The sequence below is a fragment of the Lissotriton vulgaris genome, unplaced genomic scaffold (genome assembly GCF_964263255.1).
Source record: "Lissotriton vulgaris unplaced genomic scaffold, aLisVul1.2 SCAFFOLD_996, whole genome shotgun sequence".
Taxonomy (NCBI): domain Eukaryota; kingdom Metazoa; phylum Chordata; class Amphibia; order Caudata; family Salamandridae; genus Lissotriton; species Lissotriton vulgaris.
The window spans coordinates 611,543-755,721 of NW_028241094.1; the positions used below are offsets into that span (position 1 = coordinate 611,543).

The 144,179-nt window shown below is 49.7% G+C and overlaps 1 protein-coding gene across 1 annotated transcript; it reads right to left on the reverse strand.

The window, feature by feature from the left end:
* Positions 1 to 29,443: 29,443 nt before the first annotated feature.
* Positions 29,444 to 112,758, reverse strand: ZYX (zyxin). The gene is made up of 9 exons (XM_086948027.1): positions 112,481 to 112,758; positions 106,405 to 106,598; positions 105,469 to 105,570; positions 76,152 to 76,886; positions 66,904 to 67,063; positions 65,745 to 65,914; positions 64,303 to 64,481; positions 63,744 to 63,864; positions 29,444 to 31,502 (listed from the first exon to the last, which is right to left on the reverse strand). The coding sequence occupies exons 1-9, from the start codon at positions 112,737 to 112,739 to the stop codon at positions 31,392 to 31,394; spliced, it is 2,031 nt and encodes a 676-aa protein (XP_086804153.1). The 5' UTR covers positions 112,740 to 112,758; the 3' UTR covers positions 29,444 to 31,391.
* Positions 112,759 to 144,179: the final 31,421 nt, after the last annotated feature.

The window sequence follows — 144,179 nt, forward strand, 5'->3', positions numbered from 1 at the left end:
TATCTCACTGCCCCATCCCAGCTCAGAACCTGGCTATACGCAAATCAGTCTGTCCCTGGCCCAGTGCATCATGGGAACAGGGCAGACTAAACTACCAAGCCAATTCTTTACCAGAAAGGAGACAAGCTACCGGGGACCGGTTTCTGGCATTTCAGCCTCTTCGGCCCGGCTTGCTTGAATCCTGATGGAGCAGTGAGAAAGGGACTCATGTCTGAGTATACCCTGCCACACCTATAGTGGCCAAAATCGATTTACAAAAGGGGGTGGTGATGAACAGAGTGTCTGAATTGAGCAGACCACTCTTACCCAGTCCAAAGATCAGGGCTTGATCCATCACCGTTATTTATCTCACTGCCCCATCCCAGCTCAGAACCTGGCTATACGCAAATCAGTCTGTCCCTGGCCCAGTGCATCATGGGAACAGGGCAGACTAAACTACCAAGCCAATTCTTTACCAGAAAGGAGACAAGCTACCGGGGACCGGTTTCTGGCATTTCAGCCTCTTCGGCCCGGCTTGCTTGAATCCTGATGGAGCAGTGAGAAAGGGACTCATGTCTGAGTATACCCTGCCACACCTATAGTGGCCAAAATCGATTTACAAAAGGGGGTGGTGATGAACAGAGTGTCTGAATTGAGCAGACCACTCTTACCCAGTCCAAAGATCAGGGCTTGATCCATCACCGTTATTTATCTCACTGCCCCATCCCAGCTCAGAACCTGGCTATACGCAAATCAGTCTGTCCCTGGCCCAGTGCATCATGGGAACAGGGCAGACTAAACTACCAAGCCAATTCTTTACCAGAAAGGAGACAAGCTACCGGGGACCGGTTTCTGGCATTTCAGCCTCTTCGGCCCGGCTTGCTTGAATCCTGATGGAGCAGTGAGAAAGGGACTCATGTCTGAGTATACCCTGCCACACCTATAGTGGCCAAAATCGATTTACAAAAGGGGGTGGTGATGAACAGAGTGTCTGAATTGAGCAGACCACTCTTACCCAGTCCAAAGATCAGGGCTTGATCCATCACCGTTATTTATCTCACTGCCCCATCCCAGCTCAGAACCTGGCTATACGCAAATCAGTCTGTCCCTGGCCCAGTGCATCATGGGAACAGGGCAGACTAAACTACCAAGCCAATTCTTTACCAGAAAGGAGACAAGCTACCGGGGACCGGTTTCTGGCATTTCAGCCTCTTCGGCCCGGCTTGCTTGAATCCTGATGGAGCAGTGAGAAAGGGACTCATGTCTGAGTATACCCTGCCACACCTATAGTGGCCAAAATCGATTTACAAAAGGGGGTGGTGATGAACAGAGTGTCTGAATTGAGCAGACCACTCTTACCCAGTCCAAAGATCAGGGCTTGATCCATCACCGTTATTTATCTCACTGCCCCATCCCAGCTCAGAACCTGGCTATACGCAAATCAGTCTGTCCCTGGCCCAGTGCATCATGGGAACAGGGCAGACTAAACTACCAAGCCAATTCTTTACCAGAAAGGAGACAAGCTACCGGGGACCGGTTTCTGGCATTTCAGCCTCTTCGGCCCGGCTTGCTTGAATCCTGATGGAGCAGTGAGAAAGGGACTCATGTCTGAGTATACCCTGCCACACCTATAGTGGCCAAAATCGATTTACAAAAGGGGGTGGTGATGAACAGAGTGTCTGAATTGAGCAGACCACTCTTACCCAGTCCAAAGATCAGGGCTTGATCCATCACCGTTATTTATCTCACTGCCCCATCCCAGCTCAGAACCTGGCTATACGCAAATCAGTCTGGCCCTGGCCCAGTGCATCATGGGAACAGGGCAGACTAAACTACCAAGCCAATTCTTTACCAGAAAGGAGACAAGCTACCGGGGACCGGTTTCTGGCATTTCAGCCTCTTCGGCCCGGCTTGCTTGAATCCTGATGGAGCAGTGAGAAAGGGACTCATGTCTGAGTATACCCTGCCACACCTATAGTGGCCAAAATCGATTTACAAAAGGGGGTGGTGATGAACAGAGTGTCTGAATTGAGCAGACCACTCTTACCCAGTCCAAAGATCAGGGCTTGATCCATCACCGTTATTTATCTCACTGCCCCATCCCAGCTCAGAACCTGGCTATACGCAAATCAGTCTGTCCCTGGCCCAGTGCATCATGGGAACAGGGCAGACTAAACTACCAAGCCAATTCTTTACCAGAAAGGAGACCAACATCATCCGTGATTGCTTTATGAGCACTGCACTTCACAATCGCAACTTCAGTCGGCAAGGTTAGAGATTCCAACAAGTCATTAACTAGCTGACCATGTTGGATCTTAGTCCCATGGGACGTAATGAAACCTCTTTCTCTCCACAACCGGCCAAAACTATGGGCCACGCCAAATGCGTACTGACTATCTGTAAACACATTCACTCTCTTTCCCTCAGCTAAAACACACGCTCTCGTTAGGGCTATCAATTCTGCAGCTTGGGCAGAATTCTGACTCACTCTTGCAGTCTCCACAATCGTCTTCAAAGTCGTTACTGCGTATGCAGCAGTCACATCACCATTCTCCAATTTAAAACATGACCCGTCCACATACAGCGTACCATCCGGATCGGATAACGGAGTATCTTTCAAGTCAATGCGTCCTTTTGTCTCTTCCTCCATTTTGAAACAGCAATCATGTGGCTCGGAATCACTCGACTCTTGATCAGTCGGCAACAATGTTGCTGGATTCAATACATTACATCTTTTGATCTGAATATGACTCGCTAGTAATGTCAACTCGTAACCAGATAATCTCGCACTAGTGAGGTGTTGTGTCTTCGTTCGGTTCATGAGTGTATCCACTGCATGAGGAACCATGACCACTAGCATGTTGTTCATCACCAAACCAGCAGATTGTCGGATGGAAGCCGCAGCTGCCGCTGTAGCTCTCAAACAACTAGGCAACGCTCTGGCTACCGGATCTAATGTTGATGAAAAATACGCACAAGGGCGTTGTTTATCACCAAACTTCTGTGTCAGAACACTCAAAGCGCAACCTTCTCTCTCATGAACGTAGAGCGTGAATGGCTTACTGTAATCAGGTGTACCCAATACAGGAGCTGAACACAATGCTTTTCGTAATTCAGTAAAACTCTCTTGACATTCGTCAGACCATGGCACCGGACTCGGAACATTTTTCCCAGTCAAAGCTACCAATGGTTTCGCTAAAAGAGAAAAATTTGGAATCCACTGCCTACAGTAAGAGGTAATACCTAGAAAGGCACGTACTTCTCTCTGTGTGCGTGGAACACTCATCTGTGTAATTGCTTTTATTCTTTCTGGGGTCAACTTCCTTCCCTCCTTTGACAAGAGATGACCTAAGTAGGTCACTTCTTGGCAACAATATTGCATTTTGGTAGGAGACACCTTGTGATTCAAATTAGACAAATGATGTAATAGGGAAATTGTAGCTGCTTTGCAAGTTTCCTTGTCATCGGCAGCCACTAGAAGATCGTCTACGTACTGTACTAGGGCAGAACCTGGAGGAAGGACAAAAGAATCTAACTGGCTTTTTAATGCTTGACTGTAAATGGATGGACTCTCACAATAGCCTTGTGGAGCGCGTTTAAATCTGAAACTGCGACCTCCTAGACAGAAGCCGAAAATATCCCTACTTTCTTCGGCTATCGGAATGCTGAAAAAGGCATTCTTTAAGTCAATAACTGAGAACCATGTGGCTGTAGCAGGAATCAATGTTAGCAAGGCAGTAATGTCTGGCACTACAGGAAACTGCGGGACTACAATCTTATTAACTTCTCTAAGGTCTATGACAAACCGGTAAACTGGAGGTTTTGTAGGATCAGTTCGTTTCAGAATCGGCAATACAGGACTGTTACAGACATTTCCTCTAGTTTCTTCAACCACACCTTTCTTAATCAAATCTTGCACAATCAATAAAAGTGCACGCTCTCCTTCACTAGATATTTTATATTGGGGAATTCTTGGAAATTTTACATTAGTTTTCAAAGTTACCACATACGGTGGAATTTCTAGGAGACCTACATCATTAGGACCAGTCGCCCAAAGAGAATCAGGGAGTGAATGTAGCTCCGGCGGGAGTGCGTCCATTGACAAGTACATCGGAGAGGTGATTTTTTTACCCAATGTAAGCTGTACTCCTTCCGGAGAACAGTACAATGTCGCATATAGTCGTTTAAACAAATCTAAACCAAGCAGATTTTCATTACAACCTGTCGTCAAAATCAGGGGTGCTTTCAATTGGCATGGTCCAACAGAAATAGACAAAGGACCAGATATCGGGTTGTAAACAGGGGCGCCTGAAAAACCTACGGAAACATTTGTTGAGCCGGACAAAGGTGCGCCAGGGAGTTTCGCATGAATGATAGAACTTTTTGCGGCACCAGTATCCAACAGAAACGGTTCGACTACACCTGATGTTGCTACTGCGACATAAGGCCCACTCTGATCCACTGGAACTGATACTACTCCCTCTCTCTGTCCATGGCTGTCCTAGTACCCATTTTGCTGAAAACCCTCATCTACTTCATTATAGTCCTCAACAAGATACTGTTGAGATCTATTCTGCTGAGTAGATTGTCCATTTCGTTGATCAAAGTGATTGGAGGGACGATCATTCGTTTGTGGAGGCATAGCACCTCGTCCTCGACCTCTAGAATTCTGCACAAAACCACCACGACCTCTCTGAGCTGCTGCTGCATTATTTTGCGCTAAGACCGGACATTCATTTTTACAATGACCCTCTTTCTTACAGTACGCACACTGATTCCACTGGTATTGAGGTCTTGATGAGCTATAATCTGTCCTTTGGTACGAACCTTGCTGTGTATTAGATTGATTCGTGCGAGGCGGATACGCCTGCTGCAAAAGAACTTTAGTTTTTAAATCTTTAGTTTTCTTCTCTGATTTTTCTTTTTCCTCTTTATCCCTATTTTCGTAGTACTGTGCAGTCGCAAGTATTTGCGCTGTCGTAGATACAGCCCACGCACTTTCTGAGTCTTTTAATTTATTGCATAATTCAGGTAACAAATTATGCACAAATTTATCGACAAACAGTCTTTGCCCTCCTTCTGTACTCATGTCCTGACCACTATGATCTACAAAAGTCTCTTCAAACCTCGTGAAGAAGTCGGAGACACTTTCGTCTTTCTTCTGCCTGCATGCTGACAGCTTGTCCCAATTTACACGCAATGCTGGCATCAGAGTCTTCATTAGATCAATTATTCTACCTGGAAGATTAGCAATTAGAGGTTCGGGTTTTGCGCCACCTATTTGCTGACCATCTGCTGCAGTGATAGCTGCCCAATCACCACCTAAAGCAGCTTGATGATCCTCTCTACGAATTTTAGCCCACACTGGTTGCGGAACTACATTACCAAACAACATATCGATGTCGGCTAGGTTCATTATACAAGCCTCAACTGTCTGTGTTAATTCCTTGTAATATCCAGCAGGATTTTTACGTGGATCTGGCAAGGCCTGCTTCACCGCTAACACTTCAGCTCGCTTCCATGGAATGTGTATCCACACTCGTTGGAACTGTGCTGGAGCAGCTGCAATACCAGCATTATCATCACGTTGTATTGCTTCGCGCCAGATTGGAGGAACCTCCCTCATCGGATATTGGCGACTTAGCTTCATTTTACCTTTTTCTAAGTCTCTCGGTGAACGAAGAGATGGATCATTCCTAAAACTTAAAATAAGTTCCATCGCTTCTTTTATATTCTCACCCACTATCATTCCAGCAGCGAACTCTTTTTGAATTTTAATTAAATCTTCCAAATCTGATTCAACATCATCTTCTTCTATCTCCTCACGTAACAACGAGCACATCTCATCAAAGACGTACCGTTGTGTTGGTTCCTTCCACTGCATAAATGTGTCTAACACATCTCTCGTACTATATCTTCTACTCTTCGAAATCCATCTGAGAGCCGTGGAATCTAAAATTCCCCGTTCCTCAGTACTTGGAAGCTGACTACGTCTCTGAACTGAATCAGGAGTAGGAGTCTTAATTAAAGTTTTATATAAAGGAGACAGTATATTAGTAACAGAATCAGTGATTTTTCTACGAACAGAAAGTGGAGTTAGCACACTCGCAGACGTAGAGAACGCAGTAGAGGTAGGAATAGATAACGGAACAGTAGGAGTATCGAGAAAAATAGTTTGTGAAACAGTAGGTACAGATGTATGTATAGAGGCTGGCAGTGCAGGAAGAGGAGGAGCTGTAGGAACATTCACATTCGTCACAGGAGGTACGGGAACTTGATTCTGGGGGACAGGAGCAGGAACACCAGGTTGTCCAGCAACCGGCAATTGAACATTCGGGACAAGTGGAGCCGTAGCACCTTGTGCATACGGTGGAGGTGACCGTAACAGATAAGATAACAGAGGATCGTTTTCGGAATCCTCCAGTATCTTAGCCATTTTCGATGGCAAGGCAGGATAGCACTTGTCAATCGCTAAGTTATGCTCTCTAATTGCTACATCTATGGCCTTCTCACACTCGTTAGCCTGCAACTGTTTAGCCGCTTGCTCTAGAGTCAACTCTTCTTGTTCTTTCTGTTCTTTCTTCAACCTTTTCATTTCTCTCTGTTTGGATTCTTTTCGCCAGTAACGGAAAGAATCAAACATTGCCGGCCGGGCTTTCTTCTTAAACAATTTCGCTTCTAAGTTGTCAAGAATCTCGGGTTCAAAACTACCATGCAGTGGCCAACTAAGGACACCATCCTTCTTACAGTAACGGACCCATACCTCATTATAAGATATAGGACCCACGCCATGCTTACAATATAAATCATATAGGGGAGTCCCAATCGGAGGAACCAGACATGAGTCCTCCAATCGTGAGTCACGGTTGCAACCAAAACAAGACAACATTTTCCGACTTACCATTTTCAGTCCGGAACACAAAACAAACAAAACACGGAACAAATATGTGCACTCGAACCAAGAACTTAGGCCTACCAAAACGAACTGATGTATCGATACCCAAACTGAACCAAAATAGATTATCGTAACTAGAACAACCAGTGATAATCTTACAAAACCAAACCAAACCAAGAACCGATCAAGGATTTTAACAATCCTCACAAAGTAACCAGCTAGCTATCACTAAATACTTAACTGAGTCACTGAAGACGTCACCAAGGAGAAACCCGTCACGTTTCGCCGTACTAAGGACTGCACCTCGGGTCCAAGACAGGGCGACGGTCAAGGCAACGGCCCACTGCAGCCGTCCTGAACGGGAAACCCTCGTGGAAGAGAACTTCGGGCCACTTTTGCGATATGCCGGGATCGATGAAGTGGGGCGCCTCCCTCAGGAATCTTCACACGAAGCTTCTCGAACTCTTCAGGCTTTTGGACCGGTACCGAATGACGTGGCCCCACGTTGGGCGCCAATTGGAGTTCTGGACTTTTTGGTTCCGTCCAGAGGTGTCAGGGAACAACACCCAAAGACCCCGGAGTTCCACCTGCCTTGGTGCACCAATGAACAGAAACACGGGCTTCTCGATGGTGGCGTCAAAGACCAAAGGGTTATTACTGCAGGGACACAGAAGTCACAGATACTACACACGGGCAGTAACTAGGAGCCTGTTCCATTTGTACAAAGAGGGTTGCTCCTTATATACTAAATTTTAAGCTGGGGGCAAATTCTTTACATGTAATACATTCCCAAAACCTTTGTGTCTAAAACAATAAATATTTGGCGTTACACAGGAACCGTCGATAATATCGGAGGCCAAACATTGCGAAGAGAGGGGTTCCCACTAGTTTGTCACAATTCACTGTCAATATTGCATTCAGGACCCGGACCGCCTCATCGTAAAGTTCGTTACCTCCCCCTAATAAAGATTCAGAAAGAAAGAAACAGAGCCAGGTGTGGAAGATAGAAAAGTGGGATAAGGGATGCTTGTGGGTTGTAAATGGGCAAGGCTACCGGCTTCGGCCGCCTAATCATGATCAGGACAATGGACACGAAGACCAGTTTGGCAGGACTGGCCTCGGGCAGAGGAGGCAGTCTTTGTCGAGTCATGCAGCTACAGCGTGATCTGGTTTAAGGTGCACGTGTCATGAAAGAGGTGAATCTCCGGCTAAGGTTACGTGTCCTTAATCGAAATGAAGTGATCAAAGGTTATTGCGTATGTGAGGGCAAGAAACACAAAATGGCGGCCATGATCTAAGATGGATGCCGTGGGTAGATCAGAAATGTGTTTATAAAAGGAGTGCTCTTGCTCGTAGCGTAGCGAAAACACCAGGATATACTAAATGGATCATTTGCGGTTCGCTGATACCAATATTATGTATTTCCGACAAACTTGAAAACACGGGTTCAAATCGTCACGGAACCTCAGGGGGGTCCAAAAAATGTTTTGGCGTCTCCCAATGGGCTATAGGAATAGTCCTGGAGTTTTTTCCACCCGCATTGTCTCTCTGTTGGAGAGAATCGACCCGGATGCTTGTTCGTATGTGGATGACATTTATCTCACAGACGACAAGCTTTGGGAGCATCTGTGTCGAGTGAACAGTATTATTTGTAACTTTGCAGACATGGGTTACAAGTTTAACTTTGCAAAATTGCACATTGCAGAGTATACAGTGTTGTTTCTAGGCTATGAACTAAACAATGAAGGAAAAGGTTTGGCTCCTCACTTCCTGGAGAAATGCGCACAGTTGCGTGCTCCGACAACACTGAAAAAATTACAGTCTTTACTGGGCTTCTTGAATTTCGGGAGGACATACATTCCGGAATATGCCCAGCGTATCAAGCCTTTGTATGCTTTGATACAACCATCTTTTTCCAAATCATGCTGGCTGTCTGAGCATTCAGCTATTCTACAATCTTTGCAAGCTGATTTGCTTGCCTCTGAATATTTACAGACTCGTGATAACCAGACCAACCTGGTGATAAGAATTGTCCCTGGGACGGTAGGTTTCACGTACCTAACTTTTAATGAAGGAGATACAGTACCTATCGCTTACAAGTCACACTTGTACACTTCGGCTGAAATGCGTTTTTCCACTTTGGAGAAAGTTTTAACGGCTGTGCAGATGGCAATTCTCAGGGAACGTGCCCTGTCACAGGGAAAACGCATGTTGGTTGTTACCCCGTGTCCTGCCTTGGAGGCAGTTACGAAAGCCAGTGTACCAAATTCCAAAGCTTTGCACCCTCGGTGGATACAATGGGCTGCATCCTTGACATCCCAGGATGTCACGTTTATTTTTGACGCCTCTTTACGGTCGCAGGAGTACTTACAGTATGAATTTGTTCATCCGGCTCCTTTAGCAATGCGGCCGTTGGAGGATTTCCATTGCATCATATACACTGATGGTTCGGCGCAGGTTGCGCATGGCTCTAAACATGCCTACGTTTCCGCATGCGCCATTGTGGTTGGTGCTATGGTGAACGATGAGTTCAAATCCAGTGTCGTGCACACGCAGACACTTGGTGACTGCACTGCACAATTAGCAGAGCTTCGTGCTCTGATGCTTGCATTTGAGTACGCAGATCCTTGTGTGACAACTTTAATCGTAAGTGACTCTTACTACTGTGTCCAGTCTTACAATGAAAACTTGTTCTTTTGGATTCAGAATGAATTTCGTGATTCCAAAGGTAGCACAATAAAACATAAAATGATCTGGGTCCGAGTGGCAGAACTTAAAGAAAAGTTACCACTCGTGTTTGTGATTCATACTCTTGGCCACCAGCGTGTGGGAGTTCACGCTGTCGGAAATTCGCTTACTGATGAAGTGGCGAAGTCAGCAGTATCTAAAAACTTAGTTGCAGCAGTTACACGGTCGAAAAGTAAAATAGATGATGACATCTTGGCGGCTGTTGCTGCCACTGAGAAGGGAGGTAAATATCCTGCGGGGTTCCCTTCGAAGTACACATACCACTTAAGTCCCGATAAGGTTCCTTATGTGAAAATTCCTGAAGTTGGCAAACGTTTAATTCCCAACTCGGATCGCAGAGCTACTTTGATTACAGCGGCGCATGAAGGTGTGGCGTCTGCGCATGCGGGCGTCTCAGCCACTGTAACCCAGCTACAACAGAGGTTCTGGTGGCGGGGACTGTACAAACAGACGCGCGATTATGTCCTGCAATGTGACATTTGCCAGCAGATTAAGCCTTCAACTGCTGCGCGTCCGCCTCAGGCACAGTTGTACATTTCTAATAAACCGCTAGGTTGTGTTTATTTAGATCACTGCAGTCGTTTTTCTTCTGATACTGCGTATAAGTACATCTTAGTAGCAGTTGATTCATGCACACGCTTTGTGTGGGTATGGCCCCATCGCAGTGCTGATTCACGGACTGTCATTAAGGATTTGCGTGTCTTTGTAGGGATTTTTGCCTGTGGTACCTTCCATTCGGATCAGGGTCCGGCTTTCGCCTCAAAGGCGTATAAGGATGCTATGGTTTCATTTGGGGTCCAAGTCAAGTTTTCGTCTCCGTACAGACCTGAGGGAAACAGTGTAGTGGAACGAATGAACCGTGACTTAAAGCAATCTTTGACAGCTCGAGTTATAGGCACTGGCAGAAACTGGTTGGCCCCTCTCAATGGCGTGCAGCGTGCGCTTAATAATCTCCCTAGAAGGTCTCTGGATGGGCGAACCCCATACGAAATGCTCTTTGGTATCAAGATGTATGTACCCGACCTCGACGGTCTAGACTGCAAGGCCCAGGCCGCGGCCTTTGACGTAGATGAACATTGCAATGTTTTACAGAATCTACAAAAGACCAGAGACAGTCTAGCTAAGGAACATTTGCCCTCCACCTCGGATGATGCGTTGCAGATCCCGGTAGTTGGCTGGCTACCCCAAGTTGGAGAACTGGTTCGAGAGAAGATCGATAACAAGAAAGAATTTGGTCCTTCATATCGTACACCGGTTCGAGTTCTTGGAGTGAAGGGCACGAGAACAGTCATTACCACCACTTCCAGGTCGTAAGGAAAACAGATTTATCTCAATTGACAATGTCAAGATACACAGGGTGGCCGATTCTTCATAGCATGACACCGGCAGTATCCTGTCCTTCCATGGTGAGACATTCTGTGTCGGCCATTACCTCTGGTGCTGAGCCGGAGGTGTCCCTCGAGATGCCTGTTATTTCCAGTCCTTTATTAAATACTTTTCCTGTTAATGACACTGATGAGCTGAACTACACCTATCCAACTGATTTATCAATGCCGGATTTGCAGACCCGTTTGGCCACACAATCCAGATTCTCTTTGGACTCTGTTTCAGTACATTCAAAGAAACCCTCCAATATTGCGGTTTATGCCACTTTATTTAAAAAACATTTTTTGGTTCCCCCTTGGACATACATTTGGATGATTCTATTTTCAGTTTATCTTTTTATGTCAATTGGTTTTGTGTTTTATTTTCTCCGCCTGATTGATGGCCACTATGTCAAGGAAAGAACAGGAATTCGGTACCTTAATGGAACATTGGCCCCTCTTTCCTCTTCACATTCAGCACACAGACTGAAAAGAGATTTGAATACAGTTAACATCACTGCTTGGCCTGTTCTTGATGGGATTGTGTGGGATGCGGTTAGATTTCAAATACATGGCCCCACTGAAGTGATTAATGTTCCGAATGTGCTTAGAGTAAACATGGGGGATGTGGTAAAACAAAATATACGTTCTGATGATTCGGATATTCAGGCCGTGGAAGCATTATTCTCTAATTTAAAATATTATGCTGCCTTTGATGCTGAGGATTTATACTTAGATTCTGTTAATTATGGTGATTTGTTTTGCTTTCAACATTATGGTAATCATTTTCTGCATAAAACAAGTTCCAGAAGGAGTACTGTAAATTATACACAGTGGGAACATTGCCCAGCTCCATTAAGAGGTAGCTCCAGTACATTTCTGAAGAAATACACTTATTTTACAGACTTTAATCAATCAAATCCTGAGTCATTTTATTTCAAAATGACACAAATGTCCATGTCCAAAGTTAGACTTACCGATACAAAATTGCTGTATTCGAAGTCCTTTCTAGACAAGTTAGCTGTAGATGGCTACGAGCTATGGAAGGAAACAATTGACCTTAAATCGGTTTGGGGTACCAAAGATTGGCAGGTACAAGGCACTGAGGCTTTGCACCGTGCATGTCTCATCCCGAATCACATGTTGTTTCTAAATTCTACTGTTTCCCAAACAACATGCTTTGGAAGGGCTACTTCTAAAAAATTAAATACACCAAATATCCCCGAATTGGAAGAATATTTAGGTTGGGGTAATTACACTGAATTGTCCATTTGTGAGTTACAAACTCTATTGCATAATTCATCCTTTAATGTATCCAGTTTGGATCCGAAGGGTTGGCTGATGTGGCATAGAAGTGCTGATTCTTGCCAACGTCGTTTTCTGGGTTTGACTGAAGGGTTTACACAAGTCAGGCCTGATCTCCGTTTTGAAACTGATCATACTGTCACAACTTACTCTGTGGGCAAACTGTGTCAGAATTGGTTACAACATTCCACGTTAGCTGCAGTTAAATTACATCTATCCCAGTTAAATGATAATGTGGATTTAAATGATTTTATAAAAGGCCCGGCTAATGGTAGATCTAAACGGTGGATTTATGCGGTTTACAATGAAATCTGGAAATGTTCGCAAATTGAGGCTGCTAAACGCCTAAGGGCTATTGACCAAGCAAATTTGGAAAAAGTGCTTGCGGTTATCGATAACAGTATTAACATGCTTTCTTCCCGAATTTACACGTTGAATAATATTGTTTCTTCTGTAGTTGACATTGCGAATGATGAGGTGTCTGTATTACACCATGGTCAAAATCAATTGCGTTCTGTAATGCAGTTTGCCTGGACACTACAGACTCTTAAGGCGGGCTGTGTGCCCTGGAGTTACATGAACGTGTCCTCCCTCATTGCCCCATTTAATTTGACTGACAAGCAGCGCATGCTTTCAATGCGAGATGCATCATTTTCTATGTTACATATTGAAAAGTTAGAATCTTTACCCTTTTCTGTGGCTGAAGCCGCTGCTGCAACATGGTTAATCCATGGATTAATTACATTGCCATTTGCTTTGTACAAATTCACTAATTGTATGCAGTATATTGCAATAGGGCGATATGAACCACTAGGCGGCGCATTCCCCCATGAGGCATGGTCTTTACCATACACATACAGATGTCTAAAAGATGGAAAGGAAGTGAATCTTAATGGTGAAGAATGCACGCAGTCGCCTGACCGTTCATTAATATGCAGACACATCCAGTTACACGGTTCTTGTAATCAGGACCGGCCTAATTTAGCCTGTGTTTTGAAAGGCACACCAGTACCAGCGATTGTTCCCACATTTACATTATTGACAAATGGTAGTTATTTGCTTTTGAATAACGAGGAGTGTTGTGGGTTAATGGTCGGTATCGCTTATGTGGTTACTGTATCAGAACGTGTGGTGTGTTGCAAAAATGTACTATATCCTCCCACACATGTGAATTCAGATGTTTCCATCTGTAATGTAATGTAATGTATTGTAATGTATTGCGACTTATATAGCGCACGTATCACCCGAAGGCATCAAGGCGCTTGCCTTGGGAACCCGTCCTGGCTTTTCCCTGTGAGATAACCCGGCTAATGTGTCAACCTGGCTAATTTTTTCGACAATAAAATCAAGAAAATCCTTTCCTCCCTCCCTGCCACCAATCAGGCCTCCTCTGGAATAGCCAAGGATCCATCTCCTTCGCCAGGGAACCCCCCTGATAAATCCGATCCACCTCGTTTAGCTTCTTTTGGACCAGTCACAGAAGAAGAAGTGGCAACTACTCTAGCAGCCACGAAGAGTGGTGCTCCCAGCGATTCAGTTCCCATACGGTTCACCAAAAACATCGCTCGGTCCATCACAGCTAGACTCACAGCCCTAATTAACACCTCGTTTGTCCAAGGAGAAGTCCCACAAAGCTGGAAGGAGGCCGTTGTCAAAGGACTCCTTAAGAAGCCGTCGCTAGACCCCGCAGACCTATCCAACTACAGACCCATCTCGCTCCTCCCTTGGATTGGTAAGGTCGCGGAGAAGCTTGCAAACAAAAAACTGTCCCACTTCCTAGAAGCAAACCATCTCCTGAGAAACTCCCAAACAGGCTTCAGACCAGGTCAGGGCACGGACACCGCCCTCCTGGCAGCAGTAGAGAAAGCTAGGGAAATCATTGACACAGGAGGATCAGTGGCAGTGGTCCTCCTAGATCTTAGCGCGGCATTCGACACTGTCAGCCACCAGGTCCTAGCCCAGCGCCTGGATAACACAGGCGTGAAAGACAGTACGTTAAAATGGCTCACATCCTTTCTCTCCCAACGTTCTTTCCAAGTCTGGGAAGGAGAAAGCCGTTCCCCCTCGATCCCCCTCCGGTGTGGAGTGCCTCAGGGCTCCTCATTGAGCCCCACGCTTTTCAACGTGTATATGGCCCCACTGGAGGAGCTGGTCGCCCCATTTGGAGTCACGATCGTCAGCTACGCTGACGACACTCAGCTGGTGGTGACCCTCTCACACCCCAAGCTAGAGCCCTCCAACCTGCGAGACTGCCTCTCCAACGTCCATCAATGGATGAGCGACTCTGATCTAAAGCTAAACTGATCAAAAACGGAGATCCTGCTCCTCGGTCACAAATCTCCTAGCCTCCCCTCTAACCTCTGGCCCGCCTGTATGGGTGAACCCCCCTCTCCCAAGACAGAGGTTAAAAGTCTGGGAGTGTGGCTGGAGACAGATCTCTCCTTCAGGACACAGGCTAGGAAAACAGCCGGCATCTGCTATGGTCTTCTCAGATCTTGCAGAAAGGTGCTCCCCCTACTGCCACCCCAGTCCCGTCTCTTGCTAATTCAAGGCCTAGTGCTATCCAGGCTAGACTATAGCAACGCCATTTATCTCGGAGCGCCGGAAGCCACCTTCCAAATACTGCAAAAAACCCAAAATGCCGCAGCTCGCCTCCTCACGAACACCCCAGCAAGAACATCAGCCAAACCTGCTCTGAGAAAACTTCACTGGCTCCCCGTGAGGGAAAGAGTCGCTTTCAAGGCCCTCTGCCTGGCCCACAAGGTTTTGCACAACGCGGGCCCCCCCATTCTGAGGAATATATGACATTACAACGAATTCCGTTGCAACGAATGCCTTTACCACGCATGCGTTACAACGGAATTCGTTCACCACGCATAACATTTTCCACAATTACTAGCGTGGTGACGTCATAGTCGTTAAGAGAAAGCGGAAGTTTATTTTCCGTTTTCTCTTAAACGACGCTGATACCCGATGTGGCTCCAGGTGAGTTTCTTTTTGGGGGGGGAGACCCCCCCCAAGCCCCCCCCCCCTTTTTTTTTTTACCTTTACCACATATACCTTTACTACAAACCTCGTAGTACAGGTATGCATGGTAAAGGCTTTCGTGTTAACCACGCATGCGTTGTACTGCATGCGTGGTTAACGATTTCGTTGTAAAGGCTTCGTTGTAATGGCCGTTTCCCCATTCTGAGTACGTGGATCACCCCATATAGACCGACGAGAGCGCTCCGGTCTGAACAGGGAAACCTTATCATTGTCCCGAGGGTGAAGAAAGCCCGCACTGGCGGCCGCCGATTCTCGGTAAACACGGCCAAGAAATGGAACGCCCTCCCCCCGAGCCTCAGAGCTGAACCAAACCTCCTACGATTTAGGAAGTCCCTCAAAACCCTTCTTTTCCCCTGATGCATTTGCAGCTTCCCTGCGCCCCCCTAAGGAGTCCGAGGTTTCAGCGCTGGGATACTCGAGGGTGACTACGCGCTCTATAAAAACCTAAAAAATAAATAAAATAAATAAATAAATAACCCCTACTGGGCATCCCCAAGGTGAAAGCCAGGCATCCCGCAGCGGGTGGGCTGCTGTAGTGGAGATTAAGCAAGCTATTGCCCAGAGTTGCAGCGTGGGACCCCATGATTAGAGTAGGCACCGAATCTGGCCGCGCATCCCAACCTTGAAAGCGGAGTTCAATGGTATGAGTAGAATAAGACCCCTTTTGTCTCAAAAGGAAGTGGCCCTGAGCTCGGCCCGTGAAACTTATGTCCTTCACATAGCTAACACACGCACAGAGGTGCAGGCACTTTTAAATACTGACTTACCGTTTCATTTCTGCGAATTAGTTCATCAAATCTTTAATGCCTCCTCCACGTCTGGCTTAGCTCATTTTTTAAAATTAGTTAGCAGTGGTCTCGTGACTACCTTTGAAAAAGTTTTTGGTGTCATCCCGGCGTTCTTCCATTCTATATTTTCAAGTTTGTTTGGCGGATTCCCTGTTTTGCTGGCTTTGGCTGCAGGCGTTTTGATATTAGTTTTCTTCCTAAAACATGGATGCCCGTCCTGCGCAAGAAGCCGCTCAGCTCCTTCTGGACACTGTTGCGTAACCGGATGCTTGATTACTATGGCACCCTGCCGCTTGCGACTTTAAGCATGGCATTTGGATTATCGTTTCGATTTTCCTATTTCACATGTGTCCAGCCTGGGTTTCATTGCCTGAGCTGTGATTTCGACTGGGCCATTGATTTGTGTCTCTGCTTGCCGATATCTCCTAACGTCGATTTTAATCGCCTGATGGGCCCCGTAGTTGCTCACGAGTTGGTTTGTTCTGGCGAAAGGATTATGGCCTTGGCAGCGATGCATGGACTAATGGGTCAGTGGGACATACCCGCAGCGGTGCATGAGTTTCTGGCACATAGCGTTCTTGAGAGCCCACCGAGTTGTCCTCTGATGTTGCTAGAGGATCCGGTGCTTTTTGGTATTTTTGAAAAGTGCCCTTTTTCTTACGAACATTTGACTTTATATGATCTAGGCCTATAATTTTATACTTGGCCTCGAGTTGAAGATTTTAAATTGCATTTTGTTTAGCCACTATAGGCATTCGTACATATTTTTATATAAATTTCATTTTTACATTTACATACATTTAGCTTGGCTCAATATTGTTGAACTCTGCTTTCATGTATGCCTCTATTCTAGTATTGGCTTGTTATTTTTGACCGTCCTCGGATCATTGGGGGGGTGCCATATAGATGCTGCTTTTCTATATACTGTGTTAAGTTAGCATGAGTTTATTAAGTGTTTAAACAACATATTTTCCTTCGGCTTTAGTTTGCACACGACGCATAATTGTTATTGTAGCTTTCAACCTAGACGAAAGATGTGATTTATTTGAGAATAATATGGTATTGCTCTGATATCAGTCGTGCTTGGTCCACTGTCTGAACAGTGAGTGCTGAACCCTCTAAGAATAACTTAACACAAGGTTGCTGGGAGGCCTGATCCTCGCACCACTAGACATAACACAAATACAGTTGCTGCCAACATTGGGCTCTAAGCGGGTTTAAGATAGAGTTACTGAGAATGCAAAAACACACTTGATGATGCTTCGCATGCAGAGAGCTGGTAGCAGATGATGTGATCCTCTCCTCCTGACATTCAGAGGTATGGGCCCGCCCTGCTAAAACCCAAATGAGACCTTCTTAGATATAATATAGTATGCTAATTAGGGAGTGCGAGAAATAGGTGTTATTAATTTCTATTTGATTTTAGCATCACCGTTTGCTTATTATGGACTAGTAACTATGCTGATAACTCTGATTCTTATAATATGTCTTTTTGTATTATATAAGATACTGCGTTTGAGAACCTTGCATTGAATAATAAATATTTCAAAAGTGCACGTGTCCTCTTTTACTCCACGTTCTGGTTTGAAATGATTATAGAGCGAAAGAGTGTTCATGTGTTCCACGATACCTGAGGTAACCTAAGTTCATGTTCTGGTTTGTCTAAGTCATTGGGAGTTTGTTATGACCAATGAGACACTGTAGCTAGCTTGGTAAGGGGATTTTGGATACCGAGGTGAGTTTTGGGTCACCCTAATTCACTGAGGTTCCTGATCTCTATGCACAGTTCTGTAAGAGAACGGAATCCCTGCTACAGCGAGACCTCCCTTTTTATGCCAAAATTCACATTACAAATGCACACCCACTGCGCAAAATTCTAGCCAATAAGGTACATTCTCAAACAAAGTATCACATACCAAAAACCTCAGTTTACATGGCCCTAACCCACAAGTTAATTATTAGGAATGCCCCAAATCCAATCTCCACAAGCCGGACAAACCCATATTTGAAAGCACAATGCATGTAATGAAAGAGCATAGAAAGGAAACAATGACAGATAGCGAGCAAGATAAGGCATGTGTAAAGAACCTAAAAGTTAACGATGTCCTGAACAGTGATTGGCAATCTCAGACAACGATCAACCAAGGAAATTGGCTTAGCGAGGTCGGTTTCAAGTGAAGGGGTCAGTTTCTTACAGTTCACCTTAGAGTCAAAAAGAGGCCTAGTTAATAAGTGCATGAACAGCGAAGCCCATGCAACTTCGTTTGTTCGGTTACCTCCACGGGCCTACGTGATGGCAACACAAAATGGAGGCACGGACAAAATGGAACCCATATTCGAAACATAGTCTCTGAATACGTAATGAACTCGCTAGTTAACGCAACAAATTCACTCCATATTAGCCGCACTTACTAAATACGGTACAACATCACCAAAATCGTGACGGAACCATAACCTCACAGGACAAGACAGAATTTCACAGAATCTGCACATACGGGGGCACAACAAGGTAACAAGACACCACTAAACAAAAGAGTTAGTACTTAAGGCACGGGAAAGCGGTCACGAAATACACCAAAGAGACCAAAATAAGCACCTGATGCAAACAAGCGAATACATCCGCAGCATCATAATTGGTAAAGGTACCGCAGGGAAGACCTAACCGTGGAAACTAGATGCTCTCTACGAGGGATAACAACAAACAAACACATTCCCATCGAAGCGACACCTAAGGCAGTAAAAAGATTCGACCTGCAACAGGTGAACAGAGGGCTTGCAAACATGGCAGGAAGCGAAACAAAGGCTCAACATTAACTAAAGGAGAACAGGGGAGAGCCTGTAATAACAGTCGCCAATAAAGCATAAACCGGACATGAAGAGCACACTGGACATATTTAAAAAACCAGCGGACGTTAATGACCTGGGGTAAAAATCGACAAAAAAGACTACAGACACCATCCAACTAGAACTAGTAGCAGTAAGGTCGGACATGCATGCCATGAACAACAGACTGATAACGACAGAACAGAGAATTAGCGACATAGAAGATTCAGACAAGTAGGTCGACAAGGACATAAAAGCCCTGACAAAAGCCACAGCAGCACTGCAAAAGCAGACTGCAGAGATGGAGGACAGGAACAGAAGGGGAACATACGGATCCTAGGTGTTCCAGAGGGGTCGGAGGACAAGGCAGGTTCTTGTATGGCATTCATTGAAGCCATGCTGCCGAAGAGAACAAACCTCAAATTTGACCAACTCTTCGAGTTAGACAGCATACAGAATACCAGCAACCAGATCTCCCACAAAGACAGGCCCACGACCAATCATATGTAAACCGCTTAGATCACAGCACACAGACACCATCTTCAACTACGCAAGGAAGAACCAACACATAACCTGGAATGGCCAAAAATAATACTAACACAAGTCTACTCGAAGCCAACAGTTGACGTCCGAAAGGGCTTCTTGGCCCTAAGAGATAAATTGCGCAAGAAAAACATCCGCTTCTCCTTCACCGGGCCGACAAGGTTTAGGATAAATGACAACGGACGAACACAAACCTTCGAAGACCCAAGGGAGCTTAACAGATACCTGGATGAGCCGTCCCAACAAGAGATGGAGACCTCCCAGACAGGCACCAACAAGAGAAGGGCATCACTGCAACGGAGAGTGGAGTGAGAACTGAATTGGCCGAGAAAGGCTACAAGGGTAACGCACTGTAACGCAACATATCTACCTCACAACATAGAGACCACATTGACACTCAGGGAATAGAGAAAGAAGCAACTGGGCAAAGCCCTACGGGGCGGCTCATAACAGCCAACCCAACTATCGCTCACCAGGAAGAAAATGACCTCCATATCCTTTTTCGGTGCATGACCCTGCTGGCCAGTTGCGAGGAGGGTGGGGGGGGGGGGGAGGGAGGAGGGAGGGAGACTGGCAAGTTTGCAGACCGTTAAATAAAGGGTCTCCAAATGACTAATATATATATATATATATATATATATATATATATATATACATACATACACACACACACACACACACATATATATATAGACCTAAGACTGTAGCGTTATCTCGAGAGGAATCCAAACCAAGAACAAATATAGCAAAGTTCCGGGGGAGACGGAATGGTCATCTTGTCGTCGCACGTTCAGCATACCATGTGTTTGTGTGGAGGGGGGTAGGGAGGGAGGGATTGGGGCGAAGTGGGGGGGAGTTTTCAGCAGATTTGTCTTGCTTCCTTGTATATTTCCTTTTCTTTTCAGTCTATTCTTTCCTTTTCACATACATTCTTACAGTAGTTTCTTACCTGTAACTCCAGTTCTGTAGTAGGGGTATCTCTGTTATAGTCATAATCTTGTAAATAGTCCCGCCCATGTGTGTGGACCCCGGAGCAATCGAAATAGTCTCTTAAGTTGTCTTCTTCTGCAGTCCTCCATAGACACTTAAGAGAAAATCAAAGACAAATAATGCAGCCTAAAACTACAAGGCTACATTGGCCAGCACTTCATCTTGAAGTGAAAAGGATAGCTAAATAATATTAAATTTAACACACTTTGTTAAGTTTCACACTCAGAGAAACTCCCCTTCACAAAAATCCTTTGTAATGATAGAGAGGAAGGGTTGGACAGACAAGCCCCATAGGCTGCCATTATGTGTCTGGAAAAGGGATACCGTGCCTTTAAAGAACTCGCCAGAGACCCTCGGTATCCCAGGATGCACAGCCAAAGGCCTTTTACTTTCAGTTCTTTTTGAAGGTGCATAAAGCCAGGCATGTAGCATACAGTACATCATTTCTTCATCCACCGGGGAGGAGGGCGGGCGTTTATGACTATAACAGAAATACCCCTACTACAGAACTGGAGTTACAGGTAAGAAACTACTCCTTCTGTAGTAGGGGATCTCTGCGTATAGTCATAATCTTGTGAATAGAATGGCAAGCCCATCCCAACAAACCAAACCAGCGGTGGAGGAAACAGACAACATCACTACTGTGCAAACAGATTTCTCAACGAAGCCTGCCCAACCTGAGCGTCTGCCCTGGCATCAGAATCCAGGCAGTAATGTTTGGCAAAGATATGGACCGACTTCCACGTGGCAACCCTACAGATATCTGAAATGGGAACATTACGTAGCAAAGCCGTTGTAGCCACTTTGCCTCTGGTGGAATGAGCCTTAGGCCTACCCCCTAAGATTTTGTTAGCCTTTTGGTAACATAACTGGATACAGGACACAATCCACCTAGAAATGGACTGTTTTGAGGTGGCAAGACCAGTCCTGACCGATCCTTAATTGACAAACAATTGGTCTGACCTACGTATGTTCTTGGTCTTATCAAAGTAGAATTTCAACACTCTTCTTACATCCAGGGAATGAAGAGACCTCTCCTCTGGAGTGGAAGGATGTTGAAAAAACGTAGGTAAAGTTATCGTCTGATTGACATGGAAATCAGAAATCACTTTAGAAAGGAACTTAGGGTGAGTTCGCATCACTATCTTAGAAGCATGAAATACAGTGTAAGGTTCTTGGCAACACAAGGCCTGGATTTCACTCACCCTGCGGGCCGATGTAATAGCCACAAGGGAAGGCCGCCTTCCAGGACAGATGTAGAGAAGCCTTATGAATAGGTTCAAAAGGTTCCTTCATCAAGCGAGACAGCACCACATTCAGCTCCCAGGAAGGTGAAGGATGCCTAACAGGGGGAAACACTTTATTGAATCCCTCCAAAAAATCTTTAATTACAGGAATCTGGAAGAAGGTTTGTGAAGGGCATTTCCTATACACAGTTAATGCTGCGAGGTGAACCTTGATAGAATGGAAATTAAGGCCAGATTAAGCCAAATGTAAGAGGTATGGAAGGATGACATCTTCCTTGCAGGTGGTAGGATCATAGGTCTTGGACGTGCACCAGGTGCAGAACCTCTTCCACTTGTAGGCATAGGAAGTCCTTGTGTAAGGTCTTTTAGCTTCCTGGAGTATTTCCATGCAATTCACAGGCAAATTCAGGTGTCCATATTGCAGGAACCATGCCGCCAAACTCAACGATGAGAGGTTGGGGTGCACCATCTGCCCTTGAACTTCGTGAGAAGGTCCGGCCGACACGGCAGCCGCAGGTGGGGTTGGAGAGACCTGTGGAGCAGGTCCGTGAACCACCACTTTGGAGGCCACTCCAGAGCAATGAGGATCATTCGTGCTCTGGATTGAGACAGCTTGATGAGTACTTCCGGAATCAGGGGAATGGGTGGAAAAGCATACAGAAAGCGGTTCGACCAGCTAATCCAGAGTCCCTAGTTGGTAAAACCTGGAGGCGAAGTCTCAGCATTTTCTGTTTTTGGTGGTGGTGAACAGATCTATTTCTGGAGTGCCCCATCTGTCGAAGATGCTTCCTAGCATCTCGTTGTTTAGAACCCACTCGTGGTTTTCTTGGACCAGCCTGCTGAGTGCGTCCGCCTGAGCATTCTGCACACTTGGCAGATGAGTAGCTGTTATCGCCAGTCCTCTGACTAGCAGCCAGTGCCAGATCGCCTGCGCTTCTTGTGACAGTGTGAGCGATCTCGAGCCCCCTTGCTTGTTGAGGTCATACATCGTGGTTGTATTGTTGGGTCTGTACAAGCAAGGAGTTGGTCTGGAAGGACGGATGAAAGGCCTTCAGCGCCAAGTGAACGGCTCCGAGTTCCAGAAAATTGATGTGCTGCGTGGATTCCACCGGGGACCACGTTCCTTGGATCTGTAGATGGTCCGAATGCGCTCCCCAGACGTGGAGAGAAGCATCCGTCACGATAGTCTGAATGGGAATGTCCTTGTGGAATGGAACCCCCTTGAGGAGATTCTCTGCTGAGCATCACCATCTCAGGGACTGTTGAGCGTGTAGAGACAGTTGGTTCCTGTCGTCCCAGCTCCCACTGATCCTCCAGACATTCCTGCAACGACCTCATGTGGAGGCGGGCATGTGGGAAGATGCAAGAGGCCATCGACCCCAGAAGAGAAGACACCGTCCTCACGGTCATAGAGGGAACGGACATGAGAGCCTGAGCCTTCCGAAGGATCGATAAGCGTCGCTCCTCCAAAGGAGACACGCTTGCTGAGAGATTATTGATGGAGGCTCCCAAGTACTGCAGGCACTGGACAGGAGTCGGAATGGACTTGGACATGTTGATGTGCAAACCCAACTGGTTCAACAGAACGGCCGTCCTGTTGAAGTGCAATTGCGCTTCCTGGAAGGTGGAGGCTTTGATCAACCAGTCATCCAGATACGGGTAGACAAACACCTTGTTCTTTCTCAGGTGAGCTGCCACCACTGCCATGCATTTTGAAAAAGTCCTGGGTGCAGACTTCAGTCCAAACAGTAGTACGGTGTACTGATAGTGATTGGTGCCGACTAGAAAGCGCAGGAACTTCCGGTGTTTCCGTGCAATGGGCACATGAAAGTACGCATCCTGCATATCTATTGCACAAAGCCAGTCTCCTCTTTGCAGCTGAGGATAAATCTGGTGCAAAGACAGCATGCAAAATTTCTCCCTGCAAATTCATTTGCTTGTCGCAAATCCAGAATGGGCCTAAACTCGTTTTTGTCCTTTTTGCGTACCAGAAAGAACCTGGAGTATAGACCCTTTCCCCTTTGAGACAAAGGGACGTCTTCTATCGCCCTTTTCCTTAACAGGGTATAGGCCTCCGCCTGAAGTTCGCGCAGCTGGTATTGCGAATGAACCGGTGGAATTGCTGGAGAAGGTCTGACAAAACAAAGACTGTATCCATTGCAAACAATATTCAGCACCCACTTGCAGCGCCAGGAAACCTCCGGTGTCCGCGCGCTTTAAAAGTGTCATTTAACATAACATAACTTGTCCGGAGTAATTTTTCTTCACTCTGCCAAGTAATTTTGTATGCTTCCCCCCACGGGAGCGGGTAACAGACGAGGGGGAAGTAACTCCTCAGGGCTTAGACCCGTCCGAGCCCTTATTCGCTGAGGAAGACTGGTGCCCGCCTCTGCCCCTCTGACGCTTCTGGAAGGGCTGTCGCTGGTATGGTTGCTGACCACCTTGACGACCTTGCCCTCACCTCTGGGAGGAGTACCGCCTCTGGAAAGGACGGAAGTACTTCCGCTGCTCCTTTGGTTTCTCCTAACCAACAGCCTTCAGCGTCTCCACTTCCGTCTTCATGCGGGCCATTTCCTCATCCACATGTGTCCTGAAGAGGGTAGATCCAGAGAATGGCAAATTTGCGATCCTCTGTTGTGCCTCTGGCTTAAGAGAGGTAAGGCGCAACCATGAATGACATCTCAAATTGATGCCATGGCAGTACCCATGAGCAGCCAGGAGAGCGGCGTTAGGCGCCGAACTGATGGCTTCATTTGAGACCATCATGCCCTCATTCAATATCTCCTGGAAGTCCTCTCGCCTATCCCTCAGGAGGAGCTCAATGAACTGTTGCAGGGACTCCCACAAGGAGCAGTCATAGCGACCCAAGAGCACCGAGGCACTCGCCGCTTTCATCGAGGTGGCAGCCGTACTGCAGACTTTGTCCAGCTGAGTCCATTTCACGGCTCTCCTTGTCCGGAGGGACCGTAGACAAAGGGGCAGTCGAATGCTGCTTCTTGGCCGCTGTTACAATTACAGAATCCGGGACAGGATCTCACATCAAGAATGCCGGATCACAATCCGGGGCCTGTACTTCTTTTGAAGTCGAGATGGCGCCAACTTCACCGAGGCCGGCGTCAGAAACCGCTCCATGGCCGGTTCCTCCAGTCCTGGCACCAAAGGACGAGAGAGATGTCTGCATTGCAATGTTTCAAAGATCACAGAGGTGGAAGGAGTGGGCACCGTCAATGTGATCCCTAACTTTGATGCCCCCCATCAGCAGCACATCCTGGAATGTCACAATGTCATCCATAGGCGACACTCTCGTAGGAGGAGAGTCAGACAAAGTGGTAGAATACCTATTGTCACTGGATGAGTCAGTGTATCGCGACCGTGACCTTTCCCTCCGACGACGATGCCGTGACCTCGTCGAGGATCTACGCTCACTGCAAGAGCGATGCCTCCCTCTGGATCTTGACCTTGGTTTTCTGGGCCTCGCAGGAACTACCTGCCCTGGAGGCTGCAGAAGCGGAGGAGGCTGAGCCGGAACCCTAGGCTGTGGAGGCTGTGGAGGAGGAGGCGGAGGAGGAGGAGGTTTTCTGAGGAGGAAGTGGCGCCAGAGTAGAAGGCGTAGGTGTCCTGGGCCTTGAGGGGGGGAATAGGTCCGGGAATAATCAGATTCCGGTGAATCAAGCTATCTCCTCTTCTTATGAGCAGGCCTCGGGGAGGATGCTCTGGAGGCAGACCTCTCTGCAGACGAGTGCCGGCGCGACCGGGAACTCGCAGAAGAAGAGGAGACACTAACCACAGAGGCACTAGACACCGTCCTGGGCCTCGACTGCCTCTTCAACGTCTATTTTTCCTTCCTCGACGTCGACCTCTTAGACTTCTCTTCCCTCAACGTCGATCTTCTAGACCTCGAAGAAGTCCTCGATGTCAAATATCTACGCCTGGACGTCGATTTACCTTTCCTTAACTTCGATCTTCGCGTCGACGGCGAACGCCTTAGTCTTCGGGACATCACGACATCGATGGTGTGTCGACGCCGGTGAAGTCCTAGACGTCGACCTTGTCCGAGGTCGCCCCTCCCCTGGGGAGAACTGAGAGTGGGCCCCGTTGGCCCCCAAATGTGCCTCTAGAGATTGGGAGGCCTTAATTGAATGTCTAGGTGTCCCTGGCCAAATAACTGTGCAGGCCTGGAGAGCAGGCCATTCTGAACTAACTGTTTCCGGCCCACTGGGGGATAAGATCCGTCACCTTATTGACTGTTGGTGCATGGTGGCCGTCTTATGCTGCCTTTACTGCTTCATGCCTGCTGACATGTTTTCAAGCCTGCTGATAAAGTGGTGATATTTTCCCTGTACTGAATTTCTTGCAGGGGCGGGCTTCAATGAATCCTGATGGGGTTAAACTCTGATACTTATTGATTTACTCCAGTACTACGTTGATGACATAATTTCTGGTCTTGAAGTGTTGATATTTACAAGAGGAAATGTTAGGACTGCTTCATGAAACGTTAGCCCAGGTTTTATAAAAGAACCCTCTTAGCCTGCTGAAGAGTAGAAGGCGACAGGCTGTGTTAAGTGACGTTTTACTGCTTTAATGAAATGCTTTACCACTTTAAAGGAAATGCATAATGAAAGGCTTCCAGGAAACGCTTTAATGAAATACTTATGAGATGCTAAGGAAATGCTAATGCCCGAATTGCTTTGATCTAAAGCCTATATAAAAGATCTTGATTTTCAATCACAAATACTGGTGTGGTCTCCATTATTGCACCCACTTCGTGTCTCAGTGGATGAGTGTGTTGAGTAGCTACTTTACACGTAAGCCCGTGATTGCCTTCCTGCTCGAGCCAAGCTACCCCCCGGAGAACTGGCGGTCCCAGTTCTTACAATAATATACTGACACATAGGGAAAGATCATTTGCAGATTGTAAGAATAACATCTACGTAAATATGTTGGGACAATATGTGGACATAATGGGAGTGAAGAATTGCCCAGTTTGTACCCTTCTTCTGCAGGTGAAGGAGCGACCAATCTACGACTGCCAATTACATACAGCCTTTCTTGTAATGTTTTTTTTCGTATACTTAATAAGCAAGAGTTTCTATCGCCATGCGTGTTAGATTTAAATGGTTTGGTGGAAGACCTTCCTGTTTCTAAAGATATATGGTGTAGGACAACCTATAGTAAATTTGTGAATACAATTGCATAAACTAACCCCAACACTAAAACTACAAGGGGTATGTTTGTAGTCTGAGTACCAGAGAGTATGAACTTGTTGAACAACACAATGAGAGGAAAGTGAGGTTTTTGAGATTGGAGGGATGAGAAGAAATATCAGATAACAGATTAAGGCTGGAGTAGAATTTAGGTTTTCATGTTTGCACCCAGGTTTGAGAATGGAACATGATGGTGCATCATGAACGTACAGGAGTCAAATTAATATTGAGTTTGTGGGAAAGATCGTGTGAAAGGAATGTTGTTGTCTGTGGTAATTTTCTGTTTGGTGTAGAACCACTACTTAGAGGGATATGTGTGGTAAGACTGCTATTTCCACCTAGCACGTAACTGGCTCCGTGGCTTTGGTATTTCCTAGAGTTTATCATGTTAATGAGATGAGTGATGCTGTTGGGATGAAAGAGTGAAACAAGGCTTTGGTCAAATTGTGCTAGATGTATTAGGAGCAAAGACTCCATCTATTGGTGTGTCTATGAATGATGTGAAAAAATGCTTGTGGATCAGTCAGCTTTTAATACCACTGGTGCACCAATACAGACCAACACATAATTAACTGCTATGCATGCGATGATTATGCAAAACCACTTAGCGCTAGATATTCTTGCAAAGGAAGGTCATGTTTGCAGGTCAGAGAGTGTACTATTATCTGGGATGAAGATACAACAGTTATTGATAATTATGTCTCAAGTATTGTTAATATTTCTCATGCAGTCCAAGTTTTTAAAGAGTGGTTTGTTGAAAGCAGTAGATTTTTTAATTAATGGGATTGGTAAGAGATTTGGTAAGTTTGGCAAGTGTATTAATAGCTTGGGTGGGAGTGTGTTTAGGACCATAGTAACCCCTGCAACTATTGTGTTGATTTGTGCAATTTCTCAGTTTCTCTTTTTCACATTTTCAGAAAAAACATGTGTACATTTTGGCTGTAAAGATAAAACAGATCAAAGAGGAAAGAGGGTGAAATTGAACTAGAAGATGACAGATCAAATACATAATGAACAGAAGATGTTGGAAAAATCTAATCGCAAGAAGTAGAAAGTGATGCAGACTATATTGTAGCTAATTGTAGTTTTTAATGATTATGGAATAATCAGAGGAAAGAATTTGGAGACTTTTGTGCATTTATAAAATTGTGCATTAATGCGCAGAATATGGATTTGTGCTCAAATTCACACTTGTCTGATGTTATCCCCTTTGAAACTTTTTTGCTTTGACCTGTTAAAAGTGCCTTTTCTTTGGTGATGCTAACTAGACCTCAGACAGTCCTCAATGTCATTTTGTTCAACATGGATGTCTCACTATGCATGTTCATTGTTTATTATTCTAGCTGCAAACAGTCATGCAAAGTCGTCTTTATTTCCGGATGTTGTTGTCGAAGAAGTCTTTCTAGCTTGGGATCAGTAATGTTTCAACCTTTCTTCCAGCTGCTCGCAGTACTGCATTTATTCACAATATTTGACTGTTTTACAACTAGTTTTTTTCTGCCATCTCCAGATGACATTAGCCTTGAAGGGGCTGAATTAATATTTCATTAGTGGGATAGTGCTTAGGTAGTAAGGCAGCGTGACATTAATTTTCTATGCTCTGATTTGCTGAAATGTTATTCTTTTGCTCCCACCAGGAAGAATCTGTAGTTTTCATTCTATCTTACGGGAGAAATTTCAAGCTAAAACTCACTTAGAGTCGGTCCTTGCTTAATTGATTGGATTTTGATCTGCTGTGCGGCACCTTATCTTGGGACACATTGCCTCATGAAATTGAGTTTAAACACCATTCCCAATCCACCCACCCGTGGGCGTGTGTCTGAAGTGTATTTTGGCGTGTAAGATTTTAAGGGTCCCCTTTGCCCACGCTCTTCCAGTGCTTTCGCATATTTCTGTCACCGCAGGGCCATCCACCAAGACCTCTTACTTCTCGTTCCCTCTGTGGAGTGTGATCTCTTGAAACAATTTCCCATTTTCATGTTGTTATTTAGATTTTCTCTTTGTAGTGACTTGGGCCTTGTGCCCAAGCTCTCTTTCCATGGACTGCAGTTGTTGTCTGGTTGAATCTTCCACACCACAGATGTATCTCCAAAGGCTGCTTTACCACCTGAGGCAGGCGATCAAACGTGGGTCGAAGTTATGATCGTTGTACCCTCATAGAGCGATCTGCAGAGGTGGAATTTCAGCCAAAACTCCTACCATGACTGGTCTCCATCCCACTGCCTGCCAGTGTATTTTAAAAATGTTTGACAGCTGAAACTTACAACTAGGCCAACAACGCTGGATTGCTGCATCGGGGCCTCACGCCCGGGAAGGACCGGTGACCCCCAGTTGGTGGTGGAGATCAGACTTGTGGACTGAATCCATGAAACGCCAGAATGGACTCCCATGGACCTACAAGAGCGATAGGAGAGGCACACGCGACAGGCGTCACTGCGCATGCACGCCTTCTGCCCAATCCCTGGGCTTTCCAACATCTGCCCTTGATAAACACCAGGAAGCAGAAGAATAAAGAAAAGTATTTTATTTGATTTATATACAAAGGGTGGATTTCCCAGTACAATCTTTATCCAGTTGTTCAAGCAAGTTTAACAGAGTCATCAACAAAGAACACCCAGGAATGTAAACGCAGGAGACACGTCTGTCTGCAGCTCCCCGAAGAGTGTTGGGAGCACCTCCTGGGGCTGTAGTTCTGACTCATTCTTGGCAACGTGTATTTATAAAAAGAGCAGCAAAAAGTACAAAATAGAAGCAGAAAAACAAAACCCAATCACTCACTCAGAATTTCCAGTCACCTAAGCTATCATTTAAATTCTTCCCCAAGCTACTGCCAGTTGTGGAGTTGTCCTCTCCATGCCACATGGGACCTTCGTGGACGAGCAGTGGCACGAGTAGCAGCAAAGTTCTACTTTCAGAGATCACTGTTGCATAGAGGATAGTGAGTGTGTGCAGGAGGAGGCTTTGTGTGTCCCCCCCCCACACACAGGAGGAATGAGCTAACCAGGGAGGAGCCAGCAGTGTCCTGACACTGAAGGAATGAGGACTGAACCATTAGTGGAGGGGGAGTGGGTGCCCTGCACTGAAAGCATGAAACCTTGGAAGGAAAAGAGCCGGCTTCCGCTGTCCCACACAGGAGGAATGAACTATCTGGGGGGCGAAGGCAGCGGGTGTCCCTGCACTGAAGGAATGAATCATAGTAAGGAGTGGTGGAGGCACTGACTGTTTCATACAAGAGGACTGAACCATTCGTGGAGGGGGGAGTAGGTGCCCTGCACTGAAAGCATGAACCTTTGAGGGAAAAGAGCCGGCTTTGGCTTTTCCGCACAGGAGGAATGAACTATTAGCAGAGCCGGCTGCGACTGTTCCAACAGAAAAGCAGCGGTAGGGGCTGGCACTGCAGGAATGGACCACTAGGGACGAAGGCAGCTGCTCTCACTGCACAGAAATGATACATGTGACAGGGGAGAGAGCAGAGCCTGCCCTTGTGAAGCACGATGGACTGATAGTTAAAAGGCAGGAGCTTTACCCACACTGAAGGGAAAGAAGAAACGAGCCATTACGAGAGGCGGAGGGGTGGTCTGTGCGCACGGCTGTGCTCAGGGGTGGTCTGTGCGCACGGCTGCGCTCAGGGGTGGTCTGTGCGCACGGCTGGGCTCAGGGGTGGTCTGCGTGCATGACTGGGCTCAGGGGTGGTCTGTGTGCACGGCTGGGCTCAGGGGTGGTCTGTGAGCACGGCTGGGCTCAGGGGTGGTCTGTGAGCACGGCTGGGCTCAGGGGTGGTCTGTGAGCACGGCTGGGCTCAGGGGTGGTCTGTGAGCACGGCTGGGCTCAGGGGTGGTCTGTGAGCACGGCTGGGCTCAGGGGTGGTCTGTGTGCACGGCTGGGCTCAGGGGTGGTCTGTGTGCACGGCTGGGCTCAGGGGTGGTCTGTGTGCGCGGCTGCGCTCAGGGGTGGTCTGTGTGCGCGGCTGGGCTCAGGGGTGGTCTGTGTGCACGGCCGGGCTCAGGGGTGGTCTGTGTGCACGGCTGGGCTCAGGGGTGGTCTGTGTGCACGGCTGGGCTCAGGGGTGGTCTGTGAGCACGGCTGGGCTCAGGGGTGGTCTGCGAGCACGGCTGGGCTCAGGGGTGGTCTGTGTGCACGGCTGGGCTCAGGGGTGGTCTGTGTGCACGGCTGGGCTCAGGGGTGGTCTGTGAGCACGGCTGGGCTCAGGGGTGGTCTGCGAGCACGGCTGGGCTCAGGGGTGGTCTGTGAGCACGGCTGGGCTCAGGGGTGGTCTGTGAGCACGGCTGGGCTCAGGGGAGGTCTGTGTGCACGGCTGGGCTCAGGGGAGGTCTGTGTGCACGGCTGGGCTCTTCGCTGTAGCTATGAGAGGCGACCAGGGAAGGATGAACTGCTGCAGTGGCTCAGGAGCCAACATGTGGCCTGCATGGTGCGACTCCTGCTCCAGGGCTGGCCTCTCACCGAGAAGCCTTCACGCGGCTCGTGTGGCACTTGATGCACAGCACGTGCCCATCGAGGGGGTAGCAGCCGCTCTCATCCGCCTCGATGGAAAGAAGCTTCCCACAGTCCTGCAGGGAGAAAGTAAGAACAAAACAAACTGTTAGGACATAGACCGAGGCACGACAAGGACAGAGGGCTAGAAGAAGCTACATGCATGCAGCACTGATGTGGGATCTTACATGGATGTACAAGTGTGCTCTCTGCCACCTCACTGCTGGACCCAGAACAGTCAGACACATTTCAAAAACAGACCTGCTGGCCTCATAAGAGACTAGTCTAAGTGAATCCATATGAGGTGAACAGGCATGCTAATCTTACATTGCTTTTATACTGCAAAGATCTGACTTACCTGCAACACTGGTGCTACAGCTTGAAATCTAACAGATTTACATGCTTGTATAATCTAGTAGTCAGATCGGTAATTAGGAAGAAACTAGTAGTCTGTAACACTATTTGTCCAGCCTTAGACTCCTCTAGATACAAATGCTGGGCATGGTCTGCCATCTAGTGGTTGCTGGAAGTACTCCTATATTATCAGTGTTTAGGTCTCGCCTACGCAGCACGCATGCGTTACTTAGGAGAACTTTAGCCGTCGTACAGCTCTTTTTCCAAGCACATATTGTTCTCATGGCAGCATACAGCTTGCGGGAGTGCGCAGCGGCACGCCACAAGCACGGGCGTGTGCTTTGACAAAGAGCAGACTGTGGGAGCGCGCGCACACACACACACACACACACACACACACACACACACACGCGGCCAATGGTTGTCTAATTTATTTCCCTTTCGTGCTTAAAGCAGGCCTGCTTTCATTCTGTGTATTTCCTCTTCTCTTCTTTTATTAGTTACTTTTCTGAATAGTTTCTCTTTCCTACTGTTTTAATGACCCCTGTTTTTCTATTCCCTTCTTCCATTCTGCTTATTTTTCCTTTTATTACAATTTGTCCCTTCTCTTCGTCTGTTTGTGTGCGCCCTTTTTTATTTCCTTTCTATTTACGTTTCGTTCCACAAGAAGACGCTTCCGTTGTTTGACCTCTGGAGGAGTCTAACTCTTTGTAAAGCGCTTGAAATGCAGCTATTAAAGCCAAACCCCCTCTGTGCTGCAGTGTGAGCGCACCTGGCCTGGCCTGCCCCCAACCCTTGTGTGCTGTGAACAGACAGCACCGCAGACCCCGTTTTGGCATTAATTCCATACGATCCAATAGTGAAATACTCATATTGGTGCACCAGCGTTCACACTCATTCTACCTGAATTGTGTTTTTTCAGCCGCAACAGGGCGGGGGGGGGGGGGGCTCTAAGTGTAAAGTGCTAGCTTACAAGCTGCAGGCGGAAATTAAACATTTAAAAACAAAACCGCCCCATACTTAAGCCGCCAAGAAGGGTCACCGAGCAGTGTGAGTAAAGCCTTTCGCCAAGCGCCAAGAGCCCCTTTCATTTAGTTTTGTGAGCTACATTCGCAGCCATTATTATTTTCAATATTATCAAGCTTGGATGTACGCACAGAAAGGCATTTCTAAGGGCCAACGACGTGCGACGTAAATGCAGTTTATTCAAAGGCACAACAATTTGTTAGCCTAAAATGTGAATAATAATATTCATATATGTATACTTGGACACGTGTGTCTCGATATTTGAGGCCTCCTTTGCAGGATCGCAAACACGTTAACACCTGTGATCTTGTGCCTGTCCAATCCCGGCATCAGGCAGTCCTTTGAAAGTAAGACCCATACACTGCCTTCGGACACACATTTGTCCCAGTTCGCATTTTCTTTTCCTATCTATATTTCTTGAGTTTATTCAGTTATTTCCTCTCCCTGCAAGCAATTTGTAGAATTTTCCGTAAATTGAATTTTTCAATAATTAACCTCTATTTTAACAAGCATTTGCAATACAATAGGTCTCGCATTTGCGAGCGTTTTAGCTATTGGCTTTGCAAATGACAATGCATTTTATTTGTGTGTTAAGAAAACCTGCGAAGGCACTCTATGTACATAGAGCCCTTGCTTACGCGATGCAAAGCTGGAAATAACTGCCTTTTTTACTGCCAGCCTTGCTTCTCGTAAGCAAGGACTAGAAGTACAAAGTGTGTATTTAAGCAGCGCTTCCAGCTTTTCAAACTGCATAAATAAAAGGCATTGCCATTTACAATGTCAATAGCTCAAACTCGTGCAAATGCGAGACCTGTTGCATTGCAAATGCTTGTTTTACTATTGCAACCTGGGTGGAGTCAGTATGACTAAGTGAAATTTACCTTGAACCCTTAGAGTCAAATATAAAAATTCCATTTAAATCCTTCTTTTCCTCTGGTGGAATTCAGAAGATAAAGCCGTAATGAGACACTTTCTGTGAAGTTTGAATGAGCCCCACAATTCACCTGAGCCCCGTGCACTCTTCAGATCGATGTATTCAGCCGCAGCAAGATTACCTCAGCCTTTACCATCACATTTTTGACAGCAGAAAGCAGATTGTTTCTTACCTGTAAATTTGATTTTCAGCTTGAATAATTTTTGGATTCACATGATGTGCATTATTCCGCCATCTAGTAGTTGGATCTGGAATTGTCTCTAAAAACTTTTTTTGTCCTTCTACTATTTCAGTTTGTTGTTAGTGGGCGTCGACGTGCCTCCATTCGGTGCACCTTGTAATGTTGTGCTTCCTCCAGAAGCTCCCACTTCAGGTCGCCATCTTCAGATTCTTTTTTCTTCTCTCCCTCTTCTTCTTGGCAGAGGAGGGTGGTTTTGCACGTAAATACAGAAATTCTTCAAGCTGCAAAACTAAACCGACGGGTATGAAACTATACATTTTGCAGCGTGAATCTTTTCTGGATTCACATGCTGTGCATATAGATTTTGTAGCATTCTTTACTACAGTGGTGGTTGGGTGGAGGAGGAGCTTTGATAAGCAAATCTATGTTGTAAGACCCTTTGTCCTACTTGTGCTTCTTTGTTCATCTGAATGTCCACAGAGTAGCGTTTTGTAAGCGTGTGCACTGATGACCATTGTAGGAAGGTACCTCCTGACTATGGTTGCCCCCAACTTTTTGCCCTGTGTTTTAGCTGGTTTTTGACATAGTCGACCTGGGACCCTGCCAATCAGGACCCCAGGCCTACTGCTCTCTCTCTAAAATGGATTCCATGTACCTTAGGTACATTTCCAATTGGAACTGGGCCACCTTATCAGACCCTGTAACTCAGGGCATCAGTGTACCCAGGGCCTACCAGGGGCTGAAGCATGTATTATGCCACCCCTGGATGGCCATCTAAATCTGACACAAATGACTGCATGACAGCTGGGGCAAAGTCGTGTAATCACCCTTTGCTGTAGATATAGTATACCTATATCTAACCCTAAAAATGGACACACAGATTCCTATCAGTCACTCCTATGGCAGGCCTTGACAATCCTGAAGGCAGAGTGCTTGGAATCGTGTGAAATGGTGCTCTGGCATGAGCTGAGCCCGTTTGCAGCTTGCGGAACCAAGTCCTAATAGCTGTTCCATGATAACGCATACCATATACTCTTAAGTGCATTATAATCCTCGCGGTTAAATGCTATCTTTGGTATTGCTTTATCAAAACATGTCGAGTAAGGTGTCATACGAATTGGAATACTAACCCCTCGCCAATTCTGGCGACGGGGGACACGACATGTATGTAACTGTGAACCCCGGTTAAAGTTAACTGAAGCCTCAGCTCCACAAAATGGATGCTGCCACCACAGACACGAGTCTGACCTCCTGCTGCTGGGAGTCCTTCCAGCGAGGAGAGCTTGGACAAAGGGTTTCCTGTCCGGGGCGGTGCTAGCACCATCCCAGACAGGGTTTTGTGTATCCTGGGTAGGCAGGGCTTTACAGGAAGGTGACTGCTGAGTGGCACCCCGGTGCTCACTATGCATAGGCCGGTCAGAACCAGTTCCAGGGGCACACCAGCCCCTGGCCTGGGGGAAGTCCGGCATGGGAGAGGGGTGTAACCACCCCCCTCCTAGTCCCACCCATAGGCAGGACCTAGTCACCGGGTCAGCCCCTTTTCTTAGTATAAAGAGAGGAGCGGGCCCCCTGTTCAAATTAGATCATCTTTGGAATCAAGACACGACTTTCTGCGAAAGGACTTCACGATTTCTTCTTCAAGATTCTCCCTTGTGACTAAGGAGTAGTCACCCTGCATCCGCAGGCACCATCTTAAGAACACTGCGGTCTGCTGCAAGTCCTTCCTCCGGAATCCGACTGCCCAGCTCGACGAGAACCGGCTTCCCTGGCACCTCTGACCTCTACTCACCTCTACAGCTAAGCTGAGAACCGTGGGTGCGACGAGACCTCGAGGGACCGGCCATCTTCAAGACTGCACGAATTAAATAGACACGCCAGTGCTGGACCTTGGATCCCAGTACTGGATTACAAAATTAACGAGAACGTACTTTACCTGTAACCTGAATTTTCTCCCATTGGATAACATAGCTAGATTTTCACTTGAAAAGTTTTCAAGTGTGAACTTTTAAAATACCGTATTATTTTTTCAAAATCATTGCCATAACTACAACGTTTTTACTAAACTGTTTTCAGCTTAGACCCCAGGTCTGAATCTAGGATACAGTCCTGGAGTTTCAAAAGTAATCGCCATTGAGCTCAATGTTAAATTGTGTTTAGAATTGTGTTGCCTATCGCAACCCCTGTACCTATTGCGTTTACAAAGCTTATTGCCTCTTTGCAAAGTAATTACATGAGAGTACTCATATCGAGAAAAGTATATTTTGATACCTGTTGGTTCTTAAAATAAAACGATATCTTTGGATATAAAAACAATTGGCCTAGAGTCCAGTTCTGGAGTGTGTGAAACCTTTTGCTGACTGAGTGTGTGTAACAAATGCTTTACACTGTCCTCTGGTACTGCCTTACTGCTCGACCAAGCTACCACTTTAGAGAGTAAGGTCAGCCCTGACTTTAACCTCTGTTATACCGCTCGGGGTTGTGGACTCTACACAAGGTACCTTGTTTTGGGAGATTCCGGAGGAAGCATGACAAAGTCACAAGGTGCACCAAATGGAGGCACGTCGACGCCCACCAACAACAAAATATTAGTAGAAGGACAAAAAACACCCCCTTCCACATCCCCATCCACCCAGCCAGCGGGGCTCAATATTAATCCCAAATCCTACCCTTTGGGAGCCACAGCAGCCCCAAGGAAGGGTCAAGGTCTTGATTTGTAACAACTCGACACATCCGCGTGCTTCCCTGGAGGTACCGATTTACTAAAAGGGGGTGGTGATGAACAGAGTGTCTGAGTTAAACAGACCACTCTTACCCAGTCCAAAGATCAGGGCTTGATCCATCACCGTTATTTATCTCACTGCCCCATCCCAGCTCAGAACCTGGCTATATGCAAATCAGTCTGTCCCTGGTCCAGTGCATCATGGGAACAGGACAGACTAAACTACCAAGCCAATTCTTCACCAGAAAGGAGACAAGCTACCGGGGACCGGTTTCTGGCATTTCAGCCTTCTTCGGCCCGGCTTGCTTGAATCCTGATGGAGCAGTGAGAAAGGGACTCATGTCTGAGTATACCCTGCCACACCTATAGTGGCCAAAAACGATTTACAAAAAGGGGGTGGTGATGAACAGAGTGTCTGAGTTAAACAGACCACTCTTACCCAGTCCAAAGATCAGGGCTTGATCCATCACCGTTATTTATCTCACTGCCCCATCCCAGCTCAGAACCTGGCTGTGAGAAGGTGGCCTGATATGCAGTGCTCACTATTCTAGTGAACACTATGTATCAGTCCAGCAACCCTTATTGATGATTGGTTGTAAGTCAACCTTATAGACCAGCTATCCTAGTAGCGTGGATACGAGCAGTCTAAGGCTAAAGACTCGAGAGGGCGTGTTAAGCCAGCTGTTTACCACACATATACCCCTTGAATACCAAGTGAAAGGACACCACACAAGTGTTATGAAAATAAACAGTTATTTATTTAAAGATCACAACAGCCCTGTACTCTTTATGAGGACAGGGTACTAAGCACAAACCAAAACTCTTATAAAAATACTTAAGTTAGCACAGTATATACAAATGCCCGAGGGGCACGGAAAACCATATACTCTGAAAGTGGAATGCGAAATTACTAGCAGGTAAGTACAGTACTAATAGCTTTTGGAATCGCTAGGACTTGACTAGGGAATCGTTAGATTACTTCTAGGAGGCCTAGGGGACTCGGGTGCAGTGTGTGCACTCTCACGCGAGATGCGGGACAAAAGTCTATGGTAGCTAGGAATTAGAAAGTTAGTGTTCTCGGGCGAACCCGACCTGGTAGGGAGAAAACGAAAGTAGATTCTGACCCTTGGATAGTGAGGCTATGCTGGGGCACCGAAATGCCGAAGTTACCTAGCCCAGGGGCTGCAGCTGCATAGGTCTGAAAAGACGTCGGGAATCCTCGTAGACGGACCAGGAGCCGGAAGAAAAGATGCTGGCCGGTGACCAGTGAAGAAAGTTCAGTTGGATCCAAGCCTGGATCTCGAAGATAGATGACACCTGAAAGCAGAGGGGACCAAGTTCGAGACTACTAGCCAGTAGTCAGTGGGCACCAGGAGGGCACCGGATGGTAGCCACCTCGACTAGGTGAGTGGGTGACGCTTGACTCGAAGATCTCACGGACCAGGAGGCGTTGTCGGCGACCAGGATGGAGGATCGAGCTGTCCCACGAAGATGGAAGCTGTCGGCGTCGCTGGACCCAGGATTGGGCAACAAAGCCTTGGCAAATTCAAGCCCACGCGGTGGACCTAAAATGGCGTCTGGAGTGGACCAGGAGGGTCCGGGGTGCCTCTCTTGAACAAGGAAGCAAGGGCCAGCCTGGAGCAACCAGACCAGCAGTCGTGAAGTCGTTGGGCGTCGTTCAGAAGGCCACAAGCCAGCCGGCTAGTAGCCAAACAACGCGGTGCACAGCAAACAGCAGAAGGGCCCCACGCCGATCGTGGAGATGCAGGGGGGCTGATCTTGGGTGCTGGAGCTGCGCAGGGTCGGGGCTTCTCGGACCCCAAAGCACTCACCAGTGGAGGACACGGTGGGCTTGCAGTAAAGATGTCGTGCAGTCTTGGCGATCGTCGGTCCCTTGAGGTCTCGTCGCACTCACGGTTCTCAGCTTGGCTGTAGAGGTGAGTAGAGGTCAGAGGTGCCAGGGAAGCCGGGTCTCGTCGAGCTGGGTCGTCGGATTCGTGATGAAGGACTTGCAGCAGACCGCAGTGTTCTTTAGGATGGTGCCCGCTTGATGCAGGGTGACTACTCCTTAGCCACAAGGGAGAATCTTGAAGAAGAAATCGTGAAGTCCTTTCGAAGAAAGTGGTATCTTGATTCCAAAGATGATCTAATTTTAACAGGGGGCCCGCTCCCATCTTTATACTAAAAAAGGGGGCTGACCCGGTGACTAGGTCCTGCCTATGGGTGGGACTAGGTGGGGGGGTGGTTACACCCTTCAGCCATGCCGGACTTCCCCAGGCCAGGGGCTGGTGTGCCCCTGGAACTGGTTCAGACCGGCCTATGCGTAGTGAGCACCGGGGTGCCACTCAGCAGTCACCTTCCTGTAAAGCCCTGCCTACCCAGGATACACAAAACCATGTCTGGGACGGTGCTAGCACCGCCCCTGACAGGAAACCCTTTGTCCAGGCTCCCCTCGCTGGAAGGACTCCCAGCTGCAGGGGGTCAGACTCGTGTCTGTGGTGGCAGCATCCATTTTGTGGAGCTGAGGCTTCAGTTAACTTTAACCGGGGTTCACAGTTACATACATGTCGTGTCCCTCTAGAAGGGTGGAATGCTAACCCCGTCGCCAGAATTGGCGAGGGGTTAGTATTCCAATTCGTATGACACCTTACTCGACATGTTTTGATAAAGCAATACCAAAGATAGCATTTAACCGCGAGGATTATAATGCACTTAAGAGTATATGGTATGCGATATCATGGAACAGCTATTAGGACTTGATTCCGCAAGCTGCAGACAGGCTCAGCTCATGCCAGAGCACCATCTCACACGATTCCAAGCACTCTGCCTTCAGGATTGTCAAGGCCTGCCATAGGAGTGACTGATAGGAATCTGTGTGTCCATTTTAGGGTTAGGTATAGGTATACTACACCTACAGCAAAGGGTGATTACACGACTTTGCCCCAGCTGTCATGCAGCCAGTTGTGTCAAATTTAGGAGGCCAGCCAGGGGTGGCATAATACATGCTGCAGCCCCTGGCAGCCCTGGGTACACCTATGCCCTGAGTTACAGGGTCTGATAAGGTGGCCCAGTACCAATTGGTAGATGCACCTAGGGTACATGAGGTAATTTAGAAAGAGAACAGCCAGGCTGTGGGTCTGATTGGCAGGCCCACAGCCAGAGAAAGTCGTAAACCAGTGAAACAAAAGCAAAAAATCTGGGTGATCATAGGATTGCAGACCCTACTCTCCTACATGACCCCCCCCCCAAACTTTGGGACAACAAGCTAACCTTGACCAGGTGAGTCTTCTTGTTCTAAGTGGAAATATCTGGAGAGCCCATCGGCATTGCCATGATCAGTACCAGGTCTATGTTCCACTGTAAAGTCCATCCCCTGTAGGGAAATGGACCACCTAAGCAGTTTGGGGTTTTCACCCTTCATCTGATTTAGCCACAAGAGGGGCTTATGGTCGGTCTGAATCTTGAAGTGAGTGCCAAACAAGTATGGCCTCAGCTTCTTCAGGGCCCAAACCACAGCAAAGGCCTCCCTCTCAATAGCTGACCAATTCTTCTCTCTGGGGGTCAGCCTTCTGCTTATAAAAGCAATGGGCTGATCCTGACCATCAAAATTCAGTTGAGAAAGAACAGCTCCCACACCCAACTCAGAAGCATCTGTTTGGACAATGAATGGTTTGGAGTAGTCTGGACTCTTAAGGATAGGTGCTGTGCACATGGCCTGCTTTAGGTCATCGAATGCTTTTTGACAGCCTGCTGTCCACTGAACCTTTTTTGGCATTTTCTTACTTGTCAGTTCATTTAATGGTGTCACAATGGAACCATAGTTCCTGACAAACTTTCTGTAGTATCCAGTCAGGCCCAAGAAAGCTCGAACCTGAGTCTGGGTGGTTGGAGGAGCCCAGTCCCTGATTGACTGTATTTTGCTCTCCAGTGGCTGAACCTGGCCTCCACCTACAAGGTGGCCCAGGTATACAACCTGTGTCTGCCCTATCTGGCACTTGGTGGCCTTGATAGTGAGGCCTGCTGCTTGCAGAGCCTCTAACACTTTCCTCAGGTGGACCAGGTGATCCTCCCAGGTGGAGCTAAAGACAGCAATATCATCTAGATATGCTGCACAGAAGTCATCCAGCCCAGTAAGGACTTGATTCACCAACCTTTGGAAGGTGGCAGGTGCATTTTTCAGACCAAAGGGCATTACCACAAATTGATAATGCCCACCAGGGGTTGAAAATGCTGTTTTGGGTTTGGCATCCTCAGCTAACCTGATTTGCCAATACCCAGCTGTTAAGTCAAATGTACTTAAGTAGTTGGCAGAAGCCAATCTATCTATAAGTTCATCTGCCCTTGGTATTGGATGGGCATCAGTCTTAGTGACTGCATTGAGACCCCTGTAGTCTACGCAAAACCTCATCTCTCTCTTACCATCTTGGGTGTGAGGCTTTGGCACTAGAACTACTGGACTAGCCCAAGGGCTATCTGAGGGTTCAATGACTCCCAATTCCAACATTTTCTGCACTTCAGTTTTTATGCAGTCTCTAACATGATCAGGCTGCCTGTAGATTTTACTCTTGACTGGCAGGCTGTCACCAGTGTCAACCTCATGGGTGCACCAATTGGTCTGACTGGGTGTCAGAGAGAACATATGTCTGAAAGACTGAAGAACCTGTTTACAGTCTTTCTGCTGATGTTCAGAGAGGCTGCCACAAAAGACAACACCATCTACTGACCCATCATCAGGATTCTGAGTGAGCAGGTCTGGGAGAGGGTCACTCTCTTCCTCCTGTCCCTCATCTATGGCCATGAGCAAGCTCATGTCCTTCCTGTCGACATATGCTTTGAGCCTGTTGACATGGAGTACCCTGTGGGGACTCCTGGGAGTTCCAAGGTCCACCAGGTAGGTGACCTCTCCCTTTTGCTCAAGAATTGTGTGGGGCCCAGACCATTTGTCTTTGAGTGCTGCTGGGGCCACTGGCTCCAACACCCACACCTTCTGTCCAGGCTGATAAACAGTCAGGACAGCCTTTTGGTCATGCCAAGCTTTTTGAAGTTCTTGACTGGCCTTAAGGTTTTCTGATGCCTTCTCCATATACTCAGCCATCCTGGAGCGGAGACCAAGTACATAGTCCATTATGTTGGTTGCAGGCTTTTTGAGAGGTCTCTCCCATCCTTCCTTCACCAAACACAAGGGGCCTCTCACAGGGTGCCCATACAAAAGTTCAAAAGGGCTGTAGCCAACCCCCTTTTGTGGGACCTCTCTGTAAGCAAACAGAAGGCAGGGCATCAGGACATCCCATCTACGCCTGAGTGTTTCAGGTAGTCCATGAATCATCCCTTTTAGGGTCCTGTTGAACCTTTCAACAAGCCCATTGCATTGTGGGTGATAGGGTGTAGTGAATTTGTAATTGACACCACACTCCTTCCACATAGCAGTTAAGTAGCTTGACATGAAGTTTGCACCTCTGTCAGAGACAACCTCCTTAGGGAAGCCCACTCTGGAGAACACTCCAACTAGGGCCCTTGCCACCACAGGTGCTGTGGTGGTCCTAAGTGGAATAGCTTCAGGATACCTGGTGGCATGATCCACTACCACCAGTATAAACTTGTGCCCTGATGCTGTCTGGGGTTCCATTGGACCAACAATGTCAATCCCCACTCTTTCAAAGGGCACCCCCACCACAGGCATTGGTATAAGGGGGGCCTTTGTTGTGCCACCTGACTTACCACTGGCTTGGCAAGTGACACAGGAGCGACAAAACTCCTTGGTATCCTCATTCATGTGAGGCCAGTGAAAGTGTGAGACAAGCCTGTCCCAAGTCTTTGTCTGGCCTAAGTGACCTGCTAAGGGAATCTCATGGGCCAAGGTAAGTAGGAAACCTCTCTGAGACAAGGGTACAACCAGCCTCCTGGTCATGCCAGGCTTGGGGTCTCTTGACTCAGTGTACAGGAGTCCATCTTCCCAGTATACCTTGTGGGTACCTGTGGCGTTCCCAGCAGCCTCAGCAGCAGCCTGCTGTCTGAGGGGTTCAAGAGAAGGGCAGTCTAACTGGTCCTTCCCCAGGTCTTCCCTTGAGGGTCCCCCTGAACCCAAGAATTCAACTTGATCAAGTTCAAACTCTCTAGGCTCAGTTTCCCTCAATTCCTGCAGGTCAGCCTCCTCTGAGACTTGATCCACAACCTGGGGCAAGGGGGAAGGCACAGCCTTAACCCTACTGCTCTTTTTCTTGGAAGGTGTCTGGTCCATGGTTCCAGGATCCAGCACCTGTTCAGTGGGGCATTTTCTGGCCTGTGACCTGGTCACAGCAAACACATGTGCTGGCAAGCCTAACATTTCCAGATGAGTCCTCTGCTCCACTTCTGACCATTGTGATGACTCCAAATCATTGCCCAACAAACAATCCACTGGGAGGTCTGAACTAACTACAACCTTCTTTTGGCCAGTTACCCCTCCCCAGGAGAAAGCTACAATTGCCATACTATGATTGGTAGTGACATTGCTTGCATTGGTCACCAGGAATTCTGTACCTGGCATGATCTGTCCAGGGTCCACAAAGCTAGGTGTCACCATTGTGACACTGGCACAAGTGTCCCTATAGGCCTGAGCCATTTTTCCATTAATAAAAGGTGTCTGTCTGTATTTGCCCAAAGTATTGGGACTTATGTCAGGGGACATATCCATATCCCCTGTACTGACAAGGACAGCCTGAGTGAGGGTGCCAACTAAGTTGTCACTCCCCTCAGAACCCAGGGTTAACCCTACTAAACCCTTGGGAGGTGCACTACCACTGCTGGCTGTACTAGGGGGCACAGGTGCCTTAGGGGCTGCAGTGGCAGGAGTCTGCCCTCCTCCTTTCTTGGTGCACTCACTAAACCAGTGAGTTTTACTTTTACAGTATTGGCACCACCTTTTAGATTGGCCTTCTTTCTTCTTTTGGGGAGCCTGACCCCCACCCTCTTTGGGTTGTTGGGGACCTGTCGAAGACTTCTGGTCATTTTGTTCCCCTTTTGAATCTTTACCCTTCTGGTCTGCTTTCTTCTGACCACCTTGATTCTGGCCCTGGTTCTGTTTAACTCTTGTCCTAACCCATCTGTCTGCCTTCTTTCCCAATTCTTGGGGAGAGGTCAGATCTGAGTCAACAAGATGCTGATGCAACAACTGGTTCTGACAATTGTTTAAAATTTGCTCTCTCATCATCAAATTGTACAATCCTTTATAATCAGTAACCTTACTGCCCAGCAACCAGCCCTCAAAAGCCTTAGTGGCACAATCTACAAAGTCAGCCCAATCTTGAGACTGAGTTTTCTGGGTATCCCTGAACAGCACCCTGTACTGCTCAGTGGTTAGGCCAAACCCATCAACCAGTGCACTTTTCAAGACTTGGTAATCATTAGCATCTTCCACCCTTGTGGTGAGGAGCTTGTCTCTTCCTTTACCCTCAAAGGAGAGCCACAAGATAGCTGCCCACTGACTTGGGGGAACACCTTGCACAGTGCAGGCCCTCTCCAAAGCAGTAATCCATTTGTGGATGTCATCCCCTTGCTTAAAGGGGGGCACTATCTTACCAAGGTGTTTTGTATCAAAACTCCTTTCCCTATTGCTAGGTACAATGCTGCCACCAGTGGGGACTGTCCCACTCAATTGTTGCTCTCTAGCAAAGGCAAGCCTCTCTTTGGCCAGGGCAAGTTCTTCCCTTTCAATCCTCAGATTGGCTGCCTTTTCTTTAGCTACATACATTCTCCTCTGGGGAGATGTCATTCCCCTTTGAGAGGAACGTTGAGAGCCATTGGTATGAATGGATCTGCTAGAGCCTCTTGACAGAGATCTAACTCGTCCATTCCCAATGTTAAGCTGACCTGAGAGTGGCCCCAGGGCTCCCCTAGAGTCCCTCTCATGTCTGCTTAAGTTGGTCCTGGTTAGTCTGACGACTTCTACCTGGTCCTGCTCTGCCTCACCCTTAGATTCCAAGTCATCATCCTCATCATCAGCATCATCTGCTTCCTGATGTGGATGGTCCTGGTTATCAAAGGGTCCCTGTAGGGAGGGCATATTGCCTTCTGAAGTAGAAGGGTCTGGGTTACCAGCCCTCCTTGCATCATGAGTCTCTAAGAGACCAATCAGAAAAGCAGTTGTGGGGTTAGACCCCTGCTTAATCTTCCTAGAGGTACATACTTGTCGTAACTCATGGAAGCTAAGCGCAGTATATCTTGAAGGGATGACCTGTGGAGGGTCAACTGACACAAGGGGAGACTCAGTGTTTCCTCCTGTGACCGACATACTGCTTCTAGTGTGGTGTAAGTGATGCACCTACCTACACTATGTGTTACCTACTGGTCCCTTGCTAGAGTTGTAGCCAAGGTGTGCTAAGCCTTGTGGAGCTACAACAGCTGGTTCAGTAGAACTCAGAGTATTCTAAGCTTAGTTATATGTACCTGACAGTACTTATGTGATCTTTCAGCAAGATATTCTTAGGATACGTGTGGTAAAACAACAGCAAGCTCAAATCCCAACCGCTGCTCACCAATGTGAGAAGGTGGCCTGATATGCAGTGCTCACTATTCTAGTGAACACTATGTATCAGTCCAGCAACCCTTATTGATGATTGGTTGTAAGTCAACCTTATAGACCAGCTATCCTAGTAGCGTGGATACGAGCAGTCTAAGGCTAAAGACTCGAGAGGGCGTGTTAAACCAGCTGTTTACCACACATATACCCCTTGAATACCAAGTGAAAGGACACCACACAAGTGTTATGAAAATAAACAGTTATTTATTTAAAGATCACAACAGCCCTGTACTCTTTATGAGGACAGGGTACTAAGCACAAACCAAAACTCTTATAAAAATACTTAAGTTAGCACAGTATATACAAATGCCCGAGGGGCACGGAAAACCATATACTCTGAAAGTGGAATGCGAAATTACTAGCAGGTAAGTACAGTACTAATAGCTTTTGGAATCGCTAGGACTTGACTAGGGAATCGTTAGATTACTTCTAGGAGGCCTAGGGGACTCGGGTGCAGTGTGTGCACTCTCACGCGAGATGCGGGACAAAAGTCTATGGTAGCTAGGAATTAGAAAGTTAGTGTTCTCGGGCGAACCCGACCTGGTAGGGAGAAAACGAAAGTAGATTCTGACCCTTGGATAGTGAGGCTATGCTGGGGCACCGAAATGCCGAAGTTACCTAGCCCAGGGGCTGCAGCTGCATAGGTCTGAAAAGACGTCGGGAATCCTCGTAGACGGACCAGGAGCCGGAAGAAAAGATGCTGGCCGGTGACCAGTGAAGAAAGTTCAGTTGGATCCAAGCCTGGATCTCGAAGATAGATGACACCTGAAAGCAGAGGGGACCAAGTTCGAGACTACTAGCCAGTAGTCAGTGGGCACCAGGAGGGCACCGGATGGTAGCCACCTCGACTAGGTGAGTGGGTGACGCTTGACTCGAAGATCTCACGGACCAGGAGGCGTTGTCGGCGACCAGGATGGAGGATCGAGCTGTCCCACGAAGATGGAAGCTGTCGGCGTCGCTGGACCCAGGATTGGGCAACAAAGCCTTGGCAAATTCAAGCCCACGCGGTGGACCTAAAATGGCGTCTGGAGTGGACCAGGAGGGTCCGGGGTGCCTCTCTTGAACAAGGAAGCAAGGGCCAGCCTGGAGCAACCAGACCAGCAGTCGTGAAGTCGTTGGGCGTCGTTCAGAAGGCCACAAGCCAGCCGGCTAGTAGCCAAACAACGCGGTGCACAGCAAACAGCAGAAGGGCCCCACGCCGATCGTGGAGATGCAGGGGGGCTGATCTTGGGTGCTGGAGCTGCGCAGGGTCGGGGCTTCTCGGACCCCAAAGCACTCACCAGTGGAGGACACGGTGGGCTTGCAGTAAAGATGTCGTGCAGTCTTGGCGATCGTCGGTCCCTTGAGGTCTCGTCGCACTCACGGTTCTCAGCTTGGCTGTAGAGGTGAGTAGAGGTCAGAGGTGCCAGGGAAGCCGGGTCTCGTCGAGCTGGGTCGTCGGATTCGTGATGAAGGACTTGCAGCAGACCGCAGTGTTCTTTAGGATGGTGCCCGCTTGATGCAGGGTGACTACTCCTTAGCCACAAGGGAGAATCTTGAAGAAGAAATCGTGAAGTCCTTTCGAAGAAAGTGGTATCTTGATTCCAAAGATGATCTAATTTTAACAGGGGGCCCGCTCCCATCTTTATACTAAAAAAGGGGGCTGACCCGGTGACTAGGTCCTGCCTATGGGTGGGACTAGGTGGGGGGGTGGTTACACCCTTCAGCCATGCCGGACTTCCCCAGGCCAGGGGCTGGTGTGCCCCTGGAACTGGTTCAGACCGGCCTATGCGTAGTGAGCACCGGGGTGCCACTCAGCAGTCACCTTCCTGTAAAGCCCTGCCTACCCAGGATACACAAAACCATGTCTGGGACGGTGCTAGCACCGCCCCTGACAGGAAACCCTTTGTCCAGGCTCCCCTCGCTGGAAGGACTCCCAGCTGCAGGGGGTCAGACTCGTGTCTGTGGTGGCAGCATCCATTTTGTGGAGCTGAGGCTTCAGTTAACTTTAACCGGGGTTCACAGTTACATACATGTCGTGTCCCTCTAGAAGGGTGGAATGCTAACCCCGTCGCCAGAATTGGCGAGGGGTTAGTATTCCAATTCGTATGACACCTTACTCGACATGTTTTGATAAAGCAATACCAAAGATAGCATTTAACCGCGAGGATTATAATGCACTTAAGAGTATATGGTATGCGATATCATGGAACAGCTATTAGGACTTGATTCCGCAAGCTGCAGACAGGCTCAGCTCATGCCAGAGCACCATCTCACACGATTCCAAGCACTCTGCCTTCAGGATTGTCAAGGCCTGCCATAGGAGTGACTGATAGGAATCTGTGTGTCCATTTTAGGGTTAGGTATAGGTATACTACACCTACAGCAAAGGGTGATTACACGACTTTGCCCCAGCTGTCATGCAGCCAGTTGTGTCAAATTTAGGAGGCCAGCCAGGGGTGGCATAATACATGCTGCAGCCCCTGGCAGCCCTGGGTACACCTATGCCCTGAGTTACAGGGTCTGATAAGGTGGCCCAGTACCAATTGGTAGATGCACCTAGGGTACATGAGGTAATTTAGAAAGAGAACAGCCAGGCTGTGGGTCTGATTGGCAGGCCCACAGCCAGAGAAAGTCGTAAACCAGTGAAACAAAAGCAAAAAATCTGGGTGATCATAGGATTGCAGACCCTACTCTCCTACACTGGCTATATGCAAATCAGTCTGTCCCTGGCCCAGTGCATCATGGGAACAGGGCAGACTAAACTACCAAGCCAATTCTTCACCAGAAAGGAGACAAGCTACCGGGGACCGGTTTCTGGCATTTCAGCCTTCTTCGGCCCGGCTTGCTTGAATCCTGATGGAGCAGTGAGAAAGGGACTCATGTCTGAGTATACCCTGCCACACCTATAGTGGCCAAAAACGATTTACAAAAAGGGGGTGGTGATGAACAGAGTGTCTGAGTTAAACAGACCACTCTTACCCAGTCCAAAGATCAGGGCTTGATCCATCACCGTTATTTATCTCACTGCCCCATCCCAGCTCAGAACCTGGCTATATGCAAATCAGTCTGTCCCTGGCCCAGTGCATCATGGGAACAGGGCAGACTAAACTACCAAGCCAATTCTTCACCAGAAAGGAGACAAGCTACCGGGGACCGGTTTCTGGCATTTCAGCCTTCTTCGGCCCGGCTTGCTTGAATCCTGAGGTACCAACAACCTTTGAAGTGGCGATTGGGCAAGTGGGGCTCGCCCTGCCCGAGGGGCATCTGTAGTAATGATCGGTTGTCACTGGATCTGTAAAGTGTTACTGAGAAAGAAACGTCTGCGGCAGGAGCGACCACTATTTCGTAGCTGGACAGCCCTGGTCCTCCTCTGACCGGCCCACTGCCCGGAGAGTGGCTCCGTCCTGGGGTGAGGTGAAGTTCTGCGCAAGTCCTCACTCTCAGTTCTGAAAGATCCGTCTCTTGAGGGGATCAGCTCTCACACCGTCGATCTCCGCACCCTGGATCTCTTCTGGCGAGTGGGCCTGGGAGAGAAGTTTTATAGGGTGACTGAGTCCGCTTTGTCTAGCTGTGTCATGCCATTGGTTGATAGGTTTTTCTTGCCTGAACAGATTTTTCCAGGTATGATGCACACGTATGGTTTCTCGCCTTAGATGTAGCGCCACAAATGCAAAGAGTTTGAGGAAAGTCTTGGCGCGGAGTTGATTCCAAACGGTAGAACTTCGAACGGATGCCGTTTGCAGCCACGCGTATCGGATGCATTTCTAATTAGGATGTAAAAATACGTGTCCATCACGGAAGTAAAGTCCTGAAGAAGAATTTGAAGTTTTTTTTAATCTGTTTAACAAACACAAATCCAATCTTGGCCTGAGGGTTCCACTCTTCTGGAATCAGGGAGTAAGACTCTTCTAGGCTTCCCTCTTAGAGGCACTTCCTTGTGGCTCAATTTTGAAAAAGGGACTGCACTTCCAGCTGCCACCCTACCTGTTGCTGGGGTCTTGGGGGCACCTCGCGCTGCTGCATGGCGCAGTGATTTATGGGAAGAGATTGGCTCCTTTTCTGAAGTGGTTTTACATCTCCAGAAGGGACTCTCCTCTCGCCTCCGTGTTCCTTAAGCATCAGAGACCCTTTTCACAACAGCACAATATTTTTTTTTTTTTTTTTTTTTTTTTTTTTTTGTGTAAGACCTTTATTAACATAAAGTAGAATACACAGCATGAGCCCACAACCCTGAGGCCGGCTCGCCATTTTACTATGTTTGTTTTAGTGCAATCGTAGACAAACTTATAAGTCCATATGTGAACGTTAGATAGCACCTCCCTGTGTGTTCCAAACAGGGCACGTATTGAACAATCAATATGAGTCTTACATTTTGTAATTTTATCAACCGAACTTCAACTTCCCCAACTGAAGACCTCTCATTGCTCACATTCCCATCCAATACAGTGAGTTAAGCAGTGTTCCAACATTTCCTCAAGGCATCCCTCGGGGGGTCATAACCTTCACATCAGTCATTCACATTCTAGCATCGCCCTAGTCCTCCCCGTCTCCTCGCAATGAATTCAGATAGTCCGTCAAGAAGTACCACATATCTTTAGGTCTCGATTTAGCAGGCAAGTACTCCTCATACGTTTGTAATTTATCCCTGCAAGTAGTCATGCTATGTAACCACCCCTTTGCAGTAGGCACTTTACGGCTGTGCCAGCATTGTGCCACCTGTCTTTTGGCTAATAGTAGTGCGATAGCACAGAATTTGCGTTTTAGCGCTCTGAATTGGGGCACAATCCCAAGCAGGCATATCTGTGGCGTGCAGTTCACCTCATCTTCCAACATGACCGAGAGCGCAGCAGTGACCTCCTCCCAGTAATTCGCTACTCGCTCACACTTCCATGCCAAATGCACAAAGTCCGCCCCATCCCTATTGCAGCGCTTACATTTGTCGTCTTCTTGAATCCCATATCTGCGCATTTTCACCGGAGTGTAATAGCTTTGGTGGATGTATTTGAAGTGGATAATTCTTAGATTTCCGTTAGGTGTTAGCATTTGTGTCAGTGCGCATGAACTGTACCATTCTACCTCTGACAGTGGAGTGTCTAGTAGTGCATCCCATCTCTCCTTAGCCTTAAGAGTGTGTCCTGCTATGTCTGATTGTGCAGCAGTGTAGAGTCTGGATACCAAGTGAGACAGATCATTCGTGGTGATCAGCATTTGTAATGGCGCTAGGGTTGCCGGCTCCTCAGGAAACGAAGGGTAAAGTCCTCTTAACGCCCTCGTCAATCTATAGTATGTGAAGCGGAACATGAGAGTCTGATTTTGAATATAGGTCAAGCTGTCAAGTTCCATAAATGTGCCCCCCTGAAATACGTCTCCCATTTTGTCGATCCCAGCTCTGGACAGTAGCGACATCCCCACCTTCTCGCTAGTGACAGACAAAGCCTGATGACGTTGTAGTGGCATGTTCGGTGCATATAATGGTGTCTTGTGAGCCAGTTGCCCTAGTTTGTTCCATGCCTTAATCGTGGTGTCTACCGTGTTGATGTCCCTTGAGTGGAGCGGGGGTCTAGTGTGGGACAATATCGCCGACAGGGGGACCGGGTGGGCGTCTCCCTCCTCAATGGCCACGTGTGTTATGTAGGGGACCTCATGGTACCAGTATGCTGCGTATTGTGCCTGAGCACAGAGATAATATAGGAGAAAATCGGGCACCCCAAAGCCGCCTTTTGCTATCGGGAGCGTTAGCGTCTGCAGGTCAATGCGGGCCTGTTTACCTGCCCAAATCAGTGTTAGTACCAGGGATTTTATGCGCCGAAAGACCTCCCGCGCCGGCGTGATGGGAATGTTGTTGAAGAGATATAACAGCTTAGGCAGGATGTTCATTTTGACGATCGCTATTCGATCAGCCATGGATAATGGCAGGTGTATCCAACGCCTGACCTTGTCCTCCAGTTTGGTGATCACTACTCCATAATTCGCACGCATGACTTCATCTGGGTCTCTGTGAAACATGACTCCCAGGTAGCGTATCGGGTCCTGCTGCCACTCTAGCGGGTATTCTATTGCGAAGGAATTAGTGGAATCGGTGAGAGGTATTATTGAGGACTTGGACCAATTTATTGCCAACCCCGAGTGGCCCCCAAATCGGATGTACTCCCTGAGGAGCGGGTTAAGATGTGTTTCTGGATCGCGAACATATAGCAACATGTCGTCCGCGTATAGCGATATGTGCAGTGGTCTAGTCACAAATTGCAATGCCGATTCTCTGTAGTTTTGGCGCACTATGCACGCCAGCGGTTCTAGCGCTAGTGCGAAGAGCAGCGGCGATAGGGGGCATCCCTGTCTCGTTCCCCGACCAATGTCAAATGGGGCCGAAACGTACCCATTTATCCGGACTCTCGCACACGGTTTTGTATACAACAGAGAAATCCACTGGACAAATCTTTTAGGAAAACCCATCCTATTAAGGACGGTTAACATGTAACGCCATTCGATGGAATCGAACGCTTTAGCAGCGTCGAGCATTACGGCCACAGCTTTAACCGAGGGTTTGAGATAGTGCGCCAGAGCGAACAAGGACCTGGTGTTATGTGAGGTGGACCTTGTGGGAACAAACCCCGCTTGGTCCGGAAGCACTAGACGAGTCATCAGGGGGGACAATCTGACAGCTAGTAATTTCGCAAGTATTTTCGAGTCCACGTTGATCAGGGAGAGGGGTCTGTAGGAGTCGCAACTCTCCGGGTCTTTGGTCGGTTTGAGGAGTGCAATAATCATAGCTTCGCGCAGCGTGGGGGGGAGCAGTGAACCTTCAAATGAGGTGCCGTACATGTCCACCAAATATGGGGCAATGATATCCACAAATTTCTTGTAGAATTCGGATGTGTACCCATCCGGGCCTGGCGCTTTACCGTTAGGGAGCGATGCGATCACCTCAGTGACCTCCTCAACCGTGATTGGCCTAGCCAGATATTCCCGATGGGCATCTGACAGCCAGCCAATCGCCACATCATGGAGGTATTCGTAAGTTTCCTCAGCTGTAGCTGTGGGTTGAGATTGATATAATGCGCTGTAAGATTCTGCAAAACATTTGACTATGTCTGCTGAGTGCGTTTGAACTACACCTGCTCCTGACTTGACCCGGAGTATAGCTGAATGCCCCCGGCCCTCACATATTTTCCGCGCCAGTACACTTCCTGGTCTGCCCCCTTCACCAAAAGCCCTGGCTGCATGTTCGCGATCCAGATACTTGATTTCCGACGTCAGGAAATCCGCATGTTCTGTGTGCAAGTCGCGCAATTTGGGCAACAACAATATGTCCTGTGTGTTTTCATATTGTAACTCAATGTCCCTCATTTGATTTTCGCAGCGGCGGATCTGGCATCTGATGTCTTTGAGTACCCCTATGGTGGTGCTAATGCAGACGCCCCTTATTGTGGCCTTGAAGGCTTCCCAGAGTAGACATGGGTCGTCCGTAGTTTGAGAGTTATTAGCGAAGTAGTCCTTTATCGCTTTGGTCAGGGTGTCAACATATACAGGGTCTGTGAGGGCCTGTGCGTTAAATCGCCAGTGGAAGGGGGGGGGTGTGTAGTGCGGGATGTCCAGCTGTAATAGAACCGGGTTGTGATCTGACAGTGTGCGTGGCAGTACCTGCACCCTACGCGCCCACAGTGCAACATCCTTGGTACCCAGCCAGTAGTCCAGTCTGGACCAACTATTGTGTGATGCGGTGATGTGAGTAGCGCCAGGATCGGTAGTGTGTTGTAGTCTCCAGATATCAGCTAATGCCAGATCGCTCATCATGTGACCTATCATAAGCCTCGCCTGTTTGTGCTGTTCCACGGATTGGGAGGATCGGTCCAGCCCGTCCTGCAGTGTCACATTCCAGTCCCCCCCGCATAATATGCGCGTGCCCGCGTGTTTCTGCAAGTGTCCCCAGATTTCCCGATAAAAGTCAGGTGCATCAATATTCGGGCCATATATGTTAAGGAGTGTTATGTGTTGCCCCCATAGTTTGCCTGCCACAATCACATATCTGCCAGCTGGGTCCTGTGTCACCTGCCTTTCTTCGAAGTGTACCCCTTTCTTAACCAGAGTGAGCACCCCCCTTGAATAGGATGAGTATGAGGCTCTGTATGACGAACTCGCCCATCTCGACCCCAGTGTAGCGTGGGTATGTGGAGCCAGATGCGTTTCCTGCAGGAACGCAATGTCGATATTCCATCTGGTGAGACTGGCAAATACTTGTCTGACTTTCTGTGGGTGTGATAACCCCCGTATATTCCACGTAAGGACGTTTAGTCCGCTCTTGCTTACAGTTCTAGAACCTGGCGTACCCATTGGTTGCCGTATCATTCATTCCTGCACACGCAAACAATCCGCCTAGTTCCCAACCCCCCCCAGTAGGAGCCCAGTCCCACCCATCACAGTAATCGTATGTTACATTCACAAACCTTCTCAGTGTATATCTAAATAATGCGTACAGTTGCAATACCTTCGGTCTTCGAGAACAGTCAAATACCCCCCCGCCCCTTATCCCACCCACTCCAGCATCCCCAACCTGCCGAAGCCATACCCCTGCAGAGCACATTCCCCTCAACCATTTAAACAACAACTTGGTGCTCATACTAGAACTTGTGTCGGGTATTACCCTCATGGAGGACCGCCAGTGGCACAACCCTACATCCGGAGGCCGGATGCGGGCGATACTCAAATGAATCGAACATGATCGCTATGCATGTGTCCATTAACCACCATCCCAATGACCCACCATCACCCCACACCCTGATGCAGCCAGCAGAGGATCCGCTGGGGATATACAATCGTTTCTCATAGCGGATAGATGTCCATAGCAGGGTCCAAACCAGGTACAGCCCAATCATGGTAGCCCCCCCGCATCTCCTCTGTCTGGTCACACATGGTTCGTTAAACAGTATCGTGCATAGGTGATACACCTTAAGCATGCTATGCCCTGCAATGTGTAGCGCATCACAGTCTTCAAGGGTACACTACCACTATCGCTATCACACCCCAGTTAAATGAGTCTGCGAGCATTTCCAATATAATAGGAGCTGATCTGGCTGCACAGTGGTGGCATTGATAACAGTTTGAGGCGGCATCATGATCTGTGTCCAGTGGGGGGACCCGGCATCAGTGTCCAGCCATCAGCATCCGTCATAGATCAAGATAGGATTCCATTACCTACCCGGCCCCTCTGGTGCACCCCACCCTGCCGCTGGTCAATGTAAAATATAAACGCCACCATCTCACCTTCAGTAGTCTTGTGCTAGCCAGCCTTGCTCTGACCTGCTGAGGATCATTCAGCAGCCGGCTAATGGAATCTTTCACGCAGCAATTCTCACCACTGTTCGACGAAGGACATTTCCAGTTGCATCAGTCTGAGTCCCTGTTCTGATCGTTACGGGAGTCGGTCCTCGCTTCACGATGTATTTTCTTGACAAATTCAAGGGCCGCTTTTGGTGTCGCCAGTACAACCGTCTGTTCCTTCCATACCACACGAAGTCGTGCAGGATACAACATAGAATAACCTATGTTCAGCTCTCGTAGTTTGGCCTTCACTGCGGCGTACTCCCTGCGTGCCTGCTGAACAGCGACCGTGTGATCCGGATAAAACTCCAGTGAGTTGCCTTGATGTGAGATTTTGCCCTTCTCCCTAGCCAGTCGGAGGATCGTGTCTCTGTCGCGGTAATTAAGGATCCGCGCCACAATCGGCCTCGGTGCGGCGCCGGGCGGTGGTTTGGGGCCCAATGATCTATGGGCTCGTTCCACTATGAAGATCTGCGACAGGGCCTCCGCCCCAAATACATCTTTACAGAGACCTTCTATGTATTGTTCCATACGCCCCGTGTTGGTTGATTCCGGCAGGCCTATGATTCGCACGTTGTTGCGCCTCGAGCGCGCTTCCAAATCCTCCTCCTTCGCTTTTATGACTTCGAGGATGCGTTCCATTCCCGCGCATTTAGTTGTGGACGTTCGCGCTTCATCTTCAACGGCCGTAATCCTCGTTTCGGCCTCGTCCAACCGTTCGCCATGCTTTTCTTGTCGCGCAGCCATGCCATCCATCCTGCACGTCAGATTATCCAGTTTACCGTTTATGTCCTGTAGATTTGATTGGATCGCTATCAATATCTTCTCTATGTTGGTAGTGGGCTGCGACTCCGCAGATCCTCCGGCCTCCGTTATATCGTCTGTAGGTTTAGTCGCTTTCCTGTTGTCAAAGGAGAGTTTCGGCTGCTGCTTATCCGGTTTTCCCATGGCGGCGGGTGGTGAATGCCTTTTCTTCCCTGTGGTTCCAGATGCCCTCGTTACTCTGGCCGGTGCCGCCGTGTTTCCACGTTTGTGGTAGCCAGCTGCTGCCAGTAGTGTTAGTGCTGCTGCTAATATGACCCCTTTCAGTTGACTCTCGCCAGCTTGTGAGGAGTATGGATGGGGGCGCTACCTGGTCACTCCATCTTCCCTACGATGCGTTGTGGGGGGGCTCGCTCTTGTCTTCGCGGGGTGCTTTTGGTGGGGGCTTCCTTTGCCCCTGGCCCTGCAGGCAAAGCTAGTACTCGATGGCTCCCTTCCCTATGAGCGCGCTCTCCCTCGTTACCAGCGTGAGTGGCAGCAGGTCTTCTGCGCTGTGCCTTCCCCAGTTACCCGGCAGGTGATGTTATGTCCCCGTCGTTCTCCACGTTTTTCCGCTGGCCGCAAGCATAGGAGGCAGAGAGTTGGGCCGCCGGCGCTACACTGCCGAGCCCGCCAGTTTCAAAACGATCGCCGCCATGTTGTCAGGCATCCGGCCGGAGCACTGAAGAGCCCCGCCGGTAATCCCCAGGGATAATTGCAGCGCAAATCAGCGTCGGTAGTCCCAGCAACCTGCGCTCACCTCCGGCGACGATTGTTGGAATGTATGGGTCGTCCGTTGCTGGGAACGCTGTAGTGTATAGCGTTACTGTCTGCAACCGCCGGCCATCTTGTCAGGCAGTCCGGCGTTCCCCACGATGATCTCGGCAATCCTCAGCTTTGCGGGGGTAATTTCATCTGCTGCATCGGTCCGGCGCTGCCCAACACCTTCCCACACTATTACATAGTCGTGTAGCGTTGGTGGGTGGGTGTTAGCGGCAATGGATCACTTTGTTCGGGATCGCCCGGCGGAGCTGCGAGTCAGGCAGCCATCCCGCTGTGCGCCCCCTAGCGCCTCCCCTCAACAGCACAATATTTTAATATTTTATCTCCATAAAGAGGTCGGACACATCTCTTGATCACGTTATTCGATCAGAACTTCATCTCGGGTGCATTTCGCTCTTTAGGGCTCTGCTGAAGTTCTATAAAGCATAACACAGGCCGATCTGTCCTGCAGCAAATGGCCGTCCCCTTCCATGCCAACGGGGACCTGCGGTCCAACAACTGTGGGCTGCTTTTTGCCCCCAGAATTAAGAAAGCTAGAAATTGGGGCAGGGTTTTTCCTACTTAGAAACCTAGGCTTTGGGACTCTGCCTACCTGCCTCAGATTGGAGGGCATTTTTGCGAAGTTCAGAAAAAAAAACATAAGACATCTTTTCTCTTAACTCTGTTTAATCTTCTTTTATTCAGATAGCGCTAAGAAACCCGCCTCGGGAAGCCATGCGCTTTGCAAGAGCTGGAGAACTGCTGAAGTCCCTCAAGTTATGGGGTTTCACAGACATCGACTGAAATGTCAGTACCTTCTTCCTGGGCAACGTGGCAGCAAGAGGGGCCAGCCAGCTAGAGCCCCGGCAAGAGGGGGGGCCAGCCCGAGTCCCGGCAAGAGGGGCCAGCCAGCCAGAGCGCCGGCAAGAGGGGCCAGCCAGCCAGAGCGCCGGCAAGAGGGGCCAGCCAGCCAGAGCGCCGGCAAGAGGGGCCAGCCAGCCAGAGCGCCGGCAAGAGGGGCCAGCCAGCCAGAGCGCCGGCAAGAGGGGCCAGCCAGCCAGAGCGCCGGCAAGAGGGGCCAGCCAGCCAGAGCGCCGGCAAGAGGGGCCAGCCAGCCAGAGCGCCGTCAAGAGGGGCCAGCCAGCCAGAGCGCCGGCAAGAGGGGCCAGCCAGCCAGAGCGCCGGCAAGAGGGGCCAGCCAGCCAGAGCGCCGGCAAGAGGGGCCAGCCAGCCCCCGCGCCGGCAAGAGGGGCCAGCCAGCCCCCGCGCCGGCAAGAGGGGCCAGCCAGCCCCCGCGCCGGCAAGAGGGGCCAGCCAGCCCCCGCGCCGGCAAGAGGGGCCAGCCAGAGCGCCGGGCAAGAGGGGCCAGCCAGAGCGCCGGGCAACAGGGGCCAGCCAGAGCGCCGGGCAACAGGGGCCAGCCAGAGCGCCGGGCAACAGGGGCCAGCCAGAGCGCCGGGCAAGAGGGGCCAGCCAGCTAGAGCGCCGGCAAGAGGGGCCAGCCAGCTAGAGCGCCGGCAAGAGGGGCCAGCCAGCTAGAGCGCCGGCAAGAGGGGCCAGCCAGCTAGAGCGCCGGCAAGAGGGGCCAGCCAGCTAGAGCGCCGGCAAGAGGGGCCAGCCAGCTAGAGCGCCGGCAAGAGGGGCCAGCCAGCTAGAGCGCCGGCAAGAGGGGCCAGCCAGAGCTACGGCAAGAGGGGCCAGCCAGAGCTACGGCAAGAGGGGCCAGCCAGCTAGAGCGCCGGCAAGAGGGGCCAGCCAGCTAGAGCGCCGGCAATAGGGGCCAGCCAGCTAGAGCGCCGGCAAGAGGGGCCAGCCAGCTAGAGCGCCGGCAAGAGGGGCCAGCCAGCTAGAGCCCCGGCAACAGGGGCCAGCCAGCTAGAGCCCCGGCAACAGGGGCCAGCCAGCTAGAGCCCCGGCAACAGGGGCCAGCCAGAGCTACGGCAAGAGGGGCCAGCCAGCTAGAGCCCCGGCAACAGGGGCCAGCCAGAGCTACGGCAACAGGGGCCAGCCAGAGCTACGGCAAGAGGGGCCAGCCAGAACCCCGGCAAGAGGGGCCAGCCAGAACCCCGGCAAGAGGGTCCAGCCAGAACCCCGGCAAGAGGGTCCAGCCAGAACCCCGGCAAGAGGGTCCAGCCAGAACCCCGGCAAGAGGGGCCAGCCAGAACCCCGGCAAGAGGGGCCAGCCAGCGCACTGGGAATCTGCTGGCAGGGAAGATGCCAGCCAGCGTCCAGCGAGAGGGCCAATCACTGTGCTGGGAAGGGAGGCAGCCGGCCTGTGCGCCAGGAAGGAGCCAGCTTGTGCGTCGGGCAGGGGCATGTCAAGCTGTTGCAGAGGAAAGCTCTGGTGCTGAAAAAAGTCATGGTGTTGAACGAGGCAGTTGTAGGAGAGTAGGGTCTGCTTCCTATGGTCACCCCCACTTTTTGCTGTGATTCACTAGTTTTTCGACTTTAGTCTGGCTGTGGCCCTGCTAATCAGGCCCACAGCCCAGCTGTTCTCTCTCTAAATTGATTCCATGTACTTTAGATACATACCTAATTGGTTACTGGGTCACCCCTGTGAGCCCCTGTATAGTGTACCATAGGTACCCAGGGCATAGGTGCATCCAAGGCCTACCAGGGGCTGCAGCATGTATTGTGCCACCCCTGGCTGGCCATCTAAATCTGACACAACTGGCTGATCACTCAGCTTGGGTAAGGTGGTGTAATCACCCCTTACTTAGATATAGTATACCTAGATATTCCTTTACATATAGACAAATAGTAACCTATAAGTCACTCCTATGGCAGGCCTTGACAATCCTGGAGGCAGAGTGCTTGGTTTTGTGTGGGAGGGTGCCCTAGCATGAGCTGAGCCCCCCTGCAGCTTTCGAAACCATCTCCTTATAGCTGTTCTATGATATAGCCATACCCCATACTCTTAAGTGCATTATAATACTCGCGGTTAATGAGAACTTTGGTTTGGCTTTATCAAAACATGTTGTGTTTGGTGTCAAACACTTTGGAATACTACCCACCTCCCCCCGCCAGTTCTGACGGCGGGGTTGCATTCCACCCTCCCCAGACAGGCTTTAGTGTATTGGGGCAGGGAGGGCTGCATTCAGTAAATGCTTTCCAGACACTGCCTGGGGGCACACTACGTGTTCCATGCATTTCCCAGTTCAAACGGTTGCAGGGGCACTCAGCCCTAGCTCTGGCGTGAAACTGGGCAAAGGGCAAGGGGTGTAACCACCCCCTCCCCAGGTCCTCCCATAGGTGGGATCCTAGAGTTAGTCCAACCCCTAAACTTAGTATAAGTATAGGAACACAGTCCCTAGGACTTTAGATTACCCTGGACGAAACTCATTCAGAACTCTTGGACCTTTGGCATTCCATTTCGACTGGAAGACGGAAGAAATCTCCCTTGGGGTCAAGGAGTGACCTCCCTGTTCAAACAGGCACCAAAGACGCATCTTACCAGTCTGCATTTTCAAGGCTTCTGACGGATCCCGAAGAATCTGCGACACAGTACACAGACTTCCAGACATCTCCGAGGCGGACATGAGTCCCCAGCAGAGCTGAGACCTGTAGCGAGAGACGTGGGACCGGAAATCCTGGACATTCTGCAATTTTGCAACTGCACCTACTTCCTGAAGTTGTGCATTGGCGTATTTAAAGCCCCTGCCCAGAGCACCTTTTGCACCCAAGCTCAGAGGCCTACACTCCATGGGTGTTCCGCTCCTTCCCGATCCCTAGTCCGTTGGCTAGTGGGTCCCCACGAAGGACAATCCTTTGTTTCTTGGGCTTTCCTGGTTGCTCCAGATGTGCCCTGACTCCCCTCCAAAGGGTGAGTCCCTCAGACCTTGCTGGTCTGCACCGAAGCCAATTTTGTCATCTTTCGTGGGTTACTGTTGCCAAGGCTTGTTGTGTCCAATCAGGATACCAATGCTGCAGCACTCGATATCCTTCGTGGGACAGCTCGAATCCAGCTCCTGGTGGAAATTGACGCCTCCTGGACGACCTCGTGGCTGAAGTGTCAAGCTTCACCTTCACTTGAAAGCACCCGACATCGGCTGGCATCTTCCCGTCGCCATCCTGGTCACTGGCTAGTGACCCAGACTCTGTACACTCTACTTTCAGGTTCTTCAGATCTCCGATCCACCCTTGGATCCATCTGGAAACTTTTCTCCTGTTCGCCTGCAGCACTTATTTGCAGCTCTATAGGAATCGACGACGAAACCAAACACGAAAAGACACCTATGCACCCGGCTTCCCTGGGTGAGGTAATGTGAGAAGTTGGCCCGATATGCAGCGGTCGCTATTCTAGCGACCACTATGCATCGGTCCAAACGACCCTTATGGTGATTGGTTGTAAGTCAACCTTAGACCAGCTATCCTAGTAGCGTGGATACGAGCAGTCTTCGGGCTAAACTCTAGAGGGCGTGTTAAGCCAGCTGTTACACCATCACATACCCCTTGAACACCAAGTGAAAGGACACCACACAAGTGTTATGAAAATAAACAGAATATTTATTAGAATCACAACAGCCCTGTACTCTTTATGAGGACAGGGTACTAAGCACAGAACAAAAGCTCTTAGGAAAATACTTCAAGTGCACAATTAAAACAAGTGCCCGAGGGCACGGAAAGTTTAGTGGTCTCGGGCGGACCCGATAAGGCAAGTTGGAAGCGAGGGACTCGGGACCCTAGAGTAAGGAGGCTATGCAGGCACCGAAATGCCGAAGTTACCTAGCCACGAGGGCTGCGGCTGCACAAGTCTTACAGGCGTCGGGGGTCTTCGCTGACGAGCCAGGAGCCGGAAGAAAAGGAGTTGCTGGCCGGCGACCAGTGGTGAATAGTTCGTAGAGATCCAAGCCTGGATCAGTGATCGTTGATACCTGAAAGCAGAGGGGACCAAGTTCGTACTACTAGCCAGTAGTCAGAGGGTACCAGGAGGGCACCGGATGATCGTCACCTCGACCAGGTGAGTGGGCGACGCCAGGCTCTGCAGTCTCACGGACCAGGAGGCGTTGTCGGCGACCAGGATGGAGGTGCGAGCTGCCCCACGAAGGTTGATGCTGTCGGCGTCTCTGGGCCCAGGATTGGGGCAACAAGCTTGGCAGATTTCAGGGCCACGTGGTGGGCCTAAAATGGCGTCTTGAGTGGACCAGGAGGGTCCAGGATGCTCCTTTCCCAGAAGAGAGCAAAGGCCAGTCTGGAGCAACCAGACCAGCAGCGTTGGTTGTCGGTTGTCGTCAAGAGAGTCACAAGCCAGCGGCTAGTGATCGGACAACGGGCTGAACAGCGAGCAGAAGGGCCCCACGCAGATCGTGGAGATGCTGGGAGGCTGCGCTTCGGTGCTGGAGCTGCTCAGGGTCGGGGCTTCTCGGACCCCAGAGCACTCACCAGAGGATTCCTTCGGTGGTTGTGCTGGTTAAGAAAGCGTGCAGGTTTTGATGATGGCCGGTCCCTCGAGGTCTCGTCGCACCCACAGATCTCAGCTGAACTGACGATGTGGGTAGAGGTCAGAGGTGCCAGGGAAGCCGGTTCTCGTCGAGCTGGGCAGTCGGATTCCTGAGGAAGGACTTGAAGCAAACCGCAGAGTTCTTAGATGGTGCCTGCGGACGCAGAGTGACTACTCCTTAGCCACAAGGGAGAAATCTTAAGAAGAGTCTCGAAGTCCTTTCGTAGAAAGTATTCTTGATTCAAAGATGATCTAATTTGGAAGGGTCCCCACTCCGGCCTTTATCCTAAAGAAAGGGGTGGGTACATGACTAGGTCCTGCCCTAGGGGTGGGACCAGGAAAGGGGGTAGTTACACCCCTCTCCCCTGCTGGACTTTCCCCAGGTCAGGGGCTGCGCGCCCCTGGAACTGGTTCTAACCGGCAGATGCGTAGTGAGCACCGGGGTGCCACTCCGCAGTCACCTTCTTGTAAAGCCCTACCTACCCAGAATACACAAAACCCTGTCTGGGATGGTGCCACCACCGCCCCGGACAGGAAACCCTTTGTCCAAGCTCTCCCTACTGGAAGGACTCCCAGCAGCAGGAGGTCAGACTCGTGTCTGTGGTGGCAGCATCCATTTTGTGGAGCTGAGGCTTCAGTTAACTTTAACCGGGGTTCACAGTTACGTACATGTCGTGTCCCTCTAGAAGGGTGGAATGCTAACCTCGTCGCCAGCATTGGTGAGGGGTCAGCATCCCGATTCGTATGACACCTTACTCGACATGTCTTGATAACGCGATACCGAAGTTACCGATATGGTATGCGTTATCATGGAACAGCCATTGGGTCTTGGTTCCGCAAGCTGCAACGGGCTCGGCTCGTGCCAGAGCCCAATTCACACGATTCCACGCACTCTGCCTTCAGGATTGTTAAGGCCTGCCATAGGAGTGACTGATAGGAACTCGGGTGTCCATTTTAGGGTTGGATATAGGGATACTATACCTAAAGCAATCGGGCGAGTACGCCACGTTGCCCCAGCTGTCGCGCAGCCAGTTGTGTCAGATTTCGATGGCCATCCAGGGGTGGCATAATACATGCTTCAGCCCCTGGTAGGCCCTGGGTACACCGATGCCCTGAGTTACAGGGTCTGACAAGGTGGCCCAGTTCCAATTGGGTAATGCACCTAAGGTACACACAACAATTTAGTGAGAGAACAGCTAGGCTGTGGGTCTGATTGGCAGGCCCACAGCCCGAGAAAGTCGTAAACCAGTGAGACAAAAGCAAAAAATCTGGGTGATCATAGGATTGCAGACCCTACTCTCCTACAGGTAACACGAGTACTTCAGTGCTCCCGTGGGTCTTGACTCTCGAAGTGTCCAGTACCAAAGGGGTTCCCTGGCATTCCACTCCTAAGTGTCCTAAATCTTTAACTTCGTAACGTAAACTTTCTCGATAGAAGTCAATGGTGATTCATGGCTGTGTTTAGACACTGCACGCGTCCCCAGTGAGTCTCCTGCGTCTCTACCTTGGGTGGTTCCTGGTTGCCCTAGCGGTTCTACAGGCCCTAGGCCTTGTGCCTATGTTGAGAGCGGTACTTATACCACTTTCTTAGTGTATGGTTTGTGAGGCCCCTAGAGCATAACTTGTACTGTGCTAATTTACTGTGTGCTAATTAAGTTTGTGTATTGTACTTTGAAGTCTAGCCTCATAAAGAGACTAGAGGGGTTGTGTTTAGAATAAATACATATATTTTATATATATACCTTGTGTGGTGTACTTTCATTTGATTATTCAAGAGATTATAGACTGGTAAAACAATCTGCTTTACATTCCTTCAAGACTTAGCCTGAAGGCTGCTCTCTACAGGTACAACTAGGTTAGCTTTCTATAAAGATAGGTTTAGACTATCAGTAAGGGTCGTTTGGACTGGTGCAAGGTGCCCACTAGAATAGTGGACATCATATGCCAGGCCAACTTCTCACAGCAGTCATTGCAGCAAGAAGAGGCCTGCTGTTGTAAGAGGCAGTTGGGAGGTACAGGAAGAGAGCTAAGTGGAGGCAAAATCAGTCTAGTCAGACTTGGCTTCTTGGCTCATAGTGGAGCCAGAAACCATCAGGCCAAAAAGAATAGAGGCTGAGGCGACATCAGGGTGGTGTAGAGGCCAACAAGCACAGCAGTAAAGACATCTGAAGTTGAGAGCAGAGTCAGAATTGAGAGCAGAGACAGAATAAAGACATTCCTGTAGAAAGACAGATGGGTGGTTACCTCACACTTGTAACACTTCATGTGGAAGTTTTTTTCAAGGGCCACCACTCGCACCGTCTCTTCTTTGCCAGTCTCCGGCATGATGGGCTCACTGCAGACAGAGCAGCGCGGGGCGTACTTCCTGAAGGGCGAAAGATTGAGAATAAAAAGCCTAGTTTAGGAAAGCACCAAAGTGCAGCATCAGGGCCGTTCAGAATGGGTTCAGAGTGAACCCTACAGGACTCTTGGCTCCATTTTGGGTGGAGGCTTCCCTTGAACCTGGTGGTCAGGAAAAGCCATCGGGGGTTCTGCTGAACTTACTAAAGCCATGCTCTTGGCGCCCATTGGGTTGGAGGTGTTGGTTAGAGCAGCCGATGTGGGCAAGGTCAGAGGTTCTGGGATGGGATATATGATGACTATTACCATACTCTTGACTCCGGGTCTGAGGGCTCAGTTTGTAACAAAGCAGTGACGTCAGAACCTCTAAAGGTTTATTTTGGCCACTTAAGACCCGATTAGTGGCTCGCCATGGGCCCGAGGACTTAGAGGTTGTGGAAGGGTGGCATCAAGGGGCACGTACCTGTGGTAATCTTCCACGCAGTGGGGTTGGTTGCCCTGGTCTACGATGAATGGCGCCCCCTCAAGGCTCTTGCCGCAGACTATGCAGGTGAAACACTGGGGATGGTAGGCATTCCCCGTTGCCCTCAGCATCCGGTCGGTGATGGTTTTCTTACAGATGCTGCACTTTTCCAGGGTGCCCTGTGGTGACCGAGATAGAGAAACTCAAATTGCTACACACCCCAGCATCACTATCATGAGCACCACCAGCATAGAATCACCAACATCACCATCATCATCACCAAACGAAGGACCATCACTAGCATCATCGATACTATCAGGTTCACCAGCAGAGAGTCAGCATTATCAGCGTCACTGTTCGCATCAGCACCAATTGCAAGAGCATCACTGACATGAGCATCAGCAGCAAACGCACGAGCATCACTAACCTCAGCATCATCAGCACCAAACGCAGGACCATCACTACCATCATCCATACTACCAGGTTCACCAGAAGAGAGCCAGTATCACCATCATCACTGCCAGCATCAGCACCAAAAGCACAAGCATCACTAACATGAGCATCAGCAGCAAACGCAGCAGCATCACGAACAGGAGCATCAGTAGCATCAGACGCACAAGCGTCACTAACCTCACCAGCATCAGCACCAAACGCAGGACCATCACTAACATCATCCATCCTACCAGGTTCACAGCACAGAATCAGCATCATCACCATCACTACCAGCATCAGCATTCGCACCAATGGCAAGAGCATCACCAACTTCAGCATTATCAGCTTCAGCCTTACGAGCATCACTATCCCCAGCATCATCATCAGGTTCAAAAGCAGGAGCACCTCCAACATCAGCAGTATCATCAGCACCAAACGCATGAGCATCACTAACCCCAGCAGAGAAGTGTGGCTCAATGATTACAGCGGCAGACCCTGATGCAGAGGTCTAGCCCGAGACCAGGGATCAATTCCCCGCCGGTCTTGGGCTCAAAATTCCACGGACCTGATAATTCTCACCTCGGTGCCTATTCCAATCATGGAGTCCCACTCTGCAACTCTGGGCAATAGCTTGCTTAATCTCCACAACGCTAAAGATGCCTGGCCTCCACCTTGGGGGTGCCCAGGAGTGGACGCCTCACAGGGAAAGCCAGGATGTGTTCCACAGCAGTATTCGTACAAGCGCCTTGAGACCCTTGCGGGTGAGTAGTGCGCTATACAAGTATCAATTTACATTTACATCATCAGAAGCATGAGCATCACTAACCCCAGCATCATCATCAGCACCATCATGTTCACCATCATCATATTCACCAGCATCACTGCCAGCATCAGCACCAATAGCTTGAGCTCTGCCAGCATCACCATCAGCAGCAGCACTTGAGCGAGCCATGTTTAAAAGCACTTTCTTGCCACTTCTGACCCACACCACCGCCTGAAGACCCACTCACCGCGTAGCACTCCTCGCAGAAAGGCTTGGCGTCCACGTCGTAGAACTGCTGTCCCTGCAGCTGCTTCTCACACTTGAAGCAGGTGAAGCATTCCACGTGGAAGAGCTGCTCCAGTGCGCGCACCGCGGGCTGTGTGCGGGACAGCGGCTTCCGGCACAGGCCACAAAACTCTGAGCAGGAAAGAGGACAGAAGTGAAAGAAAGAAAGACACAACAGGAACAAAGACATAAGGCAGGGCTGACAGAATTTCAGTGGATGGTACCAGGCTTGACAGGGAGGAGGAGGAATGTGTAACCGTAGTGTGCAGCCTACGCATGAAGCAGAGGGCTTTGGCATTACGACAGCTTCAGTTTTCGCTAGGCACGGGAGGCAGATGAGACTACTTACCTGTAGTATGCGCCTCCATGGGAGACTGAGAATTCCTACATGTGGTGTGCGCCTCCAGAGGGGGCGGGGCATTACTTACCGGTGGTGTGCACCTCCATAGGGGTGGGGCATTGCTTACCCGTGGTGTGCGCTTCCATAGGGGCTGGGCATTGATTACCGGTGGTGTGAACCTCCATAGGGTGCTGGCCATTGATTACCCGTGGTGTGCACCTCCATAGGGGGCTGGGCATTGATTACCCGTGGTGTGCACCTCCATAGGGGGCTGGCCATTGATTACCCGTGGTGTGCACCTCCATAGGGGGCTGGCCATTGATTACCCGTGGTGTGCACCTCCATAGGGGGCGGGGCATTGATTACCCGTGGTGTGCACCTCCATAGGGGTGGGGCATTGCTTACCCGTGGTGTGCGCCTCCATAGGGGGCTGGGCATGGATTACCGGTAGTGTGCGTCTCCACTGTGGGGGCATCCGTGGTCTGCACCTCCATAGGGGGCGGGCCTTGCTTACCCGTGGTGTGCGCCTCCATAGGGGCTGGGCATTGATTACCGGTGGTGTGCACCTCCATAGGGGTGTGGCATTGCTTACCCGTGGTGTGCGCCTCCATAGGGGGCTGGGCATTGATTACCGGTAGTGTGCGCCTCCATAGGGGGCTGGGCATTGATTACCGGTAGTGTGCGCCTCCATAGGGGGCTGGGCATTGATTACCGGTAGTGTGCGTCTCCACTGTGGGGGCATCCGTGGTCTGCGCCTCCATAGGGGGCGGGCCTTGCTTACCCGTGGTGTGCGCCTCCATAGGGGGCGGGTTGTCCATCTCCCTCATCAGCTGCTGCGTCAGATTTTCTAGCTCCTCCACTTCTTTCATGTTTAGGGGGTTCCCCGGTGACCCCCCTGTGGGGCGCAGATGCGGTGGCTCCACAGTCCGTCGTGTTGAAGACTGAAAGAGAAGAACACATTGGCACATTACAAAACAATAGTTTACATCCAGAGTTATTTTGGCATTTGTAAAATGAAGTTCTCGGTTTACGGACAATTCGTGGTTCAGGTACACAGAGGGTTCACATCCAGCACCAGGTCACTGGGGCGCACCTCCACACCCGTCAAGGTTTGAGGGTCCCAACACGTGAGGCTGGCCCAGCTTAGACTTATCAGGCTTTAGGAACTTTACGTACAAATGTTGGTAAAGTAGGCTTGTGCCCTAGAAGAGTTCACTGGAGAAACATGGGTGGGGCGTTGATGTAAGGGAGCCCTGGCTTTGGCGCCTCTGTGGACAGCTTGTATGGTCACCTCTCCCACATCCGCGACAGCTCACTAGAGTCGGGAAGGACCCCGAGATCATACTGGGGGACCAGTTATTTCACCCTCTCCAGGCTGGTTCAGGCTTCCAGTGTGCCTGGGCCTTCCTAGCTAGACAGCGCACACACCTCTACGTCATGGCCCAAGGGGGCTGCTGGCATGTCAGCAGCGGGCCATCTTTGCAAACCATGTCCATCAGCTAGGTTTGCCCCGTCCTTCAGCTAGGCATGCCCTGCCCACCAGCTAGGCACAGCCTGCCCACCAGCTAGGCACAGCCTGCCCACCAGCTAGGCACAGCCTGCCCACCATCTAGGCACAGCCTGCCCACCAGCTAGCTTCACCCTGGCTTTCAGCTAGCTTCACCCTGGCCTTCAGCTAGCTTCACCCTGGCCTTCAGCTAGCTAAGGCCAGGCCTTCAGCTAGCTAAGGCCAGGCCTTCAGCTAGCTTCACCCTGGCCTTCAGCTAGCTTCACCCTGGCCTTCAGCTAGCTTCACCCTGGCCTTCAGCTAGCTAAGGCCAGGCCTTCAGCTAGCTTCACCCTGGCCTTCAGCTAGATCCACCCTGGCCTTCAGCTAGCTTCACCCTACTTGGTGCTAATTTCACTCTGTCCTGGTAATAGTTTACGGGTCAGTGAAGTTACAGGAAGCTACCACAGCCACACTTCTCAGCTCCACTGCCCTCAATGCCCCTGTGATGGGATCATCACAGACCTGGCTACCTGCAAAACTGAAAGGTTTTTTCAAGTGCGCAATGTGCAATGTGTGCCAGTTCGCATTGACCAAAACTACTAGCTTCTGCTACAACACCAATCAGGTACAGCAATTCATGAACTGCAATACCAAATATGCAGTTTATTGTATAGTGTGTCAATGCAACAACATTTATGTTGGTAGTACAATAAGACCTCTCAAAGAGCGCCTCCAAGAGCATGTCGGAGCTGTACGCAACAATAATGTGAACTATCCGCTAGCTGCTCATTATAATACGGAAGTATTAGGCTTGAAATTTCATGGCATTGCTGTATTAAAAGATGACCAACAGGGGGGCGACAAGACCCTTGCCTTAAGAAAACTAGAAGCACAGTGGATCATTAAATTACGATCAGTGGATCAAGGACTGAATACGGACAGAGAAATACAGGTCTTCCTACAAGACTAAAACCAACTTCTAAGAGCTCATGTAGACTGTCATATCTACCGCATTGTCGCAATATGCATAGGCATGACTCGGATTGATGTGCTGTCAATACTAATGCTTAGTATGCTTGGTAGGTCGCTCCCCCTCCACACAGCTCCGACTGTGCTCCTGCCAACAACCTCGCCCCGCTCAAGAAACCCTGCAACAGCCACGCCAGCAAGAGCCACCGGGTTCACCAACGAGCTCCAGACCTCCAAATGCGCATGCCGGAAACTGGAGAAGATCTGGCTCCACAAACGCACACCGGACAACCACGCAGCCCACAAGGACGCCACCCGCAGACTTCACCACATCAGATTAGCCAAGAGATCCTCCTTCAAAGACCGCTTGGATAACAACGCACACAAAAGCAAGGAGCTATTCGGCATCGTAAAAGAACTCTCCAACCCCAGCGCCAATGCCAACGACATCCCGCCCTCAAAAGAACTGTGCGACTTACTAGCCATCTTCTTCCACCGCAAGATCGCTGACATCCATGACAGCTTCAACACCACGACCACCCCGACTACGCCAGACTCCACCTCCCCTGTAAACACTACCAGCGCCAACCACCTGATCTCCTGGTCCAACGCCAACGACGACGAGACACTACAAAAGGACCACAACTCACAACCATCCTCAACCTACTCTGCGAAGGAACTGGAACAAAATCACCATCGACCAGATCTCCTCATCGCTTCTTCAAAACTCCCTGCCCACTCCTCAAACCCCAACCAAGCAGCCATTAACCTCACTCAATGGCTAACCAACAGCGCCGACAACCTAGCACCCCTGAAAAAATGTCAAATCAAACAAGGCAACAAAAACGCCCCCTGGTTCAACGATGATCTTAAGAAATCCAAGAAACTCTGTCGCTCCCTTGAGAAGGCCTGGAAAAAAGACCCAAATACCAGCACCAGGGACGCCTTCAAAAACGCCACCCGCATACACCACCAACTGATCCGGACCGCCAAGAAAGCCGCATTCAAAGACCGACTAGACAACAACGCCCACAACAGCAAGGAATTATTCAACATCGTCAAAGAATTTACCAACCCCACTGCCAACTCCAACGACATCACTCCCTCTCAAGCCCTTTGCGACTCCCTAGCTTCGTTCTTCCACGACAAAATCGCGGACATCCACCACAGCTTCGACAACAAACCTGGAGACCAACCCACCCAACCCTCTGCCGCACCTTCACCCACCTTGAACATCCTTAATGACTGCAACCCAATCTCCACTGAGGACACCATCCGCCTGATGAACTCCATCCACTCAGGATCCCCCACAGACCCATGCCCTCACCACATCTTCAACAAAGCTGATTCCATCATGGCACCACACCTCCGAGACGTCATCAACTGCTCCCTCAACTCCGCCACCTTCCCGGAAAGCTGGAAACACGCCAAACTCAGCGCCCTTCTGAAAAAACCCACAGCTGACCCCACCGAATTCAAAAACTACCGCCCCATCTCGCTCCTTCCATTCCGGGCCAAAGTCATCAAGAAAGCTGTCAACAACTAGCTCGCCGCCTTCCTCGAAACCAACAAATCCCTCGACTCCTCACAGTCCGGCTTCCGAGCCAAACACAGCACTGAGACCGCACTCATCGCAGCAACAGACGACATTCGAACTCTACTGGACAATGGAGACACAGTCGCCCTCATCCTCCTCGACCTCTCCGCAGCCTTCGACACAGTCTGTCATAGCACCCTATTACAGCGCCTCAGAAACGTCGGAATCCAAGGAAAAGCACTGGAATGGATCACCTCGTTCCTTGCCGGAAGAACTCAGAGTCCGCCTTCCACCATTCAAGTCTGAGGCCACTGAAGTCATTTGTGGCGTGCCACAAGGATCTTCACTCAGCCCCACCCTCTTCAACGTATACATGAGCCCCCTCGCGGCCATCGCACGCCAACACAACCTCAACATCATCTCCTACGCTGATGACACTCAACTGATCCTCTCACTCACCAAAGACCCTAACACCGCCAAAACCAACCTACATGAAGGAATGAAAGAAGTAGCCGAGTGGATGAAGCACAGCTGTCTGAAACTGAATTCAGACAAAACAGAAGTCCTTATCTTAGGTACCTCCCCCTCCGCCTGGGACGACTCTTGGTGGCCAGAGGCCCTTGGAAAAGCACCCATCCCGACGGACCACGCACGGAACCTGGGCGTCATCCTGGACTCCTCACTCTCGATGACCAGACAAGTCAACGCCGGTTCATCATCTTGCTTCAACATTCTTCGCATGCTCAAAAAAACATTCCGCTGGATCCCCACCGAAACTAGAAAAACGGTCACCCACGCACTGGTTACAAGCCGCCTGGACTACGGAAACACCCTATACGCCCGTACCACCGCAAAACTTCAGAAAAAACTCCAACGCATCCAGAACGCATCAGCCAGACTCATACTAGACATCCCGCGTAAAGACCACATTTCTGGTCCCCTGAAAAACCTCCACTGGCTTCCCGTCAATAAGAGGATAACATTCCGCCTCCTAACCCACGCACACAAAGCACTCTACGAACTTGGTCCTGAATGCCTCAACACACGACTTTCCTTCGACACCCCCTCCCGCCAGCTACGCTCTTCCAGCCAAGCCCTTGCTGCTGTACCTCGCATCAACAAAACCACCATGGGAGGAAGATCCTTCTCCTACCTGGCAGCGAAAACCTGGAACTCACTTCCCATTCACCTTCGCCTCACTCAGAACCACCCAGCATTCACAAAGCAACTTAAAACCTGGTTATTCGACAAATAATTCCCCTCCCTTCCTCAAGCGCCTTGAGACCCTCTGGGTATGTAGCGCGCTATACAAATTATTTGAATTGAACTCCATCCACTCAGGATCTCCGTAAGACCCGTGCCCACACCACATATTCAACAAAGCAGACGCAGCCATCGCACCCAAATTACGGACGGTCATCAACATCTCCTTTGAAACAGCGACATTCCCGGAAAGCTGGAAGAACGCCAAAATCAACGCCCTCCTCAAGAAGCCCAAGGCGGACCCCAAGAACCTCAAGAACTCTCGGCCCATTTCCCTGCTCCCGTTCCCAGCAAAGGTCATTGAGAAAATCGTCAACATGCAATTGGCCCGCCACCTGGAAGACAACAACATCTTGGACCCGTCCCAGTCCAGATTCAGACAAAACTACAGCACAGAGACAGCCCTCATCGCCGCCACAGACTACATCAGGCGCCAACTAGACAACGGCGAAACATCAGCCCCTCATCCTCCTGGACCGGTCAGCCGCCTTCGACATGGTCTGCCATCGCACCCTAAAGACACGCCTCCTAAAAGTCGGAATCCAAGAGAAGGCCCTTGACTGGACCACGTCCTTCCTCTCCGGCAGAACCCAGAGCGTCTGCCTCCCACCCTTCCGAAGCCACCAATATCATCTGCGGCGTCCCCCAGGGCTCATCTCTCAGCCCGACACTTTTCAACTTCTACATGGCCCCCTTCGCACAAGTGGCCCACCATCACAACCTCAGCATCATCTCCTACGCCGACGACACCCAGCTCATCCTCTCTCTCACCAAGGACCAGCACACCTCCAAAACCAACCTCCACGAAGGAATGAAGGCCGTCGCCGACTGGATGAGGAGCAGCCGTCTGAAGCTGAACTCGGACAAGACAGAGGTCCTCATCCTCTGATCCACCCCTCAGCCTTGGATGACTCTTGGTGGCCGACCACACTGGGAACAGCACCAACACCCACTAACCATGCACGCAACCTAGGATTCATCCTTGACTCCTCCCTCTCCATGTCTAAGCAGGTCAATGCAGTCTCCTCCTCCTGCTGCTACAACAGCCTCCGCATGCTCCGCACGATCTGCAAGTGGGTCCTGACCGAAACAATAACGGTGACACAGGCCCTCGTCAGCACAAGACTGGAGTACGGCAACGCACTCTACGCAGGAATCCCAGCCAAACACCTACGACGACTACAACGCATCCAAAACACCTCCGCCTGACTGATCAGCAACGTCCCCTGCCGCAGCCACATCACCCCCCACCTGCGAGACCTACACTGGCTCTCCGTCGACAATAGGATGATCTTGAAGGTCCTCACCCACGCACACAAAGCACTTCACAACGCCGGACCAGCCTACCAGAACAGCAGACTCAGTTCTACACCCCCACCTGCCAGCTCTGCTCTGCCAGCCTCGCTTTCGTCCCTCCATCCAACGACCGACCTCCGGCGGCAGATCCTTCTCCTACCTCGCCGCCAAGACCTTGAACACCCTCCCTACCTACATACAGCAGACCCAAGACCTACTCGCCTTCAGAAGACTCCTCAAGACCTGGCTCTTCGAGCAGAAGCAGCACCCCCCCCCCCCTTTCCATAGCGCCCCAGACCCTCACGGGTAAGTAGTGCGCTTTACAAGTACTCTGATTGATTAGCATGCCCCTGTGCAAAAAGAGTGTACTGTCACTTTCCTCCATTTGTCCAGGTCGTTTGACCATTGTATTGTTCTTGGCCACTATGTCTGTATATCCATAGGCATGACTTGAATAACACTGTAAAATCTAATGCTTGGCATGCTCTATGTATTAAGATATTAAGACTGTTCTGTTATCTGGTCATACTGGTCGAGGTCGTCTGGCTTTTCTACTGTTGCTATGAAACATGTTCTAACTGTAATGTATCTTGTGATGAATCTCAACTAATGCCCCCAATTATTATTGGAATGTCGATTACGAAACGTTCATATTATGCTTTGGACAGTGTCCTCCTCTAAACGGGGATGTCCGGCTTTGCTCTGATCCTTTATATTGTCTATTACTTTACTATCCTGTTTTTTCATTGTCCGTTACGAACATGCTACCTTTTACGCCGGCTATGAGATTTTATAACTATTATCCCTCGTGCTATTGCTGATCGTTTAAGATACGAGTTATTGTAGATTGGCCACTTTGTGGGTGTCTCATGACTAAATAAGAACTTCTTATTTTGTCTTTTTATTACATCTTCGGTGCGGTAGTTTGCCCGCCGTTTTGTCCTGCGCTGGTTCCTTTTCAATTTCCTCGAGTAATTGTTGATATAGCGACCGTATTTCACGTACTGCCTTTGGCCTCTCACTTTTGGTTGGGAGTCATGTGGCCTAACTCTCCACGTGACCCGGTATGTTGCATGATGCCTATTTTAAGATGGCCGCCAGCCTCGAGCTACGCGAGCCTCGTTATCTTGGATCCTTCCCAGTCCGGATTCAGACAAAACCACAGAACCTAATATTCACTTTTATACATTTTTTAGAATACGACGGATCGGGGTCGTAATCTTACCTGGATGCATTCATTTTGAATACCCGGGTGAGTCAATTTCGGTGCTATATAGCTAACTGTCTAGGAGTCCTTAAATCCAGTGTTGGTACCTTAATAACTGCCACCTTTGTTCTCTTTATGCTTTACTCGTGCTACTTGGGTCGCGTTACACATGACTTTGTTCCTATTTGGGGCCATACTACTACGGATTGTGCATGACCACGGGCATGGTTATATAGAGGTGAGTTCTTGCCTTACTCATTGTTAGTATCAGTACCTGCCTACCTACTTATTCATTATGGGTACGATACTCTGTCCCCTACATATTTCTAGGTTCACCTAGGAGCATCTGCATTTCGAGCCCAGAGGGGACTATCACATTAGCAGAGGCTCCATAGATTAGAGGAGCTTATCTCCTTCGCGCATCTACTTGTGGTAAACGTCACATATACAGTATGATAGATGTGGGGTGGCGTTTCTACTTCCTTCGGCCTCAGGGATTTTGTGGTGACCTTTTTTATACCGATTTGACGCTATATAAATATATTTTTCTGTTTTAGCGTCTTAGGGGTCACATTATTGATTATTCCACGTTTGCTGACGCCTACTTATGCTTTTTATAGATTGTTGACTTAACCAGAAGCTTTATGCTCACTTTGACTATATAGATGCCTACTTATGTACTTTGTAGTAATTTACTTATTCGCGAGCATCATGAATACACTCTGCCTCTTCTATGGTGTTCGCCTGCGCATGCATCAAGCTAGATGCTGCAATCCAGACCGCTGCTACTGGGTTGGATGCTCCTCTATTTCTTAATAGTGTTAGGTATTGTCCATTATAGTAGGTTATTGATCGTATGTTTATGTACCTTTGTTACACTTGCTCTCATACCGGGTTGTATATCTCCCGGCCTGTGTGCTCCAGCTCTAGATTAACTTCCGTATGATTTGGTTCCGAGTATTTTTATCTTCAAGAGTTTAACTGCGACGTGATCTGTTGGCGCTATTCATGACCGCCTTATTGGTGTTTTTTTTTAGTTAAATACTCACCAGCTGCATGCCACATACGCTTCACTTTTGTAGCAGGTCTTCCTACTTCCACATAATATTTGATATATCCTGTCAGTGTGCAGGTGATTGTAAATGTAAATGTACAGGAATTTATATAGCGCAAATCACTGAGCGGTTTCTAAGCGCTTGCTTAGGGAACCCGTCCTGGTATTCCCCTGTGAGATAACCCCGGCAGGGTATCCGCAAGGTGAAAGCCAGGCATCCCGCCGCGAGGGGCCGTTGTGGAGATTAAGCAAGCTAATGCCAGAGTCGCAGAGTGTGAACCCGTGAATCGAGTAGACACCGGAGCGAGAATTGTCGAGTCCATGGACATTTTAGGACTCAAGACCCCGCTGAGCCGGAAATTGAACCCTGGTCCCGGGCTGAACTCTGCTTCCAGGTCTGCCTCCTCTAACCAGTAAGCCACACTTCTCCACCTCTCCATCTGATTGCATTCTTTAAGTTGGCCTACACGTTTCGTGGTACCATTTACGCTCAACATAATATCCTAGGAGATACGGGTGACCTCCATGGATACTTTTGCGAGATTCTTGGTGGATGGCGACTACTCTTTGTCTCGTAGATATCATCTTTTCTATATGTACTACTACCATCTCTCCCACTTTTGGAGCTTTCTTTATCACATTATATCTTCTTCCTCAGCACGATTTCTCTGTGTTTTAATTTAACTTGGTATTTGATTGTGTTTTTTGATGAGTAAGCTCTTATTGTTGATTAACTGTCAATATTTGTTTGACTTATGTTTATATTGCCTGTGTCTACAACCTTGAGAAAGTCTGAGTACTAATTGAGTACAGACGAAACACGTGTTGGCTGCATTTCACGTCTGAACTTGAAGGAATAAAGAAAATTACACATCCAAACACCGTGATTTGGTCATCTTGTCCCGATTAAATTTTGGGATCAGTTTAGGTCATTCACAATAATTTGTATATGTGTAACATAGGTTTATTTTGATATCACATTCTTGAGATTACCAAGACTTAACACAATTGTAATTGGGGTGTGCTTCGCTGACCTTCTCTTTTGGACCCTCACCACTGACCCTCGGATGCAGGTGTTAGACCCCTCACCACTGACCTTCGTATGCAGGAGTCAGACACCCCCGGGCAGACCCCTCACCACTGACCTTCGGATGCAGCAGTCAGACACCCACAGACAGAACCCACAATCAATGACAAGACTCCATTTTTCTTACCTTGTTGAGGGCGGGGTCTGGGGCAAGGCCGGGCGGACGAGGCTTCTCCTGCACCATCGGGCGCTCCTTCTGCTGGACATAGGAGAATCCTGGGGACTGCGCTGCAGGAGCGGGTCTGGCTGGGGCCCCCGAGGCTGCGGGGACCTGAGAGGGGCCCCTGGGAGGGGAGGGTGCGGCTGGTGAGGAGAAGGCTGCACCAGTGGGCAGTGGCTTCACAGAGTGACCGGGAGCCGGAGGGGCAACAGCAGATTTAGCCGGACCTGTGCCGCTGGAGCCGGAGAATTTGGGTCCCACCTGCAGGGGCCCGGGGCCAAACTTTGGAGGTGTCTGAAAGGCAGGGGGGCCAGAGTGTGGGGCCACTGGAGTGGGGAATGGGGTGGGAGCTGGGGGATTCAACACAGGAGCTGGGAGGGGAGGGGCTGCAGGGGCAGAAGGGGGTGTTGGGGCAGGGGGCACTGGGGCAGAAGTGGGCCCTGGGGCAGGTGGGGGTGTTGGCACAGGGGACTTGGAGATTACTGGCACATGCACAGGGGCAAATTTCTGCTGAGGGCGAGCAGCCCAGGGGGCCGAGGGCGAGGGCTGGGGTGGCAGGGGGGGAGCGGGGTCCACCAGCGGCACCTTGGGGGCAAAACTGACCGGTTTGGGGCTGAACTTGGCCGGAAAGCTGGTGGCTGCAGGTGGCACTTTAGGGGGCGTAGAGGTCGCTTCCGGGGGTGCAGTTGTGTCCAGGGTCACCTGCAAGAGAAGAGTCGTTAGCAAGACAGTCTCACCTCTCACCACTAGAGGGTAGCATTGTATTAATTTAGCTACAGTCTCTGGGGCCCATGTCCATGTGTCCACAGCTCTCTATGGGGCCCACACATGTCCGAACCTGATGGCGGAAAAAAACAACAATGGAGTCGATGCCCATGCGCACTATCACCGAAAGGAGGATTCACCTTCCCTCATGACTAGGAAAGAATTCTTCAAAGAAAAACAACTTGCAAACATCCGAACCCAACACTAGATGGCAGGAGTATGCAAAGCATGTGAATCTACAGCACACACGCCTCAAACAGAAAGTCTACGCAGTCCTACAACAGGCATACATATTGCAGAGTCAAAGAGATGGTTATAATGCCCCACCATAGTCAGTGTGGATGTACGGTGGAAGAGAACGTATACAAAGTCCTACAACAGGCATACATAATGTAGAGTCGAAGAGATGGTTATAATGCCCCACCATAGTCAGTGTGGATGTACGGTGGAAGAGAAGGTATACAAAGTTCTTTAACAGGCTGTTAGACCCGTCAGCCCTATGGGTGGTCCTCCCTAATTTTTCTCCCCTTTTTGCCTCCTCATTCTTTGTATTTTTGTGTTCACTGTATCTTTTTTGGTGTTGTCTGTAGAGCTCTGGGTGCCTCATTCTTTTTTTGTTTTTACATGAAGGGGCACAGGTGCTCTTCTAAAATGGAGGTGATTTTTCACAAAATGGTGGCTGCCAACTGACAAGGAATTTTACCTCAGGGATTGGCCCATAGACTAGTGTAGAGGTTCTGGAACCTTCTAGTCCACTCTGGAACCTTGGGGCACAACCTATATGTAGGGGGGACTGTGGGGAGGCCATTTTGAGAAGACAGTGGACACTGAAGGGGACTGGAGTCCAGGCTGCTGATTAGGGAGGTTGTTGCACTGAAGAGGTTGACTGTCTCCAGGGGCTGCTGCTTCCTCGGCTGATGCTGCCCCCGTCTGTTGACCTGACCCGGTTCTCACTAAAGCAACTGCACCCCCCCCCCCTTTCCATTCCACAGGAGGGAGTTTACACGGACCAGAACATGTGAGGGAAGCCAGTACAATTACTGAGGTGGTGTGTGCGGTTGCCCCCGCTGGGAGGGTAGCCTGGGGGAAGTTGCCACTTAACGCCCTACTGTGGCCTGGAGCGACGGAGAGACTGACTGTCCCTTGCACAGCCTTTAAGAACTCAGGGCTCTGCTCAGGACTCCGGAGCCCCTCTGTGTCATCACGCAGACAGTTCGGGATATTAATCTTTTCTTCCCACCCTCCCCCCTCACAACAAGGCTGTAACATTCACTGCAGTGACACCCGGGAGTCTCACTGATGGAGCAGATTTCCTCTGCAGTCAGGCATGGTTTTATTTTTTGTGCTTCAGACAGACTGCATTTAAATTGCCACACACCTTTTGGCGAGAGTTAAAAACATGGCACATGAAAAATATGAAAGTGAGGCCTATTTAGTCTAAAATGCTTTTGTTGAATTAACATGTGTTTTTGCAATGTATAGAAAAGTGGCCTTTTTAGCTTTGAAGATTAATAGAATATGTTTCTCTCTTCCCAACTCATCCCTAAATCCACTATTTCTGTCTTAATAGACTTTGACTTGTTGCATATTTTGAGAAATATTTTCAGTTAATAACATCTCTTTTTCTTTGTTGTACATTGCACCTTTATTTTGCATGTTGTCATAAATAATAGAAAAGCTGCTTTACACTGGTAGCTTGGCTAGGCAAACATTTATAAGGAGTATTAGTATAGAGTTGGGAAACATAATGGTCTGATTTACATGAAATTAATATCTTTGTGTTTGTTTTATTTTGGGGCCTACCATTAAATGGCTGCCTGTGAAACCAGCAAGGCTATGGCTTGCTTTGACAGAGAAGAGAGCATGCGCAGACACCAGCTTGACTCAAACCACGAGGGAGTCAAGGACAGCTTGAACTGTACATTCTTGTGATTGTGCCAATGTACCAGCTAACTAAAGTATCCGTCCTGCTGCACTGTGACAGGAAGGAAGGAACTATAGAAACATTTTCCCTAGCAATTGTTGCAAACTAATAAAATGTAGTTATTCATGTATGCTTCTTTTGTTAAAACTGATAAAGTCAGGTTTTTTAGAATGAGTCAGGGTTGTGAGAACTCATGCCATCATGACTGACCAATCACGTACAAGTTTTCCTGAAGTTGAAACATTTTGTGTAGTCTGACAAAACTTTTTGTATAAATTCTGACCTCTCCGGAGGAGGGGCTGGCTTTCTTAGTTCAGCTGGCTTCTTGCTCATTTTGGCTTAGGCTTTGCTTCATTCTATGGGTTAGGTACGAGAAACGTCCCGGGAGATTGCTGAAGGGAGGAGTGGCGTCCGAGGAGTGTCAGGGGGAGGTTTCTTGCTTCCACGTCATATCTTGGCACTGCAGGTCTGGTGAAGGGCGGGCTGTCTCGCTCCTTTTTGCTTTTTAGACACAGAGATGCACAGGGCACCAAACAGATAGAAAGGCTTTTTAGATTTAGATGCTAAACTATAGGTTTATGCTTTGACTAATTAATTAGGTCTGAAAAGATTTTTTTTGACTTGTGCATTTATTTCTCTTAATGGGAGATTTTTGCAAACTATTTGATTTTTGATTAGCCTTGCAAGACTATTTTTTCTTAGAAACTCTTCAAGAGTTTTGAATGACATTTTGCGCCACAATTTATTTCCTATATGTAATGCTTATATGCAGACTGTAATATGTTCTGTATTAATGCTATTTTTCCTGTTTTCCAAATTCTGTAACCTGATTGATATTTTACTAATTAATAAAGGGTCAGAGAAAAATTAACTTTTGACTAGAAAATAAAATCCTTTAAATACTCAACAACTCTCTTTATTGGCTTAAAATAATAATTGCATTTTTGACTGTTCATCTTTATTTAAAGTCTCCTGAAGGTAATACATGGTGTGAAGGGCCCAACACCTTTTGAGCGGTAAATTAGAGGTGGCAGGAAGGTTTTGCATTTAGAAATTACCAGAAGTAATCAGTAATCAAATGTCTTTATTTAGATATAACACAAATATCTTTAAAAGAATGCTAAATTCACATTATAATACAAATATTTAGAAAAGTACTAAAAAAAGTACAAAGACACAGTAAATTGTTTAACAGTCGTATAAAAAGTAGAGGTTATCCACAACTTGATCCTTCTTATTGAATGACATTACGAGATGAACGCGACCAATGGTAGCTTATGTATAAAAACAGCCCAATACTCTTACAATACATTTTATAGTCGTTTCATTTTTGCTTCCTTAGAAGTTAATAGATGTTGTAAGGTATATTAGTAGTTAAAAGGATCTGGGCAAGGCTCAGTGGGGACTCAATTGGTTAAAATTATGATATGCTTGCTGAATAAAATTGGCTAGCCTTATATTTAAAACTGTGTTTTCTGGGTTCAAGGCCATGATGATGGCTTGCCTGCAGGTCCGGGCACCCAACCTGTTCCATTCGGCTTTTAGTTTGCACCTACGTTGAGAATTATAAAAAGGGCAAAGGCAAACCACGTGAAGCAAAGTTTCCCCCGTTTTGCCACACCCTCTACAGGTTGTGTCTTCCACCGTACGTTGCCAGGAGGGCCGATCTTGCAAAAAACGCCAGTCACCCATTCTGATTGCTATAAGGCTACGTTTAAGGTACAATGAGTATGTACAAGACAGATAAGTTGCGGGAGCTGGCCGTCTGTATGAGTTTATGAGTGCCCAGGAGTGGCTACGTTTTGCAAAAAGTGCTTTATCCATGTTTAGCGATCTCATTCTCACACATTTTTTAATAGCCATTTTAAAAGCTGACTGACTGGGATTCAGGACCCAAAGGTCACTCGCTGACATTCGATCAATGGCGACCAAACGTTCCACATGGGTTATTCTGAGTGATTTCTAGCCAGACTAGGGCTTCTAGTGTACCTGAGACCGCCTGTCTTCATTTATGGCAAAGCTTTAGGTAAGTGCCCACGTTTAAAGCCTCATAATTAGAAAGCCCCATCTCTAGTCTTATCTGTGCTGGGGATGCAGACTTTGGCAGTCGGAGAACTCTTTTATAAATTCTGGTTGTGTGCTGGTTTAAGGCAGTGTTCAGTTTCCCCCTGAGTATCTCAATGTCGTAAGAAAGGGTGGGGCTGATTTTAGCTCTCATGACTTCCAAGAGAGGTGCCAGTGTTGGGCCTGATAGATTTTTTGAAAGCTTGCTTAGTGACACTGCCAGAGACGTAGCTTTAACTGCGATCACGTTGCGCTGTTTTAATAGGTTACCTCTGAAGTCTAAGTGGACACCTAAATATTTATATGACTGACCGATAGCGAGGCTTGTTTTATCAAATAGCCACCCACCACCGGCGTATCGTTTTTTACCAAAAGGGACAACTTGTGTTTCTTAAGGTTGACCTCTAATTGGTTAGTAATTGTGTAGCTAAGCAGTTTATCGAGTAGCCTTTGCAGCCCAACCCTGGTAAGGCTAAAAAGAACCAGGTCATCGGCATACAATAGGTTGTTTATGGCCATGCCTCCCACCTTTGGGGGGGGTGACTGTTTGTGTCGTCCAGGGTACTTGACAGATCTGATATAAACAGATTAAAAAGAAGAGGGGCCAGCACACATCCCTGTTTCACGCCTCTATTTGTCATAATTTTCCGTGAGAGGTGCGTGCCGGACCCCAACTTCACACGAACCCAAGTACGGGAGTGGAGTTGGATAATGGCTTCCAAGAGTTTGTCTGGGATCCCCCATTTTCTCAGTTTTTCCCATAGATCTGCCCTAGGGACCCTGTCGAATGCTGCTTTGAAGTCGACAAAGCAACAAAACACTGGCCTAGATGTTAGAAGTGCCTTGTCGACTATGGTTGATACAGCTAATAAATTAGTCATGTTCCCTGAGTTGGCCACAAACCCTGTCTGGTTCAACGGGATCAAGTTACATTCCGTTGCCCATATCCTCAGGTCCTCCAAGAGGAGGCCTGCGTAGTGCTTGGCCTCAATGTCCAGTAGGGCGATCAGTCTGTAATTATTCGGCAAAGAGCGGGATCCCGATTTACAAATTGGGTGGATTATGGCGCCCCGCCACGAGTCGAGGATTGTTGCAGTGTTCAAAGCATAGTTGAAAAAGGTTTGTTAAAATTCCTGACCAAAAGGGTGGGTCAGATTTGAACAGGCTCTGTGGCAGGCCGTTTGGACCAGGTGCTCCGTCTGATCTTGCTTTTGTCACTGCTGTAGCCACCTTTTCTTGAGTCACCTCCAGGGCCTCGTTAGCATAGTGTACTCCATTAGTCTCTCTTAGAGGGTAGGGACCTGTTGGTCTTGGATGTTCAAAGGATCTAAAGTGGTCGGTTAGAAATGTTACCCAGTCCGATTCTTGTATGTTGGCTGTACCGAAGCTCAATGTACTCTGATTAATGTTGTTAATTAAGGCCCAAAATTTTCTTGAGTTTTTACTCTTACTCTCCCACACCAGTTTACACCAGAGTTGGGTTTCATGCAACTGTTTGTCTTTGGTCATCGCCAGCCTGAAAGTCTTCTGAGCAACTTGGTAGTAGATTAGACAGTCACTGTTCCCTGGAGATTTTGCGAGTGACCGCAACGCGTTGTTTCTCGCTTTCTTAAGTGACTTGGTCTGAGTTGACATTGTGAACTTGCGATGCTGGAATGGCCTTTGGGTCTGCTGTTTGGCTGGAAAAAGGTTAATCAGGTGTGAGCAGAGCATTGACCATGTCGCAGTCGGCGAGGCATCTTGGTCGATTCCTCCTCTTATTGCGTTCATGCTTTCTTGCAAGATGTTCTGGCTGAGGTCTTCACTCCACCTGAGGTGCTTTAGGTTCTCTGTGTATATTCCACAGCAAGTTGAAGAGGCAGGTTTATGACATACTGGTTTTATATTAAAGGATATGACCTGAGGTCTGTGGTCGCTTTCGGTTCGTGGGTGGATGTGGAAGCTTGCCAGGCAATGGAGCAAGGATGAATTGCAGATAGTGTAGTCCAAATAGGAACACTTGCTACCATTTGTCCAAGACCAATTAGGGGGGATGTCTCCCTCCGATCTTCCGTTGATTACCAAGTAGCCAGCACTATAGAATCGCATCACGCAGAGTTCTCCCAGTCCGCAATAAGCTTGATTGGACGGTGTTGTTTGTGTGACAGGCTCATTAATCAAAGGTAAGAAAGGCCCTTCGTGGTCTACTGGGATGCATTGGAATAAGTTGGTGTTAAAATCACCTGTGACCATACAGTCTGTGTTGGGATGTTCCGCAGCTATGTCGCTTATAAATTCCGTTAAACGGGCCAGGTGATCTCTTTTTGTTTGCGTGCTTGGATTGATGTACGCGTTTAAAAGAAGTGAGCGCTGATTCCGCCAAGAGTTGATTTTGACCCCGAGTAGCCATTCTTCATCAATAAGTAATCGTGAATGGGGGCCTTTTAGGTTATTGGATATATATATATTGACAGGCTCCCTTTAGGATGACCATAGCGGCTATCTCGGAGTGCTGGTTTCCATATTTCTGTGTAGCCAATAACGGGGCATCCTTGTTGTGCCCAAGTTTCCTGTATAACTATTACTGCGTGCCCACGTAGAAAGGAGAGTGTTTCGGGGTTCATGATTTTCTGGTGAAGGCCACTTATGTTCCAAGAACATATTGAGAAAGTAGAGTCAGCTTGTAGGTTAGACACGGTTGCTGGTGGGGTTGCTGAGAATATTGAGTTTGTCGAGGTTTTTGGCTTGGGGCCCCTGCACTTTACTTCGGACGGTCATACTGAGCTTTTAGTTGACAGAATGGCTGGAAGCCACTCCCAGTCTTGGGTTGTATCGGCATGGGAGACCAGTCTTAGAGGAATTTTGTATTGTGCGTCTGGGCCCAATGCGTTTTTAAAAATTGAGTAGGGTATTTAGTGATCCTCCAGTCTGATGGGTCCGGCTTTCCGAGAAATAATTGGCTGATTTAATAAAGCGGGTGGATAGCCTGGGATGGAGTAAGGATACACTCGGATGCCCCAATCCCGCAGGATGTCCTTATGATCCAGGAATGCTCCGACCCAACTGGCCGATTTAAATGACACCAAGGTAACCTCTGATGGTCGGGCGCCTCTTGGTGGGAGGAATTTGATGGCTTCGATGTCCCCTGATACCAATCCTGCGAGCCGTGTGATACCAACCGCTAACTTTGTTATGTTCGACCTGTTGAGAAGATCTTGCCGTCCCTTTGATTTATATTCTGGTACCAATAAGATGTGAGAGAGTGATGAGTCGTCGTTGTTCACCTTGTTATTTTCACTTGGAGCCGTCTTATTGAAGTTATTCAAAACCGGACCTACGTGCAATTCTTGCTCCTGTTGTGGTGGCAGATGAAAAGACTTCCATAAAGGCTGATTGTTTTTAGGTATAGTGTTTTTTTTTTATTATAGTTTTTGTGAAGTTCATTGTCGTTATTTTAAGGTTTGCACAGGACAGAGTCGTGACTGTTGCTAATTTAGGTTTTTGTTCAGAGACTATAGGCTCGGGTATGATTGGATCGTCAGTTATAATCCTTTGCTGTTCTATCACTGTGCTGGACTCTGCTGCTGTTCTCACAGCTGATTCAATTGGGTCGTGGGCGTTCCCCACAGTTAATTGTATTGTTGGTTCTAGTGGAACAGCTTTTGCATTGTTGACACTAGGGTTTACTGGGGGTGATGGTATAGCAGTCTCACTTAGGGCTTTTTTGTTGGCCGCCGTTTCGAAAAGGGGAAAAAATTTCGAGTGGGCGTTTGTTGCGTTTGCCCTTATTTTGTTTCTCTGCTTGCGCAAACGTTTACGCTCTCTCTTACTGCAGGGTGGTAGAGGGGCTGATGATCATTCCACTTTGATAAAATCTGAAGTTATTAAACAGGCCGTTTGCCCTGTTGCTTGGTGGTTCGGACGGGTGGTACACTCGCTTGGGGCCCGGCGTTTTCGGTCGTCGTTTGGGTCGGGGCAGGACCCGTTGATGTAGCGTTAGATTTGCTGGTTTTTAGCTGTTCGCTCGGCAAGTTTGGCCTGAGAGTGGTTCCCCGGCTTGACTTAATGCCTTTGTTTGCAGTAGACCATGGGTTCTCTAGATCTTCAGTTCTTTGTGTTTGCGGACAGGGAATAGTGTGTGGATTGCCTCCCTTCAGCAGCTTAACTTCTTTTATTACACAGGTTAAAAAGTCTGGAAGTGATGATAGTGAATCAATAATTGGGGAGCAGCAACAGACTGACTGTATAAGCTTTGTTGATGCTTGCGCTCCTAATATTAGATTGTTCAGTTTGTCAAGTTTGCTGTCGATCCCCGCCGTGAATAATGCCAGGGTATTCAGAAGATCGACCTGCACATCCAGTTTGTCCGAATGGTAGCTAAGCGCTTTGACTATTTGTTGAATCGTCTGAAGAAGTTGCGACTAAACCCCTGTTGCTGTAGACTCTTCTTGGTTGGGCTTTGGGTTTGACGTGAGGTTGGTTGGGTTTTGGCTGGTCTTAAAGAAGAGTGAGAGATCAGCTAAAAGTTGGTCGTTTGGATCAGGGTTTTTGTGCAATTTATGTGAGGGGATCATTAAGGATGCCGGTGATGAAAGAGCTGTTTGCCGAGGGCTCGACGCAACAAGGTGCTCCTTTGGTATACTTATACTTGAAGATGAAATGGACGGTTGTAGAATATTGTTATGCGCGTACGAGTTTTGCGCATGTATTTGTACTAGGGTTAGTTGACGATGGGGAATCATTGTAGATTCTTTTGTCCCATCGAGATCTTGTTGGGTAGAGGTTATTGTTGGTTCTGGTTTCTGTTTTTGTCAAAAGGCCTGGGGGATGTTGAAGGCTCCCCGGAGGGGATTGCAACGGAGATACTCCTTGGTTGGTCTCTCCTGTAAGTGAGCATTGATGTCCAGATAGCAGCTCTGAGTGATGAGTAGTTAGTGTGAGAAGTTGGCCCGATATGCAGCGTTCGCTATTCTAGCGACCGCTATGTATCGTTCCAAACGACCCTTATGGTGATTGGTTGTAAGTCAACCTATAGACCAGCTATCCTAGTAGCGTGGATACGAGCAGTCTAAGGCTAAAGACTCGAGAGGGCGTGTTAAGCCAGCTGTTTACCACACATGTACCCCTTGAACACCAAGTGAAAGGACACCACACAAGTGTTATGAAAATAAACAGGATATTTATTAAGATTCACAACAGCCCTGTACTCTTTATGAGGACAGGGTACTAAGCACAAACCAAATCTCTTAGGAAAATACTTCAAGTGCACAATTAAAACAAGTGTCCGAGGACACGGAAAGTTTAGTGGTCTCGGGCGGACCCGATAAGGCAAGTCGGAAGCGAGGGACTCGGGACCCTAGAGTAAAGAGGCTATGCAGGCACCGAAATGCCGAGTTACCTAGCCACGAGGGCTGCGGCTGCACAAGTCTTACGGGCGTCGGGGTCTTCGCTGACGAGCCAGGAGCCGGAGGAAAAGGAGTTGCTGGCCGGCGACCAGTGATGAATAGTTCGTAGAGATCCAAGCCTGGATCAGAGATCGTTGACACCTGAAAGCAGAGGGGACCAAGTTCGTACTACTAGCCAGTAGTCAGAGGGTACCAGGAGGGCACCGGTTGGCCGTCACCTCGACTAGGTGAGTGGGCGACGCTAGGCTCTGCAGTCTCACGGACCAGGAGGCGTTGTCGGCGACCAGGATGGAGGTGCGAGCTGTCCCACGAAGGATGATGCTGTCGGCGTCGCTGGGCCCAGGATTGGGGCAACAAGCCTTGGCAGATTTCAGGGCCACGTGGTGGGCCTAAAATGGCGTCTTGAGTGGACCAGGAGGGTCCGGGCTGCTTCTCTCAAAGATGGAAGCACAGGCCAGTCTGGAGCAACCAGACCAGCAGCGTTGGTTGTCGGATGTCGTCACAGAAGGGCACAAGCCAGCGGCTAAAGACCGGACAACGTGCTGAGCAGCGAGCAGAAGGGCCCCACGCAGATCGTGGAGATGCTGGGAGACTGCACTTCGGTGCTGGAGCGGCTCAGGGTCGGGGCTTCTCGGACCCCAGAGCACTCACCAGAGAATTACTTCGATGGTCGTGCTGGTTAAGAGCGTGCAGGTTTTGATGATGGCCGGTCCCTCGAGGTCTCGTCGCACCCACAGATCACAGCTGAGCTGATGACGTGGGTAGAGGTCAGAGGTGCCAGGGAAGTCGGTTCTCGTCGAGCTGGTCCGTCGTATTCCTTGAGGAAGGACTTGCAGCAAACCGCAGAGTTCTTAGATGGTGCCCGCGGATGCAGGGTGACTACTCCTTAGTCACAAGGGAGAAATCTTGAGAAGAGTCTCGAATGTCCTTTCGTAGAAAGTAGTTCTTGATTCAAAGATGATCTAATTTGGAAGGGTCCCCGCTCCGGCCTTTATCCTAAAGAAAGGGGTGGGTACATGACTAGGTCCTGCCCTAAGGGTGGGACCAGGAAGGGGGGTAGTTACACCCCTCTCCCCTGCCGGACTTTCCCCAGGCCAGGGCTGGCGCCCCTGGAACTGGTTCTGACCGGCAGATGCGTAGTGAGCACCGGGGTGCCACTCCGCAGTCACCTTCTCGCAAAAGCCCTACCTACCCAGAATACACAAACCCTGTCTGGGACAGTGCGAACACCGCCCTCGACAGGAAACCCTTTGTCCAAGCGCTCCTCGCTGGAAGGACTCCCAGCAGCAGGAGGTCAGACTCGTGTCTGTGGTGGCAGCATCCATTTTGTGGAGCTGAGGCTTTAGTTAACTTTAACCGGGGTTCACAGTTACGTACATGTCGTGTCCCTCTAGAAGGGCGGAATGCTAACCTCGTCGCCAGAATTGGTGAGGGGGCAGCATCCCGATTCGTATGACACCTTACTCGACATGTCTTGATAACGCGACACCGAAGTTACCGATGTGGTACGCGTTATCCTGGAACAGCCATTGGGTTTTTGATCCGCAAGCTGCAACCGGGCTCGGCTCGGGCCAGAACCTAGTTCACACGAGCCCACGCACTCTGCCTTCAGGATTGTCAAGGCCTGCCATAGGAGTGACTGATAGGAACTCGGGTGTCCATTGTATGGTTAGATATAGAGCTACTATACCTAAAGCAAAGGGTGATTACACGACTTCGCCCCAGCTGTCATGCAGCCAGTTGTGTCAAATTTAGGAGGCCAGCCAGGGGTGGCATAATACATGCTGCAGCCCCTGGGTACACCTATGCCCTGAGTTACAGGGTCTGACAAGGTGGCCCAGTACCGATTGGTAAATGCACCTAGGGTACATATCGTAATTTAGAAAGAGAACAGCCAGGCTATGGGTCTGATTAGCAGGCCCACAGCCAGAGAAAGTCGTAAACCAGTGAAACAAAAGCAAAAAATCTGGGTGATCATAGGATTGCAGACCCTACTCTCCTACAGTTAGGTTTTGTTTTGAATCTGGGCTCCCCCGCCGGACCGGGGATAGATTGTTCGTTGCTGCTCCAAAGATTTAAACTCCCGGTAGTTCCGCTAGCTCTTTGCTTCTCATTGGCCACTGTAGAGGAGAAAGCGGCTGCAAGGAGTGCATACTTATCTCGGCAAGCTGATCCGGGGGTACGGAATTGATTAACTCCTGGGACTGGGATTTTAAAAAGACATTGGTCGTTGAAGGGATTTTTTTGAAATAGTCCAGTAGATTCGAAGGTTTTAAGCCAGTTGGCGTGTCCATACTCTTGCTATTAAGGCTGAGGTTCCAGCCACCATCTGGCAAGGGTTTAATCACTGTCGCAGTTTCCTGACAGGCCAAGACGGACTTATGGTTGCTGTAGGAAGGTACATCCTGACTATGGTTGCCCCTAACTTTTTGCCCTGTGTTTTAGCTGGTTTTGGACATAGTCGACTTGGGGCCCTGTCAATCAGGACCCCAGGCCTACTGCGCTCTCTTTAAAATGGATTCCATGTACCCTAGGTACATTTCCAATTGGTACTGGGCCACCCTATCAGACCCTGTAACTCAGGGCATAGGTGTACCCAGGGCTGCCAGGGGCTGCAGCATGTATTATGCCACCCCTGGCTGTCCTCCTAAATTTGACACAACTGGCTGCATGACAGCTGGGGCAAAGTCGTGTAACCACCCTTTGCTGTAGGTGTAGTATACCTATACCTAACCCTAAAATGGACACACAGATTCCTATCAGTCACTCCTATGGCAGTCCTTGACAATCCTGAAGGCAGAGTGCTTGGAATCGTGTGAGATGGTGCTCTGGCATGAGCTGAGATGTCTGCAGCTTGCGGAACCAAGTCCTAATAGCTGTTCCATGATATCGCATACCATATACTCTTAAGTGCATTATAATCCTCGCGGTTAAATGCTAACTTTTGTATTGCTTTATCAAAACATGTCGAGTAAGGTGTCATACAAATTGGAATACTAACCCCTCGCCAATTCTGGCGACGGGGTTAGCATTCCACCCTTCTAGAGGGACACGACATGTATGTAACTGTGAACCCCGGTTAAAGTTAACTAAAGCCTCAGCTCCACAAAATGGATGCTGCCACCACAGACACGAGTCTGACCTCCTGCTGCTGGGAGTCCTTCCAGCGAGGGGAGCCTGGACAAAGGGTTTCCTGTCAGGGACGGCGCTAGCACCGTCCCAGACATGGTTTTGTGTATCCTGGGTAGGCAGGGCTTTTCAGGAAGGTGACTGCTGAGTGGCACCCCGGTGCTCACTACGCATAGGCCAGTCTGAACCAGTTCCAGGGGCACACCAGCCCCTGGCCTGGGGAAGTCCGGCATGGCAGAGGGGTGTAACCACCCCCCTCCTAGTCCCACCCATAGGCAGGACCTAGTCACCGGGTCAGCCCCTTTTTTAGTATAAAGATGGGAGTGGGCCCCCTGTTCAAATTAGATCATCTTTGGAATCAAGACACGACTTTATTCAAAAGGACTTCAAGATTTCTTCATCAAGATTCTCCCTTGTGGCTAAGGAGTAGTCACCCTGCATCCGCAGGCACCATCCTAAAGAACACTGCGGTCTGCTGCAAGTCCTTCATCACGAATCCGACGACACAGCTCGACGAGACCCGGCTTCCCTGGCACCTCTGACCTCTACTCACCTCTACAGCAAAGCTGAGAACTGTGAGTGCGACGAGACCTCGAGGGACCGACGATCGCCAAGACTGCACGACTTCTTTGCAACAAGCCCACCGTGTGCTCCACTGGTGAGTGCTTTGGGGTCCGAGAAGCCCCAACCCTGAGCAGCTCCAGCACCGAAGATCAGCCCTCCAGCATCTCCACGATCTGCGTGGGGCCCTTCTGCTTTTGCGTGCTCACCGCGCTGTGTGGCTACTAGCCGGCTGGCTTGTGGCCTTCTTCACGACGCCCGACGACATCACTGCTGCTGGTCTGGTTGCTCCAGACTGGCCCTTGCTTCCTTCTTCAAGAGAGGCACCCCGGACCCTCCTGGTCCACTCCAGACGCCATTTTTAGTCCACCGCGTGGGCTTGAATTTGCCAAGGCTTTGTTGCCCAATCCTGGGTCCAGCGACGCCGACAGCTTCATCCATCGTGGGACAGCTCGTTCCTCCATCCTGGTCGCCGACAACGCCTCCTGGTCCGTGAGATCTGCGTGCACAGCGTCACCCACTCACCTAGTCGAGGTGGCTACCATCCGGTGCCCTCCTGGTGCCCACTGACTACTGGCTAGTAGTCTCGAACTTGGTCCCCTCTGCTTTCAGGTGCCATCTTCCATCGATCCAGGCTTGGATCCACCGAACTTTCTTCACTTGTCGCCTGCCAGCAACTTCTTTCTTCCAGGCTCCTGGTCCGTCTACGAGGATTCCCGACGTCCTTTGAGTCCTATGCAGCTGCAGCCCCTGGGCTAGGTAACTTCGGCATTTCGGTGCCCCAGCATAGCCTCACTATCCAAGGGTCAGAATCCACTTTCGTTTTCCTCCTACCAGGTCGGGTTCGCCCGAGGACACTAACTTTGTCATTACTAGCTACCATAGACTTTGTCCCGCATCACGCGTGAGAGTGCACACTCTGCACCCGAGTCCCCTAGGCCTCCTGTAAGTAATCTGAAGGTTCTATAGTCAAGACCTAGCGATTCCAAAGCCTATTAGTACTGTACTTACCTGCTAGTAATTTCGCATTCCACTTTCAGAGTATATGGTTTTCCGTGCCCCTCGGGCATTTGTATATACTGTGCTAACTTAAGTATTTTCGTAAGAGTTTTGTTTTGTGCTTAGTACCCTGTCCTCATAAAGAGTACAGGGCTGTTGTGATTCTTAATAAATATCTTGTTTATTTTCATAACACTTGTGTGGTGTCCTTTCACTGGGTATTCAAGGGGTATATGTGTGGTATAACAGCTGGCTTAACACGCCCTCTCGAGTCTTTAGCCTTAGACTGCTCGTATCCACGCTACTAGGATAGCTGGTCTATAAGGTTGACTTACAACCAATCATCAATAAGGGTTGCTGGACTGATACATAGTGTTCACTAGAATAGTGAGCACTGCATATCAGGCCACCTTCTCACAGTTGCCCTGATGGGGCTCGTCTTTTGGACCCAGCTGTTTTGATTTCTGCCGTTTGGGTGCCGTTCAAGTCTTTCTTATTTTCCCGGATCTCATTGCTTAGGGGTTTATTAGAACCAATTCTGTACTGTAGTGAGAGTTGTAACTGAAGCTGCTGGGCAGGCGCCGCCGGAGCAGGTTGCAAATTGAAGGTCTGAAAAGGTAGCGGTGAATTGGATCTCTGATGGGTAAGCAGGCTCTGACGTATCCGGGGTCTAGAGGCTAGAGGCTTAGACAATTCTGGCGTTGAAGACTGTTTAGCCTGTGTTGAGCAGATGGCTTACTGCACTGTAGAATGACCTGTTGTTTTTTTGGCACTTTTCTGAGCTCTGCCTAATCGTTAACTGGAACGAGGCGAGCTGGGTTAAGGCACCCCCCCCCCGCTCCGTACCTGGTCTCCAACCACCGCTGTTTGCCCACAGGAAACCACTCCCCTGAGCCCAGACCAAGCTAGACTGGGCTGGGGGTCAGGACCTCACCTCTTGTGCTCCCCCCAATGGGGTCAAGCACAGATAATGGGGCGAGGGGATCAGATGACACACCAACCAGCCGGTCACAGTTAAGGTTCGGGCAGCAGCGGGGCCTGGCTGATGTTTGCCAAACTCGGGTGGGGGGAGGGGGGGTGGCGGGGGGAGCAGCCCCAGAGCTTGGAAAGGCAGCCAGAAAGCGCCGCAGGGACGTCAGACTAAGCCGGCCCGGAGAGACAGTCCATAAAGTGGCCGCCACCGGAGGGAGCAAGGCAAAGCACAACTTCCTTCCTATGGGGGCACTGAAGGGTGGAACTGACACAGCTGACTCGGGAGGCAACCCAGGCAGCGCAAGAAGCCAGCCCCCGTGCGGCGGCAGCATGCAGTTCAGAGGGCCGGGGAGGCTGCAGTATTTTGGACCGAGCAAGCCTGCCCTACCAAGCGCCCAGCGCCCGCCGCCCCCCCCCCGCCCACAACCAGCACCGATAACGGCGGCGGCTGCAGCGTAGACGGCAGAGACGCCTCCTGGCACACACTCTCCCGCACGCCTCTTTTGCCGACTTACCGGAAAGCTTGCCACCTGCCACCAAAGTCCCGGTCAGTATCACCACAGCGCCGACAGGCCCCCTGAAGGTTAACAGCCTACCTCACCCTCACGATCGCCGACCGACTCCAAGACCGCCCCTCGCTCGCCGAGCCCTGTCTGACGCACGTCCGGAGAATCCGCTGCGGTTCCGTTAGTGGGGCGCGGCCTTGACCAGTGCAAAAACAACAGCAACTGCTACTCAACCATGCTCTATGTTTAATTACCAGAAGAAATTACCGCTCCATCATTACTAGTGAGCGGGATCCCGGGGGAGGGTTCTGAAGTGTGGCGGCTGGAAGGCCTGTTGCCGGCGGCTGGAAGGACTGCTGCCGGTGCGAGTCAGCTGGCACCGCGGTCCGCCTGAAAGAGAAAGCTGGCCCACACTGACAGGAGACTGAGGCAGCGTTGGGAGAGACGTGGGGCGGGGTCGCCTGGGGACCGAGGCTTCCGCCCTTGTGCGTCGAGCTTCCGCAACTGCACTGCCGGCTAAGAATACCCCAGGGACCAGAGAGGGGTCAGCGGGTGCGGTGACAGTGCGGGTGTGAATGTTTCTCTTGTGAGTGTCAGCCTTGGGTTGGTGAGTAAAGGAACCCACAGGTGAGGCACTTGGAACCCCGCGCTGGAACGGTGGTGTGGAGTTAGCGCATTAGCGAAAGTTGTTGGTAAAACAAGGGAGCGGTTCTTCCATCTCTCATTGTGTGAGCCAATCCTGCCGACCCTAGGCAGAAAGAATCCACCGATGGTATAAGGGAACGAATTGAATGAACCTGTCAACCAAGGGGTGGTGTTAACCTGAGATCTTCCTGACAGTTGTGAGACTCGAGAGTCATTATTGAGGAACAACTACTTTGGTGAATGACTGCAGCCTAGGAATGTGCCAAAGCGCTTTCACTTGACGGCCCTTGTGAAATTGTGAGTTGGGTCCGAACTCAGGCACGAGAAGGAGTTACTCTATTTTTCTCTTCATCTGAATGGTTAAAACGATATGATAACAGGAACTGTTCACTAGGAGATATCATCCCATGAAACTGTATGATCTGGTAATGAGTAGGAGAGTAATAAGTTATATCGCTCTATAACCTGCATGTCTACTAAGTGATTAGTCGACCATAAGGACGTGTTGGTATTCTTATGCAAATTATCTTTGGTGACCAAGACCAAGTACTTTTCCGAACAAGTAATCCTCTCGGCTAACAAATCTAAAGAGATTTTCTCCTTGGTCAACAACTTGGCCACCTCTGATCGTGCTTGTCCTAACTTTATTCCTTCCCAGGCCCTCTGCTCTTCTTTAAACGACTTCTTTATCGAGAAGATCGTTAAAATTAAATCCAACATTTCTCTTACTCCTTTTACTCCACTTCATTCTGCCCCCTTCGTGTCTAATTCTTCCTTTTCCTTTTTCCCGCCCCTTTCCCTGGATTCCTTCTTAGCCCTGCTCACAAAAATCAAGTCTGGCTCTCCCACCGATTGTGCCCCTGCTCGCATTCTTAAAACTCTCTTCTCTTCCTGCCCTGCTACTCCCCTTTCCCTCCTCAATGACTCTCTCTCCACCGGATTGGTCCCTTCTTCATTTAAATCTGCCATTGTTTCCCCCATTCTTAAAAAACCTGGGCTCTCCCTTCTAACTTCAGGCCCATCTCTCTTCTTCCCTATCTTGCCAAAATTCTGGAATCCTACGTCACTTCTTGTCTTTCTACTTATGTCGAACAGAACCAACTTCTTGCTTCTCACCAGGCAGGTTTCCGCTCGGGTCATTCGACCGAATCTGTGGTGCTCGCCGTTCTTGACGAGCTGAAAGCCAAGGCTGACACCAACTCTCCCCAAGCTTTGGTTCTCCTCGACCTGTCCGCTGCGTTTGACACGGTCGGCCATAACATTCTTTTGGACCGTGTCAGCGCAGCGGGCATACGAGGCCCTGCCCTCTCCTGGATCACGTCCTTTCTAACAGGACGTTCACAAGCTGTCCACCTCCCCGGCTTTTCTGCTCTTCCCCTCCCGGTGTCCTGTGGGGTTCCCCAAGGTTCCTCCCTCTCTCCTCTTCTTTTCAACCTTTACATTCACCCACTTATTTCTTCTCTTCTCGAGCTGGGGGTCTCTGTGTATAATTACGCAGACGACCTCCAGCTCGTCTTTGATCTTTCTTCTTCTTCTCACTCCCTATCTTTTTTTCGTTCCACTATGGTCTTTATTTCTGGGTGGATGAGCGCCAATCACCTCAAGCTCAATCCAGATAAGACTGGGCTTGTCCTGACTGGCGGCTCATCCAGCCCCTGGTCCTCTGCTTTCTGGCCCCCTATTCTTGGCCCCCCTCCCACCCCGGTTCCCTCTGTTAAAACTTTGGGCATTAAGGTCAGCCAGGACCTGTCCATGCATGGCCAGGTCAGTGCCGTGGTGTCCTCCTGCTTCCTCTCCCTTCGGCTGATCCGAAAAATTTCTCGTTTCTTTTCTCTTGACTCTCTTAAAATCATCATTTCTGCCCTTATCACTTCCCGCCTTGATTATGGCAATAGCTTGTTCGTGGGTATTCCTGCCTACGAAACCCGCCGCCTTCAAGCTATCCAGAATCAGGCTGCCCGTCTCATTTTTCACTTGCCCAAAACTCACCACATCACTCCTGTCCTCAAATCCCTTCACTGGTTACCCATCCTGCAGAGATCCTTGTTCAAACTAGGTTGCCTAGTCTTCCGGGCTCTTGATCGCTCTGCACCGGCGTTCATCAACTCTCTGATTTCCCTTCACACCCCTCTCCGCACTCTCCGCTCATCTTCCTCTGCCTTTTCACAGTTCCCCGTTTCCGTAAAACTCGTACTGGTGGAACTAGGTTCTCTGTTCTTGCACCCCGGTTTTGGAACTCCCTTCCTCTCTCTATGCGTTCTATTCCTATCTTCTCACACTTCCGTAAAGCGTTCAAAACATTCCTGTTTGCCCTGGCCTACCCCCGCTAACCTCCATGGCCCTGTCTGTTCTGTTCCCTAGAGCTCTCAGCGCCAGGAAGCCGTTTGGCCATCGTGCGCTCTATAAATAATTTCATTCATTCATTCATTCATCTCCTTGAGACTATTCAGGAATCCATGTGTTTATGAAATGAAAGAGGTAGTTTACCATTTTAGGTGTAACCCATACTATAAATCTCTCACCGGTTTATAGAGTTCCATCCAGGGCACATTGACCTGTTTATTGAATACTATTTGATGAGGTGTCAAGCCCAGGGAGACCACGTTGTCTTTCCTTTATTTAAAGGTTATGCAGAGAGTTGACTGCCTTGCTGGGAACCTGCCCAGTTGGTATTTGCTTCACTGAAATCTGTAGAATAACCAATGTGTGTCAAAGGACTAGGAATTCCCACGGACTTCCTTTCAACTGAGGGAAAAATGTGCCGTTAATGCCAATTATAACTGAATGTGCAAACCAACAAATGCAAAGCTGTTTTATGTATGGAATCTAAACACGGCTAAGGAATCACAGAGAGACTTTTATAAAACAGCCCATATTTTTCTAAACTGGTGTGGTGCCCTTTATTTTCAGTGGTGGAACGCTGGGTTACTGTGAGCGAGTAATGTAAGCACAACACGTCGGCCTTTGGAGTTTAGCTGTCCCCACTCTGTGCCAGGCTACCCTATGTGGACTGGTTGCCCCGTGTCCAACACAGGCATACATAGTGTAGAGTCGAAGAGATGGTTATAATGGCCCACACTAGTCAGTGTGGATGTACGGTGGAAGAGAAGGCATACAAAGGTCTATAACAGGTTTACATAATGTAGAGTCGAAGAGATGGTTATAATGCCCCACCATAGTCAGTGTGGATGTACGGTGGAAGAGAACGTATACAAAGTCCTACAACAGACATACATAATGCAGAGTCAAAGAGATGGTTATAATGCCCCACCATAGTCAGTGTGGATGTACGATGGAAGAGAAGGTATACAAAGTCCTAGAACAGGCATACATAATGTAGAGTCGAAGAGATGGTTATAATGCCCCACCATAGTCAGTGTGGATGTACGGTGGAAGAGAAGGCATACAAAGGTCTATAACAGGTTTACATAATGCAGAGTCGAAGAGATGGTTATAATGCCCCACCATAGTCAGTGTGGATGTACGGTGGAAGAGAAGGTATACAAAGTCCTACAACAGACATACATAATGCAGAGTCAAAGAGATGGTTATAATGCCCCACCATAGTCAGTGTGGATGTACGATGGAAGAGAAGGTATACAAAGTCCTAGAACAGGCATACATAATGTAGAGTCGAAGAGATGGTTATAATGCCCCACCATAGTCAGTGTGGATGTACGGTGGAAGAGAAGGTATACAAAGTTCTATAACAGGCATACATAATGTAGAGTCGAAGAGATGGTTATAATGCCCCACCATAGTCAGTGTGGATGTACGGTGGGAGAGAAGGTATACAAAGTTCTATAACAGGTATACATAATGTAGAGTCGAAGAGATGGTTATAATGCCCCACCATAGTCAGTGTGGATGTAGGGTGGAAGAGAAGGTATACAAAGTCCTACAACAGGCATACATAATGTAGAGTCGAAGAGATGGTTATAATGCCCCACCATAGTCAGTGTGGATGTACGGTGGAAGAGAAGGTATACAAAGTCCTACAACAGGCATACATAATGTAGAGTCGAAGAGATGGTTATAATGCCCCACCATAGTCAGTGTGGATGTACGGTGGAAGAGAAGGTATACAAAGTCCTACAACAGGCATACATAATGTAGAGGCTAAGAGATGGTTATAATGCCCCACCATAGTCAGTGTGGATGTAGGATGGAAGAGAAGGTATACAAAGTCCTACAACAGGCATACATAATGTAGAGTCGAAGAGATGGTTATAATGCCCCACCATAGTCAGTGTGGATGTACGGTGGGAGAGAAGGTATACAAAGTCCTACAACAGGCATACATAATGTAGAGTCGAAGAGATGGTTATAATGCCCTACCATAGTCAGTGTGGATGTACGGTGGAAGAGAAGGTATACAAAGTCCTACAACAGGCATACATAATGTAGAGTCGAAGAGATGGTTATAATGCCCCACCATAGTCAGTGTGGATGTACGGTGGAAGAGAAGGTATACAAAGTTCTATAACAGGCATACATAATGCAGAGTCGAAGAGATGGTTATAATGCCCTACCATAGTCAGTGTGGATGTACGGTGGAAGAGAAGGTATACAAAGTCCTACAACAGGCATACATAATGTAGAGTCGAAGAGATGGTTATAATGCCCCACCATAGTCAGTGTGGATGTACGGTGGAAGAGAAGGTATAGAAAGTTCTATAACAGGCATACATAATGCAGAGTCGAAGAGATGGTTATAATGCCCCACCATAGTCAGTGTGGATGTACGGTGGGAGAGAAGGTATACAAAGTCCTACAACAGACATACATAATGCAGAGTCGAAGAGATGGTTATAATGCCCCACCATAGTCAGTGTGGATGTACGGTGGAAGAGAAGGTATACAAAGTCCTACAACAGGCATACATAATGCAGAGTCGAAGAGATGGTTATAATGCCCCACCATAGTCAGTGTGGATGTACGGTGGAAGAGAAGGTGTACAAAGTCCTACAACAGGCATACATAATGTAGAGTCGAAGAGATGGTTATAATGCCCCACCATAGTCAGTGTGGATGTACAGTGGAAGAGAAGGTATACAAAGTTCTATAACATGCATACATAATGTAGAGTTGAAGAGATGGTTATAATGCCCCACCATAGTCAGTGTGGATGTACAGTGGAAGAGAAGGTATACAAAGTCCTACAACAGGTATACATAATGTAGAGTCGAAGAGATGGTTATAATGCCCCACCATAGTCAGTGTGGATGTACGGTGGAAGAGAAGGTATACAAAGTTCTATAACAGGCATACATAATGTAGAGTCGAAGAGATGGTTATAATGCCTAACCATAGTCAGTGTGGATGTACGGTGGAAGAGAAGGTATACAAAGTTCTATAACAGGCATACATAATGTAGAGTCGAAGAGATGGTTATAATGCCCCACCATAGTCAGTGTGGATGTACGGTGGGAGAGAAGGTATACAAAGTCCTACAACAGGCATACATAATGTAGAGTCGAAGAGATGGTTATAATGCCCCACCATAGTCAGTGTGGATGTAGGGTGGTAGAGAAGGTATACAAAGTCCTACAACAGACATACATAATGTAGAGTTGAAGAGATGGTTATAATGCCCCACCATAGTCAGTGTGGATGTAGGGTGGAAGAGAAGGTATACAAAGTCCTACAACAGGCATACATAATGTAGAGTCGAAGAGATGGTTATAATTCCCCACCATAGTCAGTGTGGATGTACGGTGGAAGAGAAGGTATACAAAGTTCTATAACAGGCATACATAATGTAGAGTCGAAGAGATGGTTATAATGCCCCACCATAGTCAGTGTGGATGTAGGGTGGAAGAGAAGGTATACAGAGTTCTATAACAGGCATACATAATGTAGAGTTGAAGAGATGGTTATAATGCCCTACCATAGTCAGTGTGGATGTACGGTGGAAGAGAAGGTATACAAAGTACTACAACAGGCATACATAATGTAGAGTCGAAGAGATGGTTATAATGCCCCACCATAGTCAGTGTGGATGTACGGTGGAAGAGAAGGTATACAAAGTCCTACAACAGGCATACATAATGTAGAGGCTAAGAGATGGTTATAATGCCCCACCATAGTCAGTGTGGATGTACGGTGGAAGAGAAGGTATACAAAGTCCTACAACAGGTATACATAATGTAGAGTCGAAGAGATGGTTATAATGCCCCACCATAGTCAGTGTGGATGTACGGTGGAAGAGAAGGTATACAAAGTTCTATAACAGGCATACATAATGTAGAGTCGAAGAGATGGTTATAATGCCTAACCATAGTCAGTGTGGATGTACGGTGGAAGAGAAGGTATACAAAGTTCTATAACAGGCATACATAATGTAGAGTCGAAGAGATGGTTATAAAAATGGCCCACACTAGTCAGTGTGGATGTACGGGGGAAGAGAAGGTATACAACGCCCTACAACAGGCATACATAATGCAGAGTCGAAGAGATGGTTATAATGGCCCACCATAGTCAGTGTGGATGTAGGGTGGAAGAGAAGGTATACAACGCCCTACAACAGGCATACATAATGCAGAGTCGAAGAGATGGTTATAATGGCCCACCAGTCAGTGTGGATGTAGGGTGGAAGAGAAGGTATACAAAGTCCTACAACAGGCATACATAATGTAGAGTCGAAGAGATGGTTATAATGCCCCACCATAGTCAGTGTTGATGTACGGTGGAAGAGAAGGTATACAAAGTCCTACAACAGGCATACATAATGTAGAGTCGAAGAGATGGGTCTAATGCCCCACCATAGTCAGTGTGGATGTAGGGTGGAAGAGAAGGTATACAAAGTCCTACAACAGACATACATAATGTAGAGTTGAAGAGATGGTTATAATGCCCCACCATAGTCAGTGTGGATGTAGGGTGAAAGAGAAGGTATACAAAGTCCTACAACAGGCATACATAATGTAGAGTTGAAGAGATGGTTATAATGCCCCACCATAGTCAGTGTGGATGTACGGTGGAAGAAAAGGTATACAAAGTCCTACAACAGGCATACATAATGTAGAGTCGAAGAGATGGTTATAATGCCCCACCATAGTCAGTGTGGATGTAGGGTGGTAGAGAAGGTATACAAAGTCCTACAACAGGCATACATAATGTAGAGTTGAAGAGATGGTTATAATGCCCCACCATAGTCAGTGTGAATGTACGGTGGAAGAGAAGGTATACAAAGTCCTACAACAGGCATACATAATGTAGAGTCGAAGAGATGGTTATAATGCCCCACCATAGTCAGTGTGGATGTAGGGTGGAAGAGAAGGTATACAAAGTTCTATAACAGGCATACATAATGTAGAGTCGAAGAGATGGTTATAATTCCCCACCATAGTCAGTGTGGATGTACGGTGGAAGAGAAGGTATACAAAGTCCTACAACAGGCATACATAATGTAGAGTCGAAGAGATGAATATAATGCCCCCCCATAGTCAGTGTGGATGTACGGTGGAAGAGAAGGTATACAAAGTCCTACAACAGGCATACATAATGTAGAGTTGAAGAGATGGTTATAATGCCCCACCATAGTCAGTGTGGATGTACGGTGGAAGAGAAGGTATACAAAGTTCTATAACAGGCATACATAATGTAGAGTCGAAGAGATGGTTATAATGCCCCACCATAGTCAGTGTGGATGTAGGGTGGAAGAGAAGGTATACAAAGTTCTATAACAGGCATACATAATGTAGAGTCGAAGAGATGGTTATAATTCCCCACCATAGTCAGTGTGGATGTACGGTGGAAGAGAAGGTATACAAAGTCCTACAACAGGCATACATAATGTAGAGTCGAAGAGATGATTATAATGCCCCACCATAGCCAGTGTGGATGTACGGTGGAAGAGAAGGTATACAAAGTCCTACAACAGGCATACATAATGTAGAGTCGAAGAGATGGTTATAATGCCCCACCATAGTCAGTGTTGATGTACGGTGGAAGAGAAGGTATACAAAGTCCTACAACAGGCATACATAATGTAGAGTCGAAGAGATGGGTCTAATGCCCCACCATAGTCAGTGTGGATGTAGGGTGGAAGAGAAGGTATACAAAGTCCTACAACAGACATACATAATGTAGAGTTGAAGAGATGGTTATAATGCCCCACCATAGTCAGTGTGGATGTAGGGTGAAAGAGAAGGTATACAAAGTCCTACAACAGGCATACATAATGTAGAGTTGAAGAGATGGTTATAATGCCCCACCATAGTCAGTGTGGATGTACGGTGGAAGAAAAGGTATACAAAGTCCTACAACAGGCATACATAATGTAGAGTCGAAGAGATGGTTATAATGCCCCACCATAGTCAGTGTGGATGTAGGGTGGTAGAGAAGGTATACAAAGTCCTACAACAGGCATACATAATGTAGAGTTGAAGAGATGGTTATAATGCCCCACCATAGTCAGTGTGAATGTACGGTGGAAGAGAAGGTATACAAAGTCCTACAACAGGCATACATAATGTAGAGTCGAAGAGATGGTTATAATGCCCCACCATAGTCAGTGTGGATGTAGGGTGGAAGAGAAGGTATACAAAGTTCTATAACAGGCATACATAATGTAGAGTCGAAGAGATGGTTATAATTCCCCACCATAGTCAGTGTGGATGTACGGTGGAAGAGAAGGTATACAAAGTCCTACAACCGGCATACATAATGTAGAGTCGAAGAGATGATTATAATGCCCCCCCATAGTCAGTGTGGATGTACGGTGGAAGAGAAGGTATACAAAGTCCTACAACAGGCATACATAATGTAGAGTTGAAGAGATGGTTATAATGCCCCACCATAGTCAGTGTGGATGTACGGTGGAAGAGAAGGTATACAAAGTTCTATAACAGGCATACATAATGTAGAGTCGAAGAGATGGTTATAATGGCCCACCATAGTCAGTGTGGATGTAGGGTGGAAGAGAAGGTATACAAAGTCCTACAACAGGCATACATAATGTAGAGTCGAAGAGATGGTTATAATGGCCCACCATAGTCAGTGTGGATGTAGGGTGGAAGAGAAGGTATACAACGCCCTACAACAGGCATACATAATGCAGAGTCGAAGAGATGGTTATAATGGCCCACCAGTCAGTGTGGATGTAGGGTGGAAGAGAAGGTATACAAAGTCCTACAACAGGCATACATAATGTAGAGTCGAAGAGATGGTTATAATGCCCCACCATAGTCAGTGTTGATGTACGGTGGAAGAGAAGGTATACAAAGTCCTACAACAGGCATACATAATGTAGAGTCGAAGAGATGGGTCTAATGCCCCACCATAGTCAGTGTGGATGTAGGGTGGAAGAGAAGGTATACAAAGTCCTACAACAGACATACATAATGTAGAGTTGAAGAGATGGTTATAATGCCCCACCATAGTCAGTGTGGATGTAGGGTGAAAGAGAAGGTATACAAAGTCCTACAACAGGCATACATAATGTAGAGTTGAAGAGATGGTTATAATGCCCCACCATAGTCAGTGTGGATGTACGGTGGAAGAAAAGGTATACAAAGTCCTACAACAGGCATACATAATGTAGAGTCGAAGAGATGGTTATAATGCCCCACCATAGTCAGTGTGGATGTAGGGTGGTAGAGAAGGTATACAAAGTCCTACAACAGGCATACATAATGTAGAGTTGAAGAGATGGTTATAATGCCCCACCATAGTCAGTGTGAATGTACGGTGGAAGAGAAGGTATACAAAGTCCTACAACAGGCATACATAATGTAGAGTCGAAGAGATGGTTATAATGCCCCACCATAGTCAGTGTGGATGTAGGGTGGAAGAGAAGGTATACAAAGTTCTATAACAGGCATACATAATGTAGAGTCGAAGAGATGGTTATAATTCCCCACCATAGTCAGTGTGGATGTACGGTGGAAGAGAAGGTATACAAAGTCCTACAACAGGCATACATAATGTAGAGTCGAAGAGATGATTATAATGCCCCCCCATAGTCAGTGTGGATGTACGGTGGAAGAGAAGGTATACAAAGTCCTACAACAGGCATACATAATGTAGAGTTGAAGAGATGGTTATAATGCCCCACCATAGTCAGTGTGGATGTACGGTGGAAGAGAAGGTATACAAAGTTCTATAACAGGCATACATAATGTAGAGTCGAAGAGATGGTTATAATGCCCCACCATAGTCAGTGTGGATGTAGGGTGGAAGAGAAGGTATACAAAGTTCTATAACAGGCATACATAATGTAGAGTCGAAGAGATGGTTATAATTCCCCACCATAGTCAGTGTGGATGTACGGTGGAAGAGAAGGTATACAAAGTCCTACAACAGGCATACATAATGTAGAGTCGAAGAGATGATTATAATGCCCCACCATAGCCAGTGTGGATGTACGGTGGAAGAGAAGGTATACAAAGTCCTACAACAGGCATACATAATGTAGAGTCGAAGAGATGGTTATAATGCCCTACCATAGTCAGTGTGGATGTACGGTGGAAGAGAAGGTATACAAAGTCCTACAACAGGCATACATAATGCAGAGTCGAAGAGATGGTTATAATGCCCTACCATAGTCAGTGTGGATGTACGGTGGAAGAGAAGGTATACAAAGTTCTATACCAGGCATACATAATGTAGAGTCGAAGAGATGGTTATAATGGCCCACACTAGTCAGTGTGGATGTACGGTGGGAGAGAAGGTATACAAAGTCCTACAACAGGTTTACATAATGTAGAGTCGAAGAGATGGGTATAATGCCCCACCATAGTCAGTGTGGATGTACGATGGAAGAGAAGGTATACAAAGTCCTACAACAGCCATAAATAATGTAGAGTCAAAGAGATGGTTATAATGCCCTACCATAGTCAGGGTGGATGTACGGTGGAAGAGAAGGTATACAAAGTCCTACAACAGGCATACATAATGCAGAGTCGAAGAGATGGTTATAATGCCCTACCATAGTCAGTGTGGATGTACGGTGGAAGAGAAGGTATACAAAGTCCTACAACAGGCATACATAATGTAGAGTCGAAGAGATGGTTATAATGCCCCACCATAGTCAGTGTGGATGTAGGGTGGGAGAGAAGGTATACAAAGTCCTATAACAGGCATACATAATGTAGAGTTGAAGAGATGGTTATAATGCCCTACCATAGTCAGTGTGGATGTACGGTGGAAGAGAAGGTATACAAAGTTCTATAACAGGCATACATAATGTAGAGTCGAAGAGTCTTATGACATCCTACCATAGTCTTAGTAGATGTGGAGAAGGTCTACGAGGATCTACAGCGTGCACAGCAGACGCACAGTCTGAAGGACGGGTGGACAGAGCCTGTGAACGCACAGTCTGAAGGACGGGTGGACAGAGCCTGTGAACGCACAGTCTGAAGGACGGGTGGCAGAGCCTGTGAATGTACAGTCTGAAGGACAGGTGTACAGAGCCTGTGAATGCACAGTGTGAAGGACGGGTGGACAGAGCCTGTGAATGCACAGTCTGAAGGACGGGTGGACAGAGCCTGTGAATGCACAGTCTGAAGGACGGGTGGACAGAGCCTGTGAATGCACAGTCTGAAGGACGGGTGGACAGAGCCTGTGAATGCACAGTCTGAAGGACGGGTGGACAGAGCCTGTGAATGCACAGTCTGAAGGACGGGTGGACAGAGCCTGTGAATGCACAGTCTGAAGGACGGGTGGACAGAGCCTGTGAATGCACAGTCTGAAGGACAGGTGGACAGAGCCTGTGAACGCACAGTCTGAAGGACGGGTGGACAGAGCCTGTGAATGTACAGTCTGAAGGACAGGTGTACAGAGCCTGTGAATGTACAGTCTGAAGGACAGGTGTACAGAGCCTGTGAATGTACAGTCTGAAGGACAGGTGACAGAGCCTGGACTGTGGCTCATAAATGTACAGTCTTGAGAGATCCTAGGTGGTCCTATAATAGGCCTCATGAACGTACCCCCATAAGTAAAGGTCTGAGGGTCTACCACAGTCCATCCGCACTCTGAGGTGAGGGTCTGCGTGTGGATGTGAATTCAGACGAGTGTTTTAATTAGCGTGGACATGAGGGAGTCCGGCAGGAGCACGTGGGATTGGAGAGAGGAGTGCTCCTTGAACAGCATCTTCTGGGTAGGTCTGTGAGGGTTGTGGTGGCGGCTTGTCATGGTTGGCCTTTACGAAGAGGCTTGTGGGTGGTGATGGACACAGGCCCCGTAGGTTGGCCAGGCCCTCTCTGGGGGCACGTGTTGACTGGTTCTGGCTGAAAAGTACCCATTTCAAGCAGGAGTGTGCAGGGGGTTCTCAAGAAGACCTCAACGGTAGAGCCCCCCTTAACCCCCCCATATGATGCTCGGTCACTTACCCGCGAGCGGAAGGGATCTTTGGCCTCCATGTCGGCGAGCATACAGGCGAAGGAGTCAATGTCCCGATCAATGCTGTTGAGTTGAGGGCGCGGCGGGGGGTCCTGTGGAACAGTAGGGGGGAGGACAGAGTGGTTAGGGTTGGGAGCACCCCAACATTTCACCAACAAGGAAATTTGATCACATTTCTCAACACCTGAAAGCGCTGAACTGGCTTCCTCTCGAGGCCAGAATACAGCTTATGCTGGCATGCATCACGCACTAGGCCTTATACTAAAACTCCCTTGCATAACTGGCGCAGAAACTTGTGGTATCCGGAGGGATCAGAAACTCACGGTCCGCCAGAGACCTCCTACTCCAGTCTGAACACTTGCGGAAAGAAAAAAAGTACAATTGGGCTTTTGCTGGGGCTGCACCAAGAATATGGAACTCTCTCCCACTCGCCATCAGAAGAATCCCCTCTCTTGCATGCTTCAAAAAGGAGCCCAAATCCATCCTCATGGGTAAATTCCTCGCTTAAAATGTTACCTTCCACTGCCACAAACACCCTGATCATTTCACGGCTATTGCCTCCCTCTGATGACCTAGTAACCCCACCAAGAACCCTGGAGCCTTGTCTTGAGTAACTAATGTAAACTGTACATTGTACCCCTCCATCCCTCATGTACCCGGCCCCCCGCCCCCTCCCAATTGATGGTATCCTCTTATGATTTCAAGCCTTTTGTACAACTCTATGACTCTGTAAAGCGCTTTGATACCCTAACGGGTCAGGTTTGCGCTCTATAAAACACAAAATAAATGTATAAAAAAAAATATATCACATTTGAGGCCCATTTGCAGCTTCTCCTGGTCACCGGTCCCCCAAGAGTCCACTCTCATCAGACCCCTTCACTCAACCATCACCACCCGCATCCACCCCTCAGCCCCCCCAAACGCACCTGTATTGAGATGGTGACTGCGGCCGGGGGTCCAGCATCCGCAGCAGGGGGGGGCGGCGAAGGGAAGACCTCCTCCGGTGCAGGCGGGAATGGCTCCTCGAAGGCTGGAGGTGGCGGTGGTGGTGGAAAGGCACTGGTGGGTGAGCCCACGCCATCGTCATCACCCAGGGGTGGGGGCGGAGGCAGCGGCAGATCTAGGATGAAAAGAGGACAGAGGGTAATGGTGGAGGGTACCCAGAGGGTCAGGGTGGAGGCTACCCAGGGGACAGAGGGTCAGGGTGGAGGGTACTCCGGGGACAGAGAGTCAGGGTGGAGGGTACCCGGGGGACAGAGAGTCAGGGTGGAGGGTACCCGGGGAACAGAGGGTCAGGGTGGAGGGTATCTGGGGGGCAGGTGGAGGTACCCGGGGGCAGAGGGTTGGGATGGAGGGTACCCGGGGGACAGAGGGTCAGGGTGGGGGGTACCCGGGGGACAGAGGGGAGGGTACCTCGAGGAAAGAGGGTATCTCAGGGCAGAGGGTCAGGGTAGAGGGTACCTGGGGGCAGAGGGTCAGGTTGGAGGGTACCTGGGGGCAGAGGGTCAGGTTGGAGGGTACCTGGGGGCAGAGGGTCAGGTTGGAGGGTACCTGGGGGCAGAGGGTCAGGTTGGAGGGTACCCAGAGGACAGAGGGTCAGGGTGGAGGGTACCCTGAGGACAGAGGGGAGGGTACCGGGGGGACAGAGGGGCAGGGTGGAGAGAAGGCAGAGGGTCAGGGCGGAGGGTACCCGGGGAGGCAGAGGGTCAGGGTGGAGCGTACCAGGGGGGGCAGAGGGTCAGGGTGGAGGGTACCCGGGGGGGGGGGGGCAGAGGGTCAGGGTGGAGGGTACCCGGGGGGGGCAGAGGGTCAGGGTGGAGGGTACCCGGGGGACAGAGGGTCAGAGTGGAGGGTACCTGGGGGGCAGAGGGTCAGGGTGGAGGGTACCCAGGGGGGGCAGAGGGTCAGGGTGGAGGGTACCCAGGGGGGCAGAGGGTCAGGGTGGAGGGGGTCAGGGTGGAGGGGGTCAGGGTGGAGGGTACCCAGGGGGGCAGAGGGTCAGGGTGGAGGGTACCCAGAGGGTCAGGGAGGAGGGTTGGAAGGTACCTGGGGGGCAGAGGGTCAGGGTGGAGGGTACCCGGGGGGGCAGAGGGTCAGGGTGGAGGGTACCTGGGGGGGGGCAGAGGGTCAGGGTGGAGGGTACCCGGGGGACAGAGGGTCAGAGTGGAGGGTACCTGGGGGGCAGAGGGTCAGGGTGGAGGGTACCCAGGGGGGGCAGAGGGTCAGGGTGGAGGGTACCCAGGGGGGCAGAGGGTCAGGGTGGAGGGGGTCAGGGTGGAGGGTACCCAGGGGGGCAGAGGGTCAGGGTGGAGGGTACCCAGAGGGTCAGGGAGGAGGGTTGGAAGGTACCTGGGGGGCAGAGGGTCAGAGTAGAGGGGGCAGAGGGTCAGAGTAGAGGGGGGCAGAGGGTCAGGGTGGAGGGTACCCAGAGGGTCAGGGTGGAGGGTACCCAGAGGGTCAGGGTGGAGGGTTGGAAGGTACCTGGAGGACAGCTCCTGGTCACAGACTGCGTCTACCTGCAGGTACCACCTAGGAGGGGAGAAGGAGCCTGGAGTGGGTGAACAGAGGAACAGGCGGCTCGTGCCAGGCTTCAGCCCACTGACACTCAGCACTATAGCCAAGTGGACCAAAGCAGACGGCGCTCTGAGCCCCGGCACGGGGCGCTCTTGTACCCCAAGGCATGAGGCGCGCTCTCGCACCCCAAGTACACGGGGCGCTCTCGCACCCCAAGCCACAGGGCGCCCTCGCACCCCAAGTACACGGGGCGCCCTCGCACCCCAAGTACACAGGGCGCCCTCGCACCCCAAGTACACAGGGCGCCCTCGCACCCCAAGCCACGGGGCGCTCTCGCACCCCAAGCCACGGGGCACATTCATTCCCCAGCACGGGGTGCCCTCATTCCCCCAACAGGGGGCACCCTCTTTTCCCTAGAGGTCACACAAACTCCAAATGCCTCATGTATTACAATGGAACCACTTCTAAGGAGGCGGAGCGATACACCCAATAACCAATCCCAGCAGAGCCAGAGAGATGGGCTGTGATTGGTGTGTTCTCGAAGCAGTGACTGAAGGGGACAGACCTAAAGGCCATTCTTGCTTGGTGTAAACATTAGGGAATGGGGACAACTGAGCTGTGAAGACAGACCTAAAACAGTGTCACACTTCTAGTGCCTGCAGACCGACCTCTGAGGACACTATCCTAGCGTGAATGTGATTTCCTCCTGAGGCGGAAGCCGGGAGGTTGTGTTTTTTTTATTTTACTCAGTTGCCTGCCTTATTTGCATTTTAACTTTTTGGCACTAATCTCACCTGATACTCGGTATCATTTAAATTGTAAACGCTGACTGTTTCTGTGCACAAGCTGACTCTGATAGCAGCGCCACTACCGCTCCATCTGGTCCACAGCTGATTGAATAGCGTGGCACCCTTTGAATCATTTCTGTAACCCTCGGTGACTAGCATCAGCCGTCTCAGGGCTGAGACAGCGGTGTCCCGGGCGGGTCGAAATCTTTAGCGGCCATCTTTGTGTGGGGAAGCGTCACCACGCACCCTGACGGATACTATAAAATGGAGGGGCATGTCTCCGCGCAGCGGACGCGCTTGGCGGGCGCGCCGGATCTGTGCCGGAGTCTTGCCCGTTTGCGCCCGTCCGTGACCAGGATGCGGCAGTGGCTATACTTCATGCCGAACCTGCTATATATTCTTCACTCAGGTATGTGGTTGCGGAAACCTGTTTTGACCTCTTTGTCGAGTCTTTATCGTGTCATTCTTTCGACATCCTCGATTTTGAGAAGGTCTTTGCCATTTTGGAGTCCTTGTCCAAGGATCAGACGGGCTGCCTATCTTTGGATGCTTCTGTGGTCGATTGCTTAGACGCTGAGGCTCCTCTCAATGCTTTTGAGTCCGTTTCGCGTGACTCTTCAACTTTTTTCAAAGCTGACGTATCTCTTACCTCCTTAGAAGTCTTCTTCTTGATCATTGCGACCTGGACGTCTGTGTACTCTATGTCAGGCCCTTCTGCGACATGGCCACTTGTTCGCTAGAGGCGCCCAGGTCTCCAAGCCATGGTGAAGGGCCCTGTCCCTGCATGTTGTAGTTGGCCCCTCTCAGCCTTTCTCTCATCCTCAACGTCTTCGGGGTGAAGGCCAAGCACCCGTTGCAGTCTTGACTTTGGTGATCGAGCAGAAGGCAAACATTGTAAACTGGATGCTGATCTTTCTGCACGTACTTGTGGTGGCAATTCCTGCAGAACTTGAACGGCGTCTTGTCCATTACTTCTCGAAGGGAGCCCCCTGCAAGCGCATTCTCCTGTTTGTCAAAGTTTTGTTATTTTCACTTTTCAGCGTACTTTAAATGATGAAATCGATAACCGAAAAATCAAATGTGCGTATCGCTGACCTATAGAACATTTTTTTTCAATTTTTGTGGATTCTTCTCTCCAAATCCTTGGAGCTCCTTCCATGACGATCCCGGCCCAACGGGCAGGAAAAAAAGAATTTGAAGATGGGGACTAAAGGTGGAAGCTTCCGGAGGAAGCACGTCGACGTCAAAGAAGGACACCAAATGGTGGTATGTCGATGCCCACCAACAACAACAACAAGCATTGGAAATGCAATAGGTCTCGCAGCATTAGAGTTAGTGCTTTTAGAATTGTTTATGGGTTTTTTTGTAAATCTTTAGCATTTTTGTTTCCTGTAGCCAATGCTAAAGAATTAAAAAAAAAAAGCCATAAACATTTCTAAAAGCTCTAACTCAAATGCTCCGAGACCTATTGCACTGTGTGAGGGTGAGGGGTTGAGGGTGAGTGAGGGTGAGGGTGGGTGAGGGTGAGTGAGGGTGAGTGAGTGAGGGGTTGAGGGTGAGGGTGGGTGAGGGTGAGAGAGTGAGGGTGAGTGAGAGTGAGGGTGAGTGAGAGTGAGGGTGAGAGAGTGAGGGTGAGTGAGAGTGAGGGTGAGAGAGTGAGAGTGAGGGTGAGTGAGGGTGAGAGAGTGAGAGTGAGGGTGAGTGAGGGTGAGTGAGGGTGAGTGAGGGTGAGTGAGGGTGAGTGAGGGTGAGTGAGGGTGAGTGAGGGTGAGTGAGGGTGAGTGAGGGTGAGTGAGGGTGAGTGAGGGTGAGTGAGGGTGAGTGAGGGTGAGTGAGGGTGAGTGAGGGTGAGTGAGGGTGAGTGAGGGTGAGTGAGGGTGAGTGAGGGTGAGTGAGGGTGAGTGAGGGTGAGTGAGGGTGAGTGAGGGTGAGTGAGGGGTTGAGGGTGAGTGAGGGGTTGAGGGTGAGTGAGGGGTTGAGGGTGAGTGAGGGTGAGTGAGAGTGCAAGAAAGTTGCAGTTTGGCTTTGAAACGGATCTGAGAGGTGTCTGCGTGATAAATGAATGATGCATAGGAATGGACAGAATGGGAATGTGTTTCGAGGACGTGCTCGGGGTGTGCATACTGGAAGCAGGGTGATGGATTCGAGGCTATGAGCGAGGGTGATGCCGAGCTCACCTCAAGGAGAGGGTGAGGGGCCAGGGCAGAAAGTAGGTGCAACAGAAGGAGCTGTGTAGCAAGAAACGCTGAGGAACGTGACACTGGTACTGCATAATGTGAAGTGTATTCCCCGCAGTGCTCAACGTTCACGGGATTTAATAAACCAAAATACACTGTCAGCAACAGCAGGGACTGGTTATTTGATGTTCCGACAAACATCGGTCTAGTCTGTGCTTAACCGCGATCAGCCGCCAGGGGGTAATGCAAGAAAATCTATCTGCAGGTTTGCTTTTCACTCCGTAAAACATGTTTATTGGAGCAAGTCCAGTGCTGTGCCTACCTGAAAGTCTTTTGTAATCTCTTTTAGATGTTCTAATGTGGCAAGTGCGGATATACACGAGGTGTTGTATTCCTGCTGATGCCACACTGTTAACTGGAGCGAGAGCTAGCTCCTAGGATCCTTATAACGAATAATTGGGGAATGGCTGAGGGAGAGGATGAAGCGTGGGTGCTTCTGCAGGAATAGCTCACAGCGATGCGTCATGTAACTGTCAAAAAAGTTGGAGAAAGGAACGTTTCAGGTGAGGATGGCCCTGCAAAAAGTTTGCAAAGTTATTGTTTGTGACGTCAGGGGGGAAGTGGGGATTTAAAAAAAAATGCGACACGGCGGGCAGGGGAGGGGGCGGAGCGGGTAAAATAAACAAACAAGACGGAGGGAAGAGAGGGGAGGGGGGAGGAGAAATGCGACACGGCGGGCAGGGGAGGGGGCGGAGCGGGTAAAATAAACAAACAAGACGGAGGGAAGAGAGGGGAGGGGGGAGGAGAAATGCGACACGGCGGGAAGGGGAGGGGGCGGAGCGGGTAAAACAAGACGGACGTGCACGCGCTTTTAAGCTCAATGCGCATGCGCATTGAGCTTAAAAGTCACGGGCACTGCAAGGAATCGCCACGATTCCTTGCAGTGGATAAAGAGTGGATAAGCCCCCATAGTCTCGCTTGCTCGATGCGCATGCGCATCGACAGGCGAGACCTAAAAACCAGAAGAAATACTACAATTCCGGACCCAACCACTAGATGGCGTAGCATGTGAATCCAGAAAAGATTCACACTGCAAAACTGATATCACAAACAGACACACACACAGTCTAGAGGTGGGTGGATACATCATAGGAGGCAGGCAGACAGACACGAGGAGGGAGGATAATGTATCGAAAACACTGAGGTTTGATAATATGTCACAGAGGTAGACAACTTCAGGTGGGTGGATAATGGATAGAAAAGACGCAGACACCCTTGAGGAAGTGGATATCAGATCGAGCAGACAGACACACTTGAGGTTGGATATCAGATAGAGACAGACACGAGGAGTGTGGACGTGTGACATCACAGAGGCAGACACACTTGAGGCAACAGATGCTTGGTCGGTGGGGGGGGGGGGGGGGGGGGGAAGAGGGTGATACCAAAGAGGCACCTGTGAGGAGGTTGGAATGTTGGCACCAGAGGCAGAAAAAGACATACACACGAAAAACACATTTCTGTACCTTCAGGCAGGGCAGGGATCTCCCCGACCCGTCCAATCAGGGCGCGGGCACTGCCACCAGACACCGCCGGTGGGGTGGGAGTAGCAGCTGGGGGTGGGGGCAGGTCAAGCCCCTCCCCTCCTCCTGCCTTGAAGGGGTTAAGTTTGGGTTTGGGAGCCACCACGGGGGCAAACTTCTTCTGGGGGTTGTAGAAGCTGGGAGTGGAGATGTTGATGCTGACGGAGGAGGTCATCCGCGCCCCCGGGGTGCCCGACGCCATGGTGGTGTTAAGGAGATGTAGGCCTGGAGAGAGGAAAGAAGAAGAAAAGGGGGGGGGTCAGTAACTGAGGCCAGGACCCACCTCTGGAGTCCAGACTGTAGAGACAGAATCAACGACAATAGCCAGAGAGACCCCAGCCACTCCCAAGCAGGAGACAACCTACAGGAAAACAGCTACTTACCTGTAACAGCACATTACAAGCTAGGAGTAAACTGGGGGCTGGGCAGGACTCGTCATCCACCCAAGAAGTTAGAAATGTCTAACATGTTTAAGTATTTCATTGCTGCCGTAATCAATGGGGCTGTCTGAAATAAATCCCCCCCCATTTACATCCAGTGGCGCTCAGCAGCGTCACCTACTCCTTTCGAACTGGTGTGTAGTGGTCGAAAGTAGAGTTGTGCAGAATAGAGCGGCAAAGAGTGCAGTGATGCAAAGTAGAGTGAAGTGGCACAGATTAGAGTGCAGCGGCACAGATTAGAGTAGAGTGCAGCGGCGTAGAGTAGAGTGCAGCGGCGCAGAGTAGAGTGCAGCGGCGTAGAGTAGAGTGCAGCGGCGCAGAGTAGAGTGCAGCGGCGCAGAGTAGAGTAGAGTGCAGCGGCGCAGAGTAGAGTAGAGTGCAGCGGCGCAGAGTAGAGTGCAGCGGCGCAGAGTAGAGTGCAGCGGCGCAGAGTAGAGTGCAGCGGCGCAGAGTAGAGTGCAGCGGCGCAGAGTAGAGTGCAGCGGCGCAGAGTAGAGTGCAGCGGCGCAGAGTAGAGTGCAGCGGCGCAGAGTAGAGTGCAGCGGCGCAGAGTAGAGTGCAGCGGCGTAGAGTAGAGTGCAGCGGCGCAGAGTAGAGTAGAGTGCAGCGGCGCAGAGTAGAGTAGAGTGCAGCGGCGCAGAGTAGAGTAGAGTGCAGCGGCGCAGAGTAGAGTGCAGCGGTGCAGAGTAGAGTGCAGCGGTGCAGAGTAGAGTGCAGCGGCGCAGAGTAGAGTGCAGCGGCGCAGAGTAGAGTGCAGCGGCGCAGAGTAGAGTGCAGCGGCGTAGAGTAGAGTGCAGCGGCGTAGAGTGCAGCGGTGCAGAGTAGAGTAGAGTGCATCGGCGCAGAGTAGAGTGCAGCGGCGTATAGTAGAGTGCAGCGGCGTATAGTAGAGTGCAGCGGCGTATAGTAGAGTGCAGCGGCGTATAGTAGAGTGCAGCGGCGTATAGTAGAGTGCAGCGGCGTATAGTAGAGTGCAGCGGCGTATAGTAGAGTGCAGCAGCGTATAGTAGAGTGCAGCAGCGTATAGTAGAGTGCAGCGGCGTATAGTAGAGTGCAGCGGCGTATAGTAGAGTGCAGCGGTGCAGAGTAGAGTCCAGCGGTGCAGAGTAGAGTCCAGCGGTGCAGAGTAGAGTCCAGCGGTGCAGAGTAGAGTGCAGCGGCGCAGAGTAGAGTGCAGCGGCGCAGAGTAGAGTGCAGCGGCGCAGAGTAGAGTGCAGCGGCGCAGAGTAGAGTGCAGCGGCGCAGAGTAGAGTAGAGTGCAGCGGCGCAGAGTAGAGTAGAGTGCAGCGGCGCAGAGTAGAGTGCAGCGGTGCAGAGTAGAGTGCAGCGGTGCAGAGTAGAGTGCAGCGGCGCAGAGTAGAGTGCAGCGGCGCAGAGTAGAGTAGAGTGCAGCGGCGCAGAGTAGAGTAGAGTGCAGCGGCGCAGAGTAGAGTGCAGCGGTGCAGAGTAGAGTGCAGCGGTGCAGAGTAGAGTGCAGCGGCGCAGAGTAGAGTGCAGCGGCGCAGAGTAGAGTGCAGCGGCGCAGAGTAGAGTGCAGCGGCGCAGAGTAGAGTGCAGCGGCGTAGAGTAGAGTGCAGCGGCGTAGAGTGCAGCGGTGCAGAGTAGAGTAGAGTGCATCGGCGCAGAGTAGAGTGCAGCGGCATATAGTAGAGTGCAGCGGCGTATAGTAGAGTGCAGCGGCGTATAGTAGAGTGCAGCGGCGTATAGTAGAGTGCAGCGGCGTATAGTAGAGTGCAGCGGTGCAGAGTAGAGTGCAGCGGTGCAGAGTAGAGTCCAGCGGTGCAGAGTAGAGTGCAGCGGTGCAGAGTAGAGTGCAGCGGTGCAGAGTAGAGTGCAGCGGTGCAGAGTAGAGTGCAGCGGTGCAGAGTAGAGTGCAGCGGCGCAGAGTAGAGTGCAGCGGCGCAGAGTAGAGTGCAGCGGCGCAGAGTAGAGTGCAGCGGCGCAGAGTAGAGTGCAGCGGCGCAGAGTAGAGTGCAGCGGCGTAGAGTAGAGTGCAGCGGCGTAGAGTGCAGCGGTGCAGAGTAGAGTAGAGTGCATCGGCGCAGAGTAGAGTGCAGCGGCATATAGTAGAGTGCAGCGGCGTATAGTAGAGTGCAGCGGCGTATAGTAGAGTGCAGCGGCGTATAGTAGAGTGCAGCGGTGCAGAGTAGAGTCCAGCGGTGCAGAGTAGAGTCCAGCGGTGCAGAGTAGAGTCCAGCGGTGCAGAGTAGAGTGCAGCGGCGCAGAGTAGAGTAGAGTGCAGCGGCGCAGAGTAGAGTGCAGCGGCGCAGAGTAGAGTGCAGCGGCGTAGAGTAGAGTGCAGCGGCGTAGAGTGCAGCGGTGCAGAGTAGAGTAGAGTGCATCGGCGCAGAGTAGAGTGCAGCGGCATATAGTAGAGTGCAGCGGCGTATAGTAGAGTGCAGCGGCGTATAGTAGAGTGCAGCGGCGTATAGTAGAGTGCAGCGGCGTATAGTAGAGTCCAGCGGCGTATAGTAGAGTCCAGCGGTGCAGAGTAGAGTCCAGCGGTGCAGAGTAGAGTCCAGCGGTGCAGAGTAGAGTGCAGCAGCATAGATTAGAGTGCAGTGGTGTAGCGTGCAGTCAAAGTCCCACGTCGGACCCTCGGTACAAGTTTCACAGGGTCCCTAATATCTGAAAGAAGTAGTGGGTTTTGTCCATGTTCCCGGCGGCGCTGCACGGACGAGGGCCGTATTTTGGGCAAAGAAGAACGCAGCAGAATCACATTTTTACTCCATAAATGATATTTGGGGGATAAGAAATGCTGCAGCGTTCTTTACTCAGAAGGCGCGCAGAGTCGCAGTCACACTTTGTAGTACAAGGATTGTGTATTCTCTGCCACAACGACGGATCTATTTGTTGCCATATATGTGCTGAATGAATCCCTTACATTGTTGGGCAGGAGGGTGAGAGGGAAAAGAAGCAACAAGGAAGGGGGGGGGGGGGGTGGAGGGGAATAAAAGTTACATGGATGGGGATATGGGGGATGAAGTGAAAAACACACGCACTCCTATGGAATGCATGAACACAATCAAAAACCGCTCCAAAAGCGGAAGTAGTGGAACGACCCAATGACTTGGTTCATGCTCCAGGGGAGGGCCCAACACAGGAAGAGGACATGATGCATGCATGCCGTGACAAACCGGAATGAAGCAAATGAAAGTGACACTGCAGCGAGCCAATGGTAAGCTGTGGGCGTGCTGTAAGCCCACTGCGTGTGAACAACAGGTCTTGCAGACAGAGTGCTGTCCAGGCGGAACCTACAAACACCCTGTGAAACCGGCTGTGCTCTCAGCCAATTTCAACTCTTCCCTACCTGGCTGGGGCCGGAGCAATGATCGTTAACCTGATAACTTGACACCTACTCCACATCTCGTATCATCTTTAGTTCCAATCTGGCTTCTTTCTCCAGAACAGGGGTACAGTCCATTCTGGTCCTTCTCAAAAAGGAACCACGGGTATCTCTGGATGAAGCGCAACCTCAATAACATCGGAACTCCCTGCATCAACCACCGGAGGACTCGCGCCCAAAACAGAAGGACTGGGACCCGTTTGCAGAATTTCACCACCATGAACGGGCCGTCCCGTTTCTTGGATTATCAGCACTGGGTAGAAATGGCAGATTACGGCCTCCGATCAAAGCATTTTTGTAAATATGTTTAAAAAATGGAAATGGGGAGATCCCTCAGGGACCCCGTGTTTTAAAGCAGTTGGGGGGACGTCAAATGCCTCATCTTGCCAATCTGAAATCAATAAATAAAGACACTTTAAAGATAAACGCTTTGCCTTCAATCTCACAAAAAAAGTGGTTTTACCTATTTAAAGTCACCCAGAGTCCAGATAAAATCTGGGTAACAGGATGGGCTGAAAAAATAATTAAACAATTATTAAATATTTTTTTAATTTCCAATTCAATTGTGAAGGATGGCTTCTAATAAATGTTAAAGAAAAGTACCTTTTAGAAAGCTACCATTTTAATGCCGAGATCCTTAAGGCTAATATGCATTTGATCTCCACCTTCTTCCAGCCAGCGATTAGCAATTGAAAAGATATGAAAATGGCTCGACGACAAGAGATGCTTCTCTGTGTAAGTCTTGGTGAAATTCTCCATGATGTGACTGAGAAACTTTTCTGGAAATTGTGCGGCTTCCTGCAGGGCAAACCGGCAAGTTGAATCCAACTGGCGATGCGATGTCGGGGGCTGTGGTTCGGCAGCAGTTGGGCGATAGCCTATGGTTCTTTATGAAAAAGTTCAAAAACATTTCCAAGTGTCCACTTTTGAAATCTGGAGCAGGAGAGCGGACACGACCACCAGCCAAAGATCCAGAACCCTTTGGTACCACTTGGTGCGTTAGGACTCAATTTTCGCAGGACCCTGCTGGAGGCTTCTCCCAGGAGCCACCAACAGGGTCCAGGGAAAATCCATTCAGGACTGGTTAACTGGGCTCTTTGGCTGCGTCTGAACTGAGGTGGCGAAGTGAGCTAAAGAATGATGATGGATTAAACCCAGATCAGTTGACTGGGTGTGTGCATTTGATTTGCTCTAACACTCCGTCCATCATCCCCTTTGGCATCGCTTTGTTCGCCCTAAGTTGGCAGGGTGAGCTCAGACGCGAGTCCCTTGCTCACTTTGCCACTGGATTCAAGCAAGCCGGGCTGAAGACGGCTGGAATGCCAGAAACCGGTCCTCGGAAGCTTGTTTCCGGTCCAGGGAGGACATGGCTTGGCAGTGCAAGCTGGACTGTTTCCATGAGGCACAGGGTCAGACTGATTTGCATATGGCCAGGTCCAAACTGGGGTCACGAAGTGAGCTAAAGAATGATGATGGATAAAACCCAGATCAGTTGACTGGGGGTGAGTGTTTGATTTGCTCTAACACTCCGTCTATCATCCCCTTTGGTTTTGCTTTGTTCGCCCTAAATTGGCACGGTATGCTCAGACGCGAGTCCCTTGCTCACTTTGCCATTGGATTCAAGCTAGCCTGGCTGAAGAGGGGTGTTACCCAGAAGCCGGTCCCAAGATGCTTGTTTCAGTTCAGGCTGGACTGTTTCCATGAGGCACAGGGTCAGACTGATTTGCATATGGCCAGGTCCAAACTGGGGTCACGAAGTGAGCTAAAGAATGGTGATGGATTCAACCGAGATCTGTGACTGGGGGTGAGTGTCTGAAAAGTTTCAGCGCTCCGTCCATCATCGCCTTGTGTTTGTGGGTGAAAGTGGGAGCAGATGCATCCCAATGGGGATTCTCTCCACAGGTCAAACAGCAGGCTCTCTCCTCCTGGGTTCAAGTCCTTCGGCTCAGCCCTCCCTTTTACCACAGAGTCAGCAGAGTTCCGAGAAGGGTAACCAGGGGGACACGGGTCTGCCTTGTACTAGCTTTTGGGGGACAAGAATCAATGTAAAATGACGTGTTCAGCAACATTAGTCCAGGTTCTCCATTCCGAGCGTCAGACCCCTCCCCAGCCCTCCCCTCCCATCCCGTCAGCCTCTGTCCGAGGGGGTCATGAGAGCGTGCATGTAGGGTCACAGGTTCTTATATGCACGCGATTGCTATTCTTTGAAATGACGCACAGTCTTTACATGCGCACGCCATCTTCATGTATGTGTGGAGTCTGCATCAGTGCTTTAAATGGGCCGGTACTCACCAGTACTGAGTACCGGCACTTCTCTTCTTCCGTACCCATGAAAAGGTCAGCTCATTGGCTGTGCTGGTGAGCAGGCGTGGGACGTGTCACTGACAGCAGCCCCCCCCCCCCCCCCCTGATCCCCCCCCCCCCCATCTGAGCCCCGGCAGGGCTCTTTTGAGTAATGTCCGGTGCTCGCCGTCACGCTGTGCGCGTGTGATTTCCAAAGCGCAGCACTTCAGGTAGTGAAAAGTCAGTGCAGGGAACACTTTGAACATAGAAATGTTATCAGAGGAAGGGGCAGCGGAATCTCACACGTCCTTTCTCTGGATCTGAGGGTTAATGCCCAGACAATGCGACCGAGGAGCCCTCGAGCGCTGATCTAGCTGCTTTCTGCACCGAGGCGCCACCGACCCAACGCCAGATGCCTCCATTGGCCGGTCTGTTTCTTATATGCCCATCCGGGGCGGTTTTGCAGATTTATTAGCAGTGCAAAGTGTTTACCATCCCTGCTCGACAGTGGCACTACGAAGCAGCGCCCTTTATTTCCTCAGAACAGTTATACTTGCCAAGTCAGAGATAAGTCATGGGATTATTGTTACCGCTGGAGAGAGGGCAGAGTTTTCTCTACTGGTAGTTTAAACTCTCACCGTTGAGTAGCGTAGACGGTTAATGCGCCTCCTTCAAAAAAGCATATATTATATTGTATGTGGATAGAGTTGCTGTTTTGCCACAGAGATCCCTTTGTCGCATGTGGTTTGGCCGCACCTGAAGCTGAAATTTGGTGGAGGGGGCGGATTTTTATTGAAATTAAAGAATAGCTTCAAAAGCACCTGCTGCTGAGATGGACTTCCTTGGTGCTCAAACGAGTCCGATTTCTGATATTTGTCTCTTTCCATTGACTTCATTCCATGGTTTTGGAAGCAGCCATGAGCCCCTCGAGGTGTTACACATCGAGTTGTTGCCGGACTCTCGTAAATCCACTGAATCTATGAAAATGTCACACGGAAGCAGAATGAGCGTCATTTCTGATATTTATATGATTCCCTCGTCTTCATGGCTTAATTTTGCTCGCAGGAAAGTGTCACTCATGTGGTTGAAATGTCACTCATAATTACAATGAAAATATGAAAATGTCACACATAAGCAATCTGAAACCTTGGCAGCGCTGGAGTCCAGTCAGGCCCCTTTGCTGTCAATCACATTCACACCATCCTCTGCATTGACACAAACACAGGAATCCTGGTGGCGGCAATGAAAAAAGCCACAGTGAAGACTAGAACATGGCTTTGAACATTCCGGAGTCTTTGTGCGTCTGCCCAGGTGTGTGTGTCTGCCCAGGTGTGTGTGCCTGCCCAGGTGTGTGCGCCTGCCCAGGTGTGTGTGTGCGCCTGCCCAGGTGTGTGTGTGCGCCTGCCCAGGTGTGTGTGTGCGCCTGCCCAGGTGTGTGCGCCTGCCCAGGTGTGTGTGCCTGCCCAGGTGTGTGTGCCTGCCCAGGTGTGTGTGCCTGCCCAGGTTTGCGTGCCTGGTTTTTGTAAGAAGAAAGCGAGAGAGAGAGAGAGAGAATCAAGAACCTCTCAGGAGGTATTTTAAAGAGAATGGGTGGCACTTTGTGTGCACATGTCTGCGGCGACAAAGGTTCATTACTAACGTAGTAGGGGGGGGGTTGGTGGATGAGTGAGTGGATGGATGAGTGAGCAAGGGTGGGTGTATAGATGGATGGATGAGTGAAAGGATGTATGGATAGGTTTAAAGATGGATGGGGCTAGGTTTGGATATGAAGGGTGGACAGACGGAATGATGGATGAAAAACGGACTAGACAACAGAATGGTGGACATCAGCAGGTAAATGGTAGGATGAAAGGATGGATAGATAGATCGATGGAAGAGACAAGAGATCTTCTGGGGAGGGTCATGATGATGTGGAGAAGTGTGGCTCAATGGTTAGAGCGGCAGACCCTGATGCAGAGGTCTAGTCCGGGACCAGGGTTCAATTCCCCGCCTCGGCGGGTCTTGGGCTCAAAATTCCTTGGACCTGATAATTCTCTCCCCGGTGCCTATTCCAATCATGGAGTCCCACTCTGCAACTCTGGGCAATAGCTTGCTTAATCTCCACAACAGCCCCCACAACGCTACGGATGCCTGGCCTCCACCTTGGGGGTGCCCAGGAGTGGACGCCTCACAGGGAAAGCCAGGATGGGTTCCACAGCGGTATTCGTACAAGCGCCTTGAGACCCTTGCGGGTGAGTAGTGAGCTATACAAGTATCAATTTACATTTACATGATTTGCTTCATTTGCTTGGTGCCATAAGAGCTTCGGTTTGATGTGGGGGTGTTTCAGTTTCTTCCTACTCACGTGCTCAAAAATATATAGTATTGAGCCAAACTCCATCAATTAACAGTCTGGCATTCAGAAGGTGCAACTATTGCAAAAAAAGGAAATGTTCACATATTATCGCATTTCTCTTTCATTTCGTGTAATGAGTTAACCTGCTTTGTTTATATAAACACATTTCTCATGTGTTTTGCTGTGAGCTGCAACTATCATGGAAGCTGTTAAGTATCATCATGTCCTGCCCTTAGCCCCGCCCCTAGCCCCGCCCCTCGACACACCTCTAGCTCATTTGACTGGGCGCCTGCACTTATGTTTTACCATTTAAAGCGCTGGTCTGCCTGCTCCTGCAGTCTGGGGGCCGGGAACGGACATTTGTAACTCGGACTTCACGGAGGGGGGACGCCCCCAGCGGGGGTCCGACTTCAGCCTGAAATAAAACTAATAGAAATCTCTACACGCCTGCCGTGATGGACGCCCCCTTTTCAGAGGGTCAGACTCCCCCCCCCCCCCCCCTCGACCTCCCGTCCCAAACAGAGCCACAGACCCCCCAGAGCTGCTTCCGGATCAAGTGCGTGATACCCGGGGGCCGTTGAAGGAGACATCATTGGTAGCACCTGTGTGGGGGCCAGTCCTGGAGGGAGGGGCCAGCAAAGCATTCACCTGTGTCCAACAGGACAAAACAAGGTGTACGGACCCCTTGCAGTAGGCGAGTCCCGGGACACCACCCCCTTCCCGCTCACCTCGGGGGCCCCGGAGACCCCAATCACGGCCCAGAGGGCGCCTGGGACGGGCCGAGCTCACAACAATGGAGTCCGAGGCCGCCTCAACTTCCGGTACAGAGGCTCCTCCCCCCGTCCTGCATCCGTCACCATGGAGACCAAGGATGCTCGCAGCATCCGTAACCATGGAGACCAAGGGTGCTCGCAGCATCCCGGCCCGTCCATCCTGCGTCTGTCACCATGGAGAGGAAGGGTCCTGGCAACATCCCGTCCTGCATCCGTCACCATGGAGACCAAGGATGCTCGCAGCATCCGTCACCATGGAGACGTCCTGGCAGCATCCCGGCCATCCCGTCACCCCGGAAACAGCCCACCGTGGCACAGAGCGTCCATCCTCCCGGAGACTGTGGGTCCTGGCAGCACCCGGTGCCTCCCTCCCATCAGAAAACGGTCGCCATGGAGACCGAGCCCAACAGCCAGACCCTCCATCCCACCTGGAACCGAAGAGGCACTGGCAGCATCCGGACCCCGCATCCGTTGCTATGGAGACGGATGGGTCCTCGGCATCCCGTCCATCCTGCGTCTGTCACCATGGCGACCACGGGTCCTCGCAGCATCCGTCACCATGGAGACGTCCTGGCAGCATTACCATGGAAACGAAAGGGCGCCCAGCATCAGGACCCCTTCATCCCATCCGGTGGCCGTCGCAGCAGCAGCTGTTCTCGATGCATCCCATCATGCACCCGTCTCCGACCTGTGAACCCCCTCTTTACCATCCCGTGCCTAAGACAATGCAAAATGTGCACATTCAGTCTTTGGCCTCACTGCATGAGTAAGCTTTAGAGCCGTTATTAGCCTGCGTACCCATTCTGTCCGTGGCCTCTCAGTGGATCGGACAACTCTTGTGTTCGAGAAACGCAAGGTTCCAGGACAGAGCAGGCAGCTGTACAGACAGCCAGACCCAGGGAGGGAGACAGTATCCAGGCACCCCTCCCCCATGAGGCCCAGCGACGCCAGGCTCCAGGATATGATGCAATCACATTTACCGGATGTAAACTCCTCGAGACGTGGAGGTTAGCACACGAGGTTTTGCGTCACCTGCGAAGGATCCTTGGGGGGGGGGGGGGCGTGTTCAGTCCTTCGAGGACCTTTCGGAAGGGAGGGATTTCTGTCCTAATCCTCCCACGTTTCTCGGGAGGCAGAGGCTTCACCGAGCTAACACTGTGTGCCCATTCATTCTGGGGCCTCTTTGCTGAGACGGCAAAGGTACCAGGTTATCAGCGAGGGAGCAGACTCCCTTGTTGTAGGGACGTGTGTGAGTGGTGGGGGGCTTCTCTATATGAAGGGGGTGGGCTCTGCTGTCTCTTCCGGTGGCACGCCCCCCGCTGGATGCAGAGTTTATTTATGCGTTTTTATATAGCGCAAAGGTGCCAAAGCGCTTCACAATAGGAACAGTAATGATACATGAGAACATTACAAGTGAACAAATTACAAAAGCAAACGTTAAGTTACATGAGGTAAAAGTGACGACAATCGTGAGCAAACAAATTACAAGAGGAGCAAACGGTGCAAAACAGGAGGAAAAAGTGACGTGTGCAGGTTACAAGAGCGAACAAAGTACAAGTAGAGGTAAAATACTGCAATACATGACAGACACCCAAACACAAGAAGAAACATTACGTAGGCAATGGTGGCACTTGTGCAAGTATCGAAAGCAAACAAAATGTGAGAGGAGCAAGCACTGTACCAGGCCTGTCCTGAAACCCCCTCGTTCACGACCCCCCCCCCCTTCTCCCGTTAAGTATTCCCCCCCCCCCCCCCTTTCCGGGTGAGTGTGGCATAACTCCAAATACAGAGACAGGTCCAGCCATGAAGGAAACACATCAGCGGCTCCTCGACCCCTACCAGCCCCCCCTACTGACGACCCCCCCTTTCCGGGTGAGTGTGGCATAACTCCAAATACAGAGACAGGTCCAGCCATGAAGGAAACACATCAGCGGCTCCTCGACCCCTACCAGCCCCCCCCTACTGACGACCCCTCCCTCCATTCTAGAGCCAACACTAGGTGGGGGGGGGGGGGGAGGAAACACAAAGTTACATAAAATGCACTTTCTTTAGACCACGCGGATGCAATGTTTCCAGGAGGCAGGAATGTCCTTTATTGTGAAAAAAACCGAGGGAGGGGTTGGGGGTGAGGAGGGGGCAGGGTGGAGGGAGGGGGGCATACAGACAATTGGGGGGGAGAGTATGGGGGAAACACATGGACAGAAGGTGAGAGTATGGGGAGCACATGGACAACACAGGGTGAGTTGGGGGAGCACACGGACAGCACAGGGTGGGCGAGGAAGGAAGATTGGCGAAGGAATGTGGGTGGGTGGGGATGAAGCAACTGAGGAGGGAAGGCAAGGAGAGGAAGAGGAACAAAGTACATAAGGGAGACAGTTGGAAAACACATGCACTCTCATACTGCTAAGCCATACAGAACAAAGTAGCACCTGAGAAGGGAGCAAAGAAGAACCAAAGAAACGGGTCCGCGCTCCGTGGGAGGGACAAACACCAGTCGAGCAATGAAAGCCAAAGAAGCCGACACAAAGTAAGCAAGCGAGATTGACAAGAGCCAACGAATGGCACCGCTTCGTGCGCACTACAAGCAAACAACACGTCTCGCAATAGACAGCGCATGCGCCAACTTAGGCGAGACCTAAAAACTAAGTACAAAACACACACAGACAAGCAAAGCAAACACTTTACAACAATCACACAGATGTGCCTACAGCAAAGCCTCTAACAGTTCACCCGCCCTACAAAATAAAGCCATACAACCTTTTAGGAACAGATGTGCTACGTGTACTTCCTCAGAAGCTTTCAGAGTCCCGCCCCCCACTCGAGTCCTCCTGACCCTGCCCAGAACTTGAGAAGTCCACTCAACTCTGCAGGGGTCCACCTGATACAGAGGACATAGAAATGCAATAATTACTATGGAGGCGAATCCCTCAGTGAATCATACATCTTTGTGAATGTGCCTTTTTGTAAATCTGGTATTATTGAGAGGGTAGGTCTCATTAGTGGAAGAGGTGTGGCGCAGCGGCCAGGGTGGCCGACTCCGGACCAAAGGGTTCACGGTTCGATCCCGGCGGCAGGTTTGCCCAGCACCATGTGACTGAGAAATAGCTCGCTTAATCTTCCAGACGGCCCCCAGCGCCTTGACACCGTGCGTTCTTCATATTCATTTTTTTTGTTTCTAGGGATAGCAATAGATGTCCCAGTTGCTTAAGACTTTGCAGTTATTTCCAGAGCTTCAGGGGGACAGTGTCCCACCAGGTACCACAGGGATCGGATATTTTATGAACCTGGCCGTGGATGTGAACAGATTAGGTTCCTTGGAGGGCAGTCGCCGGGAAAGAAATGTTCCGGGCGTGAAGATTTTCCCCTGCCATGAGCCCATGGGGAACTGCTCCTGATACTTTTGAATTCATCATCCCTCACGCACTGCAGGGGTTGCACGAGGAAGTTCCTGTGCACCGGTTACACACAAGTTTGTAATCTTTATGTCCTTCCCACCCCAGGTGGATTTGGCGCCTTAGCACGCTACCCACGAGGCGAGGATTTGTATGGTCCTGACGAATGCTGAGCTGACTAGTGGCTCACCATAGCAGAAACATGTCGACCTTTGTATTTTTATGTATAGGACTTTTTGGTTCAAATTAACACAACCATCTTTATGTCCGCCTCTCACTTACGTTTTTAATGGAGTTAGAACTATCCCTTTATTAAATGAATCAATCATTCTAGTTTGGGCAGTAGTCCACACTCCTTTTAACTCACTTTTCACCACTGTTGGGTACTACTTCACGTATTCAAAACAAGAACCCAATGAAGACAACTGGCAACCGACTTTCAGTTGGTGCCTGAGGGTTCTTTTTCTGCACTGCGTCGGCTAAATCTACCTTATTGCTCTTTCTTTTTCTTGAACTCATGCTTCGGTGGCAGTAATTGAATGTCTTTACCTCCACCTTCTTATGTGTGTTTTTTCGTTTTTAGTAAGCATGGGCGAAAATCCGTTTCGCTCGCAGATTTTGCGGATTTTCGGGAAATTCGCAATCCGCGAGATTCGCGAATCTCCCGCAAAATCCGCGAGCAGCGGATTTTGCTCGCACTGCTCGCACTGTTCGCGTGAGTTCGCGGCTTCCCAGTACAACTTCGCGCCCCGCGAATAAGTGCTAAATTGCAGAAATACGATCTTAGCAAAACTGAAACTACTTACCAGGTTCAAAAGTTCAGGCTCATCATTAGTAGCCATTTCCTGTAGTGCTTCCTGAGGGGCCCCTCCAGAGTTCAGTTGCCAGTTGCAACTATTATGTGACCCTGCTCTGAACCTCAGAATAGTTACACATATGCCACAAAGGTCCTGAATTACAGCTAAGGGAGACAAGCAGGAGCCAGGCTGGAAGTTAAAATCCATTAATCAGCCCCTAATTCATTATTGTCAGTTGGGGCAGGGCAGGTGTTGTAACAAATTTTGCAACAATGAAAGCACTTAGCAAGTGCAAAAGATCACTAATCAGGGCGCACTAAGGAAGCAGGTGCCAGCTAAAAAAATATTCTGTGACACATTAATCAGCCCCAAATTAATTCAGGTCACTTGAGGCAGGGAAGGTGTGCTTTGCTTTGCCGAAAATAATGTACACTGGACAACCAGAGGGTGTGGTGATGAAACAGAGGGTGGCATGGGTGGGCCAGAGGGTGGCATGAGTAGTCAGAGAGTGGCAGTGGTGACAGAGAGTGGCAGTGATGAAGAAGAGTGTCCCAAACAGGCTGGACACGTAGAAACAACAAGTTCGCAAAACTTGCGACCCGACAGGTAAGTTCGCAAATTGCGAAATTGTAAAAACCCTCGCGAACTGGCAGAAACACGGGCGAACAAAAAAAAAATCCGCAAATTCGCGGGAATTCGCGGATTTTGCGGATTGCGAGTTCGCAAATCCGCAAAATTCGCGAACGCGAGATTCGCAAAATTTGCCCATGCTTAGTTTTTAGTCGCTCTTCTGTTGATTTGGATTGAACCTGAAGAAAGCCAAAGACCTTCCTGGGCACAAAGAGGCTAAAACGTGTTGACCTTTTTGATCACCTTCTAGATATGAGGGACAAGTAACCCGTCCCTAACATTGCACAGATTTTAAAGTTGATCCCACCAGGTCTAAATCAAGACACTCCAGCTCCTGGTGGAGGCCAGAGCGTATGACGACACTATTGACTAGTACCTCAGGTGAGAGTATATACCGCTGAAGGAAATTTTGTCGAAGGTCTCCTCTCCATACTAATTTTAGGAGAGACTAACTTTTGAGAATTATTTTTCCTCAAGAGTGAAGGCTGCTGCACACCCTGGCTCACCTAACATTGCACCCCACAACATCCCATGGGCAACCTAGACATGAGGCTTGTGTGCACATTGTGCCGCCCAGAACTTTTTCTACTACAAAACAGAAGGTTTGCAGTTTTGCAGCTAATCTTACCATTCATTTTTTCCTCCACTTGGAGATGGGATGTTCACAAAGGGTTTGTGATCCGTTTGCTGGGTCAACCTTGTCCCCGATTCGGACCTTCTATAGGCCTATAGTTCAGAGGTACATGAACAGGGGTACCATCTCCGCCTCGATAACCAAATTGTTCCTCTCGGTGCTGCCCACATCCTGGAGTTGTAGCAGCAAAACACTCCCTCTTACCATCTTTCTGCATTAAAACAGCACTGATGCCCGGCTTCGGGCATCCACATATCTTCAATCGCTCAAAACAACGCTGGTCCAACTCCAACCAAACTGGCCATTCTTTCTCGAGAAGGGTCTCAAAGGTTCAACTTGGAGCAAAGTTCTGCTCAAATTCTGAGTAGAATTTGGTGAGGCCTAAAAAAGAATGAAACTGTTCTTTATATCCTGGCACCAGGGCTGTCAAAATAGCTTGTGCGATCATTCTTGGGCTGGACATGATCAGCCAACATGTAGCGCGCTACACATTCCATGCCGCTCCAAGCAAAATGACGATTGGCCACTCTCAAACCCAGGCTCTTCAAAAATAGCAATCTTAAGACCTCTTAAGTTTGGATCATTAGCGACCCGGTCATCATGAAATGCTACTTCTACAGCGTCACCATCCAACATTGGCTTCATCAGTCTCCATAAAACAGCAGCACCGGCGCTCGCTAACACAACAGCATCCTTTTATACTGGAATCTGGGTCTGACTGGCTGTAGTGGGCACCAGGCGTTTTCCCAGTGGGCCAGTAGGGTGGGGGGGGTTCGAGTTGAGTGGGGGTTGGTTTTGCAGTAGTGCAGCAATATCGGACCCCTGTAACAAAAGTAGTCGCAGTGCTAAAGCGTCAGCAGTGCTGCTGCTCAATGGCATAGACGTCGTCCCCCCCACCCCCATAGAGCCGGTCCAGCTGAATTGCCAGGGCTGGTTTGTGTTCCCAGTACGGCTGTGGAATAGTCCCTCCAGCAGGATAAATATAAAAAATGCTGCCATATCCGGGAGAGGTAAGAGTGGATGAGGGAGATTTCAACATAATGACCAGGACAAATTAATTATTTGATTTTCCCTGGTCATAGCCTGTTGAAATCCGCCTTCACCCAGCCCCCACACCACGCCCTGGTTACCCGCACGAGCCACGGCTGCAAACATGTTGCGTCTTCTTACAGTGCCAGCTGATGGTACCACGAGCTAAATCTGGTGTGAGGAACGCAGAGGCCCCTGCTGAAGTTGGGAAGAGGGTGCAGATCTGCCCAGATCGCATCATTAACACTGAAGGTCAATGCATAAACGAAGTTCCCCTTGTGACTTCACATGTATAACAACTGGGGAAAGCCACGGTGAAGACCCAATGAGTTTGTTTGTTTCATCAAAAAACTTCCCACAAAAACCACAATCTCTGGAGCCCTCTGCACGGTGCTCGACTGAAGGAAGCACAGAAACCTCCCTTCTTTGAGCGACCAATGAAAGCCGCCTCCTCCATTCCAGGAAATAGCCTACCTCCCCCTCCCTTCCCCCGGCCCATGGAGGGGGGGGGGGGGGGGGGTCACCCCAGGCGGCCCATACGTCACTGAACGTGATTCAGCAAGAGACATTCCTCAGAAATCTGTTCCTGGCCTCCTCCAGCTCCCAGGGAGGGTGAGGTGAGATCACTGACTGGGACCACAGCCAGCCCCCTCCCTCCCTCCTCCCCAAACACTCCCTCCCAGCCGCCCCAGGCCCAGAGCACTGGGTAGAGCCAGTCAGCCCTGCATAGTGAGAGGAGAGCGCAGGGAGAGAGAGAGCATAGTGAGAGAGAGAGCGAGAGCACAGGGAGAGAGAGAGAGAGAGCGAGAGCACAGGGAGAGAGAGAGAGAGCGAGAGAGAGAGAGAGAGCGAGAGAGAGAGAGAGCGCACAGGGAGAGAGAGAGAGAGCGCACAGGGAGAGAGAGAGAGAGCGCACAGGGAGAGAGAGAGAGCGCACAGGGAGAGAGAGAGAGCGCACAGGGAGAGAGAGAGAGCGCACAGGGAGAGAGAGAGAGCGCACAGGGAGAGAGAGAGAGCGCACAGGGAGAGAGAGAGAGCGCACAGGGAGAGAGAGAGAGCGCACAGGGAGAGAGAGAGAGCGCACAGGGAGAGAGAGAGAGCGCACAGGGAGAGAGAGAGAGCGCACAGGGAGAGAGAGAGAGCGCACAGGGAGAGAGAGAGAGAGCACAGGGAGAGAGAGAGAGCGCACAGGGAGAGAGAGAGAGCGCACAGGGAGAGAGAGAGAGCGCACAGGGAGAGAGAGAGCGCACAGGGAGAGAGAGAGAGAGCACAGGGAGAGAGAGCACAGGGAGAGAGAGAGAGAGCACAGGGAGAGAGAGCACAGGGAGAGAGAGAGAGAGCACAGGGAGAGAGAGAGAGAGCACAGGGAGAGAGAGAGAGCACAGGGAGAGAGAGAGAGAGCACAGGGAGAGAGAGAGAGAGCACAGGGAGAGAGAGAGAGCACAGGGAGAGAGAGAGAGAGAGCACAGGGAGAGAGAGAGAGAGAGAGAGAGAGAGCACAGGGAGAGAGAGAGAGCACAGGGAGAGAGAGAGAGCACAGGGAGAGAGAGCACAGGGAGAGAGAGCACAGGGAGAGAGAGCACAGGGAGAGAGAGCACAGGGAGAGCACAGGGAGAGAGAGAGAGAGAAGAGAGCGAGAGCGCGTGAGCATGGTGGGTGTATAAGTTATAGTTTATGAAAAGAACTATAAATGGTGAATTTCTAAAAAAATTTAAGTCTAAAATGTTGCATTGTTCACTGAAATTTCACCTAACTATAATGTTAGTTTAATCTTTGTGGCTTGGAGGGGGGCATGACCCCCTCCTCTTCAATTTCCATACAGCTCCCGGGAAAGGGGTCCCCAAGGCTGAATCGGCGACGATGGCACCACTCGCACCCACCCGAAATACTTTCAAATCATGACCCCTGGGACCTGGCTACCATGGGGATTTAGGAAATAAAATGTTTAAAAAATAAACAAAAACAATGCCGGCCTTCGTGTTGAAGTTCATTTATTGTTGTGATCTTGAGGGAGCTCCGCGGGATTGCGGCAAAAACAAAATTCTTTGAAAAATTGTTTCCCTACAAGGGCAGAGTATCCCTACCCTCTTATATTTACAAAACAACACAACACAAATCGGAGGTCAGGGGTCCAACTCCCCGAGTCATGCAATGGCTGCTGCAACATTTCCTTTTAATTTGCAGCCAGCCAATCGGAGCGCTCGCTCCAGCGGGAGTCTCACTCCCCGAGGAGTGAAGGGAAAATAAGCCCCATCGGAAGAACAGGACTCAATTTTTTTAAAAATGTTTAACTCGAGCTTGCTAGAGTCCCTCGAATCCAACTACCCGGATACACAAATACGTTCCTACCTTAATTTCTCAAAAACCACTGAACACATTTTCATCGAATCACAAAGCGCGCAATCTGCGGACCACGTTCTAGCTTCCTGCCACATTTGGGGTCACTCTGCCGTCGTTTTTGCAGTTAAGCTTCTTAAAGTCTATGGAAAATGAAAGGTGTGTTTTGGGAAGACCCTCCTTTTCTTGGCCGCGCTTGACGGATCACCCTGTTCTCTAAACTACATCAGAAAGTCCGACAGGACGACCGAAGAAACCTGCCAAAACATCAGCAGGAGCGGACCGCCAAATGGTCCAGGACGTTCGACCTAGTCAAGGTCTCGGAACACCATCTCACGAACGTCACCAACAAGAATCTAGAGTAGAAGGTTCGCGACACCAACTCAGGAAGCTGAGGCAGAAGGAGGAAGTGTTCCAGTCGGGTACAAACCAGGATCACGCATGCAGCGGGCGCGCCCTGCATGGAGGACCCAGGTCAGGAGAGAAGATGCAAGATCGGACCGAGCAATGTCGCGAAACAGGAAGGGATAAAAGGAGAGATCCGAGTGGCACGCTTGCCACCGTGAAAAGAAAGGAAGAAGATGTGTGGCACGTCTGCCACTGTGAAAAGAAAGGAAGAAGAGGAGAGAGCTGTGTGGCACGTCTGCCACTGCGAAAAGAAAGGATGAAAAGGAAAGACAGGTGGCAACCCTGCCACTGTTAGAGCGTAAGGAAGAATATCCACGTGGCCGTTGCCACAGTTAAGAATGGAAGGAAGTTATTCCATGTGGCTGTTGCCACAGTTGAAGAGCAGAAGAGAAGTACATCCACGGGCCGTTGCCACAGTTAGGAGTGAAGAAGATGTCAGTGCAAAATAGGCCCCACTGTTAGTCCAAGGGGGAGAGAGTTGCCCACCTGAAGGGCATCCCCTGCAGCAAGGCACAGCGGTACGACAAGCCGGTGAGCACATAGGAGCCCCGCAGTGACCGGGAGCCACACAACGAAGTGTCTTGGTGTGTACACGTTCTAGTGTTCCTGTGTAATGTAACACACTATACACCCACCCACCACAGACGTCATGGTGTCACATGACGCTGCCAATAAAAGAGGCTGAGCGCTCGTGCTCACGACCTTGCCTACCACTCATTACTGGTGTCCGTGTCCCTCCTTGCTGCGCCTACCATGAGGGCCCAGGGCCCATACCTTCAATCATTACAATGGCGACGAGGTCGGTAGTGCAACCCATGCGTGCCACTACCAAACACTGAGGAAAAGGGGGAGAGAGTTGCCCGCTTGAAGGGCATCCCCTGCAGCAAGGCACAGCGGTACGACAAGCCGGTGAGCACATAGGAGCCCCGCAGTGACCTGGAGCCACACAACGAGCCGACTGGAGTCCACCCGCGTCGACTGCCACCAACGAGTGCCACCAAGTAACGGCGGACCGCCCAGAGCCCACCTGTGACGACCGCGAGGCTGAAAAACCCCACCGGAAAACGGCACGGGCCGGGCGGAGCCCACCCGCCGCGACCGCGACGGAGCATCTGGCCTGCCGGCCGAAGGTGAGCCCCAGGGGTGAAGTGCCCGCCATGAACTGTGCCAGTAAATAAGCAGGACCAGCGGAGCCTACCCGCGGCCTGCCCGAGTCATCCCTTGCCCCCGCCGCGTGTGTAAAGGAAGCGGCGGGGCCCAGAGTAAGCCACGGCGTGAAGGGAAGGCGGCCGGACCCGAAAGATAATAAAATCAACGAGGGGGAGGGAGCGGAGTAGCTAACCGCCTCCCGACCCCCCTCGCGACGTGGTCCGGGCCAGCGGAGCCCACCCGCGACCGGTTGGCGGCACCTCCACCGAAGGAAGACTCGGCAGTGCCAGCGGAGCCCACCCGCGACCTGCCGGCGGCACCCCCAGCGGAGAAGAGACTAAGCAGCGCCAGCGGAGCCCACCCGCGGCCCGCCGGTAGCGCCTAGCGGAGGACAGTGACTGCAGAGCCAGCGGAGCCCACCCGCGACCTGCGAGAAGCAAGGCAGGTCTCCGCCGCGCAGCGTGTGCATGGAGAAGCTGCTGCGGCGAGAGACCGGCGAAAGTGGGGCCAGCGGACATAGTACATTCTAAAAGACAGAGCCGGCGGAGCCCAACCGCGGCCTGCCTCGAGAGTCCCCCGCCAGGGAGGAGTGACCGGAGCGACATACTCCCCCGCCGGAGTGAAGCAACTCTCCCCCGCCCGCGTGAGTACTGCCGAGGCGGCTGCGGACGGAGAGAGAGAGCGAGGGAAAAGCGGGAGAAGCATGCGGCCAGTGTGGCCGTGAAATAAAGCGTCTCCACCTAGTGGGCAGGAGCAAAGTGCCTGGAAGCGGCCCGCGCCGCTAAGATCAAAAAGTCCCCCCTCCTTATGTGCTCCGTGGGAGGAGCAGAGTGCCGGTAAGCGGTCAAAACCGCCAAAGAGTAAAGGAGCTCCACCGTCAGCTATATGGAAATTGTGCCCATTGTGAGTCCGAGGCCGATCTGGTACGTAACCATCCATTTCACGGCGAACTGCAAGAACTCCAACCGCGCCCGTTACCACGGAAGTCAACAACACAAGGACTGTGAGGAAAAAGGGGCTACCCAGTCGTTTACAGACTGTTTCCATCTAGCACCACCAACCTGTGCTAAAGCGGACAAAAGTTCCCTGAAACAGACTGAACTCCATCTGCCCATTCCCAAGCTGCGGCGGATAGAAAAGCCTGGTGGAACTGAACACTTCACTGCATCCTGAGATAAGTTAATTCCCCAAATGTGAATTACCAAGTTGAGTTTTTTCATTGATTAAAAAGGGGAGTGATGTAGTGTCTTGGCGTGGACACGTTCTAGTGTCCCTGTGTAATGTAACACACTATACACCCACCCACCACAGTTGTCATGGGGTCACATGACGCTGCCAATAAAAGAGGCTGAGCGCTCGTGCTCACGACCTTGCCTACCACTCATTCCTGGTGTCCGTGTCCCTCCTTGCTGCGCCTACCATGAGGGCCCAGGGCCCATACCTTCAATCATTACACACCCCACAAGAAACGAAGCAAAAAAGACGGCTTAAAAAAAAAAGTTTTGTGAGGATTTGTCAAACGGTGCAAAAATAAGAAGCAGACCAAAGCAGCGGAGCTATTGGCTTTGCCCCTGCATTGAAGCTGTGCTGTAAAGCAGCACGGGGGGTGTGCAGCAGCACGGCTGCTGTGCAGCAGGTTGAAAAGGTAAATTAAAAAAAGTGTTAAGTATTTGTGTTACCTTATATGCAATCAATAACATATACAACAACCCTATTAAAATAAAAAATAACTTAAAAATGCCTTCTAGTTTTCTTGTTCTTGCAATGCTCATTGAGAAGAATTGGAATTTAAAGTGTTATTTTTTCTAATATTACAAGTATTGCTCTTTACCTGTTTGTAACTTCTGGTGTCAAGCTTTAGACATCAGTAAGACCAGTGACCTTCCTCATATGGTGGAAAAACATATTTTAAGTCTTCCATGGCCTTCCGGGAGGGGGGGGGTGTTCATAGTTCAATCTTTTTGCATGTATGTATAAGTGAAACTCACAAGCGCAAATAGGGAAGTTCACAATTGCAAAATCCTTTCGAAATTGGGGGAAAAATTTTTTTGCTTGTAAATTCTTTTTTTGAATTTTTATATAGCTCAAACTCTGACCCAAAGGTATTAGAGCGCTTTACGCAAGCACCAGTTACATTGCACATTTGTTTTTGGTGGGCAGGGGGAGATGACGTGATTTGCCCAGAATAGATACACTACAATAGACACATTGAAGTATGCTCCCATATTCACACAATAACATACAAAGGCTAAGACCAGCGCCACTGGAATTATACAGCACGGCCAAGTAAATTATGTGGCAGGACAAGACAAAATTACATCAACTCACCACAACTCAAACAGACGAGGTTTGGAGATCGGTTGATAGACACAAGACCTCAAACACACTTCCAGTCACATATCACAGCGTAAAGAAAAACACGAACACACACACACCTGCGGAGGTCAAACACAGATACCTGAAAACAACACAAGCCTGTCAAAACTCTGGTAAAATCAATAGTATTTCGTGCCCCTAAATGTATGGCACTATTGACATTAGCAAAATAGGCTTTAAAAAATAAAGTTGTCCTGAAGTGAGTATTCGAAGATACATAAGAACGATTCAAATGCGCCTCGAAGGCTACCAGTGATCTGTGAGCGAGGAGCTTTCCCAGGGATGTAAAATAGGCTTACGTCCAACTACGCGGCCATCACTAGCAAATACATGAACATGTTCCAAAAATCATTTAAAGTGTACTGGAGACGTATCCTTCAACCGAAAGTAACACAAACCGCCCAAAAGTGAAATTAATATGAAGTACAGTTAAAAAAAAAAAAAAATGATGTAGCATTGCTCCTCAGAATTCGGGGCTCCCGAAACATCTGGGGAGAGCTGCCCCACACACCACCAATAGTGCGATCTTACCACACGCCAGGTGTTCCGCAACATAAGGATCAAGCAGATTTGTATAGTAAGAAAACTGCACCAGAAAGAAAGGGAGGAGTCCATCTGCGAGCGTTTACGCGTCTCTTTGAAACAACCTCAAGGGCAATTGAAGGCAAGGATGTGGCGTAAAGGAATGGAAGAGGTGGAGGAGCGTTGTCAACATTGGAGCTCCCATTGGATTTAAAGTGGTGCATTGAAAAAAAGGCACAGCTGAGTCCAGAGCGAAGCACTGGAAAGGCAGACATCTGTGCTGTGAAGAGCTCGGACTCTGCTCCGCCATCAGCCCTTTGCCGCCTGCAGGTACCGGGGTGGACCGGTCGCACCTGTAATGCTGCATCCAGGCCAGTTTGTTTACTTTGTAAATAGTTTCTCTTTCTTTCGTGCAACACCCGCCTTCAAACATCACTTACACAAGTTAACATTGTGAAGTTACAGCCTGGATCACGTGCCAGCCTTTTGTTTTACTAGTAGATAGCTCAGAGGGTTAAAGCGCGGACGGCCGATCTACCTGTGATATGCAGTTGGCACGCTGGAACCCCTTAGGGCCGACTCATCCTTTCATGTTTCTGTGGTCAATAAAATGAGGGGTACATTAATAGCAGCTAAGTTGAAGTGTCATATGTAAAGCGAATGAGGAGGTTTTCATGGTATTGTTTTTACGTTTAAAGTGTAGACTGTTTTTCTGGATTTAGTTCAATATACACTGCTATAACCCAGATCACAGATTTAGTTATCATGATTCCAGTTGTCAGAGTAATTGTTCGTGTGGATTAAATTTCTTCTTTAATCCTTCAGTGTTGTATTGTATTAGTTTATACACATGGCGTTGTTTGTTGATGAGTTTAGCACCCGGATTCCGTATGTCCACATTTGCTTCTATACTCTACACAAAGATGGCAGGGGCCTGGCCACATGGGCCGTCCTAAAAGTGGACAAGGCGGTAACACCAAAGCCCGTTTTTCAATCACGCGCCAGAGTTTAATAAATGATGACGCACGCCAATTGAAAACAAGGGTGTGGCTTTAAGTCACTTCGGCATCTGTATCGACTCCAAACGGTCCTCGCATGGCGAGAGCAGCGCATGCGCGCTGCTAGCGCCAGGTGAGACCTAAAAAGGCACAGACTATGGAAACGCAAACCTAACTATAACTACAGATGGCGACCACCACTGGGTAATATATAAATCGTTTTAGTAAAATCAAAAGGTCTTGACTAACAAAGTAATACTGGGGAGGGAGGCCGCAACGACTACCTGCCTGGGCCTATTAGAGCCACAGTGACCACCACTTCCCCGTGGCCGGCCCGGATTAGAAATAAGGGGGGGCATGTCCACATTGTCAATGGGGAGGGGGCTAGAAATAAGGGGGGCCATGTCCACATTGTCAATGGGGAGGGGGCAGCGCGGCCCCATCCTGGGTTGTTTACGGCCCGGTGACCACCACCTTCCTAGGGCAGACCCTGCAAAACCAAACCAGGGGGCTTAACAGCCCCCCTCGTGGAGCCATTAATGGCCCTGGGGACACCAGCCCCAGCTTCCTATGCCCGAGGTGCCCACCCTCGGGACAAAGTTGTTTGTTGTTGCTGGTCAGGAGCAACAACAGGATGGGGTCCCCGGGGTCTGCACTGGCCCAGGGAGTGGGGCTATGCAGCCCCCCTCATCTTTTAGTAATGGATGGCCCCGGGAATGGGGTCCCTGGGGCTGTAATTGGCCCTGGGAGGTGGGCTTTTCGTGCCCCCTCCTAATATCACTGCAACAGTTGCAAGAAAATGATCGATCTTCAAACTGTGCATGGCGGGGGGGCAGGAGTTGTAGTCTCTTGAAATTAATGTAACTGTTCAATTTGTGGTTTTGTGCGCGTAAAATCTGAACCTAACAAGAAGAACCCTGTAACCTTTGTTTTGTTCCGATATACATGCAACAGAGTCGTCTTTCGCGACCAGTAAAACGGCGCCACAGCGCTTCTTAGAAGCCGTCCTCCTGAGTTTCACACATATACATATATGATCTTAAGCCCTCTGGGGGACAATGTTCCGGTATTGACTGCATCGGTTTATGAAGCTGTGGCATTTTTTATCTTCGCAAAGGTTTCTGATGGAACTCTGACTTGTATAGCCACCTGAGGGGATTATGGGAGATGTAGTCCCACTTGGAGTAGCAGCCAGCACCCATAGGCTAAAACCGCCGTTGGAAATATGCACAACATGTGCAACTCTGAGCCCTGTGGCAGCGCTATAAGTTCTTTGTGCCTTCATCAAGAGTGCATATTTTCGCGCACATTTGTAAAACATTGCTTTGCAGAAACAGTCATTCAACATGTCTTCATCTTGTGTACTAGACTGATAATGAAGTGGGAGCGAGTAAAACTTTTTTAATACAGGCAGCACAACCTGCATTCACGCAGTTTCTAAATCTTTCTGTACACAGTAGATTTTTTATCAGGAAGGCAACGCCTGTTGAGAGCATTTGGCGCCAGTGTGGTGTTTCACTTTGACAACTCCTCGGCATGCCCTCATGACTTTCAGGCTAAACAGACTCTTGTATAGAATTGTTTTTTGGCTCATATGTTATGAATTCGTTCATGTTTTATTGTGGGCAGTATTGCCTGTAGTGCAATATGCAGTTATTTTGAATGTCGTGCACTTTGCAAGGTATGCATATGTTGAAGGCCAGTATGTCTTCTGTTTATAATGGCAGCCATGCAGTCTATCCTTTATGTCTATGTATGCCTGAAGGAGGGAGGAGGGCTCTCTCTCTATATCTACCTATAATGTTATGGCGCCAATTAGATTGACAAAGCCTGCTGCGCAGGCGAAACGCGTCTCTCTTTTGCTGCAGGGTCGTGGGAGACCCAAACATCACTAAAGAAGCCTGGTCCATGCATGCCTCGTGCACGTGCCTCTTCTTCATTGAAGCAGGATTGTTTTCTCATATATACACTATATATATATATATATTCAGCAATGGGTAGTGTTAAGGGGTATTAACACCTTGACTGCTACAGCAATTCCCGCTCGGTGCTGAACTTTTCAGATTTCCATGGTTCATGACGAGCTGAGCTCGTCATGAGCAGCAAAGCGGTTAATGGTCTTTGGAATACAGGGAAGGGTAGTGTAAAGGAGTAGGAAGGGGTTTTTAGGGTTCCAGGGTGAGTAGTTTTAAGCAGTAGGGAGGGCTTTTTTATGGTTCCGGGATGGGTAGGGTTATAGAGTAGGGAGGGGTTTTTAGGGGACAGAAGGCTGTTATTAAGCGGTAATTAAGTGATTTTAGGACGCATGGAAGGGTTGTGTTAAGGGGTAGTAAGACATTTGTAGCCTCATAGGGGTGATGTTAAGGACTAGATGGTGTTTTTAGGGTTCAGGAAAAGGTAACTGAGGAATAGTAAGAGGTTTTTTAGGCAAAAGTAATTTACAATGACAGTATAGTAAATAAATGTAATTTAACAAATACAAATATTATATTTGAAGTACATGACATATGTTGCTATTATGATTTAAAAAAATAATTACAATAAATAATTAACTTTGTTGAATTGAAAAATATGAAGCTAGTCGTACCTGTAAAGTAAAGGTTCCTTGAAGGTTAAAAAAAAGGGGGGGGGGGTGGAGAGGGGGCCCACAATGTCCTCTTGATGTAGCTCTTGATGTAATAATCGATCACGTGAAGACAAAGTAGAGAGGTGGAAGCAAACAGACTCCATGTCTCGAGCCCACTGACCTTTACACCAGGAATCAGAATGAAAGATGACCTTTCACTCAAGGAGGCCATGGGAAGATCTCTTAAGTTGATGGACATGGAGGGGGGAGGGGGCTGGGACTGCAACGTAGCAACACATTCCTCCTGACTGCCCCCCCCCCCCCCCCCCCCCCCCCCCCCCCCTTGGGAAGAAACAGGGGAATGTGTCTGACCTACAGTACTTCAAGTCAAGCTCCTGCCAGAAGAGCCCGGAAGCAAAGGGCCCCGGCCACGGCAGCAAAGGGCCCCGGCAGCGAAGGGCCCCGGCAGCGAAGGGCCCCGGCAGCGAAGGGCCCCGGCTCCGGCAGCGAAGGGCCCCGGCAGCGAAGGGCCCCGGCTCCGGCAGCGAAGGGCCCCGGCAGCGAAGGGCCCGGCTCCGGCAGCGAAGGGCCCCGGCAGCGAAGGGCCCCGGCTCCGGCAGCGAAGGGCCCCGGCTCCGGCAGCGAAGGGCCCCGGCTCCGAAGGGCCCCGGCTCCGGCAGCGAAAGGCCCCCGCTCCAGCAGCGAAGGGCCCCGGCAGCGAAGGGCCCCGGCTCCGGCAGCGAAGGGCCCCGGCTCCGGCAGCGAAGGGCCCCGGCTCCGGCAGCGAAGGGCCCCGGCTCCGGCAGCGAAGGGCCCCGGCTCCGGCAGCGAAGGGCCCCGGCTCTGGCAGCGAAGGGCCCCGGCTCCGGCAGCGAAGGGCCCCGGCAGCGAAGGGCCCCGGCAGCGAAGGGCCCCGGCAGCGAAGGGCCCCGGCTCCGGCAGCGAAGGGCCCCGGCTCCGGCAGCGAAGGGCCCCGGCAGCGAAAGGCCCCCGCTCCAGCAGCGAAGGGCCCCGGCAGCGAAGGGCCCCGGCTCCGGCAGCGAAGGGCCCCGGCTCCGGCAGCGAAGGGCCCCGGCAGCGAAGGGCCCCGGCTCCGGCAGCGAAGGGCCCCGGCTCCGGCAGGGTGAGGGACAAATCCTCCAAGCTGTCTTGGAGCGAATGCACTCTTTCTGGGGAAGCACAGAGCTTTGGCCAGATCAGATTCTGTGCTCCGCTGAACCAACATCAGGGCGGAGTCACAGCCCCTCTCTGTAGTACCGCTAAAGGTTTCTGATCCCACCATGACTTGCAACAGTTGTACTGTCAATACAGACCTAAGAAACATTGGCAGTGCCAATAGGTTTAGCTTTTAAAGAATATGTGCGCTGCTACTTATGTTAGCACTCAGGAGTCCCTTCATCCACCCACTGACTTATTACATTAATGCACTTACACAACCACAAAAAAACTCATAACATATGTAAGATAATGTAAAAAATTGAGAATAAAATTAGAGCAGAAAAGGAAATATGCTGTGACTTGACATGTAAAGTATATATTTGTAATAAAATCTAAAATGAAACAGCCCCCGGTGGCCATCTTGGAATGGTATTGCATATAGTGTTTTGTTGTTGTTGTAGAACTGTATTTCTTGAGCGCACGGCTACCCAGATCGGGTGTCCCGGCGCTTTGGCAGAGAGTCCATTGTTTTCAATGCGGTGGCCATCTTGGAATGGTATTGCACATAGTGTTTTGTTGTTTTCAATGCGGTGGCCATCTTGGAATGGTAAAACAGTGATATAACAGTCAATACCGTCCCAAGCATTTCAGATCATTCCAGCAGAGACGGGAGCCCTGGAACTAAAATAATGAAAATACTAAGACAAGGAAAGAAATGAACGAAAAATGGAAAACTGATGGACCGGCCCACCTGTCCTGATGCTGACGAACACTCATTCGCAGGTGATCAGAAAAGGGCAATACAGCCAATGTCCGACCCGTTGCCCCCGCTGAATGGTATTGTGTTTGCAAGCGCAGTGGCCCGGTTGTATGGTCTCCATACTGCCCTTATGTGACCGCATAGCTCTAATCAGATTGTGCTCCATCTCTTCCTCCATATATATTCACTTCACAAGATCCTGGCAGACAAGGAAGCCTGTCAGACCGAAGAGATCCGAGGAAGAGTCATCACAGTGCAAATCTTCTACCCCTGCGGTAACAAACACCAACATCCGGAGATCCGGTGAGATTTCATGGACCAAAATACACGCCTGCAGGTTTAACACGGAAAAACATTGATCCGCCCTGAAAGACTTCTCAAAAGACACACAATGGATGGACGGAATGCAGAACAAATCTAAACATTCACCCCGACTCAATAGACCTGGGTTAAACCCATCATTCTTTTGCTCACCACGCCACCCCAGTTCAGACATGGCCATATGCAAATCAGTCTTGACCCTGTGCCTCATGGGAACAGTCCAGACCGAACTGCCAAGCCATGCCTTCCCTGGACCGGAAACAAGCTTCCGAGGACTGGTTTCTGGCTATCAGCCGTCTTCAGCCAGGATAGTGTGATTCCAGTGGCGTAGTGAGCACGGGACCCATGTCTGGGCATACCAGGCGCACTGAGGGCGAAACAGCAAGACACAATTGATGGACAGAATGCAGAACAAATCAAAACATTCACCCCTAGTCAAAATATCTGGCAGATCAGTCTGGACTGTTCCCACAAGGAACAGGGTCAAGACTGATTTGCATATGGCCAGGTCCAAACTGGGGTGGCTTGGTGAGCAAAAGAATGATGGAATAAACACAGATCCTGGTTACTGGGGGTGAATGTTTGCATTGTCCAGCATTCCGTCCATCAATTGTTTCTTTTGCTTAAAGGCTTATCAGCTTTAACATACTTGTGGCGCAATCAATAAACGAAGCAGATTGCCTTTGTTGTAATCTTTATAAAAATGGGTCAGAACTATGGCAACTGGCATTGCTTTTCCCAATGAACCATTCACGCCTGCAGCCTTTATCACGGACGTATCATCATAACCAACTTAGAGCAGCAGGTTTTGTGCAAGCTTTCCCATGAGGCAACATCAGGTGGACTGCAATAAAATTACAAAGGTGTACTGCATCACAGTGCTCAATACCATAGAACATACCTCCTGCGAGGGCCTAGTAAAGGTAACCACATACTATATCTACCATTCCCGCGGTTTGTTTGAGGACGTCACGAACACCAAACCCCATACCTACCATGGTCATCTGTGAGACCGCATTTAACAAAACACCTGCCTACAGGCTTTGGCCGCAGAGTAATACATGTTAAACGTCCATTGTCTCTAGCATACACAGTAAGACTGGTTAATGGTTTCTTACAGCTTTCCAGACTAAACAGATCAAACCTATGAAATCTGACATAACTTTCCCCAATGAACCACTATGGTTTGTCACCGTTACCATTGGCCGACACCAAACTAGGGGCGGGTGAAATATTCTGTTCCGTCGTCGGAACTGGCGACATTTTGCCAACTCCAAGTTACTCTTGTTCTGGACAAATCCGGTCAGTCGCTGTGTGGCAGAATTGTTTCGTGTGCGCTGCTCCAGAACGGTAAATGTGACCGCGAGATCTGGCGACTTCTAGCGCAATTTCTGGTTCTTAGAACGACATCCAGTGAGATTCTTCGGTCGCGTCCATTTGTGGTCAGAAGGCTGCCGATCAAGTAGAAAATATACTCAAGCGGAAGCAAAATCACCGAGTAGCTGCGCCCTCTGGCACGCCGACTGGTGCCGTTCGCGCTGATTTCTCAGCGCAGAACGCGCTCCTGATGCTAAAATCACAGCGCGAGCAGCGCACGTGCCAATTCCCACCCATTGGTGGAACTCAAAGTTTTTGTGTAAATCCCAGAATGCTGCAGTTCAGATTCCGAGAGTTCCGCCCACCCCTAACCAAGCCAACGCCGGCCCACTGAAGGGTGCATTTACTAGGAACCATCATACATACAGTTATGAAATTACAAATTTGTACAAAATTAAATTTGGCAAAATATACAACCCCTGTGAAAGGGCCAAACAAGGATCACCACAATGAAAATGCTCTAAAGGTTTGTCACAGGGGATGAAGAATAACAAAACCCTTGGCATTGATGGGAATCTAATCAAACTATCAATAGTTTATTTGGATCAAGTAAACCTTTTCTGGGGGCCAAACAATGTGCTGGGGCCTCTCTCTGTTTAAAACATTTACACGAAGTTTGTGTAAGTGGGAGGTTTGGTGGCCTATCTTGTTCAGATTGATCATGTATTGTATGATAGAGGGTGTTCTTGTTCATCTAACGTGCCTCCATCAGCATGAATGAATGAGCACCGCTTCCGCAGTGCACGATGCCGACAGTCTCAAGATGGATGCACACTAGAGAGCATCCCATGAACAGCTGCTTCACAGACTTCCTGCCCATCAGTAACTGCACCACCGTATGTGTGCCACACTGGTTCATCTGAGAAGGAGTACCTGCTCACCAGTAATTGTACCACACACACTCCTCAGTTACTGTCCTCAGAGAACCGGCTCATCAGTAACTGTGCCACAAAAAATACTTGTCCATACGTTACCACGCCCAGGACAGCAGGCATTGGTTACTGTGCCGCAACGCGCCTGAAGCGAGAAAGAACAGGGTGGATGGATGAATAGTTGACACAAGGGAGTAGCCAGGAAATTAAACCTCCCCCACTTTGAACCAAAGCTCTTGGAGCACCAAGCAAGTGAAGTCAGTCATCGCCGCCCTTCCCAGAAGAGCTTGCTTGTCTCTTCCATCCAAGCATCTACCCATTCATCCTTTTGTCCACCTGCTGATATCCACCATTTCAACCTTCGGTTGACATCCAGTCCGTTTTTTCTTAATCCAAAATTTAGTCTCACCATTCCGTCCCTCCATCTATCTATCCATCCATCCATCCGTCCCTCCATCTGTCCGTCCATCCATCCATCCATCCATCTGTAAAGCTATCTATCCATCCTTTCACTCATCCATCCATGCATGCATCTATCCATCCACAATTTCACTCCCACATTACTTCTGAGCCTTTCTCTGCTCAGTTGCAGACAGAAGGGGGGCTTCAAGAACCCACCGCTGGAGGGGGGAGGGGAGGGGTAGACGGCTCCCCTGGGTGAAGGAATCTCAGGCTCTGGAGACTTCTCGGTCACATTCCACTCCATTGTTTTGTGCCCTGTGCCTGGCGCCGCTGAGGCTCAGAGCCCGGGGGGGGGGGGGGGGGGGGGGGGGCTCGGACTGAAAGAGCACAGCACAACTGAGACCAGCACAACACAGCGCAACACATCTCAGCGCAACACAGCTCAGCGCAATACAACACAACACAGCTCAACACAACACAGCTCAGCGCAACACAGCTCAGCGCAACACAACACAGCTCAACACAACACAACACAACACAGCTCAACACAACACAACACAACACAGCTTTCCACAACTGAGAGCAGCACACAGCAAAGCACAGCACAACTGAGACTAGCACACAACACAGCTCAGCTCAGCCTCCTGGGCGTGGCTCAGCCCACGAGCCCCTCCAGAGCTCTAGCCCACCCCTCCATGACTCACCCTCACATGCAGCATTCCTGCAGGTAGAGAGAG

Bases quoted from the DNA above. Each gene is read 5' to 3' on its own strand.
- ZYX (XM_086948027.1), bottom strand. From the start codon at position 112,739: ATGGCGTCGGGCACCCCGGGGGCGCGGATGACCTCCTCCGTCAGCATC. The intron at 76,887-105,468 runs GTAAGTGACCGA...CTTCTCTTGCAG, and splicing joins AAGATCCCTTCCGCTCGCGG to GTGACCCTGGACACAACTGC. The intron at 64,482-65,744 runs GTGAGTGGGTCT...CGGTCACCACAG, and splicing joins TCTGCGAGGAGTGCTACGCG to GGCACCCTGGAAAAGTGCAG.